Source organism: Myxocyprinus asiaticus, chromosome 3 (genome assembly GCF_019703515.2).
Source record: "Myxocyprinus asiaticus isolate MX2 ecotype Aquarium Trade chromosome 3, UBuf_Myxa_2, whole genome shotgun sequence".
In the NCBI taxonomy this organism is placed as follows: Eukaryota; Metazoa; Chordata; class Actinopteri; order Cypriniformes; family Catostomidae; genus Myxocyprinus; species Myxocyprinus asiaticus.
Window position 1 is genome coordinate 60634387 of NC_059346.1, and position 113095 is coordinate 60747481.

The 113095-nt window shown below is 38.1% G+C and overlaps 4 protein-coding genes across 10 annotated transcripts; 2 read left to right on the top strand and 2 right to left on the bottom strand.

Moving 5' to 3' along the window:
• Positions 1–11855: 11855 nt before the first annotated feature.
• LOC127426231 (polymerase delta-interacting protein 2-like) lies at positions 11856–29874 on the bottom strand. 4 transcript variants are annotated; one of them, XR_007894755.1, is made up of 12 exons: positions 28907–29874; positions 27948–28029; positions 26597–26694; positions 26288–26388; positions 25690–25797; positions 25443–25579; positions 19300–19326; positions 18852–18977; positions 17905–17984; positions 14151–14259; positions 13862–13946; positions 12405–12526 (listed from the first exon to the last, which is right to left on the bottom strand). XR_007894755.1 is itself a non-coding variant. In XM_051672904.1 (10 exons), exons 1-10 carry the CDS (start codon positions 29086–29088, stop codon positions 12397–12399), a joined length of 1071 nt encoding a protein of 356 aa, XP_051528864.1. In that variant the 5' UTR covers positions 29089–29874; the 3' UTR covers positions 11856–12396. The 4 variants fall into 4 exon arrangements, 1 of the variants encoding a protein (XP_051528864.1); XR_007894754.1 differs by having other exon boundaries at positions 12384–13946; XR_007894756.1 differs by lacking the exon at positions 13862–13946 and having other exon boundaries at positions 12413–12526.
• A 2674-nt stretch (positions 29875–32548) lies between these two features.
• Positions 32549–35494, bottom strand: LOC127426280 (homeobox protein SEBOX-like). Its single transcript, XM_051672982.1, has 3 exons — positions 35074–35494; positions 33689–33891; positions 32549–33603 (listed from the first exon to the last, which is right to left on the bottom strand). Exons 1-3 carry the CDS (start codon positions 35171–35173, stop codon positions 32935–32937), a joined length of 972 nt encoding a protein of 323 aa, XP_051528942.1. The 5' UTR covers positions 35174–35494; the 3' UTR covers positions 32549–32934.
• Positions 35495–43032: 7538 nt separating this feature from the next.
• Positions 43033–59227, top strand: LOC127426306 (uracil-DNA glycosylase-like). 2 transcript variants are annotated; one of them, XM_051673047.1, is made up of 7 exons: positions 43033–43231; positions 43826–44020; positions 44096–44191; positions 44346–44443; positions 44573–44661; positions 47179–47357; positions 58693–59227. In XM_051673047.1, exons 1-7 carry the CDS (start codon positions 43133–43135, stop codon positions 58831–58833), a joined length of 897 nt encoding a protein of 298 aa, XP_051529007.1. In that variant the 5' UTR covers positions 43033–43132; the 3' UTR covers positions 58834–59227. The 2 variants fall into 2 exon arrangements, with proteins under 2 accessions (XP_051529007.1, XP_051528997.1); XM_051673037.1 differs by lacking the exon at positions 43033–43231 and having other exon boundaries at positions 43443–44020.
• Positions 59228–59495: 268 nt separating this feature from the next.
• On the top strand, positions 59496–112555 carry LOC127425993 (MLX-interacting protein-like). 3 transcript variants are annotated; one of them, XM_051672406.1, is made up of 19 exons: positions 59496–59997; positions 71655–71761; positions 71849–71934; positions 72021–72110; positions 72246–72287; positions 73586–73820; positions 73901–73990; positions 81298–81392; positions 88342–88894; positions 95978–96072; positions 96413–96502; positions 96664–96840; positions 97825–97942; positions 98349–98467; positions 100185–100292; positions 102116–102243; positions 104699–104822; positions 105022–105151; positions 109648–112555. In XM_051672406.1, the coding sequence occupies exons 1-19, from the start codon at positions 59693–59695 to the stop codon at positions 109773–109775; spliced, it is 2820 nt and encodes a 939-aa protein (XP_051528366.1). In that variant the 5' UTR covers positions 59496–59692; the 3' UTR covers positions 109776–112555. The 3 variants fall into 3 exon arrangements, with proteins under 3 accessions (XP_051528366.1, XP_051528371.1, XP_051528380.1); XM_051672420.1 differs by lacking the exon at positions 59496–59997 and having other exon boundaries at positions 71673–71761; positions 71855–71934; XM_051672411.1 differs by lacking the exons at positions 96413–96502; positions 96664–96840.
• The last annotated feature ends 540 nt before the right edge of the window (positions 112556–113095 follow it).

Consider the following 113095-nt stretch of genomic DNA (forward strand, 5'->3'; position numbering starts at 1 on the left):
AAGGGATAGTTCACCCAAAAATGAATCATTTACTTATTCCCAGATGTGTGTGACTTCTTTGAAGCTCCAAAAATCACATAACGGCCGCGTAAAAGTAATTCATTTGACACCAGTGGTTAAATCCATATCTTCAGAAGCGATGTGATAGGTGTGGGTAAGAAACAGATCAATATTTAAGTCCTATTAAATCTCCACTTTCACTTTCTGATGTGAAAGTGAAACTAAACAGGTGCCACATGTGACTTTCAGATGTGAAAGTGAAAGTGGATATTTTTAGTAAACAAGGACAAAAATATTGATCTGTTTCTCACCCACATCATATCATTTTTGAAGATTCATAATTTAACCACTGGAGTCGTATGGATTACTTTTATGCTATTTTTTGGAACTTCAGATTTCTGGCCACCATTCACTTGCATTGAAAAGACCAACAGAGCTGAGATATTCTTCTAAAAATCTTAATTTGTGTTTAGCAGAAGAAGGTCATACACATCTGGGATGGCACAAGAGTGAGTGAATGATGAGAACATTTTATTTTTGGGTGAACTATCCCTTTAATGATACATTTGAGGGAAAGGGGTAAATTTCCATATGTTACACTTTATGGATTAAGAAGTGGTCAGGGACCCAGGTTAATTTACATGCAACGTTGTGTGTTTTTTTTTTTTTTTTTACTGTAGTTTGAAAAGACAACTGAATTTAATTTGTTTCAGCCTAGCTTTTCGTGGTCCCTGATGGACACAAGGTTAAGAAACACAACAAGTCCTCTGAAGTATAAAGACCGCTTTTTACACATTAAGTTTTCAGCTGTTGTACAAAATGTGAATAATTCCACGATTCCTTGGTGAGTTAGACCCAAGTGCAGGTTATGAGAACAGATCAAATGAGTAATGAGAACAGATCAAAACATGTAAAGTATGTGATACTAATACTGCAGTGTTAAAAAAAGTGCTATAAATGTACAGTCAGTGTATCACTGGCACACTGCAAACCCTAATAAGTTAGCAGAACTAAAAAATTTGAGTCAATCGAAAGTTAACAGAACTTTCCAATTTTAATCTTGTACTACACATGCATGTTAATTGCTCTTGAAATATTGAGCAAGCTAACTCAGACATTCCATTTAACCTTAAATTCTACTCTTTGACTGAACTTAAAATTAACAAGTAAACTCAACATAAATACTTCAAGTAGAGGAAACCTAGCAAGTATAAGATGATTGAATGCATGCTGACTAGTTAGCAAAGCAATTGCTCAACAAGTAAAGCAATACAAACCCTTCAGAATTGGCACCTGTCCTCAACCTAAGCTCAAGTTCCACTATTCAATTCCACTGTTCATAATGGTAACCCCCAAAACTCCAACATAACAGAAACTCTTCCAAATAACACAACAAAACATTAAAAAACCAACACTTTACATTCATCTTGAACAAAGACACATTATATAACACTTAATTTTAACATTAACTCTCCCTGTTGAGTGCCATGCAAAGCATGCTGGGAAATAGAAACCCCCTGCCCAGTTTCAGTTAAATTTAAGTTCCTGTAAATGTAAAAACAATTTCATTAAACTAAAAAAATTAAAAATAAAAATCAGGTTACTTAAAAGGTGTCATTATTGTGAACTCAAAATAAAAAGAAAGTTCTAAATACTCATCAAGGTTAATTTATTTGAACTAATTTGTATGATTACATTTTTCCCTACTCAAAACAATCAATTATTTTGAGCATTAGGGTTTACAGTGAGCAATTGTTTATCCAGCAAGGCACCGTTTGTTTACAGCTGTCACTGTATTGTAAAATGAGTGTTGTACCAACACAGCTGCATATTGTATTAGTACACTACTGTTTACTGTTGTACACTTCCATTTGTGCATTAATGTAAATGCATTTTTCACTGTGTTTACAAACTGAGAGAAGAGTCATAATCATTTTCTGTGGTGATCCCCAGCATCTGTAAATGTAATATGCGCTCCAAAAAATGATTTAAATTAGATGTGTTACATTAAAATGTGCCTATTACAGGGTCAGCCTTCACTGTAGCAACCTGTGACCCTTTCAGTTACTAGCCTAAGATACCAGTCATTTTCATTTCGATGGGCATAGTCTGATGCTCTGGACAATGTTCTGCTGAGAAACCCTGGGTACGCCCATTCATGTGGACATCTACTGGACATGTGCCATCTACCTAAACATCATTGCAGACCAGGTACACGCATTCATGGCAATGGTATTCCCTGATGGCAATGGCCTCTTTCAGAAAGGTAATGTGCCTTGCCCTGGCCTCCAAATTCCCCAGATCTCAATCCGATTGAGCATCTGTGGGATGTGCTGGAGCAACAAGTGGACTTGTTGGTCTAGCACATCCCACACTCCACCTCACAACTTACAGGACTTGAAGGATCTTCTGCTAATGTCTTGGTGCCAGATACCACAGAACACCTTGAGGGGTCTTGTAGAGTCGATGCCTCGGTGGGTCGGCGCTGTTTTGGTGGTACACGGAGGACCAACAGCATATTAGGCAGGTGGTCATAATGTTTTGGCTCATCAGTGTATTACTGTCTCAGGGAAAAAATCTTTTCAACCCAATCATTAAACAGTAGTCTGATGACATCATGCAACAATGTAAGCACCATTTTGGTAGGTCTGCAGTAGCTGGTGCAGTGAGTGGCAGGAGGATACAGTATGCCTCAATAGCAAGATAACATTGACTCCAGTGAAGATTGGCTACTGAAAATTAGGCCTGTGCTAAACCACATTAGGAGCAAGTGCTTGAAAATAGAAAGAATCAGGGCTTAACTGACCCTTCGCTAAGCTCCGCCTCCCTTGGTTATTGTTGCTTACTCAGACAAGCTTTGCAACATGTCCCATATGAATGAAAGAGACATTGTCGTGGACGCTAATAAACTGAATAAATATTATTTTTGCATGGGCTGGAAAGAAGGGTAAAATTGCAGAGCATATTTATCAGCCTTGTTACTTGAATTAAATAGTTAACTTAATTAAAATAATAAATAAAAAAACAGCAGAGACTGCAAATCAGAGATGCTAGCACAGAGTAAACATCTTCAACAGGACATATTTACAGCGATGGCAGCAATAGTTATTGACAATATTTTAATAGGTTTACCCTAATTGTACTATTGCGAAAGAAAGATGGAGGAATTAGCATTATCTTTTATAGGAGTTTGCATTATCAACACTTAAATACTAGAACAAGAGAGGTGCTTGTCCACTGCTACAAACTGAGTCCTTGGTCTGACAGTGGTTTTCAACTCTTGACTTCTTAGCCAGTGGTTAGAGTCAAGTTGAGGCAGCTAAAAAAAGAATAGGGCCAATACAGCACTCCATTTGGATTATTTGTATGTAATAGGCTCCCATTTGGATTTTTTAAAGCTCAGCAAGCACATATGGGTGTGCTATCCAGGTGTCCCCATACATTTGGTAATGTAGTGTGTATGCTTGGAGACTGTATCTTCTGTATCTTGGAGTACCAATCTGTGCTTTTGTACCTTGAAGATTCCATTATGTTTTCCTCCTCAGTTAAACAGCACCTACAGATATTCAAGGCAGATCTCTCTGTACTGCAAAAGCAGGGGATCAGTGTCAATACCTTGGCCCAGGGTTTCTGTTAGCCAGTAAATACCAGTTTTTGACCATTCAAATGTGACCATTCAAATTTGACAAATTCAAACACTGTCAGACACAATATCCTAACAATGACAGCGCTTTGCAGCACTTCATAGATGTAATTCAAAATTATCACCATTAAAGCATGTAATTTAGTCCTAATTTAGGATAATTTTATCATTTGAGTCCTTCAGTCAAGACAAGTTATTTGAATTTGAATAGCGATTTGCACATTTCAAAGCAACTTTACAAAAAATTATGTTGTGTCTGTAATGTCTTAAATATCGTAGTCCTCATTGAGCAGTTACATTGAAAAAACGTCATTGAAAATCATGCCTTAAACTTATTTGTCTTTAAAAATAATAATAAAGTATATAGTCTGTGTTTAGGAGGACTACAATGACCTGAAGAAAAAAAAGAAAAAAAAAACAGACTACAAGTTAAAGATGAAAAAATAAATAAATCATGGACAATTGACAGGTGTGAATTTGGTGTGAACATTACCTTAAAATTATTTTTGTGTTATTGAAAACGTCACATCATTACTTTGTATGTCACTTGACTAAGAGCTCTCTCTCTCTCACACACACACACACACACACACAAATACAGCAGCCACTCAGAGAAGCCACATAAAGATGGTCAAAATTAAAATGTCTTTTATTCTTGTTTTTTATCTGTCAAAACAATGGACACCATTTGAAATTAATCTTTTACAGAAAAATCAGTAAACTATGGGATAACTCAACCACGCAAAGTCCTCCTTAAGCCGCAAAATAAACACAATGAGATGGCCAATTTTTTTCTATTTATTTGGCAATATGTATCATTCCCGTATTCATTGACCGCCAGTTTCGCATCAAATTTTCATAGTATATACCCTGCCTTGGCCATGGCTAGTTTCATTTGAAGGGGTTTAAACCATCAGAAAAGAATATTTAATATTTCACTTGTTTTATCTATTAATGCAAATAAATTTGAGAATTAAACATTTGTATTGCTGTAGTATTCTGTTGAGCTCAAAATGCAGCATGCTCTCCACATCAGGGCAACACAAAGTGACTTTAATTCCATAATATTTTAATTGATTTCTATATGTCTTTATTTGGGCCCTGATCAGCAAGATAGACACTTCTTATGGACCAAATTGGCTTTCATTGAGCTTAAATGGAACTGGACTCAGGTTAGAACTGGACCTCTTGCCAACTTATTCACTTAAAGTTGTCTGAGTCTACCCATCAGTTCAATTCCTCTTACAGTGCCTCTTATAAGTAATATGGACTACTTTTATGGTGCTTTTATGTCCTTTTTTGAAACTTGAAAAACCTGGTCACTACAAACTGTCTTTGCTTGGAAAAGAGCTGCTTGAAAATTCACAAAAAATATCCTTTTATGTTTCTCAGAAAAAATAACAGCTTACGGGTTTGGAAAGGATTTCATTTTGGAGGGAATTACACCACAGTTACCTCCTGTACCTGTGCACAATATTTAATAGGCCTGGTGTTAGTACACTGTAGCTCTTTACAGTCTCTGTGGATAACCATTTAATGTTAATGAATACAAAGCAGACAGCGATTTGAGAGCATACAAGTTCTGTTTCAGGTTCTGTTATCTGATGGTTCTGAATGGCTATTTTTAACCATTTTAAGATTTATTATAATTAAAAATAACTTTGTGAATGCTATAGGTCCATTTTAGGGGTGTAAAAAAAAGATGGAAGAGAGGTAAATCATGAAAATTTTTCATGAGTTTTTCTCATTACAATCAAATAAAATAAATGCAGTGCTGTTTAAGCTCCTTTATTATAGAGCTCTACTTTTTGTTTCCAAAGTCAGACACTGTTGTATCATTTATGATTTAAAAAACATTTATGTTGAATCCTTGAATATGTTTTAGCGAAACATTTGTGGGCGCTGTTTTTTTGTTGTTGTTTTTTTTACTGAACCGTATCGTATCATACAGTGGGGCTTTGCATCGTATGGTATCGTATAGTGGAATTTGTGTATGGTTACATGCCTAGTCCATTTGTATCTGAGCAAGGCATGTTGCACTACCATGCAAGAGGAGATTTATCATCCATGTTGCTCTCCAGGAAGAAAGGTGGAATACACACATCAAAGTGAGAGCCATCAGTCCTCTCGATTCGGAATGTTCCCCTGCAAAAACAGTTGCAGATCCTCAGGTGTACTTCATATATTATAACTATTTGTTACACATGTCTTGCCACACTCTTTGTCTGGTAAAGCCATAAAACTCAATATTCTCATGATATCAACAGGCATCTATCTATCTTGGTCAAACCTCTGTCGGTATCATAAAAAGAATAATGCAAAAGGACTTCTGCAAAAAAAAAAAAAAAAAAAAAAAAAAGACATTACAAAAGTCATTTATTTGTAAATATGTAGCATTTGTTTAAACCACTTGTGTTAAAATTTGCAATGATGCCACAATATGCTTACAGTCAAACCTGACCATGATGTGCAGCCACCACATCTGCAGTAAACTTAAGCGTAAACCTTGAAGTGTGTGTGAGTGTGTTCTGCATTGTGGCTGATTGATTATAAAAATAAAAAATTGCTCTGTTAGTCTCATCCATTCCTTACTTTGTGTGTGTGTGTTCTGCATTGTGTCTGATTTATTTATTTTTATTTAACATAAAAGAAAAAATTGCTCTGTTATAGTCTCACCAATTAATTTCCTATGGCAGGATAAATTTTACTTGAACAGTACGAAAGGGGGATTGTTTGATAAAAGACATACCTACCATGAGCTCTGAGGTTGTTAATCGATGGTAAACTCAGCAAAAAAAGAAACGTCCTCTCACTTTCAACTGCTTTTATTTTCAGCAAACTTAACATGTGTAAATATTTGTATGAACATAAAAAGATTCAACAACTAAGACATAAACTGAACAAGTTTCACAGACATGTGACTAACAGAAATGGAATAATGTGTCCCTGAAAAAATCAAAAGTAACAGTCAGTATCTGGTGTGGCCACCAGCATCTCCTCCTCATGGACTGCACCAGATTTGCCAGTTCTTGCTGTGAGATGTTACCCCACTCTTCCACCAAGGCACTTGCAAATTCCCAGACATTTCTGGGGGGAATGGCCCTAGCCCTCACCCTCCGATCCAACAGGTCCCAGACGTGCTCAATGGGATTGAGATCCGGGCTCTTCGCTGGCCATGGCAGAACCCTGACATACCTGTTTTGCAGGAAATCACACACAGAACGAGCAGTATGGCTGGTGGCACTGTCATGCTGGAGGGTCATGTCAGGATAAGCCTGCAGGAAGGGTACCACATGAGGGAGGAGGATGTCTTCTCTGTATCACACAGCGCTGAGATTGCCTGCAATGACAACAAGCTCAGTCTGATGATGCTGTGACACACTGCCCCAGACCATGACGGACCCTCCACCTCCAAATCGATCCCGCTCCAGAGTACAGGCCTCGGTGTAACGCTCATTCCTTCGACGATAAACACGAGTCTGACCATCAACCCTGGTGAGACAAAACCGCGACTTGTCAGTGAAGAGCACTTTTTGCCAGTCCTGTTTGGTCCAGCAAAGGTGGGTTTGTGCCCATAGGCGACATTGTTGTAGATGATGTCTGGTAAGGACCTGCCTTACAACAGGCCTACAAGCCCTCAGTCCAGCCACTCTCAGCCTATTGCGGACAGTCTGAGCACTGATGGAGGGATTTTGCATTCCTGGTGTAACTCGGGCAGTTGTTGTTGCCATCCTGTACCTGTACCACAGGTGTGATATTCGGATGTACCAATCCTGTGCAGGTGTTGTTACACGTGGTCTGCCACTGCGAGGATGATCAGCTGTCCTTCCTGTCTTCCTGTAGCACTGTCTTAGGCATCTCACATTACAGACATCGCAATTTATTGCCCTGGCCACATCTGCAGTCCTCATGCCTCCATGCAGCATGCCTAAGACACGTTCACGCAGATGAGCAGGGACCCTGGGCATCTTTCTTTTGGTGTTTTTCAGAGTCAGTAGAAAGGTCTCTTTAGTGTCCTAAGTTTTTATAACTGTGACCTTAATTGCCTACCGTCTGTAAGTTGTTAGTGTCTTAACGACCGTTCCACAGGTGCATGTTCATTAATTGTTTATGGTTCATTGAACAAGCATGGAAAACATTGTTTAAACCCTTTACAATAAAGATCTGTAAAGTTATTTGGATTTTTACAAAATTATCTTTAAAATGCAGTGTCCTGAAAAAGGGATGTTGCTTTTTTTACTGAGTTTATATGGTTCTGTTGAAGCCATCAGTTCATGTTACTTTAGCTTCCTTGTTTAAAAATCATGTTTAATAGTGAAATTCCTAGTGAAGAACTACACCACACCAATTAGAGAAACACAGCCAGACGCACTGTAAAAGACGCAATCGAGTCAGTCTCACTTCACTCTAAAACTACTTATACACTGCCTGGCCAAAAAAAAGTTGCCATTTGGATTTAAATAAGCAGATACTTAAGAGCCTATGATTGGATCATTTTTACAGTGATTAATATGTTTAAGCTGGCAACAATCCTTTTAACCCTAACTGATGCAGTGTGTAGTTTCTCCTTTCTTAACAAGCATGTCGGAAGGCGTATCCCGTGGTTGTGGAAAAGATGTTATGTGTTTCAGAAGGGGCAAATTAATGGAATTAATATAAGAACTGTCCAATGTATTATAAAACCTGTATAGTGAAAGTATAAAAGTATATATAAAAGTATAGTGGTGAACCGTCAGCTTTGCGGAATAAATGTGGTCAGAAAAAAATCTTGAATGATCGTGATCGGAGATCACTAAAACGCTGGAAGTCGCATCGTAAAAAATCGACAGTAGAAAATGTAAGAGTTGTTTAGTAGTGAATGTAAGAGAATTTCTACACGCACAATGCAACAAGAACTTACAGGATTGGGACTAAACAGCTGAGCGCCCACAAGAAGGTCACTTGTTAGTGAGGCTAATCGGAAAAAAATAGAATTTGATAGGGAGCATAAAGATTGGACTGTGATGCAATGGAAAAAGGTCATGTGGTCTGATGAGTCCAGATTTACCCTATTCCAAAGCGATGGGCATGTCAGGGTAAGAAGGGAAGAGCATGAAGCGATGCACCCGTCATGCATTGTGCCCACTGTACAAGCCTCTGGAGGCAGTGTTATGATCTGGGGTTGTTTCAGTTGTTCAGGTCTAGGCTCAGCAATGTTGTGCAGCAATAAAATAAAGTCAGCTGACTACCTGAATGTACTGAATGACCAGGTTATCCCATCCATGGATTTTTTTCTTCCCTGATGGCAAGGGCATATTCCAGGATAACACTGCCATGATTCATCAGGCTCAAATTGTGAAAGAGTGGTTCAGGGAGCATGAGGAATCATTTTCATACATGGATTGGCCACCATAGAGTCCTGACCTTAACCCCATTGAAAGTCTTTGGGATGTGCTGGAGAAGACTTAATGGAGTGGTTCAACTCTCCCATCATCAGTACAAGATCTCGGCCAAAATTAATGCAACTCTGGATGGAAATAAATGTTGTGACGTTGCATAAGGCCAAAACAATGCTACGGTGAATGCACACCGTAATCAAAGCTAAAGGCAGTCCAACAAAATATTATAGTATGCAACTTTTTTTTGGCCAGGCAGTGTATATTTACATATATCTGAATATTTTACAATAAAAAATCATACTGTTTCAATATATTTTTAATAAACAACTTTATATCAAGTTTTGCTTCATGGGATTGTAGTTCATTACCTCAAAAAAGACTAAGTCAATAGTCTTGGACCTTTGTCTTTTTGTCCGATTTTCAAATATTTATGCATCAAATTAAAGTTTGTAATGTTGTGATTCACCTAGTAGGTTTGACTCATGGCATAGAACTATTTTATTAAGGCTTTTATGAAATCCCTATGGGAAAAAATAAATGCTTCTGGAACCAAGTAGGCGGGCACTGTTGCGCCCTATAACTTTGCACATATGACATCACATAGCACTGCATTTAAAGGTCACTCAGCGATTCCTGAGAAACACACATCTCTCCTGCTACTAAATCTAACATCACAGCAACAGCATATATGGGTTCTGTGAAACATAGCAAAACCGAGAAGAAAAAGAGCAACTTCTGCATCCGTCTTCAAGCCTTTTAGTTCTCGGAGATCTCTCCACTGCTGAAAATCCTCGCCAATGTTGATGCAGCTCCTAGCCCTCGAAAAAGTGTCCGACCTTTTTCTCTTGGTCTGTTTCTCAGCCATTTGTCCTCATTGGAGTTTAGAAAGTTGGCATCAGCCAGATTTGTCGTTGCTATTCTACTCTTGCTCTGCCCCCACTCCCATCCTGTGCACGTGAAAGAACCACCCCCTGTTGCTGATTGGCTGGAGTAGTGTTGTGTGGACCAGTCTGTTCCACTTTGTTTTTGTCCCATTTACAGAGCCTGGGCTGTGTACAAATACTAGATTTTTTTCAGCCCACCCACAGAATGGACAGCTAGCAGACTGTGAGGAGATATTTGCAGAATTTGACAAAAAGTGTATTGGATTAGAATTACTTACTAAAATAAAATTTTCAGGACTTCTTTTCATACGTTGGTCATTTAATTTGAAAAGCTTACAGCTGAACTTTTAATAAATTTTCCACCTAAGGCCCAAATAAAAGTCACAGCATAACAGGGTTGAACAGTAAGTGAGGGCCAAAGAAAATTAGTAATTTCCTCAGAAAATGCAATATAACAAACAAAAATATTACTATACATAATAAAAACTTGATATTGTAATTTCTATAAAAGCAAAGTTTAGGTGGAATTTGATGTTTTAATTCTCTACAACATGATAGACAGGGACATGCAAATTGGCTGATATTGCAGGGATTGTTTTCTGCAATTTATATCAGTAAGAAGCAGGGTCAGAAATTGAAGGGGGCTTAGGGCAAAAATTTTACAAAAAGTCTAAGACTCTAGAGAGTCAAAACATTTTCTCTGTTGAATTCCTGTTTTATGATTATTATTATTATTATTATTAACATCTTATATAGTCCAGTGCAATTTAAGGTCTACATTCATATTATCACATAAAATGACTTGATGTTGATCGGATATAAGTGTGAAACAGACCAACATGAAATTCCTTTTTCACTATAAATCTTGACATTTGCAGTTTCTTTGGTGCATTCGTGAGTGAAGCTCATAAATGCGATCTGCACATGCATCAAGCATGAGGAAGTGTAAGCTAGCTTCTCTCATGAACGCATCAAGTACATTGCAGATCAAAATATTTATTTGTTATGTACACTGATGAGCCAAAACATTATGACCATGTGCCTAATATGCTGTTGGTCCTCCGTGTGCCAACCCGGCGAGGCATGGACTCTACAAAACCCCTGAAGGTGTCCTGTGGTATCTGGCACCAAGACATTAGCAGCAGATCCTTCAAGTCCTGTAAGTTGCAAGGTGGAGCCACCATGGATCGGACTCGTTGGTCCAGCACATCCCACAGATGCTCAATCAGACTGAGATCTGGAGAATTTGAAGGCCAGGGCAACACCTTAAACTCTTCATCATGTTCCTCAAACCATACCTGAACAATGTGTGCAGTGTGCATTATCCTGCTGAAAGAGCCCACTGCCATCAGGGAATACCATTGCCATGAAGGGGTGTACCTGGTCTGCAATGAGGTATAGGTAGGTGGCACGTGTATTCGTTGCCCTCTCACATCGATGAGCCTTGGGCACCCTGTCGCCAGTTTGTGGTTTGTCCCTCCTCAGACCACTGTCAGTAGGTAGACACCACTGCTGACCGGGAGCACACCACAAGCCTTGCCGTTTCAGAGATGCTCTGATCTAGTCGTCTGGACATTACAATTTGGCCCTTGTCAAAGTCGCTCAGGTCTTTACTCCTGCCTATTTCTCCTGCATTTAATATGTTGGCTACGAAAACTGATTGTTCGCTTACCATCTAATCTACCCAATCCTTGACATGTGGCCTTGTAAAGAGATGATCAATGTTGTTCGCTTCACATGTGAGTGGTCATAATGATTTGGCTCATCAGTGTCTGTATATATATATATATATATATATATATATTTTAGCTTGAAAGTTTTTGACCCCATTGACATGAATTGTGTGGAAAAATGCAGATCATATTTCCTTCAAAATATTTTGGTTAATGTTCTGCAGAAGATAAAGACATACAAGACGGCATAAGAGAGAGTAAATTATGAGAATTATAATTTTGGGGTGAACTATTCCTTTAATGAATGGATTTAATTGAAGTATTCCAACATAAGGATTACATTTGTGCATAAATATATTATGGTATATATTTTAATGGTTAGAAAAAAATATGCCCTTTGATACAAATGGCACCTTTTCCAGAGAATAATTAGTATGTATTTCAGGGGATGACAAATTGGATGGTTAGAAGAGGTGTTGACGCTAATGCCAAGTGTTTTTTTTTTGTTTGTTTTTTTTTTTTTAATAATACATATGTTTATAATTTGTGGGTGCAGAGTTCTTCAACATGCATTTGGAGTAGAGATAAAAGTATAGACCAACAAAGACCCTGATCATACAAAATGTACTAAGGTTGAATTATATAGTCATCATCCAACACTATTCATATTCCTCGCAGTTATTAAAACAGATTAGCAACCTTTCTCTTAAAACTTCATAAACATAAGTATGAGGAGGAATTGAAGGTGGGGTGATCAGAGATAATGTGATGCCGATGTGCAAGGCGAGCAGAGAAGGGGGTTAGACAGCACCGAGCTCTTAAGCCAGGGAAGTGAAGGGGCCAGGCAGGATGTTGTTGGGAGTATCATCCTTCTTGCTCTCAAGAGAGAAGGGAGGGATGCGCACATCGAAGAAGGTACCGTTGGTCCGCTCAAGCCGGTAGGAGCCCCTGCAAGGGGTCAGAGACACAAGGATATGCACTGTAAGAGAGCCAGCGCCTCCTTCCCAGCGGGCCCATGCTATAGACAAGTGGTTCCCAACCTTCTTTCCTTAAATATATATAGTGTGTGGGTGTGTGTGTGCGTGTGTACACACACACACACACACACACACACACACACACACACACTACCGGTCAAAAGTTTTGAAAGACATATTCTTTATTATAATTTTCAAAGTCATCAAAACTATGGAATAACATAAATGGAACTATGGGAATTATGTTGTAACTAAACAAAATCCAAAATAAATCAAAACTGTGTTATATTTTAGCATCTTCAAAGTAGTCACCCTTTGCCTAGAATTTGCAGACATGTACTCTTGACATTTTCTCAACCAACTTCTTGAGGTATCAACCTGGGATGCTTTTTAAACAGTATTGAAGGAGTTCCCATCTATGTTGGGCACTTGTTGGCTGCTTTTCTTTATTATTTGATCCAAGTCATCAATTTCAAAAAAATGTTTTTATTTTTATTACATTTTAGTTTTATAATGAAATAAATTAATATGCTGGCACAATTATATTTTTGTCTACAAAACTCATTTCAAACATTTAAGCATATGCCTTCAGATCAAAAGATTTTTAAGATCATAAGAAACATCAAGTGTTTCAAAACATTTGACCGGTAGTGTATATATATTGGAATAATGTACAGATTTTGTTGTTTCGGAAGGAAATGTGTATTTTAATTCACCAAAGTTCATTCAACTGATCACAAAGTATAGTCAGGACATTACTGATGTATAAAACAGCACCATCACTATTTGAAAAAAGTAATTTTTGCTCAAATCTAGACAGGCCCCATTTCCAGCAGCCATTACTCAAACACCTTATCCTTGAGTAATCATGCTAAATTGCTAATGTGGTACTATAAAATCACTTGCCATTATATCAAACACTGCTGAAAGCTATTTGGATCGTTAAATGAAGCTTAACGTCTTTGTGTTTGTTTTTGAGTTGCCACAATATGCAATAGACTGGCATGTCATAAGGTAAATATTAGGTCAAAAATGGCAAAAAAAGAAACTCTAGAAACTCATCAGTCAATCACTGTTTTGAGGAATGAAGGTTATACAATGCTTGAAATTGCAGAAAAACTGAAGATTTCATACAAACGTGTACACTACAGTCTTCAAAGACAAACGACAATTGGCTCTAACAAGGACAGAAAGAGATATGGAAGGCCAGATGTACAACTAAACAAGACGATAAGTACATCAGAGTCTCTAGTTTGAGAAATAGACGCCTCGCATGTCCTCAGCTGACAGCTTCATTGAATTCTACCTGCTCAACACCAGTTTCATGTAAACAGTAAAGAGAAGACTCGGGTGCAGGCCTTATGGGAAGAACTGCAAAGAAAAAGCCACTTCTGAAACAGAAAAACAAAAAGAAAAAGTTTAGAGTGTGCAAAGAACACAGATATTGGACAACAGATCATTGGAAAAGAGTGTTATGGATCTTAACCATATTGAGCTTTTGTGGGATCAGCTAGACTGTAAGGTGCGTGAGAAGTGCCAGACAAGACAGCCACATCTATGGCAAGTGCTACAGGAAGTGTGGGGTGAAATGTCACCTGAATATCTGGACAAACTGACAGCTAGAATGTCAAGGATCTGCAAAGCTGTCATTGCTGCACATGGAGGATTTTTTGATGAGAACTCTTTGAAGTAGTTTAAGAAGTTCTGAAAAAAAAAAAAAATCAAACTGTAAGTCATTTTTCACGTTATTAATGTCCTGACTGTACATTGTGATCAGTTGAATGCTACTTTGGTGAATAAAAGTACCAATTTCTTTTCATAAATGCAAAATCTGTACATTATTCCAAATTTTAGGCCACCAGTGTGTGTGTGTGTGTGTATATATATATATATATATATATATATATATATATATATATGTGTGTGTGTGTGTGTGTGTGTGTGTGTGTGTGTGTGTGTGTGTGTATATATATATAAATATATTGGGAATGACAAATGTGTTATTTAATAATTGAATAATTGCTGAGGTGACATGCTGTCTTACTGCTATGGCGCATATTATGGATCTTTGACCGACTCAAAGCGCATGAGTTTCCGCACCCCCACCCTGTGAACTCTGGCGCCCCCTAGACCCCAGGTTGGGAGCCACAGCTAGACAAACTCTTAACATGCTGACAAATGCACAAACGCGGACATGCTGTCACAGACGAACATGTATGTACACCAGGGTCAGAAATTAACCTGGGCTCAGGGGGTCAATGCCAAACAAAAGACGCCTGTCTTGACATAAGTGACATAAATGCCTCACATATGAAAAAAAATCCCTGTAGTGAATTCCTCTGTTTGCGTCTGTATCATTTACATAACATTTGATATATTTCATCACATTCTAATTATAGGTTTAGTGCCTCTGCAAACACTGTAGTAACCTGTAGCCATCAGATATCTGCATTCACTGTCTCAGATGAGAGTATTAGAAGAGAGTGAAAACTAAAATCAGCTCTTAAAACACTGAATGTAAAGAAAACACTCCCAAGTAGGGCTGAGAAAATAAATTTGAATTTTTCATTTAAATAATACATCATTTTACCAAAATTCGAATTATATTCAAATATTATAATTTTAAAGACATTATTTTAGTTAAAGCCACACTAGCAGACTCCAAACAACTCGATTTTGGCCAAGGGTGTCACACTTGCCGACTGTTTTGCTGAGATCTCGCTCTCTTCAGTTGGAGGTATGTCACACATGCAGATACAAAATGGTGGAGGGGTGACAGACATAACGACTCTCCCCGACTCCACTTTCTGATTTCAGTAGTCAGTTTAGTGTAGGAAAACCCCAGGAAAAATGCTTGGTTACAGAATCACAATAGATTACAATCTGCATTTGTGATGATATGCAGCTGAGTGCATCAGCATGGCGTCTTGTCAGTTCTTCAGTAAAAGATTAAGCTCATTGGTCACTTGCTGAGCACACAAGAGTCCGTCCCAGGGACAGAACAGTTTTTTCCAAAAATCGGATGTGCTTTTCCTGGTGCTGAAACCATTAACTCAGCAGGGAGTCCCGACAGTCAAGGAATTAACAATCTCCCATTGGCAGACACTTTTGCATGCTCCATTTCTTACCTACTAGCTGGCGATTATGTAAATGAAGCTTACATCTGAAAATCGCTGGAAAAATCAGTTAGTGTGACACCGGATTAAGGGAAAAAGAAACAAGACATCAGTGATCAACAAATTTTTAATATATATGATGGTTGACAAATGTTATTTAATAATTGCTGAGGTAATTTAACCATTACAATCACTCCTCCATGCTTTGTGGCAGAAGAGATGCCTGAAGGAAAGCTTGTCGGCATCAGGAACAGTAACTAAAGCCCTAGGTATAATTCCATTTTGACGAGAACGCTCAGCATCTGCATACAGTCGAACACAAGCCTTTCAAAGTATACTCCATATAGCTGTGCGTGCATACACAGGCGATTGGTCCATGTGCGATACGAAGATGTCATTTTATCCACCTTTTTCATGAATGCAGAAGTGTTCCACGGATCGCCTGTTTTCAATTTCCGGTCTCCACTGTTTTCACCCGCATCAACGTTTATTCTTAGCGGGTAAAGTATTACATTTGTAGAAGTTGTCAAAAAACATGTGGCTCTATAGCGGCGATACTTCACAGAGTCGAGATGACCGTTTTTTTTTTTGTTTTTTTTTACAGTGCCTCACCTGAGTAGATGACATGAAGTAATTGTCCGAGGTCAGTTACGTTGTCATCAATAACTTCTGTGAGTTATGACAGCCAGCAATTGCACAAGTGTAAATTTTTACTCCAAATAACACTTAAATGGTTTTTGTTCTCCGTCTGGATCGCTGGTTTAGGTTAGTTTTACATTGCGTCTCGAGACCAGAAACAGAAAACAGGCAATTAGAATCATCATGGCGCCACCCAGTGGTTGCTCAGGAAAACTGTGGATTCCATCAGACTCGAGTTCTACAAATGCAGGTATCGTCTGTGTTCCGCGACTGCTATCGGGTCATTGAATAACGTGCGAGGAAGGGAAGCCTTTGGAGTTTCGAGTGGTTGTTGATATATTATGATGATTTTAATAGAATTATTTTTTGGAACACATATTCTTTGCCATGCGGCAGGACTTTACATAACTGTGACAGACACAATTCTTGAACATTTCTAGGGGTTGGTCACATTATGAAGTGTGAACATGTCAAAAAGGTATGCAATTTTAATTGGATTTTGCTGTCTTGCAGTGCGTAGTTATGGTGTTGCAGACATTCCATGAATTTTTAAGTTCCAAGAAATATAAACACATCTAAACTGGATCTATGACCACCTCAAAGTGAATGACCACCCTCCGGTGAACTCTGACGCCGCCCTAAGGGGGGTGCGGACCCCAGGTTGGGAACCACTGGTTTAGACTGAATGCGTTTTAGTGCCAAAAACTAGACGAAGTGACAAGCAGAACGCAGGTGTCTCAAGACATGCTTTTAAAGTTGACGTTCTTTTTACCTTACACACAGAGTCTAAAAATGTGGCACTCCTGCACGAGATGCTGAAAAATCAACTGGACATGACGCAACGGTCAAAATACGGACATTTTGCACGTTTATATATTTAAAAAAATAAATAAATGGGGAAAGGCCACAGACGGACACAAAAACGGTTCTGTGTGAATGCACCTTATGCTGGGAGACGCTGATAATAGAGCAAGATGCAACGACCAAAGATGTCCACCTAAGTCACTGTCAATGCGAATGCACAGTTTTTTTTTCATCAAATCTATATTTTTATCTTAAATTCAACGAATATTCAACTTTTAATTTGACAGCCTTACTCCCAAGAGCGTTCAATAAGTGTGTATCCAGGGAGCAAATGTTGCCCTAAATACTATTCAATAAAAAAGGTAATTTCTGACACCTATCACAGCAGACAGGCGCCTATGACCCCGTATACATCTGGTATTAAGATCCATTTAGGGTGATCCGATTTCAAGTTGTCAGCGCTAAATACAGATGTAAAGGGGTTCAATGCGTGTTCAAACTGTATGACTTTGTTTTGAGACAAACTTTAATGTACTTAGTATGTATTTTCTACAACCTAACTATTTCTTGCTGATCTACATGAAATAATACAATAAATGTAATAGATTCACTATTCTGTTATCTGAGATTTTTTAACACCAAGAGCTACTGGGTTTCATCCTTGAAGTAAAGCACAAAAATAACAGCGCCATGTAATTCTCAGTGCTTTGCTACCAAATCAGCCAAGTGATATGTATGAATTAGTATATGAGAATAACTGGATGGACTGTGTGTGCACGTTTGAACTCACCACATATGTCCGCTGGGGGCCTGCAAGGAGACATGACTACTATACTGGAATGCAGACTGTTCTTCGGACAACACTGGCTCCTGTCACACATACAAACAAATGACACAATTTATTCTAACCAATGAATATTGTTGTCTGTGACTAATTTAATTCAGAACTACTTTTAAAATCAATGTAAAAATAGGCCTGGATATACAAAACCCGCTCAAATTAACAGTATTAATATTTCTGTTAATATTGCAGACTTTCACTTTTTTCACAATAGAGCATAACAGTAAGGTTCCAGAAGTCAAAATCCCATTCATTTTCTCCATAAATAAATTGATTTGAACAGTAATGTATAAGCAGTAATGTACAGAAAAAACAACTGTGTGCTCAGAGATAAACTGATAATATATGCTTCTATTGAAACCACAAGTAATTACACAAGATTTCAACTTGTTTAATAGCCAAATGCCCAGTGTGGAACTACACTACCCATAATCCTAAAGATAAATCAACCAATCAGTGAAGTCATCGTTTCTGGAGATGTAAATCATGTAAAAAGACCTCAGCAGTTATCACCCACTCCAATAAAGCATTGCAGATGACATAACACTTATATACACAGTCTCAAAACACTTATATATTTGTATATATCGTAATATTTTGATATAAACAATCAATTACTAAAAGTCATTAGTTTTACATTGTACTATAATTTTGATTTAATTCCGTAATTTGCAATGCTTTATGGGATACATGGTTCATTCCCTCCTAAAACAATTTAAGCACATGCGGTCATGTACCCTTGTCTGTTTTTCCTTTGTCTCATCTTCAAATACATTTTTGTTTCAAATCAAAGTTTGTAATGTTTCTTTTAGAACTGGTCATCTTGGTTAACGTCTTAGAACTATTTACTGAAGAATGTTGCCATGTGATTTATTATGTGTGTTTGTGTCACTGACCCGTCCTATGACTCCTCTGCCCCTGACGCGCTCTAAAGTGCCAGACAAACTGAAAATCCTCCAGTGTCTCTCTCTCAGCTGCACCACCTCATTCCCCAGATTCTCCAGACGAATACAATACCGCCACTAACATATCAAAACAAATTAATGATGTCATACACTCACTCTCACACCAATATTTATGGGTGAAAAAACAGCTTTATATACATAAATAGTTATTTTTTTAAAATGTGGCTATAGGTAGACAAGCATCCAAAAGAAAAATATACAGTATTTCATGGGGAAATGAAAGCCAGTGATGCAATCATAAATATTTTGCATGTTTGATAAACATGAATCCACTTCACAGCTGTGCCTAAACCATCAGATATGTATTCACATCTCAAATAGACTCTGACAGTGTAACTGTATGCAGATTTAACAGTAACATCAGAGTGTAGTCACTTACCCAGTAAACATTGGAATTCTGTGCTTCCTGATAAAGAACAAAAAAGAGAAGGAATGTAAACTAAAAAGTTTAAAACAACTATTCCATCAGTAACAATTTAAAGTGCCTAAATCTTAAAAATATTTGTTTGAGATCTTGAGAAGTTGAAAAGACATTTCAACAGTGTAGAACAGAACTTTATACTGCATAATACATGCCAAAATGATACAAAATGTTTAAATAAAATTCACAATAAAATTTACAATCATTTTACATTTATTAAAAATGTTAGTACTACTATTATTAATCTCAGCTTTACGGCCTGAAAGAATGTAAATACTAGGCTGCACTGTACAAAAAATCTTGCTTGGGTGAATAATCCAATGTTATATCTCAGATGTCCAAATCAAAATATGCAGTCCAGAAGGACAAGCATGCTAAACAAATTAGGGATGTGCAAATCTATCAGTTTTCATAATCGATTAGCTGGTCGTTAAGGATCATGTAAAATTAGGCTCCGTTATGGTCACGTGACCAAGGGTGGATTAAGAACTGAGAGGCCCCCCATGATGTGTCACGTGACTACGTTCACCTTTATGCACTACAGGACGCTTGCCAGATTTGGCTGGATTTTTCAAATTGACGGAAGAGTCAGTGGTAAAGACACTGGCTACCATGCCACCCCTGGAGTTCGCTAGTTCGAATCCCAGGGCGTGCTGAGTGACTCCAGCCAGGTCTCCTAAGCAACCAAATTGGCCCGGTTGCTAGGGATGGTAGAGTCAAATGGGGTAACCTCCTCGTGGTCGCTATAATGTGGTTCGTTCTCGGGGGGCGCGTGGTGAGTTGAGCGTGGATGCCGCGGTGGATGGTGTGAAGCCTCCACACGCACTATTTCTCTGTGACAACGTGCTCAACAAGCCACGTGATAAGATGCGCGGGTTGACGGTCTCAGACGCAGAGGCAGCTGGGATTCATCCTCCGCCACCCGGATTGAGGCGAATCACTACGTGACCACGTGGACTTCAAACATGCCACATCGGAGAAAAAAATAAAAATAAAATTGATGGAAGAAATGTTTGGAGCAATGTCTTACAGGGACAATTAAAGGCCTTTGTACTTTTTTAATTATGAACCGATCCAAAATCATGCATTATTAATAGGGATGTGCATGGTTTTCAAATACCAAAATCACTATTCAGTTATTCTGCACGTTTCGAGGTCTTCAACCCGATCTGAGTCCGACAGTACCCAACAAATCTACAGGTTTTGGGCCAGTTTTTCAAGTTGGCTATAGGGCGAGTTACAGGCTGTTCACACGTGCGTCGAGGCCATGTAAACACACACTGGACGGACGACTTTAATCGTTGTGCCACACCTCACTAAGTTTAAAATAATTTTAATATTTATAAACGCAACTCAAGACACCTGCGTTCTGTTTTATAATTCGTTGTGCAGGGCCTTTGCATTTTTTAGACACTGTTAACTTAAAAACAATTTCAATATTTATTAACGCTTCTTGAGACACCTGTGTTCTGTTTCACCATTTGTTGAGCTGCATCAAGCTTTTTCAGCGCTGGTGTCACAAATCGGCATTCTGATGAAGTTTGCAAAGAGGACTTAATGTGACTGTTACACATGATTCCAGATTGTTTTTCACCTGGCAAAGTTTCAGCGCTTGATAAACGGTGAGTGTTTTTCCCCCTTTTGCTCTGGTGTGCAGACAATAATTACACAAGTTAAATGCTGAATCATTTAAAAATCAAAGCATCCCGAAGAAGTCCTTTAAACCGTAGTGTTCGCTGCCTCATGGAAAGTGAACCTGCCCGGGCAGAATTACACATTTTCTATTGATTAAGAATAGGCCTACTATGTTGCAAGCAGTGACAGAGATTATTTTTGTTTGACTTTAATGTGATTTTATCATTTGAAGATCTATGTATTGTGCTATTTAGGCTCATAGCTCACTGTGCACTTTATTTCTTGCTAATCTGAGATTGTGTTTGACGCATCCATGGCAATAAACGTTCTTTATTCCCGAGTCCCGACTCCTGACAAATAACACAAGAAATGCATCTTTCCCTACAGGAAGCTGAAAAATTTGGGAAGAAATGGGGTGGACATGTTTTCTTTAGTGCTGGCTCAAGTAAGAGAAGGGGAGTCATTACACTGATAAGTACGCATCTACAATTCAAATGTCTCAAACAGATTAAAGATAAATTAGGAAGAGTCATTATTGTTTAAGCAGACATTCAGAGGCAAAGTTGGCTCATATTTACGCACCTAACACTGATGATCAGGTCTTTTTTATAGATCTTGAAGGGATGTTGCAAGCCGTTGGCACCCCTCATGATATAATATTCGGAGGAGATATAATACTCAGTCCTTGATCATAGTGAAGCAAAAGTGTGTAAGCCCCCTAGAGCAACACTGGCGCTTCACAGGATGTGTAAAAATCTTGGTCTTACAGATATTTGGAGACTTCTGAACCCATCTGGTAGGGACTATACATTTTTTTCATCAGTCCATAAGATTTATTCTAGAATATTATTTTTTTATTTTTTTATATCTAAGTCCCTCATTTCATCTGTTGTTGATTGCTCAATTGGAAACATTTTAGTCTCAGATAACACCCTGGTGAGTTTAGAGGTGTTGCCACATATGGAGAAAAGGAAATCATATAGTTGCCGCTTTAATGTATCCCTTTTGCAAAATCCTGAATTCCAACAAATGTTAAAGGCTGAAATCAATGTTTATATGGAGACCAACTGGTCCTCAGTATCCTCTGTGGGTGTGGCTTGGGTGGCACTTAAGGCAGTTCTTAGGGGCCGGATCATACAGTATGCCCCATTCACCAAAAAATCCAAAGCACAAGAAATCGTGGATTTGGAAGGGAATATTAAAAGTGCCGAGGCAGAGCTGAAGCGCCGAATGTCATCCGATAGCCTCAGAGAATTCACCAGATTGAAATACAGATATAATACTTTTTTGTCGTGGAAGGTGGAGTTTTGGCTATTCAGGGCAACACAGTCATACTTTGACAGAGAGAGTCTTTTTCAACCATTCCCTCAGTGAAATCTGCTGGTGGTGAAATATTTACCTCGGCCATTGATATTAATAATGCTTTTAAAGAATTCTATCTTGATCTCTATAGTTCAACATCTTCGTCTACTGATGAGGATATTAGAAACTTTGTGGAACCATTAGAACTTACTAAACTGATGGCTGAGCAAAGAAATTCTCTTGATTCTGAGATAACCTTGGAGGAGCTTGGCGAGTTAATTAAGGCCTTGCCTACAGGCAATGCTCCGGGGCCAGATGGCTTTGCCGCTGAGTTTTTTTTAGATCTCATGCTACAGAACTGGCTTCACTTTTGCTAGAAGTTTATAAAGAATCATTAAAGAATGGAAAGCTTCCACCAACCATGACGCAAGCCCGGATCAGACTGATTCTTAAAGAGGACAAAGATCCAAGCGAGTGTAAGAGTTAACGTCCAATTTCCCTTATCCAGCTAGATGTTAAAATATTGTCCAAAATTTTGGCTAACCAATTAAGTAAAGTTATGACATCTCTTATACATATAGATCAGGTGGGGTTTATTCTGGGCCGTAGCTCTTCTGATAACATTAGGCGTTTCATCAATAGCGTGTGGTCAGTGGCGAATGATCAGACTCCGGTTGCTGTCATCTCACTTGATGGCAAAAAAGCGTTTGATATGGTAGAATGGGATTATCTTTTTAAGATTTTGGAAATGTACAGGTTTAGGAATACTTTTATTGGTTGGATTAAGTTACTTTATAGACACCTGGTAGCGAATGGATTCATTTCAGATCATTTTACTCTGGGTAGGGGCACCCGGCAGGGTTGCCCTCTTTCCCCATTATTGTTCTGTCTTGCCCTGGAACCATTAGCAGTCGCAATAAGAAAGGAGGATTCCAGCAAATTTGTGTGATTTAGACTTAATTTTGACCCTTTAATAAAAAGGTTTTCGAGCAATGTGGGCAGGTGGGCTTCATTACATTTATCTATGATTGGGAAGGCTAATGTTATTAAAATGAATTGTATTCCAAAATTCAACTACCTGCTACAGTCTCTCCCTATAGATGTCCCCCTCTCTTATTTCAAGTAATTTGATAGCATAGCGAAGTCCTTCATTTGGAATAGTAAATGTCCCAAATTACATTTCAGTAAGTTACATAGGCCGATTGACAAGGGTGGTCTAGGCCTACCCAAGATTTTGTTTTATTATTATGCATTCGGTCTCAGACATTAGGCTCATTGGTCACTTCCACCTGAGAGAGCCCCTCCCTGGTTTTGTATTGAACAGGAAGTTCTTGCCCTTATTTCGCCATTGCAAAGCCTTTCTATCAAACTAATTGGAGAAGTTAAGTTACACCCCGTTATCTCACATTTGCACTCAGTATGGACAAAAGTATCCAGAGTGTTTAATTCAGACATTTATTTAAATGTTGCCTCGAGCATATGGCTGAACCCAAAATTATGTATTAATAAGTCCCCTTTCTGCTGGTCAGAGTGGATTGTGAGGGAGGTTAATACACTCTGTGTCCTATATGAGAGTGGAGTGTTGATATCCTTTGAATATTTGGTTCAACATTTTGGGATTCCCATATCTCAGTTCTTTAGGTATTTACAGCTGTGCCACCTGCTCTGTACTATTTTTGGGAGTAGCATATACCCACCTAAAGTGGCAGATACTCTTGGAGTGGTGATTACTGCTTTTGGAAAAGGTCATGAGGCATCAGTGTATTACTCCCTGCTAATTTAGAGTCTGGGGGATGGAGCTTCAACTTCTGTCAAGAGATTATGGGAGAAAGATTTAAGCTTCTTATTGGAGGAGGGAGTGTGGGCTAGGATTCTAAAAAACATCAAGTCTGCATCTAGAGATGTAAGGGTTCGCCTTATGCAATTCAAGATTTCACATCGATTCTGTTGGACCCCCTCTAGATTGTATAGGCTGGGTCTTAAAGACACACCCACTTGCTGGCGATGCCAATCAGATAGTGACACAACCCATGTTTTTTGGTGGTGTGTTAAGATCCAAGAATTTTGGTTAAAGGTTCAGAGTTTTATGTGTGATGCATTGGGCACTCAAATTTCATTTTGCCCCAAACTCTGTATTTTAGGCGATGGGGCGGTCATCAATAAAGGGGATAAACATATTAAAAATTGGGTCCTAACCAGTGTTATGATCAGCAGACAAATTGTTTAAGGCGATGGAAGTCGGCTGGAGTGCCCTCATTTCAAGAATGGTGCACAGAGATGGGGAGGGTGGCGGCTTTCGAGGAAGTGTCATGTAGAAGGCTGGGGAATTGGGATTCGTTGATGGGAAATGGGGCAGCTATTTGCCGTTTTTGGAGGGCTCTCAGGGAGGGGCAGTGGACAGAGAAGTTTAGTTTTAAATGTGTGTGATTATTATTATTTTGTGTGTGTCTATAATCATGTGTGAACACAGGGATGTTGCTGAGGGTCAGGGTGGGGTTGGAGATTGGGAAGGGGGGAGGTAATAGTGGGAGTTAAATGTTGATTCTGTGTATATATGTTTTGCTTTTCTTTGTTATCTATATGAATCAATAAAAAATGTTGATCAGAAAATTGGCCTTTCCATGAACAATAGCTATTAAACAGCTTGAAAGTGCACAGTGTCAACCACACAAAGACAGGGTACTATGATAAAAGAAACATGAACTAAACAGCATAAATCTAGCACAAAACACACTAATGTATAGAATTAAGAAGAAAAATAAGAATAAACAAAATATAATCAAATCTGATGCATTAAACATCTGGGAATGTTACTGTTTTTCAAGGTGACTGGTATTTTTTACTTACAAAAAACTATTTGAATAATAATTTACTGTAAAAGTAAATGATTTGACTTGTTCAAAATAATATCAATGTTCACTATTTTATATGAATTATATATAGGCTATAATTGTATGCTAATGCAAATGTTTTTTTTTTGTATGTTTGTTTTTTACAGCATTTCACACTAAAATTGCATGGAATGTCCTGTTAAATCGAATAAAAAAATTTCACTGCACATGTAAGGTAACATACTGTACAATTAAAAGGTTTTTACTGTAGCACTTATTCCTTTAAAATAGTATAAATATTTTACAGTGTAATTGATTCTGTCAGTTACATACCCGCATGTCCATGTAAAACGGGATAACTGTGACTCGAATGTTTTCCGTGGTCTCGCGGTAAACATCAGACAGCTCCAGCCATGGGTGTTTTTTTTCCTGCCATGCAAGAACTGTGTCTCTGGGTATAAATGGTGGCACTGAGCACAGGTTATTATGCAAGATTACGCAAACTCACACAATGTATTACTCGTACTACAGAAGAACAGAATGTTGATTTCAGGGGGAAAACTTAAAAAAAGACTCCAACCTGTGGATGGGTTGAACTTGAGGAATCTCTCAAACAGTTCATGCTGAATTGGCATTTGGTCCGTTGAGTTATAAGGAAAAATGTCTTCATGGCTTACATAGTCCAGACCTGCAAAAACAGAGTCAGCTGAGAACAAATATCCATTTTTGACTGATCCAAACACTTTGTAAAATTTTACATTCTGGCCCATAATGCAAAACTGGAAGTACATTCAAATTAAAATGATTTATAAAAATGACCTGGAATAGCATAGAGGGCCCTGCTATCATCATGGCTGGCCAGAAACGTGACAGCCTCTGTTTGTGATCTCTGAGACTGCCAAAAAATAAGAGAACACTTTCATGTTCTCTTTCAAAAAGCAACTTCATTGTTGGTTTCATGTTGACCTTCTTTTTACAGTAGAACACAAAATGACATTTTTAAAGAATCTCTGAGCTGCTCTTTTAGGCTAAACACAATGCAATGCAATGCAATGGCATACAATGATAGGGACAAAAACATAATGAAGTAGCATAAAAATAGTCAAAACAACTTGTGCGCCATATTCCAAGTCTTCTGAAGTCACCGCCAAGCAGAAACTGTTCGTGCATGTACTCACTATAGACTGGACAGTCTCTGGTGTCTATGAGGACCTGATAGTATGTGTGGGTTTTGCCTTTCACCTCCTTTGACTCTTGAGCTCCTGAAGGGTCACATTTACTGCAAGGTAGAGGAAAAATATCTGTCAAAAGTATTTTTTTCATGCATATAATTTTGCACATTTATACCTTGACCTCCCAAAACAATTAAACCTGACTGATCTATTAAAAAAAGAGCTGAAAGGTTTATCTAAGAGCATATGAGGTTCTACACCCCCCAGTTTCAAAATCAGCAGTAGCACAGATGTGTGGACAGGAGGAGAACTCACATTTCTGCAGGTGGTGGTGTGACATCTCTGTCATAGAGTCGAGCATGCCAGAGGAAAAGAACTATACCTCTGTAGCCAAAGACACTGTGCAAGAATAACTGAGACAAACATAAATGCATAGTTGAATAATAAAAAAAAGAATACAAATAAAATAATTGAATCAATACAAAAATGCCTATTCCTACATGTAACCATATTAGATATATGAACATATGTCTGGTTACTCCCAAGAATTTTCTACTTAAATTCTTCTGGAGTTTTTAACACCTTAAAGAGTTTTTTTCCTTGCCTCAGACGTCTGTATTGTTAAAATCGCTACACAAATAAAGCTGAATTGGCTCAAATCAGGCCGATACTGGGGGGTAAATACTCGTACTTGGTATCGGTGTCATCATTTCATATTTCCGAATACAAGTACATTAACATAATTACATGGTTGGTTGCACATGCTGTGCATTGTGCTTCTAAGATCAGTATAAAAATATGAGAAACATTTTGGTGTTTGAACCATTTCAATGTGAATATCAGTTTTCATTTTATTGATCTTTACCTGATATATATACACAGGGGCAGAGTTAGGATATTTGGGGCCCCTGACAACATTGCACACTGGGCCCCCTGTCTTATTGCAACCCATAATACTTCCTTTTTTCTTCATTAAAAGTTATCATTATTAATAAACGTGAACATGGGCATGAATGCAAAAATTTTAGCCACTAAAAAAAACTAATTTCATTTTGAAAAGTTTATTTAAATAACTTAATGCATTAAATAGAAATACCTATACAATAAATCAATATATATATATTTTTTAAAAACTGTTGAAATAGTTGAAAACTATTATACTGAGCACTTGGCAATTGATAGAAGGGAAAATATTTTTTTCTTGCATATGTCATTTATGTAACTGAATCGCTTTGTGTGCTTGAGTGTGTGTGTGTGTTTTAATTTGACAACATAGGTTGTGTGAAGGGGGGCATCATAGAATGAGGGTCAGCAACAAGGACCTGTTCTCTTAAGTTAACGGAGTGTGAGTTTTTATAAAATACATACATCAAATACATTGATACTATTCAATACAGCTTTCTTTATTCTAAAGAGGTTAATAAAGACTAGCTGTATTTTATTAATTCTGTAAAATAAAATTGTCATGCCTCTCTCGCTCATCAAAACAAACCTAGGGCACCATATTGGCACTATACTTAGGGTTGTTTCTTTAAAACCTTTTTATTATTTTTTCTTGGTTTAACATCTTCAAATTGGTGTAGTCTGGTCAGTTTATCACCCAAGCACTATTTACATCTTTTCACTCTGAGTGAAAACGTTGTGGTTTTGGAAGATTACTCCTCACCTGCCCAGTCTCATATTTGCCATGCTGTTTTGGTGCTTCAAATACTCCAACTGTTTCCAGTACCTTGCTCTCGGGCCTGTTACTGATCAAAATGTACACAAATAGGACAGAGAGAGGGCATGAGTAAAAACACTGGTTAAAAATCAAATTGCTATTGTTTTGATATATGATATCGTACTTGGCATAAACACTAGCATCTTCGGTCAAATGTCAAGGCTAAAAGCACAAAAATGTACAAAATCACATTAATTTGTGTTTAAAATGTGATTTTATATTGAAATCACACTAAACATGGAGATCATTATTCCACAACGGTCCAAAGATAAATGTTTTGCTCTTTGCAATCTTAATATATTTTTTTTTATTATTTTTATTTTAAATGCTGCCTTGTTCTGCCTCTGAAACTATCCATTCCGATGACGTCACCATGCCGTCTTATTTTGCAGTCCTTCCCCTCCAACCACCTGTCAGGTAGAGACCATTTTTCACAATCTATTTAATTCCCGATGAACAAAATCAAGTCCCATCCTACTAAATTTAGATTAGCAAAATATGTTACATGTTTTCAGTGAACAGCGTCGCATTATGAAACACCTCTGAAGTTCTTGTATTCTTGTTTAACAGGGGGCACTCAAAGCTCACTGATCAGAAAGCTGTGTCGGCCGTCAGAAACACTATTTCATTTGGTACAAGGAAAATAATTATAGTGCTGGATTATCTGGTGTAAGACATCCCATGCAAGCAAAGACTACTAAACACTGGCTAGTTACAATGACATAATCTTCCAGCCCAGATTCAGATCTAAAAGCAAACATAATTGCCTTGTATATAGCCTACAGTAAACAAATCCCGTTAATATGCTGCATGGCTCTTCTTTTAGCTCTTTATGCTGTTCTGACACTCTTGGAGGACACCTTCGGTCGCTTGCTAGGCTAAAATGGACAAGAGCAAATTCTTACCGAGAGGACATGGACCGTATCTGTTGTACTGCACTGAGAAGACCACATCTTAAACATTGCACGCGACGTCTGTTAGCATTATGTCTACTGTTGAAATCCAAAGATATTGTCCGTAAAGTGTGCTTTTTACTGTATTTATTAAAGGTGAAAAATAATCCTTGTCTCAGGACGCAGGCTGCCATTTCTATTTAGAATAGCGGTGAAACGTTGCAGGTAATGGTTGGCTATACTGCCATCTTGTGCTGTAATGACACTTGTTTATGTATTAGTTTGATCACATCCGCACTTTTGCATGTATTATATCATTACATTGGTGCCCTGGAAAAATGATGTGGCCAGAAAAAATGGATATTAAATGTCACTCAGGATCATCTAACATTGTGTAAGGGTCAGCCTGTCTACGATTGTTATTATATTTCCTGTTTTGTTCATAACTAAAGCACATATCCCTCCAATATCTTCCTCTGGATTAAAGGATGTAGTTGCATCTGGAACACACACGTACAAGCTCACACACAAAATATGTCTAAGTAAAACTGTAGATTTGACACCAGGATTATGTGAATGTATTATATTTTATTTGAAGATTATTTTTGCTGTGGAGATGAATATGCTACATAGAGATCAGTGTCCAGTAGGTCAGAGGAAACCTGGGAGGTCTGCAGTCTCCTCTGTGTTATTTTCTCTGTAATTACTTCGATAGTAATATACTGTTCAGATCTTCAAATCCAAATGTAATTTAAGCCCCATAAGCTGATAAAACATGAGCCCTGGGGATTTTTATATTGTTTTTTTATTATTATTATTTTATCATTCATTTATTGTTTATTGTTTTTTATTCATTGTTTATGAGGATGAAAATATTTTGGATATGATAACATGTTTTCCCCCCACATTTTATCTTCTTAGCATTTTGTCCTCTTGTTAATACTCCACTATTGTTTTACCATTGAAAAAAAAACATTAAAACAAAGAGATAACATTACATTTGCATTTAGTCATTTAGCAGACGCTTTTATCCAAAGCGACTTACAAATGAGGAACATAGCATGCAATTTGTCATACAAAGTTTAACAACATCTACAATGTTGTACTGCCAAGCTCTCAAGGTGGCTGGAGTAGTATAGGTGGTAGTGCAGAAGAAAGAGACAATATATATATATATATATATATATATATATATATATATATATATATATATACACTGGCGGCCAAAAATTTGGAATAATGTACAGATTTAGCAGTTTCAGAAGGAAATTGGTACTTTAATTTACCAAAGTGGCATTCAACTGATCACAAAGTATAGTCAGGACATTACTGATGTCACCATCACCATCATTATTTGAAAAAAAGTCATTGTTGATCAAATCTAGACAGGCCCCATTTCCAGCAGATCACTCCAACACCTTATCCTTGAGTAATCATGCTAATTGCTAATTTGGTACTGGAAAATCACTTGCCGTTATATCAACACTTGAAAGCTATTTGGTTTGTTAAATGAAGCTTAACATTGTCTTTGTGTTTGTTTTTGAGTTGCCACAGTATGCAATAGACTGGCATGTCTTAAGGTCAATATTAGGTCAAAAATGGCAAAAAAAGAAACAGCTTTCTCTAGAAAGTCAATCATTGTTTTGAGGAATGAAGGCTATACAATGCTTGAAATTGCCAAAAAACTGAAGATTTCATACAAACGTGTACACTACAGTCTTCAAAGACAAAGAACAACTGGCTCTAACAAGGACAGAAAGAGATATGGAAGGCCAGATGTACAACTAAACAAGAGGATAAGTACATCAGAGTCTCTAGTTTGAGAAATAGACGCTTCACATGTCCTCAGCTGACAGCTTCATTGAATTCTACCCACTCAACATCAGTTTCATGTACAACAGTAAAGAGAAGACCCAGCGGTGCAGGCCTTATGGGTAGAATTGCAAAGAAAAAGCCACTTTTGAAACAGAAACAAAAAGAAAGAAAAGGTTAGAGTGGGCAAAGAAACACAGACATTGGACAACAGATCATTGGAAAAGAGTGTTATGGATCTTAACCCCATTGAGCTTTTGTGGGATCAGCTAGACTGTAAGATGTGTGAGAAGTGCCCGACAAGACATCTATGGCAAGTGCTACAGGAAGCGTGGGGTAAAATGTCACCTGAGTATCTAGACAAACTGACAGCTAGAATGCCAATGATCTGCAAAGCTGTCATTGCTGCATGTGGAGGATTCTTTGATGAGAACTCTTTGAAGTATTTAAGAAGTTCTGAACATTTTTTTCAAATTGTAATAGTAATTTTTCACATTATTATTGTCCTGACTATACATTGTGATCAGTTGAATGCCACTTTGGTGAATAAAAGTACCAATTTCTTTCCATAAGAGCAAAATCTGTATATTATTCCAAACTTTTGGCCGCCAGTGTATATATATATATATATATATATATATATATATATATATATATATATATATATATATATATACATACACCGATCAGCCACAACATGCCATGGTCCAAATCACTGAGATCACATTTTTTCCACATTCTGATTGTTAAAGTGAACATTAACTGAAGCTCCTGACCTGTATCTGCATGATTGTATGCGCTGCACTGCTGCCACACAATTGGCTGATTAGATAATCGCATGGATGATTGTTGGTGCCAGGCGGGCTGGTTTGAGTATTTCTGTAACTGCTGATCTCCTGGGATTTTCACACACAACAGTCTCTAGAATTTACTCTGAATGGTGCCAAAAACAAAAAACATCCATTCTGTGGATGGAAATGCCTTGTTGATGAGAGAGGTCAACAGAGAATGGCCAGACAGGTTCGAACTGACAAAGTCTACAGTAACTCAGATAACTGCTCTGTACAATTGTGGTGAGAAGAATAGCATGTCTGAATGCTATTCTGAGATGTGGGTTGATGCTGTTTTTGCAACATGAGGGGGACCTACACAATATTAGGCAGGTGGTTTTAATGTTGTGGCTGATCGGTGTGTATATTGTATAGTAAGTGCAAGTTAAGTTCAATTGTAAGTGCAATAACAGACACCATACCTATTATGGCATATTTTCATTATGCACTGACATTTTTTTTACAAGTTATTACCACTTGACTCCATCTTTCTTATTTATTCTGCTTATTTAAATTTCACACTGCCTATTTAAAATGTACTCTTCAACTAGCATCATCACACACTCTGTGAGTGTACATGTACTGCTACATATTGTATTGCTAATGTGTATACTGTATTAAATATTATGTATTGTATATTTTATATGTATGTATTGTCTATTGTGCTTTGTTCTGGAACAATTTACCCTCAAATTCTGATTATATATATAACATATGAAACCCTCATTTCATTTTATGTTTTAATGAATACATTTTCATACCTTTATGAAAACTTGACAATAATGTTTTGTCCTAATATTTTTTTAATAAAATCAGTTATTTGTTTTGAAAGCAAAAGAGAGGCTTTCTTATGTGAAAGAATTATTGTCATATAACCTAAGTACAGATGTAAGAGTAACTCCATGTACAAATAGGAATTCTTGAAAAGGATACCTTTAATTTGTAAAGTAAAAATGTAAATAAATAGATAAACAACAAATGTTTTCATATAAATATCAAATCATATCATGTTAACATTTTAATCTTGATACAAAAGAATGGATGTTATCCCATTGCACCCACAGAAAAGCATACAAAACACATTGTTAAAATTTGTACCAAAGCCAGTGTGTAAAGAAAATAAACATATAATTACTCAACAGAAAACAACATGTTCTTCTCACTTTCTTACACTAAACAGAAGTTTTAAATTATTTGCATTATTTCAGTAACACAGAGATAAGCAACTGTTTTCAAGCTTCACATTGGCCAGGTCAAAGCACTGCATTGCAATAATTTGGTGGGGGTTGATGCATGTTAGGAGAGTCATTTCACCAAGAGAGTACAGTAAATCTTACAATAGTGTTTATGGAGCAATACATGAAGTTATCTCAATAAATTAATTAATTTTACTGCTTGTCAGCAGTCTTCTAGATTGGTAACTACAGCTGCACTATATATGAGGTCAGAGATATCTCCCAGCGAGGTCTGATGGTAGTGTGACAGGGCCTGATTCTGTCTATGTAGGGCTCCCTCCAAACTGGCTTGATGTGTAGGAATCACCTGGTCCACAGACATGGAGGAATATACGGCCTGATTGGCACTACAATAGGACTTCACTTGATGTCCAGATAAACCTTCAGGGTGGGCTGTGAAGCAGTTCATCTGCCAGAGACCACTTGACTGATTTTGGAAAGAATACTGGGCTGGCCTGTCTGATGGGCAATTGGAGAAAGATGAAGCTCCAGATGTATCAGGATGTCTGGTCCCCCAGTGCAGAACTCCAGGCAGGTCTGGAGAAATAGGTGGAGGGGGTGGCGTTGGACGCAGAAGATTTTGAGACCAAGGACTCAGAACTTGTCTAAGGATGTGTTGCTGGTGGTTGGAGTCTCTGCTGGCCGTTTGATATCTCTCAGGCCTGTCTCTCTGTTCTGGAGCTACAGAAATCTGTTCTGAGGTGAAAGTCGATGGAAGTCTAGCTGTAGGTAAAGAGCTTGAGCTCACTGCCCTGTTTGGACTCACTCTCCTAAGTGGTCTGGTCAGCTTCTTGCTTTTCATACTGCGAGCTCGTCTGTTTTGGAACCACACCTGCCAAGAGAAGATTAAAAAATAAAAAACCAGTCAAAATATTAAAAAATAAAATTCCCCATACTTTCAACTACAGTTTAATTACCTGAATTTTGCTTTCTGGAAGCAGTGTGAGTGCAGCCAGTCTTTCGCGAAGTGTGATATCCGGGTACGGGGTAACCACGAAAGTGCGCTCCAGTTCTGACAATTGAGAGCGGCTGAAAATAGTTCTCTTCCTTTTCCTCTGTCCCTCTGGATGGTTAGTTCTTTCCAGTTCAAGAGAAGACAACGTTTGCTCGGTTGTTACATCTAAAAATATGAAAAGTGACTTAAGTAAAGTGTTGTTTAGCTACTTTTAACGCTCAACAATTAAACACTGACTGCCGTATATCGAAAGGTTGTGTAAAAGATGTAGGCTAAATATTATTTCCATTAGGCTATATTTAGGCTACAGTTTTTCTTTCATTAATTCTTTATCACTTTCATACATGACGTTAATTTTAACAATGAAACATTTTGAACACAAAAACAGGGTCATTCTGCCTTTTGTGTGCCTCATTAACACGTGTACACAATTAATTTAACAAGGAATATAGCGGATGCCACGACGTGTTATTATAGGCAAAAAAATAAATAAATAAATATATATATATATATATATATATATATATATATATATATATATATATATATATTAAGTGCTTTTTATTTATTAATTATATATTAATTTTATTTTTATCGTCTTTCTTTATCAGGGTGCCTTTTGGCCTTGTTTCCAACTTGTCAATTGGGTATAGGATTAGCAAATGCACATTACGAAATACAAAAGCTAGTATTTAGTATCTATTCTCTCTATATATTTTTTATGTTTTAGTGGACTTAAAAAAAGACTTAAAGACTTAAAATAAATACCCAAGTTATGTGTCAACCCTGTTGCCATTATAACTCCCCCTTATTAAAATAATGTACAATAATAAAAAATAAAAATAAAATATTTTTTTTTAAAAAACAGTATCATCCTTTCGAGATGCACAAGTACAAGTAGCCTAATTGTCTCCTATTTTTTATCACTTTATCTTTGATAGGTTTGTAAGTAGGGGACAATCTTGTCATCCCTGTTACAATTATTTTTTTATTGTTTACCATGATTGGAGAGAAGATTAAAAAAAACTGATAGATAAAAAGTGGATATTTGCAGGAATATTAGCATTAAATTGTCTTTCTAATAAAAATCTTGTAGTGTCATGACCTTGGCACCAATCTAGCAATGGCTAAATTAACTGTAAAACTGTGAACCCTGTTACATAGCTATCCAACTTATATTAAATATAAATGTATCTTAGATGACACACTCCAATTTCTTAACACTGAAAGACATTTTTGTCTGATATTGAAAAAAATCACCTTTTTAAATTGGAAAAGGTGCCGATTTCGAGGAAAGACCTAATTAACGTTCAATAACCTTTTTAGATCAACATAATATATACTCACCTGTAAACTGGACCATGTTAGTGTTGAAAATAAAATCTTTCTCTCTTCCCGCAGCTATTGTTTTAACTAAATCGAACGATTGGTCCAAAAATAATGCCATAGCCCTGAATTCACGCAATAAACGTTGATTTAGTTGTGGTACTCCCTCTCCTGAGTTAGAGGTTTCTGTCCTGTCCACATCCAACGATGAAATGTTTCAGAATCCATCTAAACCCACCCTCTTTATACTCGCTTCTTTTCACACCCCCAGCGCCTATTGTCTTTCAAGGTGTCATCGTTGGCATAGTGACAGATCTGTGAGCGTCTCAACACACAACTGGAGAGAAGAGTAAAACGTTTCCACTTTGATCCCCCACCCTCATTAGTGACTCCTCCAAAAGCATGTCTGACAGCTTCTCGGACAGGAAAACAGAGATTCAGATACTGTCTGATGTCCTGCAATTGTTCACCAGGTCTTTTTATCAGGCAAATAAGCAAACACTTCACCTGCCTGTCTCTGTCTCTCTAACTTTCACCAAAGCTGGACAAAGTTATCGAAGCAGATTTTCACAAAACACGTGTACATTTCACACCGTAACAATGAAATATTATAAAAAGGATCCAATAAAATAGATTTTAAATGTATAAAAAAATATAATTATTAAGTATAAAATATCTAAAAAATAAAAAATAATAATAACATAATACAATAATTGATTATTGATCATTTAAACCATTTCACAATACTGAGAAGAAAAAAAAGAAAAAGGAAATAAATAAAAATGAGTAAATAACAAGTGATATGTCGAATAAACGTAATCATATTCCCAGGTTGCGTTTTTCTAATATCCAGGGACATATTATATCTAAGGATGATATTACTTGTGCGGATTAAGAACGGTGTACAACCGAATGAACAGTAATCTACACCCGAGATTACTTCAATAATCTGTGCATTATTTGAATTTTGTAGGTATGAGGCTCCATCACTGAGTTATATATATATAGATCAGTGGGCTCCATTCATTTCAGGCCAGCGTTCAAAACACTCGAAATACAACTGTTTTGCCCCCCTACTTGATTACAAGTTGTGCAATCTATTTGGGCTGCTTTTTATAGGTGATCCCTTTCCGCCAAAACTGGGCAATTCATTGATTTGTGAAGAGTTCTAAAAAGTCACACAAATCTCGTTCATTTGCATAATTAAACCTGGTACTTTGGTCTTGGAATACACATATTTCACGCTTAGCGGATTCCGGACGCTTTGAAACAGGCCCATTCGTAGTGTCATAAACGCCAGGTACAGGGAAGTCACCCCACATACATCAGCCACACGTCTATTTGATGTGTGTGGTTTCATCTGGAAGGTGTAGCTATTTTTACACTGTTTTCTCTTTTGCAATACGTCTATTTCCCCTCGGATGTCAAAGGGATTTTTTAAGATGTTTATCAGATGTTTAGAAGTCAGTTTACTGTTGAGATCGTTGTAAATTTGCGTCCATTTCTTTGGATTTTAAAAGATTAGTTGAGGATTTTCCTGTGTTCTGATCTACACACCATTATGTTGGCACCCAAATTTACCAGAGCCTGGGCACACTGTTTTTTTATTATTATTATTTTAAGATTTACGCATTTCAATTTCATAACAAAATTCCATCAAATTGAATTGAGTAGGGTAACCTTTAATCAAATAAAATAAAACTTACATAAGTTTTTTTAATTTAATTTGGTTAAACGTTACACAATTCAATTTGATGGAATTTTGTTATGAAATTGAAACGCGTAAATATTAAAAATAAGCTAAAAATGTTTTTGAGTGCAGTTCAGTTTCACAACCTAATATATTTCAGGTAAACTTTTATATATATTTTTAATATTTACATTATTTTTTCTTAATGAAATGAAATAAAAACACACATTGTGTTGGCATATTCCATGTATTCAAATACTATACTTAATTTGAATCAATTTAAATAAATCCAGCCACTCTCTATCGATAATGTAATTTTATCCAAATATGTAGATAAATAAATAAGTAAATAAATGACTAAATAGACAAATTCATATTAAATAAAATATAATTACTAAATTTTAGCAAAATATATATATAAATAGCAACTGAAAATAGCAAGTGATTATTTAAGGTAGAAGGCTGTTACAGACTATCTATGTGTGCTTTTCAGGTAGGCTATTCCAAAGAGCCGTTGGGGTGGGATAGGTAGACCCATTAAAAATCTCAATAAACACGCTTGAGGGATTTGAGGAAGTTCATGTTTGTTTCACCAGTGACCACATGGGGTCGCCGTCTCTTGTTTTGTCATGCCTTTTCTTGTTATTTATTCTGCATCCTTCGAAAGGTTATTTCTTATCGCTTAACACAGTTCTTATCAGTGTTTCCTGTCTTTATCGAAATAGAGATGAAACGTGTACATTTTTTTAATGTTAAAATAGCTACCCAACCCAACGTAAAATGCAGCGACAATTAAGTAAGCCATTCGTAGATTGAATTCCTTAAACTGTAAAGACGTGTAAATTAAATATTTAAACTCTTACAGGCCTATCTAAATCAACAGCCTATCTACGAGCAGTAAGCGTGAGAAACTGGAAAGAAATGTCTCTTTAAATACAGCTTGGCATAAGGAAAATTAGTCAGTCAGTTTGAGGCTTTTTGAACGTTTTATTAAAAGAATCACTTAATAAGAGTCATTTGCGACACTGGATGCGCTGTTTGTTTTGATTCACTAAAAAGAATCGGTTCATAAGAGTCATTTGTTTGTCGGAGTACACTGATAGCTCTGTCTTTCAGTGACGGATCCCGCCACGCAATAAAAAATAAAAGAGCTCATTCTGACTTTTTATCTCACAACTGTGACTTTTATTCTCGCAACTGCGTGATATGAACTAGGAAATGCGAGATATAAAGTCGCAATAGACCTTTTTCACAGACTGTGATGACGCGTTTACGCCTAATTTATCAGCGAAATTTGTTTTATAATTTTTTTTAAATATCGAGTGTACATTTATAACATTATGCTTTGTGTTATATTACCCTGGAATTAGTTTTAAAACACGAATTACCACAGCTGTGAGGGGGTTTCGATTATAGCTGCTAAAAGAGTGACATTAGCCTATATTTGGCATCTTCTCCCAATTTACTGTCTTAATCCACCACTCTCATTACAATGTTATTATATATATATAATAAAAATATCGTGAACATATTTATTGCATATTGCCCCATAGGGGGTAACAAAACAAATTTATTCACACACATTCAAAGTCATTACCCTTCCAAAGCAGCTAAAATGGGTCCTGGGATGAAAGGTAACAAAACACCTACAACCCACAATAAGTGATGTATTTGCCCAGACAACGAAATACCCAACCGGTAGCCCGTGATGGAGAAAATGCACGGATGAACGAATTGCCAAAGAGATGTTGCCCTTCACAACTGTTGAAAAGCCATCTTTCAAAAAACTGAACAACACAGTTTTAATTGCACTTAATTTTTTTCAGTTTCATTAGAATTTTTAGTTAAAATAAATAAAAAATAAAGTTCAAAGTTTGAAATCAAGCTGCCTTGCGTTACTGTGTAGGCTATTGCTTAACGGAAATTACCCCATAGTACCAACTAGCGTCCAACCAGCGGTAATACCGGTGTTAGCCGGTTTGAACATGAATACCGCACCAGTGTGAAAATTATGATACCTTGGCAAGTCTACAATTTACCTCCTATCGTTCCCTTTAATCCCTTAGGTAAGGATAAAAGTTAAAGATATTACTACACTTTGTGCTTGAGTTGAGTTTGATCGAGTCCACCTGTTAGCACAGAAATGGCTAAGCATGCTAGCAAGGCATCCTCTAGCATATTGTATAACATGGTATACAGCTTAAAAACAAACCAAACCAGAAAATGCAGTCTACATACACTAGTAATGCATCTTTAGTAAGCTGCAATCTTTCTGTTGGTTTAAATGTAAAACATATTGCTATGTAACCTACCTCAAAGGTTACAGCTCAAACTGCACTAAACCCACTGACACCTGAACATTCTAAAGGGGGTGTTGCTGAGTGTGTGTGTGTGTGTGTGTGTGTGTGTGTGTGTGTGTGAGGACTGTACCAAAAATAAAGGGGTACTCCACCCAAGAGATGATTCTACCTCATTTGCACTCTCTTTTGGAACCAGTAAACTCATCCAGACAGTTTAAAAAAAATGTTTTTATTCTTTATAAAGATACACATAACATCTCCATGCTAACTTTTTAACTTCTACATGCTAACGATTCTTAAAAACTGTCTGGATGAGCTTATTGGCTCCAAACAGAAATAAAATTGAGTGATGCTGCCACTAAACTGTTTATTAAAAGGATATATAAAAATAGGAGCACCAGGAGGGCATTTTCCACCATAGAGGCATCCCATAAGGGCACATTGCCTCGCATGTAGGAGCACATAGAGGCCAACTAAATTTCTAGCATGTAGGGCAGCCTACATGGCACTGCATCACATTATCCCCATTGGAAGGGCAACCAGAGGGCACTTCATCATGTTTTCTCTGCTGGAAGGGCACCCAGAGGGCACTTCATCATTTTTTTGCACATAGGGGCACTTTACCACATTTCCTCACACATAGGGGCACCCAAGAGGCCACTGCATCACAATTGTTCCATTGGAAGTGCACCCATTAGGGCCCTGCATCACATATTCTCACATGTTGGTCACAATTGTGAGTTTATTTCTTATGAGAAATAAAGTCGCAATGGGGAGAATAAAAGTCACAATTGTGAGATAAAAAGTCAGAATTAGCTCTTTTATTTTTTATTACGTGGCGGGATCCGTCTTCCATAGTCTTCCATAGTAAATGGGGGAGCACCACTGCTGGAAAATGGTGCATGGAACTGCCGTTTTACATGTTTTCGAACCTGTGCTTGAGTGGAACATGATCTGTCTGCAGCACTGGTGGAGGCGCACTTTGGTCAGAGTAGAAGAAATTAGATTCAAGCGTTTACATGCCAGTAAAAAGCGATTAAAATAGGAGTACTCCACTTATCTTACTGCGATTATCATTAATCTGATTATTAGCATAATCACAATATCATAATCACAATATTCTGTTTACATGAGCTACAGTTTAATCGCAGTATTGCCTTAACCGCATTATAATCGCATTATGAGGGTGCATGTAAACGAGTTTGGTAAAGTTGGACATATATTCACAGATTCGAACTTGCCAGATCAATAACTCGTGAGCAAAATGTTGTTAAAACACAAAGGACGCCTCTTTCCAACTGTAGTAAGGTAGACAACGAGCTACAACCTAATTTTCATCAAAAAGAGCAATCCTCCTAGCTGAACAAATAACACTGGTCTCTATGTGCAGCTGGCTGTGAGATGAGTGTGCAGGGACCGTCTACCAAAGTGCAACACCAAAAAGCGATACTAAAACAAAATTCACTAACTTCACTCTTACAAAGTGTAGTGTCACCAAAATCACTTCACACATCAGTGAAAGATGCGAGAACAATATGTGTAGCTGCACTTAATGGGTTTAAGAGCGGTTCATATAACTCTAGTTAATTTACAAGCATTTTTACGTGCTACAGGTGCATCTCAATAAATTAGAATGTCGTGGAAAAGTTCATTTATTTCAGTAATTCAACTCAAATTGTGAAACTCGTGTATTAAATAAATTCAATGCACACAGACTGAAGTAGTTTAAGTCTTTGGTTCTTTTAATTGTGATGATTCTGGCTCACATTTAACAAAAACCCACCAATTCACTATCTCAAAAAATTAGAATACATCATAAGACCAATCAAAAAAAAATTTTAGTTAATTGTTGGCCTTCTGGAAAGTATGCTTATTTACTGTATATGTACTCAATACTTGGTAGGGGCTCCTTTTGCTTTAATTACTGCCTCAATTCGGTGTGGCATGGAGGTGATCAGTTTGTGGCACTGCTGAGGTGGTATGGAAGCCCAGGTTTCTTTGACAGTGGCCTTCAGCTCATCTGCATTTTTTTGGTCTCTTGTTTCTCATTTTCCTCTTGACAATACCCCATAGATTCTCTATGGGGTTCAGGTCTGGTGAGTTTGCTGGCCAGTCAAGCACACCAACACCATGGTCATTTAACCAACTTTTGGTGCTTTTGGCAGTGTGGGCAGGTACCAAATCCTGCTGGAAAATGAAATCAGCATCTTTAAAAAGCTGGTCAGCAGAAGGAAGCATGAAGTGCTCCAAAATTTCTTGGTAAAGGGTGCAGTGACTTTGGTTTTCAAAAAACACAATGGACCAACACCAGCAGATGACATTGCATCCCAAATCATCACAGACTGTGGAAACTTAACACTGGACTTCAAGCAACTTGGGCTATGAGCTTCTCCACCCTTCCTCCAGACTCTAGGACCTTGGTTTCCAAATGAAATACAAAACTTGCTCTCATCTGAAAAGAGGACTTTGGAACACTGGGCAACAGTCCAGTTCTTCTTCTCCTTAGCCCAGGTAAGACGCCTCTGACGTTGTCTGTGGTTCAGGAGTGGCTTAACAAGAGGAATACGACAACTGTAGCCAAATTCCTTGACACGTCTGTGTGTGGTGGCTCTTGATGCCTTGACCCCAGCCTCAGTCCATTCCTTGTGAAGTTCACCCAAATTCTTGAATCGATTTTGTTTGACAATCCTCATAAGGCTGCGGTTCTCTCGGTTGGTTGTGCATCTTTTTCTTCCACACTTTTTCCTTCCACTCAACTTTCTGTTAACATGCTTGGATACAGCACTCTGTGAACAGCCAGCTTCTTTGGCAATGAATGTTTGTGGCTTACCCTCCTTGTGAAGGGTGTCAATGATTGTTTTCTGGACAACTGTCAGATCAGCAGTCTTCCCCATGATTGTGTAGCCTAGTGAACCAAACTGAGAGACCATTTTGAAGGCTCAGGAAACCTTTGTTTTGAGTTGATTAGCTGATTGGCATGTCACCATATTCTAATTTGTTGAGATAGTGAATTGGTGGGTTTTTGTTAAATGTGAGCCAAAATCATCACAATTAAAAGAACCAAAGACTTAAACTACTTCAGTCTGTGTGCATTGAATTTATTTAATACACGAGTTTCACAATTTGAGTTGAATTACTGAAATAAATGAACTTTTCCACGACATTCTAATTTATTGAGATGCACCTGTACTTAGATAACGATGCTTTTAGGAAACGTACTGTAGTAACCTAAGTACAATTTAAGTGTTCAAGAGCTTCGGGAAACCCAACCCAAGTATCACCTGTGGAAACATCTGTCTGGTTCTTTCTACAGAATAAATTAAATTCATAACTGCTGCAGTGTCTGGATCCCAATAATAACTTCGTGCTGATGTGCCAAAAGATGAAAATGGATTTCTTTGTTACTAAATCCTAAACTAAAGTATGATTTAACTAAATCATCTACATCCATTTCTTGCATTGATGAAGCTGCTGGCTCAGCGTTCAATTGTTGCGATAATGACGTGCTGTTTCTGGTCATTTTGACTTAATTCTCAATTCTCAATTCTTAATTCTCAAAATATTCCGACTTTAATCTCATAATGCTACGACTTGATTCTCGAAATATTACTAATCTCGTAATGCTGCGACTTTATTCTCGAAATATTACTAATCTCGTAATTCTGTGACTTTATTCTAGAAATTTTGACTTCATTCTCAAAATATTTCGACTTTAATCTCGTAAAGCTACGACTTTATTCTCGAAATTTTGACTTTATTCTAAAAAAATACGACTTTATTCTCGAAATTTTGACTTTATTCTCAAAATATTGTGACTTTATTCTCGAAATCTTTTTTCTTTTTTTACGTGGCACCAAAACGCCGTCGTAGAAAACACACAGTTACACGTTATAAAACGTTGTAGACACAAAAGAAACATAGCCTACTATGCCGGCACCCCACAACCTCTGTGCTGAATATGCAATACTTTACGTCTTTCTACGTCGTAGACGTCTGGCGGGAATTATATCTTATCCAACGCTTTACACACACACCTCTCTCCCTAGCTGTGGAAGTTTATTTAGTTTAAATAGTAATTTTACTTGTAGAAATGATTGGACAGAAAAGCATTACATCGTTTTTCTCGCCAACGAACAAAAAAAGATATTTGGACGAGATATCGACATGTCATGGGGATGCAAGGGATGATGTGAGTAGAAAAAACAAGACATGCCTACACATATTTCTTTTAAATGAAAGCGACTGTGATTTAAAATTCATGTTTGTGTGACGGGTTTTTATTGCCAGATATATTTTCAACCGGGATCATTAATGAGAAAGTGGGATTTTGGTTTTTCCATTATTCCCGCTAAAATGCTGTTTCACAATTCCGGAAATAGTTTTACGTCACTACCAAAACAAAAGCTAGTTGCAGATTATTCAAAATAACATGCTGCGAAAATGTTTGTAGGGCCAGTAAAAGCGAAATCAATCTAAACTCATTTATCCTGTTAGTTGCATCAAACTCGCAAATTCTGTTCTTTATAGCATTTGGTGGACAACGGAGTAGTTTCTGTATTATTTCAGTTGTATTTGACGGGATACATGGACTTAAAATATTTGATGTCGTTTGAGTTGACAGTCTAATAGTAATGTGCAAATGAAGCTTTGCTGAGTTATTACAAACGCAACCGACACAATGTTTCCAAACACCGCATTTCTTAGAAATGTAAACGTACCCATGCCAGGATTTTTTGTCAAACGAACATGGAATTCGACTAAATACACAAAAATATCGCCACAGGTGAAAAAGCAAAAGTTGGAGAGCAGCAACGTTACATCCTCGCCTTCACTGAGTCCCAAACAACTGGAACGGATCGCCAAAAACAAGGCGGCGGCTCTGGAAGCACTGACGGCACACCACACTTGCCCGGACGGGTTCGGAAAGAGCTGGCGGAACGGGCTCAACGCAGAATTCGGGAAGGCCTACTTTAAATCAGTAAGGGTTTGCAAATGGGAAATATTTATTTATTCGGTACAAGGAGAGTAATAAAGCATCGTTTTTCTTTTGCAGTTAATGTCTTTTGTTGCTGAGGAGAGGCAAAAGCATACCGTCTATCCACCTCCACATCAAGTTTTTACCTGGACACAAATGTGTGACATAAAAGATGTGAGTCATGTCCACACATAAAGCTAGGGAAAATAATAGGTAGGTCAGTCCTTTGCATGTGAGGAGTACAATTTCTTTCATCGTTTACCCTGTGGAGTGGACCCCTTATAATATCCCACTGTCCCAGCCATGATCATTTTCCTTGTGATGGCAGGTAAAAGTCGTGATACTTGGCCAGGATCCTTATCATGGACCTAACCAGGCTCATGGATTGTGTTTCAGCGTCCAGAGACCTGTGCCACCTCCACCAAGGTATTACCTTGCAAGCATCTTTTGAACACAGTTGAACAGGCACTATAATATATGTTATAAATTATGATAAAGGCTATATGATGGATATTGTTGGTTTAAATGAAATGTTTTGATACTTGCTATTCACAGCTTGGTGAACATGTTCAAAGAACTGGCATCAGACATAGAAGGCTTTGAGCAGCCTGATCATGGAGATCTTACTGGATGGGCAAAGCAAGGTGTACTTCCCCCTCTGCTCCGCTTTTGATTTCTTGAAAATTCCACTACTATTGCAAATTTTGGTTTAGAAATAGCAGTTTTGTTTCATCAGCAGCAACTGCAATGTTTACAAACCCCTACAGTGGTGTAATCAATGTTGTTGTGATGTCATGAGTATTAATTTGGTCTGAACTGAAGTGGCAACAAAATAATCATCAAACTTTTTATTAGAAATAAAATGTAATCAATCTTTTAAATAATTAACATAGTTAATTAGCATTTTTCTGTATATGTTCAATCTGCTTGAACAGTGCAGTGAGCAGTTCTTCTTTTTGCAATTTATGTGTCTATATGTCCATGTGATCATATATTAAATTAATCTCTTTTACTTTTATTTCTGACCATACTGCAGTTTATTCATTTTTCTTATCCACTGACCTACAAAATAACTGATTGTTTTGTAGGTCAGTGGATAAGAAAAAAGAATAAACTGCAGTATGGTCAGAAATAAAAAGTAAATTAGATTAATTTAATATATGATCACATGGACATATAGACACACATTTTTTACCTGTTTCAAATAATATCAGGAAACCATGAAAATCATAGGAAAATGTAGGTCCCTTACATTTCAGAATACATTTCCCCCATCTGTCTATTAGTTTGTTCATTGCAAAGTCAGGTTTATAGTCTTTTTTTCCCCCCATGCAGGCATATACCACTGTCTTGTTTGGATTTCTAGTAATCGTATATTGTTAATTGGGTTATTAAACCAATATTAATTGGGTCATGAAAATCAGGTTAAGGCATTTAAATATCACATACACTATATGGTCATAAGTTTGTGGATACCCCCTTTTAATTAACATGTTTGGCTATTCCATTAATTCGAGTCAGGACAAATCTTAATGCTACAGCAGCATGCAGTGGCATTCTAAAGAATTGTGTGCTTCCAACTTTGTGGTAACAGTTTGGGGAGGGCCCTTTTTTTGTTCCAGCATGACAATGCCCCTGTGCACAAAAGCAAGGTCTTTAAAGAAACAATGTACTGAGTCTGGTGTGAAAGATCTTGACCCCACTGAACACCTTTGGGATGAATTGGATGCTGACTGCGAGCCAGGGTCCATCAATCAACATAAGTGTCTGACCTCACTCACTGATGCTCGTGTCTGAATGTGAGCAAATACATGCTACAGACCATTTCAAGGACTGTTCGTTGGTAACGTCAAGTGACGTCACTGTTCCGTGAACATTTCCTGCTTGTCTAAACGGAGACCTTTTGGCAGAGATGGGCCACTTCTATTAAAATGATTGGAAGAAATTGGAATGCCCAACGGCAGCCAACGGTCAACGAAAAAATACAGCCTCATCACCGCTGCCTTTAAACACTGAACGTGCCTCTCCTCGGGAGACCTGTCTCTACCTGCTGGCATCTTCGCGGGTCCAGGAACGGAGCAGTGAGGGTCCAGTGCGAGTTAGATGCGTTGCCGGACCCGCTCCCCCAGCGCAAGTTGGATGCGATACCGGGGATTGGAGCATGCATCGCGACTGGACTGTTCGAGTGAAGCTGGCGCCACGCGACTCGGACCAATAACATTTTACTGCTTATTTTTATTTATTAATTTATTCCATTTTCTCCCAATTTGGAATGCCCAATCCCCTCTACTTAGTAGGTCCTTATGGTGGCGCGGTTACCTCAATCCGGGTGGCGGAGGACAAGTCTCAATTGCCTCCGCTTCTGAGACCATTAAACCGCGCATCTTATCACGTGGCTTGTTGTTCATGACACCGCGGAGACTCCCAGCATGTGGAGGCTCATGCTACTCTCCGCGATTAATGCACACCACATGCCCCATTGAGAGCGAGAACCACTAATCGTGACCACGAGGAGGTTACCCCATGTGACTCTACTCTCCCTAGCAACCGGGCCAATTTGGTTGCTTAGAAGACCTGGCTGGAGTCACTCAGCACACCCTGGATTTGAACTCTTGACTCCAGGGATGGTAGTCGGCGTCAATACTCGCTGAGCTACCCAGGCCCCCATTTTACTGCTTATTTGAAATATGTTCTTTTATCATAATCTTGAGGAACCGTTTTGGAGATTTCAGTCTTTCCCCATTGACGTACATAGGAGCTGCACTGTCATGATGCTTGTTTACATAGAAAAATAGCTGCCTAAGAGCATTCCAAAAATGGCCGATGAGTGGACTAACCTTGAAAAAGAGACTTTGTTGAAATAAATACGTTTGCACTGTTCTAATTAATTTCTTTTTGTTTACATTCTTGAAATGGTTTATATTCCAACAAGTGGAAAGACTTTCCAGAAGATTGGAAGATGTTATAGCAGCAAAGAGTTTATTCACCCATATGATTTTGAAATGAAATGAATGTTGATATGAATGTTGTTTTCAGATGTCTACAAGCTTTTGGCCATATAGTGTAAATGTAACACGACCAAATTACAGTAATATTGGAATATTCTTGTGCATATAAAAATGGTCAATGAAACATAACCCCCTTATGAATGGCTTTTGTAGGAGTTCTGTTGCTGAATGCTGTGTTGACTGTGCGTGCACACCAGGCCAACTCTCACAAAGACAAGGGATGGGAGATATTCACAGATGCTGTGGTAAACTGGCTCAGCACAAATTTGCAGGGTCTTGTTTTTCTTCTCTGGGGCTCATATGCTCAAAAGAAGGGGGCTGCCATCAATAAGGTATGTGTGGCAGATAAAACTTGATCTTCAGTTAGAACCTGAAAGGACTCTACAATATTATTTTTTGATATTCAATAAAATAGAATTTTACTTGTCAAGCTTTAATATGTGATGAATTACTACACTGTTATGCAAAGATAAAGCACAATAACTACAGTTTTCATCAAAATTGAGTTATAAAAGGGGCCTCTTATAAAGTGCACAAGTTCAGACTTGATCTTAAATTTCATAGATTTGATCGTACAACAAAAGTGATATATAATATGTAATAAATAACTTATGCATGCTCTATGTATAAAGCTTCTCATATTTGATACTTGATTTTCTAAAGTCACTACATAATCAACATGAACACTTAGCTGATAAACCTGTTGAATGCAAAGTATTAGATGTCTACTGGTGAAAGTTTCTGTGCTCTTCTGGAAGTAGAAGAATTTATAACATAATTTCCATAATGGCTGCATTTGTATTGTGATGCACAAAAATGTTGCTGTGAAATCTTAACTGATTTTGATAAAGTAACAACTAGATAAAAGTTTGTGGACAAACATTTGGTTGGCTTGAAAAAGCCTGGTCTGAAAGTTTAAAATAGAAAGATGATAGATAGACTACTCTGTTGCTAGGGTGATCCCATTTGGTTGCTTGGCAGTAACCAGGGTGATGCTAACAAAGCTCCTTGCTAGCCTGAGTCAAACGAGCCAACCCGGAAATCTCTACGATGTTTTGGTGCAGAGATATGGGTTTTGTTACTCAGTTGCTAGGCAGTTACCAGGGTGATACTCAAAAAGCTCCTTGCTAGCCTGAGTCAAATGGGTCAACCCGGAAATCTCTATGATGTTTTGGTGCAGAGATATGGGTTTTGTAACTCAGTTGCTAGGGTGACACCATCTGGTTGCTAGGCAGTTACCAGGGTGATACTCAAAAAGCTCCTTGCTAGCCTGAGTCAAATGGGTCCACCCGGAAGTCTCTATGATGTTCTGGTGCAGAGATATGGATTTTGTTGCTAGGGTGAGCTCATTTGGTTGCTAGGCAGTTGCAAGAGTCATACTCAAAAAGCTCCTTGCTATCCTGAGTCAGATTAGCCACCCGGAAGTCTCTACGATGTTCTGGTGTAGAGATATGTATATTGCTACTTGGTTGCTAGGGTGAGCTCATTTGGTTGCTATGCAGTTGCCATGGTGATACTAACAAGGCTGCTTGCTAGCCTGAATCAAACGAGTCAACATGAAGTCTGTATGACATTCTGATACAAAGATATCCCACTGAGCCAATTTGAATGGAAGTCAATGGTGTTTGGTTGCTAGGGTGCTCTAAATGGTTGCTAGGGCATGGCTAAGTAGTTTTCAGGGGGATATTTAAAGGCTGCTTGCTAGTCTGAAAAAATCAAAATTTGAAGTCTGTACAATGTTGTGGTGCAGAGATATGGGTTTTGAAGTACGGTTGCTAGGGTAAGTCCATCTGGTTGCTAGGAAGTTGCCAGGGTGATACAAAAAAGGCTGCGTGCTGGCCTGAGTCATACAAGCCAACCTGGAAGTCTCTACGATGTTGTGGTGCACAGATATGTGTTTTGATATTCAGTTGCTAGGGTAACCCCATATGGTTGCTAGGCAGTTACCAGGGTGATACACACGAGGCTCCTTGCTAATCTTAGTCAAATGAGCCAATCCGAAAGTCTCTACGATGATCTGATGCAAAGATGTGTTTTGCTACTCGTTTTCACACCTGGCTCGTTTGGAGCATTTGTTTTGGAACCTGGCACGTTTTCTCCCTTTGGTTTGTTCTTTTAGGCGTACATGAACACTGCAATCGCACTCTGATCCGTACCAAAATAAGCGGTCTCGGACCGATTGCAAACTAACTCTGGAGCGGTTCGCTTGTGGTAAGAATGCAAACCGACCCAACAGACCAATGAACCAAACAATATCCCTATAAAAACTATGTACATAACGGGGATCTTTGGAGAAGACATCTGTAGATCAGCACTTCTCTGTAATTCATCATCAAAATGTGGATAGCTTTTTGGCAACTAAATTAGATATAATTGCACGTTTAAAATAGGAGCTGTTTTATAATTCCTGAGGTAATTTTAGTACGATCGTTTCTCTCTTTTGGATAGTGGCAGAACATGGGTAGGATGGCGTTAGCAACTTTTTGACAAATAAAAAAACATTTGTACGTGGCTTTACTCTGCTGTTTGTGTGTGTGTGTGTGTGTGTGTGTGTGTACATGTGAGAGAGGGAGAGAGAGAGATCTGTGAGAACAGCACGTTTCAATGGAGAAATAATGCAAAAGCAACTAATGACGTATAAAAATAAAAAATAACCATGACGGAAACTTTACAACTCATATCCATCCGAGTGACGGATAATTTGTATTTGGAGCACAACCTCTAACTGACAACGCTCAAAAATTCTCAAAAATTTGTAATGGTTGACACATTTTTTACAGCCATATAATTTTAACCAGTATATCAATGGATGAGCTAAATCTTGGAACAGCGAACAAGTTTTGGTCTGTCTTGAAATGTTGCCTTGTGAAAGTGAACCGAACCAAGAAGAAAGTGCAACATTGTAACAAATTAGTCCCTGTTTTTCGGAACAAAGCAAACGGTCTACAGGTCTGAAAACGCCCTAAGACATTCTGGTGCAGATATATGTGTTTTGCAGTTTGGTTGCTAGGGTAACCCCATCTGGTTGCTAGGCAGTTAGCAGTGTGATACCAGCAAGGTTCCTTGCCAGCCTGAGTAGAATGAGCTTACCCAGAATTCTCTACGATGTTCTGGTGCAGAGATATGTGTTTTCTTACTTGGTTGCTAGGTATACCTCATCTGGTTGCTAGGCAGTTGCCAGGGTGATACTAACAAGGCTCCTTGCCAGCCTGAGTAAAATGAGCCAATCCAGAAGTCTCTATGATGTAGGGCTGCAACTAATGATTATTTTAATAATCGACTAATCTAACGATTATTAGAAATATTATTCGACTATTCGGGCGATTATTGCAACGATTAATCATTAGCTCAAAACCGACTATTCAGCTTGTGCCCCGACTTAAAAGGTTGTATTAAACGTGCTTGCTAACAATAAAGAGGACAAAATCATCTTTTAAAAATACCTCTAAATGACATTCACTGAATTAAAGGGAAAAAATACTTATGTTTAATTCAGTAAAAATTGCACTACAAACAAATCCTATTGTTATCAAGTGTATTTGTCTTTTTTTTTCCATTTTAAAATTGTCTAAAAATCCTTAAAACAAGATACATTTACTTGAGAAGTAATGTATAAGATATTTAGACTTGCTTTAAGAGAATGTATCTTAAATATAAGTGTATTTTGTATATAAGTGTATTTTTTAATTTGGTTATGCTTCTGCGAGTGCAGTAAAGACAAAATACACTTATATTCATGATTTATTCTCTAAAAGCTAGTCTAAACATCTTAAATGCTGCTTCTCAGGTGAATGCATCTTTTTTTTTTTTTTTTTTAAAGGATTTTTAGATATTTTAAAATATTAAAATTTTTAATATTATATTCAACATTCTCAGATAAAAAAAAAAAAAAATCTTCTGCAGTATAGCTGCTAAAGTAAATGTACGTTATTTTAAACGAGTTTTAGATATTTATATTGGAAAACAAGCCAAAACAAAAACAAATAATACATTTTTTTTTTTTTTTTTGCAGTGTATAATGGGGCGAAGACTACCCTCTCTCACCTTTTTATTCACTTCAATCCATCTTTAACTCACAAAAAAACAAACTCTCTCTTATTAATAAAGCTGTGTTTTGGCAATTTTCTTCACAATAAGAAATGCACAGTGACATATTACGATTCAATAAATTGCCATCGCGTTATAATCTAGCTGCATTAAGCGCGTGCACTCAAAGGATGAGCGCCCCGCAACAGTGTGTACCTCAGCCGGGTGCAGTTTCAATCTCTCCCCCTTAGATCGGGACGCTTCGCGCAACTCATAGAAGAGGTGCTGACCGCACAGAGAAATGCCAGTTTCCTTATTATTTTAACTTTAATAAAGCTATAACGCATTAAATAGAACTGCATTAAAGATGTAACGCCGGGATGTTTCCTTTAAAGACGCTCGACACGCAAGTTTTGCATAAGCTGAGCGTCAGCTCTGACTCTGCTTATTCCACAACAAGAGTGCTTCTGTATTTACCTATTTTGTATTTTTGCGTTATAATTCCCTAATACTTTGCGATCTACATCACCTGAAGCTGTTTGGGAAGTTTAGAGTGCATCTGGACTGTGAGATGTTTTCTTCCTCTCCTCAGTCAGGTGCGAGCTGCAGTACTGCTCTTGTGTGCAATCATTAGAGTTTCATATGATCTTATGTTACGTTAAGATCAAACGACTATTTGGCAATGAACATTTTTGTCGACAATTTTTTATTGTTGACGTTGTCGATAACGTCGACTAATCGTTTCAGCCCTACTATGGTGTTCTGGTGCAGAGATGTGTTTTGCTAGGGTGACCCCATCTGGTTGCAAGGCAGTTGCCAGGGTAATAAGTAAGGCTGCTTTCTATCCCGAGTCAAATGAGCCAACCCAGGAGTCTCTATGATGTTCTGATGCAGAGATATGTGTTTTACTACTCGGTTGCTAGGGTAACCCCATCTGGTTGCTAGGCAGTTTCCCAGGGTGATACTAACAATGCTTCTTGCTAGCATGAGTGAAATGTGCCAGTCCGGAAGTGTCTACGATGTTCTGGTGCAGAGATAATTTGTTTGCTACTTGGTTGCTAGGGTGAGCTCATTTGGCTGCTAGGCAGTTTCCAGGGTGATACTAACAATGCTTCTTGCTAGCATGAGTGAAATGTGCCAGTCCGGAAGTGTCTACGATGTTATTGTCAGAGATATGTGTTTTGCTACTTGGTTGCTAGGGTGAGCTCATTTGGTTGCTTGGCAGTTGCTAGGGTGATACTACCAAGACTGCTTGCTATCCTGAATCAATCAAGCCAACACTGAAATCTGTATGACATTCTGATCCGAAGATATTGTTCAGAGCCATTTTGAATGGAAGTCAATAGGGTTTGGTTGCTAGGATGCTCTAAATGGTTGATAGGGCAAGTAGTTTCCAGGGTAATACTTAAAAGCTGCTTACTAACCTGACTCAAAGAGCCAATCCGCAAGTCTCTACAACATTCTGTTCTGAAGATATCCTTCTGAGCCATTTTGAATGGAAGTCTATTTCCAAGGTGATATTTAAAGACTGATTGGTGGCCTGAGTGAAATGAGCCCACCCCCATGTCTCTACGACATTCTGTTTGGGAGATATGATCCCACAAAATTTTCATGGACGAGACCCTTGCCATAGTAATCCTATGGAGCATTTTTGGGCCGGTTTTACCCCCCCCAGGTGTACATCTTACCCCCAATCTCATGTAATGCTCCAAAACTGCTTGCTAGGCTGAATGAAATGAGTCCGGAGATATGAACTGACAAAATTCGGCGCAATGCAAAGTCTATGGGATTTTTTGGGACGTTTTTTTGCCCCCCAGGGGTACACCGTACCCCCATCTCTTAGAAAAGTCATAGCACAGGTGTTATCAATAGGCCGGTCGATTTGACACCTAATTCGTGGGTCTAAGACAAATGATGCGGGATGAGTTAGGTGCCGAAATTTTGTACGGAAGTAGAATAATAAGTATGTGAGATTATAATAGTGATGCTTTGCTTCGCAAGCACCACTAAAAATATTAAGTTTAAATAGTAGATCAGTAGGTTGGCTCTTTCAAGACAACCTAATGTTTATATTATTGCTGAAATTTTGAAATGAGTATTTGCTGTATTAAAGCAACTTGTGCTTGGTTAAAACTTTGTATGTTATTTTATAGAAAAATTGCATTGAAATGCATGTATTAAAGGTTAATTCAGCAATTTGGGGCTAATTACACTAACTAATTAATTGTGTTTCTGTGAAGAGTGATCTGAATGGTGATGCATGAGATGAAGACTGTACTCATAATAGTTTTCTATAAAAATTGTTTTTATTATACATGGTGTGGGTCACCCCCTTCAATGTGTTTTGCCATGTTGAAATGACATGACCCGCTGTGTTTCACTAAACGTCGAAGTTGGCTCATTGGCTGCCGCCTATGTAGATACGCTTGGCTATGCTTAGTGCAGTGTTTGGTGATGCGAAGAGCGAAAAGAACACAATGGAACATATTTATTATCATGCTTTAGAAGCAGAGACAACAGAAGATTCAGTAGCGTTACTGCCGAAGAAGCAAAAAAGGCCTGAAACAATAACGGTACGTTTCCACTGCCGCGTTTTGAGCGAAGGTGAGCGAGCATTTTCAGTTCATTCCAATGGAATTTGAGCGCCGCGCTCGCGAGGTGCATTGGGGAATGACAGTGCTGCGGAGAAAGAATTAACGGTACATTTCCACTGATGCGTTTTGAGCGAAGGTGAGCAAGTGTTTCTAATTTATTCCTATGGAAGTTGAGCTTCACGCTCGCAAGGTGGATTGTGGGAACAAATGAAGAACGAAAAATGGCAGGTGCCAGCCAATTACTGAGATGAAAGCAGTCATCAGGGCTTGACAATTAGGACTGCCCGATGGCCCGGGGCCAGTGTGAGAGAGATTCGGGCCAGTTGCTAGAACTGTCACTTGCCCGATCGGGCCAGTGCTGCATTTATAACATTAGTGCAAGAAAACAACAAGTGAGAGAGCACAACAATTACACTGAGCGAACCAAGTATTCTAACCGATGAGCGAGCGCGATTCTATTTAGCTCGCAAAGTTGCGCGAGCGCATAATATATACTGGATGCGCCAAGGCACAGTCGTGTGCAGACACTGAGCGCACTCTCCTAGCACTGTCCTCGCTCTTTTCCAAGTGTCTTAGCAGCAGCTTTTATCAATGTGTAGAAAATAGAAGGAAAGAAAACCCCACTTAATGAATTTTGTTGCGGGATTGCACGTCTTGTGCAACATTTGAAGTATCCCTGCACATTCCGTGTTCACAGTGTGCGAAATCCCTACATTTTTAGTTTTTACATGTTGGTGAAAAGCAGTAATCCACACATTGGAACACAAAAAAATCAACAGTTTCATTCTATAGGATTGAAAATCCATGTCTCTCCGTGCATATGTCTCATCATCATATCTCTCTGTACAGTGTAGACAGTTTAATGTGCATGCGCTCTCAATAAGGTACAGAGCGCTTGTTTTATCAAAAACAAGCGCTACAGTGAACAAATTCACTGTAAAAAAAAAAGCTAATTTTCTCTCATTAATTTGCCTTTAGAGATGAAGCGCCAAATGAAACGTAATACATTTTGTTAAACCCCTGTTATACACATGCCTGGAAATCACGAGCTGCTCAGTATCCAAAATGTAAGTATAGATTTAATTAGTTTCAAAATGTAATCATTAATACGACATTATAATGGTGTTTGATATGAAAAGAAACAAGATCACTATGGCTATTAGGCTATTATTATCAGAGCTGTTTAGCTGCAGGGTGAATATTAATATTTAAAACAGTCTACTTCATATCATCCTCATGAAACACCAGTTTCATTTCTGGACCGTACAGGTATTTTTGTTTTTGTGCTTTGTGCATCAGACTGTGTTGGTCTTTAGGTTGTCTGATTTCATGTTATATACAAATTCTTAATTCGCAGATTAGGCCTAATATCTCCCTTATGTATATTACACGTCGCAACCGATTTGGTGGCAAGTCTCTTCTCAGGGATTCATATGTTTATTACATTCAGCCAATAATCACATCTTTAACTCAGTGATTAAATCTTTGATCCTGTGTGTGAATACATTACACATGGCTAAAAGTTGCATGACTAAATGGGTGACCGAAAACCCATCATCTGCACAACAGAACTCTTCACTTAAAAACTCATGTGTAAATGGCAGGACGGGTGAGGTTAATATGATGTATTTATGAATTTATATCTGTAAAGCTCTTATATGGGATTACATAAGGCATAAATCATATCTTCAAATTATAAATGTGATTCAGTTTAGGGGGGACATTGTCTTAAAAACATAATATATGGAGAATTTTTTTTTTTATTTTTTATCTTTGGACACATTTTTAAAGCCATGATGGTAAAAATAGCTATTTATCATTTTTGTGTTGGGGCCAGTGAAAATTTTGCCAGGGCCAGTAAAAATTTGAAGCACTGGCCCAACCGGGCCAGTAGAAAAAATCCTTAGTGTTGAGCCCTGGTCATGATAGCTTCAACACCTGACGATAATGATAGACTTTCTGCTGGACTGAGTGCTTAAATCACATATTTTTGTTGAATTGAGTCTTTTAACAGACTTAAAATAAATCAACACAGTTTACATACTTTTGGCATGTGGAAATAAAGTTAGCATCTTTCTGTCTGTAATCGCCCACATATATGATGATGGAATCTACAGAAAACTCATATAAGTTTCCCTCTGACTTTTTAAAATTACGTGTGTAGTCAATGTATGTTAGTAATGGACAGTTTCAGCGGTGTTTACAAACGCAACCGGAAAGCAACGTGTAATTTTCTTTATCACAGCTATGGTAAGGGGAGCCCATCTACCTCCACCTCTATGAAACGGCATATGTCTTCATTCGTTTAGTGCAAAGTAGCTTGGCACAGCGATTGTTGTGGATTTTGTGTAAACCATGACTTTGGTTGCTTGGAAACAAAGTTCACCAAATACAGTATTCATGGACATGATAAATTCAAAAACAATTCTGTATCGCTAGATAATTAAGGTTTATTTTACGCTATTTTACTCTTCTCTAATTAAGGTAATTTCTGTCTTTTAGAAATAACGTGAAATCTGTCAACGTGAAATCTGAAAAGGGACAATCTGTCCTTAACTGTAGAAGTCAGTTAGTTTGAATTTTGACATTTGTTTTTAGGCAAAGCAATTATATACGTCGATAGATGGCAGTACAGCATCTAACACCACTGTCATATAGGTACTTAAAGTACACAGAGAGCAATGCTAACGCTAGCTAGAGAACTACTGAATGCCCCTTTAAATATAATACAAATAATGATTTTCTTTAGGTTCAGAAAACAGATCCATGTAAAAGTGCACTCTAACTTTTGTCTTTGTGTCATCTTGGACTTACACTGACACCTAGCGGCTTGGATGCAGCATTATTTAAAATCAATAGTTTTCAGTTTCAAATGCCATTTGTAGAAATTTAGTATTCACAGTCAGCCATGATTACTTTAATCAATGAGGGAAATTGAGCGGCCTTGGTAGCTCAGTGGTAAAAGACGCTGGCTACCACCCCTGGAGTTCGCTAGTTTGAATTCCAGGGTGTACTGAGTGACTCCAGCCAGGTCTCCTAAGCAACCAAATTGGCCCGGTTGCTAGGGAGGGGCAACCTGCTAGGGAGGGTAGAGTCACATGGGGTAACCTCCTCGTGGTTGCTATAATGTGGTTCATTCTCGGTTGGGCACGTGGTGAGTTGAGCGCGGATGCCGCGGTGGATGGACAAGCCATCGTGATAAGATGCGCGGGTTGATGGTCTCAGACGCGGAGGTAGCTGGGATTCATCCTCTGCCACCCGAATCACTACGCGACCATGAGGACTTAAACGCGCACTGGGAAATGGGCATTCCAGACTGGGTGAAAAAGGGGAAAAATCCAAAATAAATAAATCAATGAGGGAATGTGTCAAATTACAGGACGGTTACTGAGATTAAGCGAGTAGTATTCAGCTGGTCATGTGATTCTAACATGGCAGCCCCCATGTAGAATAAAACAGCTTTTATAAGGTTACTGATATGACTGAAGTCTTCATTTTAATGCGAGTGTTTTAATGTGAGTGGTCATGATTTCTTACATATATAGCAAAATTACAATTCTTGTACAAAACGTTTTTAATGAGGAAACAAATCACTGAGTGAATCTTTAAATAAAACTTTTCTGACTATTATTTAATATCCCAGGCCTTACAGGGTATTCTGTCTCACCATATTAGGATATTTGTGTGTCCTGTAGGTGGAGTCTATGCACTCGTTTACATGTTTACATGATTTGCAATTTACAGAGTGAGATGCATTTAGGAACCTTTTTCGTGCATATGGACTTTTTATAAATCGCTCGTACGAACATTAATGTGTACATTCACATTTAGTATCATTCTACATACGTCTTTATACATAAGGCTCCAGGTTTGAACTTTAAACACCTGAAAAGCGCTGCAGAGTTCTGCTTGTAGCGCTGGCGCTTCCCACATAGTGGATAATTCATCTGAATCATTAGCTGACACTTCTAAAGATCAGCGGTAATGGATTAAAAGTTTAAATTATTTTAATTTTGAGTGGCGTGTTGACAGACCCTCCACAGGAGAACTCATCAATCTAGATGGCTGCAGTGGTCCCTCATCAGTGCCATGTATTGTGTGTTTTGGTGATAGTTCAGACTTTACGTGTTTCTGCAGTAATTCAATTGCTCCCACATAGGCTGCAAAGTACTTAAATTTGGGTTTGTTTTGTACAACATATAGCGTTAAGATGTCCTTTCCCCATCACTTGCGCTGTGTCTGAATATCCATACTTCCCTACTATATGGTATGCCAAAAACAGTATGCCAATGGAGTAGTAAAACAGAATCCTCAGTTTTCATAAAACCATAAGTGAAAAATACCCGGATGACCTACTATTTCTAGTGAGATTCTGAAGTGCACAGGTGAACCGAAAGTCGGATGGCTGTAAGTGATATATGTACCAAGAAAGTTGTTCCTTAAATGGTGCTTGTTTAACAAAACCATAGTAGACTATTTTCATGGTTATGTCATATAATCTGGTCACGGGTCAATAACCATGTGTCCGGATGAAGTATGTCCGGAATCTATGTATACTACTAGCATGCATACTTAAAGAATGTACTGTTTCACTGGCTGAGAAGTGCATCCTACTGTGACAGTATGCGATTTCGGACACAGGGTTGATTGCTGACACGGAATCGCTGCTTGTTTGTGGTGCGTGCATCAGTGGAATGACTCCAGACACATCGCAAAGGTTCCACCCTACTCCAACCAGTGTTCAGAACTCAAATGGAGCTGAATAACCTAAAAGTCATAATCTAATGTCAAATTGGTAAATGTGTTAAAGAAAAATGAATGAGTTAAACATTTTAAATTAATCGCATGCATTAAGTTAATTTTGGCAGCTCTAATTATTATCCAAAACATAATATATTATTTTATTATATTTGTCTCTGGACAACTAAATTTTTGAAGCCACCATTTCAGTGTTGATGTAGTTACTGTGTTTTGGCTTTGTAGGGCAGTGTTGAAATGTTCCAAGCAGATGGTTATACATGTATGTTTTCTCATTGTTGACTTGTAGAAACGACATCATGTTCTGCAAGCAGTCCACCCCTCGCCGCTATCTGCTCACCGTGGCTTCTTCGGATGCAAGCATTTCTCAAAGACCAATGAACTGCTGCGGAATGCGGGGAAGCAGCCTATTGACTGGAAAGCACTCTGATGTTTCACTTTTTGATTGAATGAACCTTGCAGACAGATGGAATGTTGTTGGTCCTGTTTTTTGTTTTGTTTTTGTTTCCTATTTGAGTGATCAGTGTGTTCCTTCTCAGTACACTATATTTGTTTTATATACTGGAAGGGTAGGTAAATAGTTTATATTAATTGCTTTTCATTTAACACTGGTTATTTTTCATGCACTTTTGCATTTATCGCTCTGAATTTTGGTTTGTTCAAATGATCATCCATGTTATTTTAGCTAAAAGCAACATCTATTTTATAAAGAGGAAGGTTTCTGATCAGTGTGCATTTTAAACCATTGTAATTTTACAACACTAACAGCAGGGGTGAAAGTGTTTGTTATGCCTGTAAATACAATAAACTATTTTCCACTGACCTTTATTGGTTAGACAATCTAAATGTGTCTTTTAAGTAGGATGGACTCTGTTTAACGTTATCAGTAGCTATTAAAATATTTACAAACCAAATGATACTTTTAGTTGTAATAAAGAGAAACGGGTATTACAAAGAACGATGTTTTGACTGACTTGCACAGTTGTTCCCCGCATAGTGTTTCTGTATCTCCCAGCGTTTGTGGGTGTGCACTCAAGTCAACCAATCGTGATCGGGTCGGTCATCATGAGGCAATGTCTGTCTCGAGTTCACGAAACCTCTTCAACAAGTTTCAAGTGATAGCATTGAGGCTAATGTTGAGGGCGTGGAGTAGTATGAGGGCGCTGATATAGCGAGTAAAACTATCTAACTTAATCCAAAGGTTTATAGACCAAGGACAGGACATGACATAAATCACAGTATTATCGTTATATTTCAGCAGAAAGTTGAGGTGGTATTTACTGTTCACTATGGCTACGCGAGATACACGGCAGTACCGAATGATTATCAAGAAAGAGCAAGACGATGATTCTGATACAGAGGAGTCGAATATTTCATTTAAAAAACTTGATGGACGTGAGTCACAAATCATCCACAGCGGTCATTTTATGGTATCTTCTCCTCATACCGATCACCCCCCGAAGAAAGGTTACGACTTCGACACTGTTAATAAACAAACCTGCCAGACGTATCATTTCGGAAAGACTAGCACATCGCATCTCTCCATCGATGCTTCTCTGACAAAGCTCTTTGAGTGCATGACCCTTGCTTACAGGTGAGTTGGCTAGTTAACCAAAAATAAATCGAGTTTATTTTGATCTTGTTGATCTTGAGCAATGACTTAAGTTAGACCACAATACTCGTCATTCTACCAACTAAGGCGTGCATTACCATTAACACACTAGCGCGCTGTTAGCCGCCCAAAGGCAGTTGATCGTTTGTTTTTAGCAAGCTGTTTACTGCCCACCTTTGTTTCTTTGTTTGGTCTTTGTTGATCAAATATGCGATTCAAGTTCCCCGTTTAATGTTATATCATTTCGTTTTCAGGCGTTACTCTTAAAAATCCTTGTTATTTTAGCTAATTTTACAAAATTAACGCCATGCTTGTAAAATAAGACGCCCTTTTGTCAGGTCACGAGTTTTAATTTTGGAGAACTGTGCAAATAATATTTTAATTTGTAACCTTAACAACCAATCAAGCTCATCACGGAAAGAATGGCATCAAATATTTTAAACCACTAGCCATGTTATTCTTTTGTAAATAAATGTTATGTATGGATACAGACATATAACTGGTGTGCGACAACGTTGACTTGTAGGCAGAGTATCCGGGCATGTATATTTGAACATAACTTGCAGTGCTGCATTTGTCCAAGTGAAAATTGGCAGGTTATTTAATTTCTGCATTAGCTTTGTGTATCTAGTTCTCGTTTCTCTCATTTAAAACCAGATATTTACTGGCAATTATCATGAAACTGCGCTTGAACCACTAAAGTGAGGATTTGTACCTAAGAATCCATTATGAAAATTGAATACAATAGATACACGTGTTCCGTCTTGCACATAGATTACAAAGGATTTCATGTTTTATTTGAGATTTTAAAATAATTTTCCTGGTTAAATTCTCATTACCACAACATGCTCGGATCCAAAATTAGGACTATTAAATGTAGTACAAACAAAATAAATAAAAATAAAAATTGGACTCGGGGGGACCCCTAGTGTTTCATCAACTAGATTACTAGAAACTGAAATAGAATAGAATTCTATTCACATTACTGCCCTGACACAAAGCAACATTGTCCATTATCTGTCTAAGTTTTAATAAATAATCCAAATTTACTAATTATATGACCGTTTACTAATTTAATAATTAGATTTACCAGAGAAAACAATGTATTGGAACATATGTAAATCTTTTGGTTTAAGCTACATCTTATATATATCGGCCACAACATTAAAACCACCTGCCTAATATTGTGTTGGTCCCCCTCGTGCTGCCAAAATGGCACCAACCCGCGCATTCTGAGATGATATTCTTCACACCACAATTGAGAGCGATTACCTGAGTTACTGTAGACTTTGTCAGTTCGAACCAGTCTGGCCATTTTCTGTTGACCTCCCTCATCAACAAGGCATTTCTGTCCACAGAACTGCTGCTCACTGGATATTTTTTGTTTGGGCACCATTCTGTGTAAATTCTAGGGACTGTTGTGTGTGAAAATCCCAGGAGATCAGCAGTTACAGAAATACTCAAAACAACCCATCTGGCACCAACAATCCTGCCACGGTCCGAATCACTAAGATCACATTTTTGACCCATTCTGATGGTTGATGTGAACATTAGCTGAAGCTCCTGGCCTGTATATGCATGATTTTAAGCACTGCACTGCTGCCACACAATTGGCTGATTAGATAATCGCATGGATTATTGTTGGTGCCAGACGGGCTGGTTTGAGTATTTCTGTAAAGGCTATCTCCTGGGATTTTCACGCACAACAGTCTCTAGAATTTACTCAGAATGGTGCTAAAAACAAAAAACATCCAGTGAACAGCAGTTCTGTGGACGGAAATGCCTTGTTGATGAGAGAGGTCAACAGAGAATGGCCAGATAACTGCTCTGTACAATTGTGGTGAGAAGAACAGCATCTCAGAATGCCATTCTGAGATGTGGGTTGGCACTGTTTTGGTGGCACGATGGGGACCTACACAATATTAGGCAGGTGGTTTTAATGTTGTGGCTGATTGCTGTATATATGAGATAAACAAGCCATCAACAGCATAAATATAATATTACAACTTGCATCTGCAATGAAGCGAATGCTCAACGGAGCTTGAACAGCTGAACTTGTTTAGAGAGTATTGTGAGGATTGCCCCGTGCATGAGCCCCGGTAAACTGAAGCGCTTTTTAATCACCTATTTTTAAAAGTGTCTTCTATACACTGATGAGCCAAAACATTATGACCACCTGCCTAATATGCTGTTGATGCTCCGTGTACCACCAAAAAGCACAGACCCCCTGAGGCATGGACTCTTAAAGACCCCATAAGGTGATCTGTGGTATCTGGCACCAAGACTTTAGCAGCAGTTACTTCAAGTCCTGTAAGATGCCAGGTGGAACCGCTGTGGACTTGTTGGTCCAGCACTTCCCACAGATGCTCAATCGGATTAAGATCTTGGGAATTTGGAGGCCAGGACAACACCTTGAACTCTTCATCATGTTCCTCAAACCATTCCCGAACAATGTGTGCAGTGTGGCAGGGCACATTATCCTGCTGAAAGATGCCACTGCCATCAGGGAATACCATTGCCATGAAGGGGTGTTCCTGGTCTGCAACTATGTTTAGGTAGGTGGCATGTGTCGATTTGACATCCACATGAATGGCCGGACCCGGGGTTTCCCAGCAGAACATTGCCCAGAGCATCACACTCCCTCCACTGGCTTGTCATCTTTCCACAGTGCATCCTGGTGCCATCACTTCTCCAGGTAAATGGCGCACATGTACACGGCCGTCCACGTGATATAAAAGAAAACGGGACTTATCGGACTATGCGACTTTCTTCCACTGCTCCAAGGTCCTGTTACGATGCTCGTGTGCCCGTAGGCGCTTTCAACTGTGGACAGGGGTCATCATGGGCACTCTGACCGGTCTGCGGCTACGCAGCTCCATACGCAGCAGGGTGCGATGCACTGTGTTTTGTGACACATTCCTCCTGTAAACATAATTAAAATGTTCTGTGACTTGTGCCACAGTAGACCTTCTGTCAGTTCAGACCAGACAGGATAGCCTTCATTGCCCTCGTGCATCGATGAGCCGTGGGCGCCCAACACTCTGTCGCTGATTTGTTTTGTCCCTCCTCCGACAGCTGTTGGTAGGCACTTACCACTGCTGACCAGGAGCACCCCACAAGCCTTGCTGTTTCAGAGATGCTCTAACCCAGTCATCTGGCCATAACAATTTGACCCTTGTCAAAGTCACTCAGGTCTTTATTCCTGCCAATTTCTCCTGCATTCAACACATTGACTACGAGAACTGATTGTTCGCTTACCATCTAATCTTCCCAGACCTTGACATGTGGCCTTGTTAGAATATGATCAACATAATTCACTTCACCAGTGAGTGGTTATAATGTTTTGGCTCATCTGTGTATATAGCCTATATATGTGCCTTATTAGCTATATTAACAACATTAGTATAATGTTATAACTTAAATCTGTGAATCAATGAAGTCAGGAAATGCACAGTGGAGCTTGAGTTCTAGATAGAGCGCATAAACGGATGCAAGCCCTTTCATATTGTTTGACATGAATAAACTTGTGAATTTGTGAAGGCATTTCAAGATTGTAACTTAAGTTGGGGACGAATGGACGAATTGTTACACCTAGTTGTGGTGTGCGTTTGGCTTAAATTGTGCGCTAAATGGGTATCTTATGAATACGCCGTTACCATAATGCACTCTGTAGCACAAAATCAAGAAGTCTCTAAAAAATGGACAATTAATACGCCCCTGTGATAAAGAATCCACAACACAGATACTAAAGGTCTAATATTTCATTATATTCATTAAATGACATTATTTCAGGTTTTCGTAAGGTCTTTTATGAAAGTTGATATGTTTACTGCCACCGTGGTGGAGTGGTTGTCACGGTGATACTCTCAGCTCTCTCTCTCTCTCTCTCTCGCTCTCTCATTCATATATATATATATATATATATATATATATATATATATATATATATATGAGAGAGGGAGAGTGGAAGAGAGAGAATGCAAGTGTCTTATGTTTGTGGACTGATTAAGTGCTCATGAAAGAGTTGTCTTCAGCTGTTTTTCAAATGTTGAAAAGGTCTCAACAGATCAGGTGGGAAGTGCAATCCACCACTGAGAAACAGTGAATGTGATCTGGAGAGCGACACCAGGCGTCGCTCGTTCTTAGATTACAGGCAGCAAGAGGGGACATAGACCTGGAGGAGTGTGTTGAAGAGGGTGCTGTTCCATCGACTGTCCTTAAGGCCAAAGTCAAAGCCTTGAATTTAAAGTGGGCAGCTACAGGTAGCCAGTGGAGTGAGATCAAGAGGGGGTTGATGTAGGCCCTCTTTGGTTGGTTGAAGACCAGACATGCCGCTGCATTCTGGACCAACTGCAGTGGCTTAGTTGTGCTAGTGAGGAGGCCGGCAGTAGTCAAGTCTTGATATGAGAAAAGCTTGGACTAGGAGATGTTCAGCATATTAAGACAGGAAAGGTCTGATTTTCCTGATGTTGTGTAGTGCATTCCTGCAAGAATGGGTGGTAGACGAGATTGGCCAGTGAAGTTTAGCTGGTCATTAAACACCACTCCCAGGTTCCTGGCTGTTCTGGTTGGTGTTAATATTGTTGAACCAGTATGAATTGAGGTTGTGGTCAACAGAAGGTTGACAGATTACCAAAAGTCTGTCTTGGCAAGGCTGAGCTGAAGGTGGTGTTCCTTGATCCAGGCTGAGTTATCTGAAAAGCAGGCTGAAATACGAGCTGAGATGGTGGGGGGCTGGAACAACAGGTGGAGCTGCGCACGTAAATAAAAGTATCCAACGAAAATAAACACTTATAGGCTCTTAATGATTTATCTCTATAGAGAATATATGAATACCTGAAGGCAAGCATGGCTGGTTTGTTTCCTAATATCTAACATCATTCGAACAGAATTTTAGGAAAGGGTGATGTTCACTTTAAAAACCCATTATTTTGGCACATGACAGTGTTGTAGCTGTTTTCCTCATCAGTGGTGAATAGAATGTTGGGCTGTCTTTTCATATGAGATGTCTGACTTCCTCCATAGCACTTTGGTAAAAAAAAAAATAAAAAATCCATTGAGTCACCTAGTATGTGGTCTGTGCCGCAATTTTGAGTAGCGCAAGTGATTCCGCTCTGCGCTCTCCTGTCTCTGGAGCACAAATATTGGGAAGCCTGCTGGACTCGTGCACACTTGTGTGCTCTAGAGATACTGTGTGTGACACTCACGTGAGACACAGATGCGTGTGTCAGATGAGAAACATATTTAGCGCTTATGAAGTGCCGAACACAAGATGAATGCCAGTGAATTGCTGAATTTCATAAAAATGTTCAGTTCCGGAAAAACCTTGTCCATCACTCTTCAATTCTCTTAGTCTCACGTGAAGCCCTGCCCACTAATAGATACGCACACGCAGCGTACATGGATATTTACATATAGTGATATACAGTACACGATATAGCAAAATCTCTATCGATTGACACTTTATACGTCGCTAGGGCTGGGCGATATGACAATGTATTGCGGTGATGATATAAAGTGCAAATCAATAGAGATTTTGCCATGTTGTGTATATTGCTATATGTAAATATCCTTGTGCGCTGTGTGGGCCTATCTATGTGGGCAGGGTTTCACGTAAGACTGAGAGAATTTATGATAAATTGAGAGGGTTTTTATGGCATTAAAAAGTTTTCGGCAGCCGCCCAAGCAAATTTAATGGCATTCATCTCATGATCGTCGCTTCAAAAGCTGAAAAACATTTCAAGATTTCTCGTCTGACTTGCACATCTGTTTCACGTGAGTGTTGTGCGTGCTACCACTGGAGCTCGCAAATGCGTGAGAATCCAGCAGGCTTCCCGATATTTGTGCTCCATTTACAGTAGAGCACAAATCGGGATCGCTCGTGCTACTCAAATCATTTGTGACCCAGGAAAACCTCTAATGGAGAAAGACGTCTCCACAGAATGGGATGACTCCCAAACAAGTCAAGAAAATGAAGAGGAGCTTGTATTAAAACAGGTGGACATCTGTGGTGGTGGTTCACAAAAGCTGGCACAGAGCAGAAAAATTTAATCTGCAAATTGTGTTGCACGACTATAATAATTTGTAATACAAGCAATCTGTTTTACCACCTTAAAATGAAGCACGCAAAGGAATATTATTAAAACTAAAAGATGAACCCTGCATTAATTCTGCAAGAAGTGTTTATTTTCGTTGGATTTGTTTTTTACTTACTGTAGGTATTATTTACTTTGTTGCATTGCTTTGAGAAGATCTTGAGTTTCTTGAGGAAATTTGATAATAGGCTAATAATAATAATATTTGTTAACAACATATCAAACTGAAATGTTTCATCAATTAGCATTTTGGTAAGGTTGATTTAAAAAAAAAAAAAAGTTTGTCCATTTCCAAGTAAAGGAAAAAAAATATATAAGTAGTATAGAAGTAGTTTTCATTTATAATGTTGTCTATGTAATTCAGTGACTGGAGTTTCCAAAAATAGTCATTACAATGTGGTTATTTCATATAAATTTTTTTTTTTGATTTTCCAGAAAACTTTTACTATATTGTGATTTATCGTTATCGTGATATAAAATTACTCATCATGATATAAGATTTTGGTCATATCGCCCACCCCTAATCGTCACCACGATATATATCGTCATATCGCCCAGCCCTACGTCCAAGCGTTGATCCCTGAAGAACACCAGTAGTTAGATTAGACTTTTTTCAGTGTAGCGCCATATTTGATTTTTGACTTTGGGAATGAATGTGAGTGATAGACTTACAGTCTCTTCAATGGCATGCACTATATAAAGCTGTATAAAGCTATTAGATCAAATATAATTTACACAACTCAACAGATCGAACGATCAACACTAATGTAAACAGCGGTACAATCCCTTGAAGAGACTAAGGGGGATTTCACACTGTTTGCTGCTGTCCGATTCCGAGTGCGATTGTTCCCGGTGCCCCCGCAGCGTTGGTCTGGTTTCACACTCACTTGATTCTGTCGAACCCTGGTCCATTTGCGTTCATCTAACATCATCACAAACATGCATGGAGAACACAATGCGACTCATCATACTTTTTTATTTTTTTATTTTTTTTATTTTTTTTTATTTTGGTGCCATTATGCACAGCAGAGTGAACGACAACTGCGTATATGTGCGCTTCATGGCATAACTCATCAGATGTCCAGGGGAAGGCGGCTTGCTGCTGCTCGCAAACTGCGTTTTTTGAGGAGACAACTGATTGCAAGGAATTAATTTGCATCTTTGTTTACACTGCACGCTTACACTCATGTCCAAGGTGAAGTTATCGCCACTGTCATCTCCTGTTATACCCTATATTTATAACCTATAATAGTATTTACATATAGTATTTATAAGATAGATAGATAAATAGATAGACAGACAGTATTTATAGTGTTGACTGTACTTGTATGTCATTGTGGTGTCATTACATTTTTGGACTTTCAGGAATGAAAAACGCATGTGCAGGATACTTCCTGAACAAGTGTGCACCCGAGTCCGAGTTACTTTCACATTCACGCGAATCGCGCTACAGTTCCATTGCAACCAAACTCGGACCACCTCCTACAGGTAGTCTCGGGTTCGGTACCGCAGTGCGCTCCCCGGTCCGCATGACAGCTTTCACATTACCAATTTTTCATGCGAACCGTGCTGTGTTTCGAACTAAACTGCCAGTGTGAAAGCACCCTCCGTCTGTCCCTCAGAGCCTTGTTTTCATTTCCGCCAAAAATTTAATATAAATCAATCAACTGTTTTACTTTGTAAATTTAGCTAAAAAATTGGCTTTGTCCAAGATGATTACTTGTATTAAATATTTTTATTATATAATTATAATTATTTTTTGTATTTTTACTAATCAGCAACTTCGAAAGTTGGCCAAAGTTTGATGTGTTGCGGTTAGGGTTGGGCGATATGGCAAAATAAAATTAAATCTTTATTTTTATCAAACTTATGGACGATTCATGATTAGATTTTTTTCAACTTTTAAATGTACTCCAACATGATACAAATTGTATGTTCTTTATTAGAATGCAAGGCAATCTGGTTAGAGAAATCCAAGTTCTTTTCATTATAGGAAACAAAGGCGTGCAAGAAAAATGTAAAAATGCACCAGAGGGGGAAGTTGTCAACAGAGTGTAAATGTAAAATAATTTAAAATCTAATAAACCCAGATGTTCAGAAATAATAGAATAAAAAAGCTGCAAAATAATTCTTAGCCAGTGTAGGTATTCATTTTATCTAAACCAAGTAATCTATAAATCATCATGTTTATCAAGAAAGTACTCATTGTATATCAAACAATTTGTGTGTATATTCATAAACCCCAGCAGACAGAGACGCGCCTTCTACGCTGGTTCACGCTGAGCAGCGCAGCAATATTAATTAAATAATTTATCATTTATCATTATAATTCAGCTAGCAAAATTTGTCAAAAATGATCGCTTGCCAAATGTTGGCTATAGATGCAGTACACTTGAAACACGTCACAGAACAAAGCAATAATTAGCAATCTATCTGAATCATAATGGCAAAAGAAGCAGCAGATGTTTGATTCTTCCATATATAGCCTCTCCATGATTTGAAATGAAGCGCAATAATGGTCATGTAACTAATGCTTTTTTATGGGTAAAAAAAAAGAGACTGTTCATCAACATGCACACGCCAAGGCCAGTTATGTTCTTAAGCCGGTGTATACATGTATGATGGACGAAGTTGAGCTACAATCACACTGCACAGTCGTACTGGGAATATTACCGCTGTCTTTTATATCAGTCTCTGTGTTGTTAACCTGTCACGTTAATTTGGAGCGTGCCACACACGTGCAGCTGATCAGATCGGGAGCGGCATTAAAACAAGCGCTATGATTTTTTTTTTCTCTTCTTTATTCAGCCTTTGATGGATTTAAAACGTATCTAACTATATAGCGTTTGCAATATTTTTTGCAAAATCTCTTTCTCGATTTAATTGTTTTTTTTTTTTTTAAATAGTGTCAAAGCGCAAATTCGGAATTCGGAAAAACCGCCCAGCCCTAGTTGCAGTAAAGAGAATTTATCTGGATATGCTCCACAAAATGTCTTCAAAATGTGAAAAAATAGTAAATTATGTCTTGATTTTACAGTTTAGATTTGTTTTAGATTTCCCTTTTCATGTTCCAAAAGAAAAGAAACAAAATCTTGTGTGCCCTCAATGAAATCAGTTATTTGTGAAATTACCCTTACATGACTAGTCAGTTAACTGAGACCTCCTCACTTTTGACATGATTAGTGATATTCTGCTTTTTCAGAATCGTCAATTTCATATTTACAAGTGATATTAGTGTGTTACTCAGGTGTCATAGTAAATTAATCATCAGAATGTAAGTCGACAGTAATACAAGTGCCTATGTATTATCTGCTTTTTCTTAGTTTTTCAGATAACACAAACGTATTAACCGTTAGTAGGGCATCTCTGCTTTTGTACCGCATTCCTGGTTAATGCATATTTGCACAGTAAATGTCTCATTGCAGTCTTGTAATGTTTTATGACACATTCTACAGGAGGTGTCTAAAATGGTGTTCTTTGCAACATGCTTCATGCTTAGGTGTATAGATTATAAATGCTGAAAATGATGTAGTCTTATATGGCATTATGATGCGTGTATAGCATCAATTTTGAATATACACGGATCAGCCACAACATTAAAACCACCTGCCTAATATTGTGTAGGTCCCCCTTGTGCCGCAAAAACAGTGCCAACCCGCATCTCAGAATAGTATTCTTAGATGCTATTTATCTCACCACAATTGTACAGAGCGGTTATCTGAGTTACCATAGACTTTGTCCGTTTGAACCAGTTTGGCCATTCTCTGTTGACCTCTCTCATCAACAAGGCATTTCCGTCCACAGAACTGCTGCTCACTGGATGTTTTTTGTTTTTGGCACCATTCTGAGTAAACTAGACACTGTTGTGTGTGAAAATCCCAGGAGATCAGCAGTTGCAGAAATACTCAAACCAGCCCATCTGGCACCAACAACCATACCACGGTCGAAATCACTGAGGTCAAATTTGTTCCCCATTCTGATGGTTGTGAACATTAACTGAAGCTCCTGACCTGTATCTGCATGATTTTATGCACTGCACTGCTGCCACACGACTGGCTGATTAGATAATCGCATAGATGATTGTTGGTACCAGAGGAGCTGGTTTGAGTATTTCTGTAACTGCTGGTATAAAATATTATATAACATATAATAATAACTGTGCTATTGTCATTTGAAAGGCTATACATTGTTTTCTCTTTGCTTTTGGTGTAGTTTTTTGATGTTTTGGGGTCATTGCATTGGCAGTATCTTACCTTGTGCAGTTTAATGTATGTTTGCAAAGCATAATAATTTGCTTTGAATTTTAAAAATACATTTGAAGAAGTTCAGGAACGGGTTTGTCCTAAATGCATGCTTTTTTTATTTCGTTTTTTTTTTTTGCCTGTTCATCTTCATCCAACAACAAACTCTGTTTTTCATACAACTCACATGATATACAAGTCATGAAATATCACATACAATTTACTGACTAAAATGCCTTAAATTTTGCGGTCATCTGATCCCCCACCCCCAAGAATTTGTTTTTACAGAATTTTGCAACTCTGTGTGTGTTCTGCATCATGGAAATCACACAAATATACTATATTAGCAAGATCTTGCTTTTGTTGTTTTGGAACCTGACTCAAGTTGCACAGCTTGTTGCATGTGCTACCATGTGCCTTGTTTGGTTGGATAGCAACATAGTAGTAATCCCTTGGCAGCCTTGTCATTCCTGATCCAAGAATAGCCGATGTTTGCATACCCATGAAATGGCCTTCATTTTATTATAAATCTATTATCATTACAGCTTACAGACTAGGAACTAAAACGGCAGCGTTTATTTTTTTTTTTTGTCTTTGTGATGCAATTGTTATTACATTTTAAGGCCTTAAGTGCAGAGATAGAAGCGGGTTGCGGTCAATGAAATCAGATGTGGAGGTTATTTATAATTTGTAATTGTGGGGTGAAGAGATATATGGGTAATGAACAGAGGAATAGGGGCATATAACATCGTTATATATTTGAGTAGTAAAACTCTCCAAATGACTTCTGTACTTCCTGTTGGTGCACTGATTTGCATTATCAAGGAGTGACCCCATAGATTATTTCAAATAATTTGTTTTAATCATTTTTAGAGAAAAACATTATACATGGACCTTAATTATAAAAATTTAGATAATGATACATTATGTAATATAATAATGCCAATATATTTAAATTGTATTTCTATCCACATTTGTTTTATATTAACTTCTAAATTGCAAATATAGTTAAGGCAAAAGGGCCCAATGCACTTTTTTTATGCCCAACGCACTGCAGAGCCTTATTTGTGTGATTTGTAAGGGCCTATTCAACCCAGGTCTGAAATTTTGCCACAAATATTTGTTATACAGTCTGCTTTTAACTATGACTATTGTGCCCATGAGCGATTCTGTAGTCTGAGTACTTTTATGCATTTGACAAGCAAGTGTCTTCTAAATGATAACAACAACATATCTCAGACTCATAAACATTTGTCATCATGTAATTCAGATATTCATTTGTTTTGTGTTCCCTGTCTTTAAGTGGGAGGTTGGTGTCACCAAAATGGAAAAACTTCAAAGGTCTCAAGCTGCTGTGGAGGGACAAGATTCGCCTCAACAATGCTATTTGGAGAGCCTGGTATATGCAATGTAAGACCAATAATGAGAGATACATATTGCTCTGAAATGTTTAAATAGCTTGTTGATTTATGTCTGCAACTCCTCTCATTCCGGAAGATGTAGAGAAGAGACAGAATCCTGTTTGCCATTTTGTCACACCTTTGGATGGCAATATGGACTCAGGAGTACATCGACCAACAGAGGTGAGTCTCTGTAGTGTCACTTAACAATCCAAATAGTTTATAAATGTGTATCACTTTCTCATGGTAGCATCTATTCTGTTATTTAGGCAATAGCGACAGAAGGGAAGTACTGGAAAAGGAGAATTGAAATCGTCATCAGAGAGTATCATAAGTGGAGAACATACTTCAAGAAAAGGGTAAGTATTAAGACATAACCAAGATATTATTTATTGTTGTCACATTCTCTACATTACTGGTCCCCATGTTTCCAAAATTTGCAACATTAATAAATTTGATTTTATAAAAAGCACTTACAAGTTTTACATTTTTAGTTACAGAAGCACAAGGATGAAGACCTTTCCAGCCTTCTCAAGGTGAGTGTAAACTTATTGTAAATCTTAAGAGGAGGCGCAGTAAGAAACTAGTTTCATGTACATTTATGCATTTATGCAAAGCGAATTAAAGTGCATTCAAGATGTAAATTTTATCAGTTTGTGTGATCCCCTGGGAATCAAACCCATGTTCTTGGCATTGCTAGCCCCATGCTCTACCAGTTGATCTACAGGAACCCAATAGTATAAATAGTTGCATTGAAAAATCCTCTCACTATAATAGATTAAGCTTTATATTAAGTCATTTTGTTTCTCCAAGACCATAAACACTTTATTTGTTTGTGCATGCTCTTACAGCAAGATTTTTCTTTTGTTGGTTACACTAACTTTGCTGTTTATTTGTAATTAACTTGTTATCCTATAAATAACTCAGAACTGCCTAGATTGAATTTGATTCAACATTCAACAAGGCTTGGAGAATAGTTTTTTTCAGTAGCTTCCAATGTATAGGTATGAACTTCACACTTATAAAACACACACGGCAATTTCCATTTATTTATTTAGCAGCCATATTTACCTTTAGTGACTTATAAATGAGAAATGCTACAAACACAAGTGAATCATCCTAAAGCCTAAGTAAATGCTAGCTTACTCATACAGGTAGAGTGCTGTAAAATGTCATCATTCTAAACACCTGAAGAGAAATATTCCAGTATTGCATAGCAGTCGTAGTGCACTGTGTATGTGCACACAGTCAAATGGAGTATATTTTAATAGACAGTTTGTCTGTATGCATACTCTAGCCTATGCATAAAAACCAAAGTATACTTTGGGCTTGAGGAGACTAGCTTTAGGGGTGCTGCAATAAAAATACATGCTAGCACAGAGATTTAGTTATGTCAAAGCAGCATTTCAACAGTTGAGATTTTTTTTTTTTTTAAGAGTGTTAGTACAGTTAAAGTGCATTGTACTAAATTAGTGCGTTAATGGTTGTGGAAGAGTTTCTTGAAAGTTTTGGGGGACTCGGCTGCACAGATGTTTGGGAGATTATTCCACCTTTGAGGGACGTTTAGGGCCAAATTCACAAAACAGTGGAACAGTAAAATTAGGCATTCACCAGCCAGTGTGGCTGGAGAGCAAAAAAGTACCCTGTCCATAATCCTTTAGATAAAAGTTTTTTAAGATCATGAGAAACAAATTCAGTCAATTGTCAAAACTTTTGCCTGGAACTGTATATGCTAATATACAGTACATCATGCTTGATGCCTGCATTTTTTTCTGCATGAACCTTGAGTGTGTCTGTTGACTTGGCCTGCTTGTTCCATTTTGACCTCCCAAAGGGGGCAGAGGAACAGTTTTCACTCTTTGGGGAAGTGTGTCCAGACACCTGCCGTGTCCCCTTCTGCCAGGATGAGGATTTCATTGGGGGAGGTCGTCACAGTCGCGATTCCCCTGTTCCAATGGAGATGGACTCCCTCTTTGACATGGATGTGCTCATGTCTGAGTTCTCAGACACACTCTTCTCGACATTGGCCTCTCATCAACCCGTTCCCTGGCCCAATCCCAGGGAGATTGGTGAGAAATCACAGTCACCCTTGTTTACAGGTTTATTCTTGAGTTATATTAACTGATTCCAAGCCTGGCTGTCGCCTTAGCCCACGCAGGGAATGCAGATATGATCCAGCCTGGCCTCATCCCTCTGCAGCCCAATCTGGACTTCATGGACACCTTTGAGCCTCTACAAGGTAAGAGCACAATTTGTCTTGTTCAGTGGCTAAATAACTGGGAGGGTAATGATGGACTTTTAATGACAAGTTTTTCATGAACATTTTATGTGCAGTAGAAGCCTGCACCTTTTATTTTAGGTGTCTTTAACTGCTATGTACTTACATTAAAATACATACAATACAATGTATTTATTGTGGAACTACATGTTGTTCTGCAAAATTCTAACAAGATTCACATCTACTACTACTGAGGTTGATGTACAGGTAGGTTTAGGGATAGGGTTAGAGTTAGGGTTTAGAGCAGGGCTCTTCAAGTACTTTTCTTGCGTGGGCCGGATTATCCAGATGAAAACTTGCCGGGGGCCAATTATTTTTTTTTTCCATATTCATCTTAGCTAGCACTTTCATCGCAAGTAACATGTTACTTAAACACCCTTAATACTGTGCATTTATTTATATTAAAATAGTTACAGGGTATACTGTATTGATTTGTTTAATGTCTGTCCATAAATTCCTTCATAAGAACTGGCTCTTAACTAACAAATTATTTTTGATCAACTTTACTTTGAACAAGCAAGCAAAACATAATAATCATTTTAACATTTTAGGGCTATTTGTTTTGTATTACAAATTATGAAAACTGAGGAGGAACATTTAGATCTGCTGAAGCCCTCTCAAATGTACCCAAATGTAATTTTCTGTTTAGAAAAAAAAGAATGAAAAGCTAAATTGTTCTTCCTTTTTTTTTTTTTTTTTTTCAATAAAGTATCATCCTATTCAGTGAGGGGAAGATATTTCCTGCAGATACAGTGCATCTGGAAAGTATTCACAGCACTTTTTCCACATTTTGTTATGTTGCAGCCTTATTCCAAAATGGATTAAATTCATTATTTTCCTCAAAATTCTACAAAAAATACCCCATAATGACAACGTGAAAGAAGTTTGTTTGAAATCTTTGCAAATTTATTAAAAATAAAAAACGAATAAAATCACATGTACATAAGTATTCACAGCCTTTGCCATGACACTCAAAATTGAGCTCAGGTGCATCCTGTTTCCACTGATCATCCTTGAGATGTTTCTACAACTTGATTGGAGCCCACCTGTGGTAAATGATTTGTAAAGGCACACACCTGTCTATATAAGGTCCCACAGTTAACAGTGCATGTCAGAGCACAAACCAAGCCATGAAGTCCAAGGAATTGTCTGTAGACCTCCGAGACAGGATTGTATCGAGGCACAGATCTGGGGAAGGGTACAGAAAAATTTCTGCAGCATTGAAGGTCCCAATGAGCACAGTGGCCTCCATCATCTGTAAATGGAAGAAGTTTGGAACCACCAGGACTCTTCCTAGAGCTGGCCGCCTGGCCAAACTGAGCGACCGGGGGAGAAGGGCCTTAGTCAGGGAGGTGACCAAGAACCCGATGGTCACTCTGACAGAGCTCCAGCATTTCTCTGTGGAGAGAGGAGAAACTTCCAGAAGAACAACCATCTCTGCAGCACTCCACCAATCAGGCCTGAATGGTAGAGTGGCCAGACGGAAGCCACTCCTCAGTAAAAGGCACATGACAGCCCGCCTGGAGTTTGCCAAAAGGCACCTGAAAGACTCTCAGACCATGAGAAACAAAGATTGAACTCTTTGGCCTGAATGGCAAGCGTTATGTCTGGAGGAAACCAGGCACCGGTCATCACCTGGCCAGTACCATCCCTACAGTGAGGCATGGTGGTGGCAGCATCATGCTGTGGGGATGTTTTTCAGCGGCAGGAACTGGGAGACTAGTCAGGATCGAGGGAAAGATGAATGTAGCAATGTACAGAGACATCCTTGATGAAAACCTGCTCCAGAGCGCTCTGGACCTCAGACTGGGGCGAAGGTTCATCTTCCAACCGGACAACGACGCTAAGCACACAGCCAAGATAACAAAGGAGTGGCTCCGGGACAACTCTGTGAATGTCCTTGAGTGGCCCAGCCAGAGCCCTGACTTGAACCCGATTGAACATCTCTGGAGAGATCTGAAAATGGCTGTGCACCGACGCTCCCCATCCAACCTGATGGAGCTTGAGAGGTCCTGCAAAGAAGAATGGGAGAAACTGCCCAAAAATACTCAAAGACTTGAGGCTGTAATTGGTGTCAAAGGTGCTTCAACAAAGTATTGAGCAAAGGCTGTGAATACTTATGTGATTTTTTTTTTTTTTTTTTCATTTTTTATTTTGAATAAATTTGCAAAGATTTCAAACAAACTACTTTCACTTTGTCATTATGGGGTATTGTTTGTAGAATTTTGAGGAAAATAATGAATTTAATCCATTTTGGAATAAGGCTGTAACATAACAAAATGTGGAAAAAGTGAAACGCTGTGAATACTTTCCGGATGCACTGTATGTCATGTCTTTATTATATATTTAAATAACATCTCTCCATTACATCAAAGCAGCTCATGATATTTCTCGACTCTCATCTCTAAACGGCACTGCTACTTCCAATGGGTCTGCTGTTCTCATGAAATACAATATCAGGTGTCATTACTCCACTAAACATGCAAATCAGTCCGCTAGGTAGCTGTGAGGGAGAGAAGAATTACTCAGTTTCGAAAACCTCTGTCCACCATGCATCAATAACTGTTGTCTATAACTGCGGCAATAATTAAAACTATTAACTGAGCGCTATTCACTGGCGCTCGCCGCCTCTGCGTCAATTCACAGTGCCACAGCAAAATAATTAATATTTCATTGTGAAATTTAGGGTGACCAAACGTCCACTTTTTCACAGATGTGTCCTCTTTTTCGAACCCGAAAAAAGCATCCGGCTGTGATTTCAAAACTGGCTAGAAATGTGTAGGATTTTTCATATCGATGTGCTTTAGTTAGGACTATTATATATTGTGTGCACATCAGTTTTCACGTGTTTGTGTCCTTATGTGATTATTCTCTTACTCACTCGCTCTCCGCGCACTGAACGAAAAGAACACCTGCTTCATCAGACTCTTACTGTATTATTTTTAACTGAAAATGTATCAAGTATACTGCATATCAGGGAAATATGAGGGGAGAAACGAGCCCTGCATCTCTCTTCACATACTATCCAAACTAAATATGATCTGACAAGCACAAAACTGTTATATATATTTACTCTGTGTGTGTGTGTGTGTGTGTGTGTGTGTGTGTGTGTGTGTGTGTGTGTGTGTGTGTGTGTGTGTGTGTGTGTGTGTATGTGTGTATATAAAATATAGAGAGAGAGTTAAAGTCAGAAGTTTACATACACTTATGCCTCCTACACACTACATGACTTTCAAAGACGTCGGATTGTGGTACCGTTCATATTACACAACTGTCTGTCTTGTCATGGAAGTCGTAGGGTTTTCAAATTACATGAGGAATCGCGACGGGTGAACACATTACAAAACATTTCACTATTGACGAATTCGCGAAGACTCTGCCTGGACTCCAAATTACGTTTCACAACAGAGTACATGCAAGAAGTAATACGAGATACGAAAACAAATGCATGATCATATGATGTGTATGTTTTTAATCGCCTTTATATAATGTGTAAAGGCATCATATATTTTATTGGTTACAATATGAAGAAGTACTCCTACTGAAAAATCTACCTATTTGCTTACCTGACTGTCCAAGAGAATTGGCAATTTCTCTCCAACTCTTCTCTTACTCCATCCTGTTGTGGTACAGTTCAGAGGAAACATCAAATAGGCACTGGTGCTCCTGCCTATGTTCCACTAATTTTTCCTCCATTTCTTGGGTCCAAAGAGACTTTCTTGATACCGCAGCCATGCTAGTTGATCTTCTGTTGCAGATACATCAGGACTCCTCCCACTGAAACTTCCCGTGCCCCGTTTCTTTCTCTCTCATTGGCTGTAGGTCAACGCTGCAGTTGTATTCAGTTAAAACACATTTCACATTGCATGATTTGGAATTGCAGACAGATTCAGAAATTTAACATGCTAGATATCTCGCTGACATCGGTGATGCGTTGGCGCTTCTCTCAGATCGCGTCTTTGATAATTCATACATTGCGTTCGTCTCTGATTTGCCTATGATTTCGTGCTTTTGACGGCAGTCTCCACAAATCTGTCGGTGAGTGAAAATTGGGCCTAAAATCATGTAGTGTAAACTCTGCATTAGGTTGAAGTCATTAAAACTTATTTTTTTTTACCACTCCACAGATTTCATATTAGCAAACAATAGTTTTTGCAAGTCGTTTAGGACATCTACTTTGTGCATGGCACAAGTAATTTTTCCAACAATTGTTTACAGACAGACCGTTTCACTTTTAATTGACTATATCACAATTCCAGTGGGTCAGAAGTTTGCATACACTAAGTTAAGTGTGCCTTTAAGCAGCTTGGAAAATTCCAGACAATTATGTCAAGCCATTAGACAATTAGCTTCTGATAGGAGGTGTGCTGAATTGGAGGTGTACCTGTGGATGTATTTTAAGGCCTACCTTCAAACTCTGTGCCTCCTTTGCTTGACATCATGGGAAAAGCAAAGAAATCAGCCAAGACCTCAGAAAATAAATTGTGGACCTCTGGTTCATCCTTGTGATCAATTTCCAAAAGCCTGAAGGTACCACGTTCATCTGTACAAACAATAGTATGCAAGAATAAACACCATGGGACCACGCAGCCATCATACCGCTCAGGAAGGAGATTCTGTCTCCTAGAGATGAACATAGTTTGGTGCAGAAAGTGCAAATCAATCCCAGAACAACAGCAAAGGACCTTGTGAAGATGCTGGAGGAAACAGGTAGACGGGTATCTATATCCACATTAAAATCAGTCCTATATCGAAATAATCTGAGAGGCTACTCGGCAAGGAAGAAGTCACTGCTCCAAAACCACCATAAAAAGCCAGACTACAGTTTGCAATTGCACATGGGGACAAAGATCTTACTTTTTGGAGAAATGTCCTCTGGTCTGATGAAACAAAAATGGAACTTGGCCATAATGACCATCATTATGTTTGGAGGAAAAAGGGTGAAGCAGCATCATGTTGTGGGGTGCTTTGCTGCAGGAGGGACTGGTGCACTTCACAAAATAGATGGCATCATGAGGAAGAAAAATTATGTGTATATATTAAAGCAAGACATCAGCCATGAAGTTAAAGCTTGGACGCAAATGGGTCTTCCAAATGGACAGTGACCTCAAGCATAACTCCAAAATTGTGGCAAAATGGCTTAAGGACAACAAAGTTAAGGTATTAAAGTGGCCATCACAAAACCCTGACCTCAGTCCAGTAGAAAATTTGTGGGCAGAACTGAAAAAACATGTGCGAGCAAGGAGGCATACAAACTTGACTCAGTTACACCAGTGTCTTGCACTCGGTTACATTCCTCATTTCAGCAACTTATTGTGAGAAGCTTGTGAAAGGCTACCAAAATGTTTGACCCAAGTTAAACAATTTAAAGGCAATGCTACCAAATACTAACAAAGTGTATGTAAACTTCTGACCCACTGGGAATGTGATGAAAGCAATGAAAACTGAAATAAATAATTCTCTCTACTATTATTCTGACATTTCACATTCTTATAATAAAGTAGTGATCCTAAATGACCTAAGACAGGGAATGTTTTCTATGATTAAATGTCAGGAATTGTGAAAAACTGAGTTTAAATGTATTTGGCTAAGGTGTATGTAAACTTCTGACTTCAACTGTATATGTATGTGTGATATATATATATATATATAAAAAAACTTTTCAACTGGCCCTCGATCAAGAACACCACCTGGCTAGTGGCCCCTGGGTAATTTGAGTTTGAGACCCCTGTCCTACAGTCTCCCACAGTCCCTATCCGCCCCTAAAGTATCTACTCCAGAGTAGGCAAAAATCCCCTGAAAACGGTCCCGAGGAACTATAGTTCCTTAAAAAACATGTGCAAGCAAGGAGGCCTACAAACTTAACTCAGTTACACCAGTGTCTTACACTCAGTTGCATTCCTCATTTCAGGCGACGAAAAGTACTAGTCCCAGGTAAAAGTACCTAAAACGGGTTTAAGTACCTGCAGTGGGAAAGGGCCTATACTGCAAAAGCTACTAAGAATGCTACTAAGGTTAGGGACAGCACACGCATTGAATCGGTCAGAGTAGTTCTTGAGTTGACTTCTCACTCACTGACTTTTGATAATGTCCAAATGAGCTGAGAGTTGGTGGGCTAACTAATTTCAAGAAATTCACTACTAATAGTATGCCAAGAGGAGCAAATGTTACCCAAATTGTATTTTATTAAAGAAATATTACAAGTAGGGGGGCCTGGGTAGCTCAGTGCTAAAAGACGCTGGCCACCACCCCTGGAGTTCGATAGTTTGAATCCCAGGGTGTGCTGAGTGACTCCAGCCAGGTCTCCTAAGCAACCAAATTGGCCCGGTTGCTAGGGAGGGTAGAGTCACATGGGGTAACCTCCTCGTGGTCGCTATAATGTGGTTTGTTCTCGGTGGGGCGCGTGGTGAGTTGAGCGTGGATGCCGTGGTGGATGGCATGAAGCCTCCACACACGCTATGTCTCCGTGGCAACGCGCTCAACAAGCCACGTAATAAGATCCGTGGGTTAATGGTCTCGGACGCGGAGGCAGCTGGGATTCATCCTCCAGCACCCGGATTGAGGCGAATCACTACGCGACCACGAGGACGTAAAAGCGCATTGGGAATTGGGCATTACAAATTGGGTGAAATAAGACAAAAATAATAATAATAATAATATTAAAAGTAAAACCTTTTTTAGTAAAAACAGTTTTTGTTAGTGCAAATTATAATTGGGTTGTAAATGTCTTGCTATATGTTGTTAATGAGCTGAAGTTTGGCTACTGTAAGTAAAAATCTTTGGTCCTTGGGGGGAAAAAAAAAAAAAAAAAAAAAGGTCCTTGCAGCAAAATAATTGTTTCTACTTGCCTGGGCAAATCATTGGAGCTTACTGTGATTTATTTTACAAAATACATTTACATGTTTTATCTCTCCATTAATTACAATAAATTGATGTAAACGGCAATGTTTATATCCATGTATATTTTTTTTTAAGCGTATAAACATGCTATGTGGGGATTTCAGAGAAGACTTTTGAGAGATGACGTACAAACAGTTGGTACATTACATAAACAGTTTTGCATTAACTTTTTGTCGTAACTTACAACCCACCTCTTTGTTACTTTTTTATTCATGCAAGCAATTTTTTTAATGATTTATTAGAGACTTTTTAGTTTCATATGACTGTGAATGCAAGTGGACAAGCCAAATAAATGTTTGTGAACATAGAATCACAAGGGGCCACCTGAAACCCACACTGAGTTGTTCTCAATCTTTTTTCTTAACCAGATTTGTTTCACACCCTGCGTCAACCAGTTTTCCCCTCCACCTCCCCCAATGCCCCACCAGTCACTCCCTTAACCAGCAGCAGCTCCCAAACACAGGTAAAACACAAATTTTTAGGGCTTGTATGTTCTTCCTGTTTCTGATGCACTTCCTATCTTCTTTGCATTTCCTGTCCTCCACCACAACTGCACAGTCATTGCCTAATAATCACAAAATTCTACACAGTGTCACACTATCCCTTTGATCACTGTTTTGATATGAATTGAGTAACTGAGTTACAGTATAATCATAAAACTGTATATACTGTATAAACAATGTAATCAGACACAAGGGGCTCTAAACAGTTCTCAAATTAGCACAGTTGTCAATCAAGAGAAACAAAGGTTTGAAGGATGGACAATTCTGTATGCTTGCTAGAGAAACTTAGTAGGGGCAGAAAAAATTTAATCTCTACATTTTTCAGCCTTTTGAAGATATTTAGTATGCATCTCAATATTTGCAATTATTTTGAAATGGCTGGAAAAGTCATGAAAATTAATAAAGTGGAGAAATTTTGTATAGATAATATGATGAACATAACTGTGGGTAATCGAACTACAGAGATTTAAATGGTATTGAATACTAGGGCTGGGTGTTGATACAGATTTCCCGATTCGATTCCAGTTCACAAGCTTTTGATTCAGTATAGATTCATATGGGTTTATTTCAGTTATATCATGTTATATCATGCCCCTTTTGCTTTCATTTATGGAAAATAAAACATATTTAAAAAAAAAAAAAATATATATATATATATATATATATATATATATATATATACCTTCAAAAAATAACAAGAATGCATATACACATCTAAACTACAAATCCCTCTCTACTGGCCCCCCCCCTCTGAGAACCCTCCAAAAAAGCCAAATATCCACCCCACTTCCTGTCAAGCAAATCCCATTTTCCCAGCCTTCTATAAATCACCTCCTCGAATGCCACCGTTTATTTCTAAAATCTTAAAGAGATAATCCCATTCTACTATATCAAACGCCTTTTCGGCATCAAGTGAGATGGCAGCGACTGGAGTCTCATCATTCGCCACTGACCACATGATATTGATGAAACACCTAATTTTATCAGAAGAGCAGCAGCCCTGAATAAACCCTACCTGATCTGTATGTATGAGAGATGTCATAACTTAATCGGTTAGCCAAAACTTTTGAAGTAGATGAAGACGTGGAACTATAGCGATCAAGATAGAATTCTTTAAAAGCATTATTAATATTTATGGCCAAGGTAAATATTTCACCACCAGCAGATTTCACTGAGGGAATGGTAGAAAAAGACACTCTCTGCTTTATATATCTAGTCAAAAGCTTTGTCCCCTGACTCAAAGTATGACTGTCTTGCCCTGAATAGCCAAAACTCCACCTTCCGTGACAAAATATTATATCTGTATTTCAATCGGGTCAATTCTCTGAGGCCATCAGACGACATTCGGCGCTTCAGCTCTGCCTCGGCACTTTTAATATTCCCTTCCAACTCCACGAGTTCTCGTGCTTTGGATTTTTTGATGAATGAGGCATACTGTATGATCCGACCCCTAAGAAATGCCTTAAGTGCTTCCCAAGCCACACCCACAGAGGATACTGAGGACCAGTTGGTCTCCATATAAACATTGATTTCAGCCTTTAACATTTGTTGGAATTCAGGATTTTGACCAACTATATGATAACTATATGATTTATTTTTCTCCGTATGTGGCAACACCTCTAAACTCACCAGGGCGTGATCTGAGACAAAGATGTTTCCAATTGAGCAATCAACAACAGATGAAATGAGGGACTTAGATCTGAAAAAAAAAATAAACAATCTATTCTAGAACACATCTTACGGACTAATGAAAAAGTTATAAGCCTTTAATTCTGGGTATGCCCAGAATGCGTTAAATATACATTCAACCAAAACACTTCTGTGAGATGCTTGGTTAGCACTTGTTCTACCTAACAAAAAAAGATGCAGTGTCTTCAGACCTCGAATAATACGAAGAAAACAAGTTCATATTCATTTTTAAACAACACAATACTAATATTTTGACTTAGGAAGTGTTGTGAAATAAATTTTTCGTGAAATAACCCTGATTTTCAATCACTGCTTTCATGCTGGCCATGACAGGGTCTTGATCCAGTTGTCCTCCATCCACACCGTGATTGACCTGGCTGTGTGGCATGGAGCCAAGTATATTTAGAGTAAAATTTCAGCACTTTAAAAATCTGCGTTTAATCGTGATTAACGGTAATAAAAAAAAAAAACGGATTTAATCACAATTTAAAAATGTTCATAGTCTAACAGCACTAATATACATTAAGTGTGTGTGTGTGTGTGTATGTGTGTGTGTGTGGTGATTGAGATATATATACACACACACACACACACAGTTGAAATCAAAATTATTCAACCTCCCCAAAACAGTAAGGATTTACAAAGGTAAGCTTTTCTGATGACCCAGAATTTTTAAACTCTACATCTATATCAGTTGAGTGACACATTCAAAGTCATAGTGTGAATATATAACCTAATAGCAGGATTTTTTAAAAATACAGCCATGTCATAATTATTCAACCCCTATTGCATGTAGCTGTTTCTTAAATATGTAAGGCTACACAAGTAATTGTTTTAAAACAAAATTAAGTCATCAATCTGCAATGGCACTTAAGTTTTAAAATTTAAGTTTAGCATTGTAAGCAAAAATGTATTTCTATGCAAAAAATGCAATTAAAAATAAGCTGTCTCAAAAGCTAATAGAGGAGATTATTTCATTACACAAGAAAGATCATGGCTAAAAATACATTTCCAAGGCACTTCAATTTCCAATAGACAAAGTTGGCAGCACCATTCATAAATTTTTTTAAATATGGTACAACAGCAACCTTCTTGGGGTGTGGAAGAAAGCAAAACTTCACTAAGGGAAATGTTGGCTTGAATATTCAAGAAGTAATTAGGAAAGACCTGTGGAGTCCTGGAAGAAGGTTTTATAGACATATGACACTAAACTGAAAATGAGTTTTAGACCCATTTGTCAGCAGTACGTCTGGAGTAAGATGACAAGGTGATGACAAGAACAACACCATCGCCACTGTCAAGCATGGAGGTGGGTCAGTCCTGTTATGGGGGTGTTTTGCGGCTGCAGGAAACGGCTATCCTTACTATGTGACTGACACCATGGATTCTTTCAGGTATCAGGCCATTTTGGCATGAAAATTTGATGCCTTCAGTGTGTAAATTGAAGCTCGGTGATCACTGGACTTTCCAGCAAGACAATAACACCAAGGATACATCCAAGTTGTCCAAAATCTGGTTCAGGGATAGGTCGTGGGATGTCCTTAAATGGCCCTTTCAGTCCATCATTAAAATCCCATTACAAACCTTTGTTGGGATTTCAAGGAAGCAGTGGCAGCACAGAAACCAAAGAATGTCAGTGAGCTGGAAGCTTTTGCTCATGAGAAATGTGTAAAAATTCTAATAGAGAGGTGTCCGAAGCCTGAGAACACTTACCTGACACCTTTATTTGCTGTTATTAAGGATAAAGGATGCTCCACAAATGATTGATTTTGGGGGTTGAATATTTTTGCCATTTGTGGAATTAATTATTTTTTATTTTAAAATTTGGGTAAACTGAACTCTTTGTTCTCAAAATCACTCATGTGTATTAAAAACTTACTTCGACTGTTTACTGAGTTTTTAGATTGTGTTTTAATTCACATCACCAGAATGTATTGCTGGTCAGGGGGGTTGAATTATTTTGATTGCAACTGTGTGTGTGTGTGTGTGTGTGTGTGTGTGTGTGTGTGTGTATATAATACATACACACACACATATACAGTTGTGCTCAAGTTTGCATACCCTGGCAGAAATTGTGAAATTTTGGCATTGATTTTGAAAATCATCTTTTATTTAAGGATAGTGATCATATGAAGCCATTAATCATCACTAGTTGTTTGGCTCCTTTTTAAATCATAATTATAACAGAAATCACCCAAATAGCCCTGATCAAAAGTTTACATACCCTTGAATGTTTGGCCTTGTTACAGACACACAAGGTGACACCCACAGGTTTAAATGGCAAATAAAGGTTAATTTCCCACACCTGTGGCTTTTTAAATTGCAATTAGTGCCTGTGTATAAATAGTCAATGAGCTTGTTAGCTCTCATGTGGATGCACTGAGCAGGCTAGATACTGAGCCATGGGGAGCAGAAAAGAACTGTCAAAAGACCTGCGTAACAAGGTAATGCAACTTTGTAAAGATGGAAAGAGAAATAAAAAGATATCCAAAGCCTTGAAAATGCCAGTCAGTACTGTTCAATCACTTATTAAGAAGTGGAAAATTCGGGGATCTCTTGATACCAAGCCACGGTCAGGTAGACCAAGAAAAATTTCAGCCACAACTGCCAGAAGAATTGTTCGGGATACAAACAAAAACCCACAGGTAACCTCAGGAGAAATACAGGCTGCTCTGGAAAAAGACGTTTTGGTTGTTTCAAGGAGCACAATACGACGATACTTGAACAAAAATGAGCTGCATGGTCGAGTTACCAGAAAGAAGCCTTTACTGCGCCACTGCCACAAAAAAGTCCAGTTACAATATGCCCGACAACACCTTGACAAGCCTCACAGCTTCTGGCACACTGTAATTTGGAGTGACGAGACTAAAATAGAGCTTTATGGTCACAACCATAAGCGCTATGTTTGGAGAGGGGTCAACAAGGCCTATAGTGAAAAGAGTACCATCCCCACTGTGAAGCATGGTGGTGGCTCACTGATGTTTTGGGGGGGTGTGAGCTCTAAAGGCACAGGGAATCTTGTGAAATTTTATGGCAAGATGAATGCAGCATGTTATCAGAAAATACTGGCAGACAATTTGCATTCTTCTGCACGAAAGCTATGCATGGGACGCTCTTGGACTTTCCAGCACGACAATGACCCTAAGCACAAGGCCAAGTTGACCCTCCAGTGGTTACAGCAGAAAAAGGTGAAAGTTCTGGAGTGGCCATCAGAGTCTCCTGACCTTAATATCATCGAGCCACTCTGGGGAGATCTCAAATGTGCGGTTCATGCAAGACGACCAAAGACTTTGCCTGGAGGCATTTTGCCAAGACGAATGGGCAGCTATACCACCTGCAAGAATTTGGGGCCTCATAGACAACTATTACAAAAGACTGCACGCTGTCATTGATGCAAAAGAGGGCAATACACAGTATTAAGAATTCAGGGTATGCAGACTTTTGAACAGGGGTCATTTCATTTTTTTCTTTGTTGCCATGTTTTGTTTTATGATTTTGCCATTCTGGTATAACCTACAGTTCAATATGAATCCCATAAGAAATAAAAGAAATGTGTTTCGCCTGCTTACTCATGTTTTCTTTAAAAATGGTACATATTATTACCAATTCTCCAAGGGTATGCAAACTTTTGAGCACAACTGTGAGTGTGTGTGTGTGTATATATATATATATATATATATATATATATATATATATATATATATAAAATGATATATTAAAATGTTATTCAAATTTTACAAATTCCATGTATAAATCAACATTTATTGGTTGAGTACGTGGAATTTGTAAAATTTTAAAAAGCTCAAATGTGACCAAAATTATAACTTATGATAAAATTTGTACAAAGAATTTTTTCCGTAATGTACAAAATTCGAAGTTCTCATGTATAGTTAACATTAGCTGAGAGAAAAATTATGATTTCATATGTAAACAAAATGGACATTATAACTGAAATATGCCCAAATGAATAAACAATCTATTCTAGAACACATCTTATGGACTAATGAAAAAGTTATAAGCCTTTAATTCTGGGTATGCCCAGAATGCGTTAAATATACATTCAACCAAAACACTTCTGTGAGATGCTTGGTTAGCACTTGTTCTACCTAACAAAAAAAGATGCAGTGTCTTCAGACCTCGAATAATACGAAGAAAACAAGTTCATATTCATTTTTAAACAACACAATACTAATATTTTGACTTAGGAAGAGTTGTGAAATAAATTTTTCGTGAAATAACCCTGATTTTCAATCACTGCTTTCATGCTGGCCATGACAGGGTCTTGATCCAGTTGTCCTCCATCCACACCGTGATTGACCTGGCTGTGTGGCATGGAGCCAAGTATATTTAGAGTAAAATTTCAGCACTTTAAAAATCTGCGTTTAATCGTGATTAACGGTAATAAAAAAAAAAAAACGGATTTAATCACAATTTAAAAATGTTCATAGTCTAACAGCACTAATATACATTAAGTGTGTGTGTGTGTGTGTGTGTGTGTGTGTGTGGTGATTGAGATATATATATATACACACACACACACAGTTGAAATCAAAATTATTCAACCTCCCCAAAACAGTAAGGATTTACAAAGGTAAGCTTTTCTGATGACCCAGAATTTTTAAACTCTACATCTATATCAGTTGAGTGACACATTCAAAGTCATAGTGTACAGATTTCATATGTAAACAAAATGGACATTATAACTGAAATATGCCCAAATGACTTGGTATCAAATCGAAAACAGAATTAAACCGAATCAGAATCTTGTGATTTGGAATGAAATTTAATCGGGAAATCTGTATTATTACCCAGCCCTAGTCTACAAGTTAAAATATTTTGTCTGAATATTGTGGCACTGTTTAGATACAAAGGAGCCTCTTTTTCTTATAATAATGTGTGGTCAGTTGCTCACTTTTTCTAGGAAATCCCTAGAAATAATACAATTTTATAAATAGCTAAAATTATTTGACCTGCAACAGGGTTTATTAAAAAAAAAAATCCTGCAACATATAGAAGAGTGTTACCATACCAAAATAAATGTAAGACTTGGCTTGGGCTTATGACATATGATTTGAAAGACCTAAGACTTGACTTGGACTCGTAATGAAAGATTTGAGACTTGACTTGGACTCTGTGTCAGAGACTTATGGAACATGTCTGCAATGCAGTCTACACATTACAAAATGTTGTGCTAATCTCTAATTTCTGTTTGTTTGCTAGCCTCCCTTGCTTTCCTCCATGCCGCTCTCCACAGATGCCATGCCATTGGACTATCGCCTCATTCCCTCTGCTCCACTGGCCAGCCATCTCTCAGCAACCAATCAGGACATTGGTAACTCTGTTGGCTCCTCCTACCAACAGAGCTACATGCGTCTGTTCTCGGAGCAAGTGACACCTCCTGCCCCGGCTCTCATGCCACCACCAGCCCCGTCCCTCCCTCCAACCCCCCACCCTCCCCAGTGTGGAGGTGTTTCTACAGTCACCACAGCTACCCAGCCCACCCCAAGCATCCCACCTCCATCCGTAAAAACGCACACCGCTCCTTCCATAGTAACGCCCACTGATGCGGCCACTACCTTAAGTCACAGGTCAAGCTTTGAGCTGCCTGGTGCACCATCTCCACAGCCTGTGGCCTCAGCCCCTGCCTCACAGCCACTGAACTTTGCCTTGCCCAAACCCATCCAGACCCCTGTCTCTAGTAAAAAGACCCGACACCCACAGAGACCAATTGTCCCAGCCAATCCACTGCCCTCTCCTCAGCTCATACTCACAGGTTTGTGGCACTTCTCATAACAGACTTTGTAATGTGCTGATTAAAGATGATGTGTGTAATATCTACCTCTAGCCTCACCAAACAGAATTGTGAGAAAAAAAAAGACAGATTTCCCAAACACACCCCGTCCGCCATTAGGCAGTCAAAACAGATAGTTAATCAATCTACTAATGGCTTGGATAAAGTTGTCTGTGTGTATTTATTTAGGTTACGAGAAAATATTTTAACATCAAACAAATTACACACTTCAGCTTTAAAGTTGGTATAACCTGTAGAGAGTTGTTAATTATAGTGTTCCAATGTTTTTGTTATTATTCAGGTTGCTAGCTAGAAACATTCTGACAGTTTGGGGGTATTTACATTCTGTCACTTCATGCGTTTTTATTATCGGATAGCCATCCAGTCATGAAAAGAGGTGGTTTGAGATGCATTCCATTTGAAAGTCGATCAATTGTAAATGCATCTGGCTATTCAAGCTGTAAACTTCACTCAGCCCAAACAGCACTACGTCAGCATAGGGAAAATGTGAAACATAACAGATCTGTTACGGAATATTTGCATTGGGCTCATGTCACGCAATAAATGATACCAAATTAAGAAATGGATGCATGTTGTAGGAGAGACAGAAAAGTTCTTCATTTCTTCAATTTTTTGATGCAGATCGCTGATGAAACTGAAACTACAGGTGCATCTCAATAAATTAGAATGTCGTGGAAAAGTGCATTTATTTCAGTAATTCAACTCAAATTGTGAAACTCGTGTATTAAATAAATTCAATGCACACAGACTGAAGTAGTTTAAGTCTTTGGTTCTTTTAACTGTGATGATTTTGGCTCACATTTAACAAAAACCCACCAATTCACTATCTCAAAAAATTAGAATATTTTGACATGCCAATCAGCTAATCAACTCAAAACACCTGCAAAAGTTTCCTGAGCCTTCAAAATGGTCTCTCAGTTTGGTTCACTAGGCTACAAAATCATGGGGAAGACTGCTGATCTGACAGTTTTCCAGAAGACAATCATTGACACCCTTCACAAAGAGGGTAAGCCACAAACATTCATTGCCAAAGAAGCTGGCTGTTCACAGAGTGCTGTATCCAAGCATGTTAACAGAAAGTTGAGTGGAAGGAAAAAGTGTTGAAGAACAAGATGCACAACCAACTGAGAGAACCGTAGCCTTATGATTGTCCAGCAAAATCGATTCAAGAATTTGGGTGAACTTCACAAGGAATGGACTGAGGCTGGGGTCAAGGCATCAAGAGCCACCACACACAGACATGTCAAGGAATTTGGCTACAGTTGTTGTATTCCTCTTGTTAAGCCACTCCTGAACCACAGACAACGTCAGAGGCGTCTTACCTGGGCTAAGGAGAAGAAGAACTGGACTGTTGCCCAGTGGTCCAAAGTCCTCTTTTCAGATGAGAGCAAGTTTTGTATTTCATTTGGAAACCAAGGTCCTAGAGTCTGGAGGAAGGGTGGAGAAGCTCATAGCCCAAGTTGCTTGAAGTCCAGTGTTAAGTTTCCACAGTCTGTGATGATTTGGGGTGCAATGTCATCTGCTGGTGTTGGTCCATTGTGTTTTTTGAAAACCAAAGTCACTGCACCCGTTTACCAAGCACTTCATGCTTCCTTCTGCTGACCAGCTTTTTAAAGATGCTGATTTCATTATCCAGCAGGATTTGGCACCTGCCCACACTGCCAAAAGCACCAAAAGTTGGTTAAATGACCATGGTGTTGGTGTGCTTGACTGGCCAGCAAACTCACCAGACCTGAACCCCATAGAGAATCTATGGGGTATTGTCAAGAGGAAAATGAGAAACAAGAGACCAAAACATGCAGATGAGCTGAAGGCCGCTGTCAAAGAAACCTGGGCTTCCATACCACCTCAGCAGTGCCACAAACTGATCACCTCCATGCCACGCCGAATTGAGGCAGTAATTAAAGCAAAAGGAGCCCCTACCAAGTATTGAGTACATATACAGTAAATGAACATACTTTCCAGAAGGCCAACAATTCACTAAAAATGTTTGTTTTTTTGGTCTTATGATGTATTCTAATTTTTTGAGATAGTGAATTGGTGGGTTTTTGTTAAATGTGAGCCAAAATCATCACAATTAAAAGAACCAAAGACTTAAACTACTTCAGTCTGTGTGCATTGAATTTATTTAATACCCGAGTTTCACAATTTGAGTTGAATTACTGAAATAAATGAACTTTTCCACGAAATTCTAATTTATTGAGATGCACCTGTAAACACTGACAATGAGCGCAGCTGACGTGCATGGACACATCTTACCTACGACAACCGATACACCCAGTTACATACTTGCTCTTTGAGGTAAACATGGCAAAGAAGTCAAAATCCTCAGACTCTGGAGACATTAAAAGACACTTACGTGTTCAAAGCTGAGGCCTCTGACGGGACTGCGAGCCGGGGACTTGATTTGGATGGCGCGTTGGGAGAAGATATTCGGCGTCAGTTGTCCAACATGTCGGTGATCTCACTGTAATACGTCGATCGATTACGGCGATGGAAACAAAATTCTCAGAGTTGTTTACAAGAGTGACAGAAGTTGAAAAACAAATTGATTATCTTGAGTCATCAGAAAGGGAATTATCCGCTAATCCGCCTGCATCCAAAACAGATTTGGAATTAATTTCGGAAAAACTGGAATATTTCGAAAATATGAGCCGAAGGAATAACATACGAATTGTTGGAATTCCTGAGCATGAAGAGGGCAGAGATATGGTGAAATTCCTGGACGAGCTTTTCCCGAGTCTGCTCGACATAACGGGCCATAAACTGGAAATCGAGTGAGCTCACAGAGTCCCAGCTCGCAGAACTGCTGAGGGAGATAGGCCTCATCCGTTTTGGCCAAATTTCTGAAATCATCTGATAAAGATCTCGTGTTGCGCCAGGCGAGGAGTAAAGGGAAGCTTTCTTGGAAGAACCATAATATTTTCTTGTTCCCGGACTTTGCGAATTCGACGAGAGAAACGCGATCGGTTCAAGGAATGTAAGAAACTCTTACACCAACAGAAGATCGCCTTTGCATTGATGTTCCTGGCCAAACTGAGAATAGAAACAAAGAATGGTCGCAAAGTATTTACTTGTCCAAAACAGGCACTCTCCTTTATATATTCATTGGAGTAAGCCATTTGATGTTTCTTATATTAGTGGACTGACTCGTGGTTCAGGTACTCTATTATCTGAGGAAGCTGGGTGCCATTTTTTTTCTTTATGGCATGACTCCAAGAAACTTTTGCATTGACGGAAGATTTTTTTGAAGTTCCCGGCCAGATTGAGAATGGACACTTTGGATGATCGCAAAATATCTACATGCTCACATAAAGGACGTCCTTTATAAAGTTGACGGGCTGAGTAAGTTATGGTGTTTTTTTGGGTTTTTTTTTTTTTTTTTTTTTTTTTTTGCGCGGCCTCCAAGTTAGTTTGGCTCTTGATCATCCGAGGAACCGGGATGCTGGTTTTGTTTTTCGTGCTGGCTCTGCCTAGCGGCTGGAGCTTGTTTTGTAGAATTACACTACTTCGGGACAGTTGTGGTTAAATCTGTTTGTTCTTTGTGCTTATACCTCCTAGTAGAATGAGTACCTCATCTGCTGCACTCATAACAGCCGGCTCACTGAACAATTGTTTGTCTGTCCGAGGAAACTGAACGGCTTTATATCAGCTGGAGTTTATTTTGTGGAGGAACACACTTTCGAGACAGTTCTGTGAAATGAATCTACATGTTTTTTCTTTTATTCTGCCTGTTGGCTGGGGTCTGTTTTACAAAGTATTTTCTGTTATGTAGTTGTGCAGAAGCACCGGACTTGAATAATCCAATGGCAAAGTTGTCACAGGGGCTCTTTCAGGCGTGCATGGACCTTTTGAGTTTAGAGGGATTGTCACTGGTTGGCGCTGTCGTGCGCGGGGTTGATGCACGCGTTTTTCTTTTTTCTGTTTGTTTTGTTCGGGGGGAAGTTCGGGGTTTGATTGTTTCACTAATGGGGAATGTGGTCTGTGTAATCTTGTTTTTGACACTCTTTTTATTTTTTATTATATCAATATGTCAAATGTTAATATGAATAAGTTGTCTCTCTCCACATTGAATGTGAATGGGTTGGGGCACTCTATAAAAAGAAGGTAGGTTATTTCTCTTAAGGGTAAGAAATATGATATAGTCTTCAAGAAACGCATCTTTCCCTGCAGGAAGCTGAAAAATTTGGTAAGATATGGTGTGGACATATTTTCTTTAGTGGTGGCTCAAGTAAGAGCAGGGGAGTTATTATATTGATAAATAAACATCTACAATTCAAATGTCTCAAACAGACTAAAGATCAATTAGGAAGAGTCATTGTTGTTTTAGGAGAAATTCAGGGGTAAAGGTTGATTTTGGCTAATATTTACGCACCTAACGTTGATGATCAGGGCTTTTTTATAGATCTTGATGGGATATTGCAAGCCGCTGGCACCCCTCATGACATAATATTGAGATGAGACTTTAATCTTTTGATGGACTTAGTCCTTGATCACAGTTAAGCAAAAGTGTGTAAACCCCCTAGAGCAACACTGACGCATCACAAGATCTGTAGAAATCTTGGTCTTGTAGATATCTGGTGACTTTTGAACCAATTTGGTAGGGATTATATATATTTTTTCATCAGTTCATAAGATTTACTCTAGATTTTTTTTATATATATATATATATATATATATATATATATATATATATATAATAAGTCCCTCATTTCATCTGTTGTTGATTGCTCAATTGGAAATATCTTGGTCTCAGATCACGCCCTGGTGAACTTAGAGACGTTGCCACATACAGAGAAAAAGAAATCATATAGTTGGCGCTTTAATGTAAACCTTTTACAAAATCCTGATTTCCAACAAATGTTAAAGACTGAAATCAATGTTTATATGGAGACCAACTGGTCCTCAGTATCTTCTGTGGGCGTGGCTTGGGAGGCACTTAAGGCGGTTCTTAGGGGTTGGATCATACAGTATGCCTCATTCATCAAAAAATCCAAAGCAGGAGAACTTGTGGAGTTGGAAGGAAATATTAAAAGTGCAGAGGCAGAGCTGAAGTGCCGAATGTCGTCTGATGGTCTCAGAGAATTGACCCGATTAAAATACAGATATAATACTATTTTGTCGCGGAAAGTGGAGTTTTGGTTATTCAGGGCAAGACAGTTATACTTTGAGTCAGGGTACAAAGCAGGGAAGCTTTTGGCTAAATATATAAAGCAGAGAGAGTCTTTTTCTACCATCCCCTCAGTGAAATCTGCTGGTGGTGAAATATTTACCTCAGCCATTGATATTAATAATGCCTTTAAAGAATTCTATCTTGATCTCTGTAGTTCCACGTCTTCGTCTACTGATGAAGATATTAGAAACTTTTTGGAACCATTAGAACTCCCTAAACTGACGAATGAGCAAAAAAACTCTCTTGATTCTGAGATAACCCTGGAGGAACTTGACGAGGTAATTAAGTCCTTACCTACAGGCAAGTCTCCGGGGCCAGATGGTTTTGCAGCTGAATTTTTTAGATCTTATGCTACAGAACTGGCTCCACTTTTGTTAGAAGTTTATACTGAATCATTAAAGAATGGAAAGCTTCCGCCAACCATGACACAAGCCCGGATTAGTCTGATTCATAGAAATGACAAAGATCCAAGCGAGTGTAAATTTACTGTCCAATTTCCCTGATCCAGTTAGATGTAAAAATTTTGGCTAACCGATTAAGTAAAGTTATGACATCTCTTATACATATAGATCAGGTGGGGTTTATTCAGGGTCGTGGCTCTTCTGATAATATTAGGCGTTTCATCAATATCATGTGGTCAGTGGCGAATGATCAGACTCCGGTTGCTGCCATCTCACTTGACGGCGAAAAGGCGTTTGATATGGTAGAATGGGATTATCTTTTTAAGATTTTGGAAATGTCTGGGTTCGGGAGTACGTTTATTGGTTGGATACAGTTACTTTATAGACACCCTGTAGCAGCGGTACAAACAAATGGATTAATTTCAGATTATTTTACTCTGGATAGGGGCACCCATCAGGGTTGCCCTCTTTCCCCATTATTGTTCTGTCTTGCCCTGGAACCATTAGCAGCCGCAATAAGAAAGGAGGATGATTTTAAAAACTGCATCGAGAGATGCAAGGGTGCGCCTTATACAATTCAAGATTTTACATCGGTTCTATTGGACCCCCTCTAAATTGTACAGGCTTGGTCTTAAAGACACACCCACCTGCTGGCGATGCCAATCAGAGGATGGAGACATGGCCCATGTTTTTTGGTGGTGCGCTGAGATTCAGGAATTTTGGTTGAAGGTACAGAGTGTTCTGTGTGACGTGTTGGGCATTCGGATTTCGTTTTGCCCCAGACTCTGTGTTTTGGGTGATGGGGCGGTCATCGACGTAGGTGACGAATACATAAACAATTGGGTCCTCACCAGTGCGATGATAGGCAGGCAGATTGTTTTAAGGGGTTGGAAGTCGGTGGGAGCACCCTCAATTCGGGAGTGGTGCGAGGAGATGGGAAGGGTGGCAGCCTTCGAAGAGGTAACATGTAGAAGCTGGGGATATTGGATTCTTTTATTGGGAAATGGGGTAGATATTTGATGTTTTTGGGGGGCTCTCGCAGTTGGGCTGTGGAGAGAGATGTATAGTTGAGAGTATGTTTATTATATGTGTGTGTGTGTGTGTGTGTGTGTATATATATATATATATATATATATATTTTATTCTCTGTATATGTATGTACTTATGTAAGACCACTGGGATGTTCGTTTGGGGTCGGGTGGGGTTCTTGATTGGGGAGAGGAAGTAGTGGGAGTTAAAGTTGAATCATTGTATTTTTTCTTTATTTAGAAAAATTAATAAAAATGTTAATCTAAAAAAAAAAAGGGACAGAACATGAAATATAGAAAATTAATTGATTGCTATTTTACAAGACAACTAATATATTTTTTGTTTTTCTTTTTAAAATGCTGTTTGGTCTGGAGTGAATAGTCTTGAAATAGGCAGAATTTTTCAATGCTGATCTTGTTCAAATCATAACTCCATTACCAGGTCCTACCAGAGCTGTCATTGTTACTCCGTCCCCTCTCAACACTGATGTTGTCCCCACCACTGGTGTGGTCATTGCCTCCTCCAGTATTCCTGGTGTAAGCTTTCCTCCTTCTTGTCCTAAAATGTTTTCAGTAGAAAAAATGTAATTAATAATGCCTTTTGGCCCCAAGCCAACACAGTGTTTATTATTCAATGTACTGGAGTAATTTATATACTGCATAATGATTGATGTAACTCCATATTGCATAGATGCCTGTACCTTTGGCAGATTCTTATTAGTTCTCTCATACCAAATGTATTTGCTTAACGTTTTGACCCCATTATGAAATCATTTTTGTTGAAGTGATAGTTCACTCAGAAATGACAGTTGTCATCATTTACTCACCTTCATGTTATTCCAAACCTGTATTTTCTTTCTTCCATGATACACAAAAGGAGAATGCTGACCCTGCTCTTTTGCATACATTGAAGGTGAATGGTGACCAGGGGCTGTCAAGCTCCAAAAATGACGGAAAGCACCATAAAGTTAGTACATACTAGGGATGTCATAAAATATTTATTATTGATCGGCACGTTATTTTATCAATATATTTTTAAGGCATCGATATATAAAAATTAACCGACATTTAATTTAGAAGCCCAATTATCATGCTTTCCAATTCACTCAATTGGCCTCTGTTTAACAGTCTGGTATAATAGCTTTGGGAGACCACAAGAGGGCGATATACCATTTACTGAAGCCGGTCACGATCACACACAAGTACACACACACAGGACAAGCTGATGCGGCGCAGATGGCAGTCCAAAGTTACAAAGGTTTTTGTACTTCAAGAAAGAAGAAAGTGACATGGATGAGTTTGCAGGTTAGTGAAGCTTGTGTAACTGCGCAAACTGAACGATTAGAAATGGCGACATTTATTATGCAATTTCTCTGTATGTAGCCTTGAATAGGTCTTTCATTCAAGCTGTCATACCCCGAAAATACTTGTTTTTTTTTTTGTTTTTTGTTTTTTACTGAAAATACATTGTGTAGGCTTTATGAAAGATACCTTTGATAATGATTTGAGGTTGAATTTAATGGAAAATTATGCAAGTTACACTCCGTGGCACTTCAGAATATTGACGCTGAGCATTGGCGGTGTGTGCATACCTTTCTAGAAAATAAATAATTGTTTATAATTTTAGAGCGCGTCATGCCGTCATCAGACATGTCTGGTGTGCAACTCCCTTTAATTTACCCTGTTGCTCACGCTTTACCAAAGTTGTGTTGAGAAATATGTTTGAAAAGACAAAGACTACTGTGTAATGAGCAGCCCTATTTATATCTGAAAAAATCCTGATATATATCAGTAATCATCTGGAAAATTTTACAATTATCGATGTGTCAAAAGGGCATCGATCCCAAGCCTATACATACAACCTGTGCACTGTTTTCCAATTCTGCTGTATCCATACGACAGCTTTGTGTGAGTAACAGATTTTTAAGAAATGTAAGTCAACTGCATGAATATGATTTGAGAGCTACAACAGAGGGCAGGATTTTCAGTGAATAATGGCTGTCTGTCCATACACTAAGCTATAGGATACTGTTATGGTTATACAGTTTAATGGTTCATTTTTGGAGCTTCAAAGACTCTTATCACCATTCACTTGAATTATATAGAATGGAACACCCTGCTTCACTTTTCCTTTTGAGATCTATGAGAGAAAGTCATAAAGATATGGAGTGACATAGTGAGCAAATGTTGACAAATTATTTGGGCAAACTGTCCCTTTTCATAATGCTACAAATAAACCAGTTCTTATTTAAAAAAATCTTAATTTGTGAAATTTTCAAACTGTTGCAGGGATCTGCTGGTTTTCACATTCTTCCTCAAACACAGAAGTCTCCTCAGCTAACCGTGCCCAAGGAAGAAACCTCTACAACTTTATCCAACAAGACATCGGCACAGTCATCAAGTACAGGTCAGATTCAAAACAGTTGGTTTGTGCTGATTGATTCTGATTGGTCAATTGTGGCATTCTGCGATCAAATATTTTTGTATAGGCAACCGTTTTCCGTTAACCATTTTCATCTATTTCTCTATGGTATTTTCTTATTACATAATATAATTTCAGCTCAAATCAATAGTTGATGTTAATTTATTTTTTGTACGAAGTCGCGTAATAAGTGGAAATAATGTACAATCAGCTAGTCATTATCGAAAAAATTACCCTTGTATCACACTTCAGGATGACACGACTTGTCCTGATCAGGGTTTATTCTTTGATAAAGACCAGCTGACTGTACACTATCCCTTACATTTAGGATTTAATTTGTTTCATTGAATGTATGATTCAAAGCAAGCCTTGTTTTTTCCTTTTTTTTTAGCACATGATGAACGACGAGTCTCTGGTCAAGGGTCACCATTAGGATCAGAACAGGTGCCAAGCCCACAGTCACCTCTGAGTAGCAGCAGCACAGGCTTGGCCAAGAACGAAGCCAGTCAGGTACAGCTGATGATATCTCACACTATTATGGGTGTACCAGTTGTAAACTAGTTGCCGCCATCTAATCAGTTTGTACAGAGATATCATACTTTTCAAATGCTGTATATGCTATTGATTTATGTGGATACTGCCACAAGTAAAGACTATAACACAACTACACTGCCTGGCCCAAAAAAATTTGCATACTCTAATATTTATTTGGACCGCCTTTAGCTTTGATTACGGTGCGCATTCCTCGTGGCATTGTTTCGACAACCTTATACAACGTCACAACATTTATTTCTGTCTAGAGTTGCATACATTTTTGGCCGAGATCTTGTACTTATGACAGAAGAGTTGAACCACTCCATAAAGTCTTCTCCAGCGCATTCCAAAGATTTTCAATGGGGTTAAGATCAGGACGCTGTGGTGGCCAGTTCCTGTGTTGAAATGATTCCTCATGGTCCCTGAACCACTCTTTCACAATTTGAGCCCAATAAATCTTGGCATTGTCGTCCTTGAATATGCCCATGCCGTCGGGGAAGAAAAAATCCACTGATGGGATAACCTGGTCATTCAGTACATTCAGGTTGTCAGCTGACTTCATTTTATTGCCGCATAAAGTTGCTGAGCCTAGACCTGACCAATTGAAACAACCCCAGATCATAACACTGCCTCCAGAGGCTTGTACAGTGGGCACAATGCATGACGGGTGCATCGCCTCATGCACTTCACTTCTTGCCCTGACGCACCATCACTTTGGAATAGGGTAAATTTGGACTCCTTAGACCACATTACCTTTTTCCATTGCTCCACAGTCCAATATTTATGCTCCATAGCAAATTGTTGTTGTCTTTTATGATTAGCCTCACTAACAAGTGACCTTCTTGTGGGCACACAGCTGTTCAGTCCCAATCCTGTAAGTTCTCGTCACATTATGCATGTGGAAATGCTCTTACTTTCACTATTAAACATAGCTGTGAGTTCTACTGTCTTTTTTTGTGACTTCGTGTTTTAGTGATCTCCGATCACAATCATTCAAGATTTGTTTTCTGAACACATTTCTTCCGTGAAGCTGACAGTTAACCACTATCCTTCCAGGTTTTAATAATGTGTTGGACAGTTCTTAACCCAATTCCAGTTATTTCAGTAATCTCCTTAGTTGTTTTCTTAGCTTGATGCAGGCCAATAATTTGCTCCTTCTGAAACACAGTAACATGTTTTCCATGACCACGGGATACGTCTTCCAACATGGTTTAAGAAATGAGAAGCTACACACTGCATCAGTTAGGGTTAAAAGAATTGTTGCCAGCTGAAACATATTAATCACTGCAATAATGATCCAATCATAGGCTCTTAAGTATCTGCTTATTTAAATCCAAACAGCAACTTTTTTTGGCCAGGCAGTGTATATGTAAACACATATTAGAGTTTCAAATGTATTTCGAAAAATTATTCAAAAGTATTTTTGAGGCAGACTACAAATGCAAACTTTTTTTTATTTATTTTTTTTTATTCATGGGTACAAAAAGACATGATGATGGCTGATATAATGCAGATATATTCTGCATATTATCTGATATATGAATCATTCATTTTACACTTTTGGTAATCGTACAACAAGGCATGGTTATTAGCCATTTCCAATAATGTTAAAAAGTCTAAATATCGTCCGATTTATCAGCCTGGTCGATATATCATTAATTGTAAATTTGTGTCATATATTTGTGTTTCACAGAGTCGCAGAGTGAATCACATATCTGCTGAGCAGAAGAGGCGATTCACCATCAATGTTTGCTTTAAGACGCTGTGCAGTCTTGTGCCGACTCTCAAGTCTCAATCAAATGTAAAGCTGTATTCATCTTTTACTACCACTTGCTACTCTTCATAATACAAAATATGTAGTTTACATTTTAACGTATGATATGTTTATTTGTGAAATATGCATATAAAAATATGCATATACATTTGTGGTAGTTGAAAAAAGCATCAAACAATTACACACTTCAGCTTTAAAGGGGTCATGAAATGGTCTTTTTTTTAATAGTTTTATTTTCTTCCCTGAGGTCCACTGATAATGTTAGTAACAGTTTTTCTTTTCACCAAAACAGTCATAATTTAGTAATATATGATCATTTTCCACAATGTCTATGGCCCTCTGTCTGAAACGCTCGGTTTTGGCCTAAGCGCCTCCTTAAAACTTCCTTAAAAATTATCACTGTTCTGATTGGCTAACATCATGCAGCCTTCAAATTCAGCCATTTCTTAAACTCAATCTGAAGAGAATGAACAAGCTCCACAACATTATAAAACTAAATTTCAGGGGTTACACATAATGCATATCCAGTGCATTGCATCCGAATATATTAAACTGTTCATCTCAAGCACAATTGTTAACATTCACACCCTGTCTACACCGGACGCGAGAGGCGCGCCACGTTAAAATAGAGCCCATCATAATCAATGATGCTGTCTACCATGGAAGATTCGTTGCGATGCGCCGACAGTAAACGGGTGTCCCATTCTATTTTGCACTGCACACGCTGGCACTACTACTCCCAACAACACAAATAAATGGTTTAGAAAGTTCTTGTGGACACGCCCAGTATAGACACCATCTAGCGATCACGTTGCGTCATGGCAGTGGACACGCACTGTGTAGGCAAGGTGTCAGCACCATAAAATATCAAAAAGTCATGACATTTGAAATATTCATGAATAGAACCGTTTACTTACTGTTATGCGATTGGGTCCAAGTTTTTTTAACTGCCCCATCCTTCAATAACAGTTTCTTTGCAAAGCTTGAATTATTTTATGACTGCAATCCACGCTGATGTGAGCCCAAAAAACATACAACCCATGCTGATATGAGCCGAAAAAACATGCAGTCCACGCTGAAATACGCTGAAGACACATCCACATGATGCACATACATAGTCCAAAGCACGGTGTGAACTAGACGCACACACATCTAGATTCCAGTATCATCCTGCACTGAAATGCATATTGGAGGAAACACATCAAGACGGTCAAAGACATCCATCTAGTGTATGTTTACATACACCAACAATTAAAAATAGTGCAGATAGGCACGAGAATGCATCCATGAGGCGTTTGTTCTCAAAACAACAAAAGGCACAGCAGCTGAATGAAACCAAATGGCTTCTCATTTTCAGAGTTGTAACTTGACACTGTGTCTTTTAAAATCTGCCTGAGATACATGACAATGGACAAAGATGTCTGTCTAGTGCCTGTTTATATACAAACATAATTCAAAATAGTCCAGATGGGCCCCTTTGGTGTTCAGGAATAGTGAGGCCACACTAGGCCTGTCTGTCCTGCTCTCTCTCTCAGTTTTAAAACTGAAGCACCAGTGGGCGTGGCCAAGGGTGTGATGATGTAAAGTAGGTTGATGTAGAGGCGGTCATGAATTAATGGGCCCCCTAGTGACATTTTTGCAGCTTGTTTTAAAAAAAAAAAAAAAGCTTGTATTGCATTTGGGATTAAGTTTTATGTTCTGAAATGTACAGTATGTTTTTATAGTAGAATGACCTCTTGTGTCAAAATATCAAGGAAAAATTTATTCCTCATGACCTGACCCCTTTAAATGTGGCGCTTATATAGCATTGTACATTAGTGATTTACCTTAAGATTTTATTGGGTTTCCAGATTAGTAATGCTTCAACACTCCAGAAGACCGTTGATTACATTGGCAAACTGCAGCTAGAGAGACAACAGATGCAGGAAGAGACCAAGAGACTGAGAGAGGAGATTGAGGAGCTTAACACATCTATAAAGTGGGTGCATTGTAATTAAGTAATTTTATACAAATAAATATTTAACTTATAGAGCTGTTTTTAGTTTGGGGATTGGGTTGTGTGGAAGAATGTTTTTTACAAATGTGCTCGCTAATACGATTGTAGTTTTGTTTACATTCATTTTTGTTATGAAAAGTTTTTTATTCCTAAGTAATTGCGAGACCATTTAATGCTCAAGATCAGATCACTGCTTCATAGTCGGGCTGTTTCTGTAGAGATACATAGTCATGTAAGTGAACTGCTGAAGATGTCAACTGGTCTGTGTAATATAATTTCTGTTTTCAGACCATACCAATCCAAATGCGAAAATAAAAAAAATGGTTTGAAACTTTCATTACCCATGAATGGATAATTACCCTTTTATCTCCATTTCTTCCTTTTTAAATGTTTCTAAATTGTGACTACAGAAATTATATTTAATTATATATTTAATAATAATGTGTTTAGCTTCCCCATCAACTCATAACTAAAAACACAACCGAAAGATTACTGCAAAGAGCTAGATTGGCATGCAAGTATGAGGTACTTCTACATTTATAAAATACAATTGCTTTTGCTCGTATGCTTAAGTCTGGTGCACATTGTACGATTTTGGCCACGATTCTGCCGTCTGAGACAAATTTCGGGAATCCTAAAGGATTTCTGTCGTCGTAGGCAAAATCTGCAATCTTACAACGTTCAGTGTGACATGTTCACCAACGGCCGATTAATAGCCTTTGCGATGATCTTTAGCCTCCGAAGTTCTGGCAGTGTCAGAAATTTAGCATCGCAGCTGTCTAGTGTGACTGCTATTAAGACGGCCAGATGAGATATTCCGCTCCTCTCTCATACCCCAATTCACTTGGAAAGAAACCTGCTCCGCATTTGCACCACCATAGCAACATTTGTGCCTAGTTATCACTCTGCTTTTTAAATGTTTTATATAAAAAATTTTTTTATAAATAAGCAGAAAATACTTGGAGAAAAGTGTATTATTCCCTGAATTAAATAAATACAGAGCTTACAAAACGAAAATAAATAAATGATTACATTTTCTCACATTTATTTCTTTACAACTTTATTTTAATTACTATTTTACTTTTAATCAATTTACTTTAAACATCTGTAAACTTCTTTTAAGATTCACACCACTCCAATTTTATAAAAAAAACAAAGTTTGAACAATTTATATTGGTAAGTATTTATGGGATGTTTTAATCCAAATCAGCAGATACAGTTGGGAACAATTATAGAAATCTATGTTGTTTTTGTGCATTATCCATAGGGAATTTGCAAGCGCGATGTATTAACAGCCTATATGAATTTTCTAAATTTTGCGTGGCCGATAGTTTACTAACCTAAAAGAGGAGAAAGACGTACTATAACCCACCTTTTTTATTTTCCCCAATGTGAACGGAGAAGTTTGTCATTTTTCGGGCCACAAGTCTTTTTATTTCCACAATTAATATTTGCTTGTGGTAGCTCATTATTACTGTAGGCTACCTCCTACACTCACGTTCATTCTCAACATCTGTCGTTTTTTGCATTTGTGATCAGGATGTCTTATAGCCCTATTTGACAAAATCCATCTTTTTATGTGTTAGCCTATGCTCGTGATGGAGTGGTATTGGAGCAATTGAAATGCTGATGTCCTGACTTTCAGAAAAAAAAATGCTTCTCCGGGTCAGACAAATCTTGCTGTTTCACTTCTATAACGCAACGCTCCCATAACGTGAGTCACGTTCATTGATCGGGACAACTGGGACCACAGTCAGATACGATGTGTATTGTACAGTCTGTCATAATGTCGCACAGTGTGCCATGATGATATCAATGCGTTCATATCATACAGTCTGACAAGCAACAATTCTAAAGGACTGTAAAAATCATACAGTGTATAGCAGACTTTAGGGCATTGGTTTTCAAACTGGGGTCCGGGGACTCCAGGTGCTAGGGGGTCTGTGAAAAAATGAAGAGCAAAAAAAAAAAAAAAATATATATATATATATATATATATATATATATATATATATATATATTCTTTCTAAAGACTGTAAATAAATTTCAGTTGAATTGAATTTTTCTTCAGGATAATACATCTAGCATTACAGTGGGCAGAATAAATATGTTCTTCAATTTATATACCAAGTAGTTATATTTTCCAGACTCTCTTTTTATTATATTATAACATTTTAATATTTTACGGGCGCCTGGGTAGCTCAGTGGTAAAAGACGCTGGTATTTTATATATGTTATTTGTAGTGGATTTGCAAAGAAGTGGCAAATTGCAAGACAAAAATGAAAAGTTGGTTGTTATTTATTTCGAAAAGATACAATTTAGAAAAAGAAAGATCCATTCATGAAGTAACTGGGGGGAAACATTTTTGCATTTGGATTGGTATGGACTGAAAACAGAACTGAAAAGCTTTACATGGACCTCTACTATTTATTGCAGCTTATGTCAGGAGCAGCTTCCTGCCACGGGGGTGCCCATCACAAGCCATCGCTTTGACCACATGAGAGAGAAATTTGAGGACTATGTGAAAAACAGAACTCTACAGAACTGGAAATTCTGGATTGTATCCTTAAAACATGTCTGAAATTGATATAGTCAACATTATTATCAGCTTCATCACTGGTTAAGTAACTAAGTAAATAACTGCAAGTATAATGTGACTACTGTGAATATAAAATATTTTTTCTTCATATGATCCTTAAAGACATAAATACAGCCTTTTCCACTAAACAATATAATTTTCTTTAATACTACTGTCTCAGTTCAGTGTTATTATTCAACCCTTGTTTGAGTCATTCAACGGAACTGTATCTACCACCAACCTCACAGAGCTGTGTGAGACCACAATGCAGTGGCTAGATCGTTACTGTGCCCTTCCAGTGCTTAGACCTAGTAAGTTGTCAGTGTTCACAATATTCATATACTAGATTCTAGTTCTGATATGGTTTTGTAATACAATTGGATCGTTCTACAGTTAGCAGTGGCAGATGTTGTCACTCAGAAACATCACCTTTGGAAATAAATAAAGGCATCATCATGCCATTATGGTTATGCAGGTACATATGAATGGAGGTTTACATGAGCCCCTTTCACACACAAATTTTGCAGTCCCAGAACAGGATTAATACCGGGGGTAATTACCTGTTACCTGTTCTGGAACTGCAAAATTTGTTCATTCACACTTCAAGTGGTTTCCCGTAATCTGTGCTGGTATTCACACACATCCTGGGATAATCCTGAAAATTCAAGCGACATCACGGTGTGACATCTAATGTTCAGCGTCTTGAGTTTACTGATAACTGCATATTTTCTCTCGAGAAGCCCGCTCTTTCATCCTCTTGTAAACAAATAATTTGCGTACGGTAAAACTAAACTGACAGTTAATTTAATCGTCTGCACAGATGGTGAGTTTTTTTTTGTCTATTTGCATGACAACCAATTTTATTAATTTTATTCCGGCAGATAGTTCTACTTTTATAAATCGCTTATAAGATCATTTTTGTTTTGTTTGATGTTAATTGTTTTTGTGTTATTGGCTGCTGTCTACCAACTGAAATGCCTCCAAAGAACAATAAAGATTGAAAGTGAAAGTGATAACTGTCTAAAAAAAAAAAAAAAAAAAAAGTCACTGTGCATTGCAATATTATTAATATTAAATATTATTTAAAAAAATTAGGAATATTATTTAAAAAATATACACTATATTGCCAAAAGTATTCGCTCATCTGCCTTTAGACGCATATGAACTTAAGTGACATCCCATTCTTAATCCATAGGGTTTAATATGACATCGGCCTACCCTTTGCAGCTATAACAGCTTCAACTCTTCTGGGAAGGCTTTCCACAAGGTATAGGAGTGTGTTTATGGGAATTTTTGACCATTCTTCCAGAAGCGCATTTGTGAGGTCAGACACTGATGTTGGACGAGAAGGCCTGGCTCGCAGTCTTCGCTCTAATTCATCCCACAGGTGCTCTGTCGGGTTGAGGTCAGGACTCTGTGCAGGCCAGTCAAGTTCTTCCACACCAAACTCGCTCATCCATGTCTTTATGGACCTTGCTTTGTGCACTGGTGCGCAGTCGTGTTGGAACAGGAAGGGGCCATCCCCAAACTGTTCCCACAAAGTTGGGAGCATGGAATTGTCCAAAATCTCTTGGTATGCTGAAGCATTCAAAGTACCTTTCACTGGAACTAAGGGGCCAAGCCCAGCTCCTGAAAAACAACCCCACACCATAATAAACTTCACAGTTGGCGCAATGCAGTCAGACAAGTACCGTTCTCCTGGCAACCGCTAAACCCAGACTCATCCATCAGATTGCCAGATGGAGAAGCGTGATTCGTCACTCCAGAGAACGCGTCTCCACTGTTCTAGAGTCCAGTGGCGGCGTGCTTTACACCACTGCATCCGACATTTTGCATTGCACTTGGTGATGTATGGCTTGGTTGCAGCTGCTCGGCCATGGAAACCCATTCCATGAAGCTCTCTACGCACTGTTCTTGAGCTAATCTGAAGGCCACATGAACTTTGGAGGTCTGTAGCGATTGACTCTGCAGAAAGTTGGCGACCTCTGCGCACTATGCGCCTCAGCATCCGCTGACCCCGCTCTGTCATTTTATGTGGCCTACCGCTTCGTTGCTGAGTTGCTGTCATTCCCAATCACTTCCACTTTGTTATAATACCACTGACAGTTGACTGTGGAATATTTAGTAGCGAGGAAATTTCACAACTGGACTTGTTGCACGGGTGGCATCCTATCACAGTACCACGCTGGAATTCACCGAGCTCCTGAGAGCGGCCCATTCTTTCACAAATGTTTGTAGAAGCAGTCTGCATGCCTAGGTGCTTCATTTTATACACCTGTGGCCATGGAAGTGATTGGAACACCTGAATTCAATTATTTGGATGGGTGAGCGAATACTTTTGGCAATATATTGTGTATATATATAAAAAAAAAAAAAAAAAAGAATAATTTTCAGTGATACTGCCCTGCAACAGTTAAGTTCTGCATTCAATTCAGTAATCGTGTTTGTAATTTAGTTTGATTCTAAACAGGCCTACCTTCCTAAAAATAAAGAAAACTAACTACACCGACAAGGTAAATATAATTTTTTTTTTTTTTCTTCAGGCATTAGCATTTATTACAATCAAAATGTATTATTCATTTGCTGTTTATTTGTTGGTGTTTTTATTTATTTATTTATTTATTTTTTGACTAGTACTGCCAATTTTTTCTGTATGCTTTAAGCACTTTTTAAACTTTACAAATAAAACATATTAGTAATATACACATTGTATGCTAACTGTTGTGCTGCGATTAAGCATTGAGGCAAATGTAATCTTTTCGATCATGATTTCTACAAGCTGTAAAATGAAAATAAAAGCAGTTTTTAGAGAAAAACAGAAATGCATAATTTGGAACCTAATATGTTGGAAAATAGCAATAAATAGATTTTCTGTATCGTTATGTTGCCCTTTATAGGGTTAAGAAAATAAATGTATGAACAAACAGTTGGCCTGTCATAAGGTTGCAAGCGCTGTGGTGACATAAAAAGCTATATTGAGTCATTACAAAATGGTTAAAGTGTACTGTATCTGTGTTTCTTATGTTAGGGGGTCTTTAGCCTACCTACCATATTTTCACTTAACCTACATTCATCTTCACAAATTCTGTGGAATGATGTTCCCGGAGGTTGTAGGGGAGAGCGGAGCACAAACTATCACTTTTTGGCTTTCTTAAGTTTGTGTAAATTTCGCTTGGGGTTCAAAGTATTTTTCTTTTTTCACATTAATTTTACACATGTCTGGTACAAATACAGTTTTATGAATACAGCATGTACTTTTTTCGCAATCTACCTGGAAAAAGGAAAGTGAAATTTTACAACGTGCAGGGCAAATTGTAACATGACCATATTACAGCGTAAAATCCCCCTCTAACAGCTGTATCTGATCTAATTAAAATAAATAGAAAATAAACTAAAATGTTATGTCAGTAAAATTAATTTATTAATTTTGTCATGTAGCTATAATATAGCAGTAATTTTGACACTTGTCAATGAATACACAACAAAGCCACAGCTCTCCCCTACTTTAGGTTTGGTGTGCCCTGCATGAGATGGCATTTTTTTCCATCACAATTTACAAACTGGGTAACCATCATTATTTTTAAATACCCAAAGTATTCCTACATCGCGGACTTCAACCGCACCATATATGAGGGGGAAATAAAGTTCTGACACTCCGTGTGCTTCGCTCTGAATGAAAAATTAATTTATTTTATCACGGCAGGTTGGTGAAGCTGTAAATGTAGTCGATTTGCTTTTTTTAATTTAACTAATGTTTACAATGGAAATGGTAATTTCTTGTGTATTAAAAAAAGTCACACGATGCTGTGAACAACAAAAAAAAATGTCAAAGGTTTATGACAGCCGTATGTTTTTTTTTTTTTTTAAATGATGGTACAGTGAAAATTTGTTGAATCTTTATTCTGCACACAAACGTTCTCCTTCGCATGATAAATACGTCATCACTACGACACACCCTTCACGTTATCAGTTCTGCTTTTGTTTACACAGACACGTCCCGGGATTGATCCCGGCAATGTTACTAGGGTCTGATCCTTGATCAAATTTTCGGGCATTCCGGCACCGACTTTCGTTCACACAAAAGGCTCCCCGGCATTGATCCCACCAATATCCCGGGATCAGAGCCCAGTGTGAATAAGGTTATGGAGACAAGAAAGACTGCATCATGATCTCAGTAAAGAAAGAAGCAAATTTTATTACCGTCTCTTCAATACAACAACACACAGCAACAATTGAATGATTTATTTATTTTACTATAAATACTGATGTTAGAAAATTATCCAACATAGGCACATAATTCTGCTTTACATCCTGTGGTTGTGTGATAGTTTATAAGCTCATATCACTAAATTCTGGTATTATTATTATCCTTCTATTTATTTACACTGCGGTTAGTGCCAGCTGAGCTTTGTCACATTCACCGGAAATGTAGCTGCTGTTTACTTCCGCGTTGCAAAATAAGGTGGATAGCGGTTCAGCAGTTAATCAATATTGAGAATTACCGTAAAGGCTCTAGAAAATGGACACCTCAAAATTCACACACATTCAGTCTTTTTGTGATAACATCTCACGGGCCATAAAAAGATGGTTTGCGTGCCGGATGCAGCCTGGGGGCCGCCTGTTGAGTACCATGGGTCTGTATGATCATAGGAATATGGAATGTAAATAGAAGCATGCTTGTTGGGTTAAACACGCATAAACCATGCTATAATTTTGTTCTAACTTTTCTGTGACACATTCTCAAGGTTTACTATTTGTATCTGTGTATTATGTTGTTCACTGTTTTTTTTCTCTTTCATCTTAACAGTGGTACTCAGGACATTACGGCAGCTCTGTACCAGCACCTCCATCTTGACCGATCCTTCGCTTTTACCTGAGGAGGCCAGAAAGTCTGTTCTTAACCCAAAGAAACATTTCTCAGGATCTCAGCCTTAACATGATTTGAACCAGTCTTACCTAGGCATATCAGTCTTGTACAACATCTGCAGGAACCTTAACAACACCTTATGCCTTAACACATCTTGTGCTGTGGTCAGATCTTTGCTGTGTTGTTATTCAGCTGTCTTTTGGATGGAAGAGGTGGAAATGCCTCTACTTTTAATTAAATCTGTTAATGGAAGTGTCGCTGAAATGAAATCCTTTCAGCTACATGCTCGTATCACTTTTTTTATATGATTCTGTCACATACAGGAAGGATACTTCATAGATATAGAAAGGCCATTTAGGACCTGCCTTAAAAAGACAGTACTTAAGAGAACAATCTTTTTAAACGAATAGTAATAAAAACAACCTGCCATTCTTTGCTGTACGTACCCTCATGTCGTTACAAATCTGTATGATTGTTTTTTCTGTGGAACACAAAAAATATGTTGAATCTTCACAGACTTTTTTTTTTTTTTTTTTTTTTTTTTTTTTTAACAATTCATAGTGACCATGTCTGTCAAGCTCCAAAAAAGACAATGTCATTCTGTGTCTGCATTCAGATTCAAAAATTGCGTCATGCCAGGTTTGGCTTCATAGACGGCAAACATCATTAGTCTCACATGTCGTAACTGAACAAGACACACCAGTTTGAATATGTAGAATTCAGAATTAAATTTGAGAGCTGCAGTGAAGGGAAAGATTTTCAGTGAATAGTGACATAAAATTCAGTCTGTTCCTCACATGAAGCTACCATATCGCTTCAGAAGGCTCTAATTACAGTCGTATGGACTACTTTTATGGTGCTTATTTTGTGCTTTTTATTTATTTTTACGTAGACTAAGTAATGTCATTTTATAGAAAAGAGTGGCGTAAATATTCTCTAGTACCTTCTCTTTTGTGTTCCATGGAAGAAGAAAAAAACAACTAATAGGTTTGGAAGAACAAGAGGGTAAATAATGGCAATTGTTGTTTGTTTGTTTTTTTGGAGTGGTGAACTATTTCTTAGTTTTTGCATGAAAATTGTATTTTAAAATGAAGCACACCAAAGGCAATCTCTTATGTTTACATTCATCCTACAACACAGCTGTCACACCTATCTCTAAGCCCTTTGTGTTTTTATATGTGACTTAAATGTGATTCATTAGTGCTGCTGCCTTTCAACTTGTTTAAGGACCTTTTGACTTTGCTTCTCAGGGTGTGTTTCCATATATGTGAGTGTCTTCCATATTTGATATTATCTGATTAATCAAAACTGTTTTGAAACCTTTGTTCCTCAGTTCACTGAAAAACTGAGACACCACTTACAAATATATGGATCAAGGCTACATCAGAACTTTTCGAAGCATGGACAGATGCATGGACTTGTAAAAAGCATCAGCTTACAGTATATGAATATAGAATTACAGCCATTATTCATATTCATAATGCATGCTTGTTCAAGCATGGAAACAGATGTGGACTACTTATAATGCACTTGTATGCATTTGAAGGCTGCTTCAAATTCAGAGATGGGATGATGCTTTTTTTTCACTTCATGTCTTGAGGTTTGCTAGTTTTTGTTAAGTAAAATGTTGTCTCAATTTACCTGTTGTTTCAAACATGTATGTCCTGGCCAAATTCCCCCCATTGTCCCTTCTCAATCATGGCCTCCTAATAATCCCCATCCATTAATTGGCTCTATCACTCTATTCTCTCCTCTCCACCAATAGCTGGTGTGTGGTGAGCATACTGGCGCACTATAGCTGCCATCGCATCATCCAGCCAGATGCTGCACACTGGTGGTGGTTGAGGAGAGTCCCCTGTTGACTGTGTAAAGCGCTTTGAGTGTAGTGTCGAAAAAGCGCTATATAAATGTAACGTTCATTCATACCTTTCTTTTTTCAGTGGAACACAAAAGATACATTTGTGTAGAATATCTTGTCTGCTCTTTCCCATATAATGAAATTGAATGGGGTCCATTAAGTTCCACAGTGACAAAAAAGCAAAATTATAAAAATGTCTATAAGTAGTACAGATTACTTCCAAATTCCAAATTTTTTGAAGCCATGTACTAGCTTTGTGTGAAAAACCAGCTGAATTTTTATGCGTTGCAGCTTTCTAATAAAATATGGCGCCATTGATGTTAATGACATTCACGAGACATGCGAGAACCAGTGCTGTTTGCCACAAGTTTTTGTTGTCTATTTCAGAGCTTTGGCAAAGGTTTTCAGGGAAAGCGGAAGATCTCTTCCTTGCAAAAAACAACAAAAATGTTTTATGACTTTAGAAGTTTGGAATATACAGCTTGTATCGAGAATATAGAGTAACATAGATTACCAGGCTATTGACCTTTTGTATTCCACTGAAGAAAATAAGTAACACTGTTTTGAGGGTGAGCAAATGATGACAGAATTTTCATTTGGGGATGAAGTATTTCCCTCAAGTCATCTGATCATTCATTCATCAGTCATTTTCATACTTAAAAAAAAGTAACAATAGGCTGATTATTGATGTGTTTCTTTTCATATACCATTCTTATCTTGATTAAACTGCTTAGGGGTTTGCTTGTGGTCTCCTAGAGGATAATGTTGTCATGAGCTCAAACTAATGGCCCACACGTCTAAAATGTACTGCTGTGGCATTAAATTCTGTCATTGGATGTGAAAAAGTTTATTTCCCTGAAAAACTCCTGACACCTTTCGGGAGATGAATACATCCGTACCAATATTTTTCACAACACTGCATTTTCTGGTGAAAAATCTGTCATCCTGCAGGCTATGTTCCCAATAAATAAAAATACATTTGTTTTTAAATATGTTTATATGCAAGTCTTTTGATTGAGTATGGCTAAATGATTACATTTATAATTAGAAGGGTGTATTCAACAAATCTTACTAAACAGGCCAAAATGTAATCTTCTGTAACTTATTTACCAACATTTGTTTTGTAAGTTGTTGGGTTAAAGCTTAAGTTTTACAAAATGAAACCAAACAAATGTTGCAATCAAAGAGACTTTTAGATAAAGATTGATTTCAGGTTTTCACACAGCATCAGCTTAAAAGTGAGGGTTTTTTTTTTTTCAACTAGGTGTTGCAAAGATTTCCTCTATAATTAGTACATTTCCACTATAAGTAAATTTACTATTTATCATTTAGATGTATGGGCTACCACAAATGCTCTGGAATCAAGTGGTCACTTTTCATCCTAGGAAATGTCTTTGTTGTTGCAAATCAAATTTAAATTGTGAATTGCTGATCATAATGAAATTCAAGTTGAAAGGTGTAAAATGTTGTGATTATTGGCCATAAGGTTGCACTATTATACAGTGCTGTGAAAAATTATTTGCCCACATC

Bases quoted from the DNA above. Each gene is read 5' to 3' on its own strand.
- LOC127426280 (XM_051672982.1), bottom strand. From the start codon at position 35,173: ATGGCATTATTTTTGGACCAATCGTTCGATTTAGTTAAAACAATAGCT. The intron at 33,892-35,073 runs GTGAGTATATAT...TCATATTTTTAG, and splicing joins TAACATGGTCCAGTTTACAG to ATGTAACAACCGAGCAAACG. The intron at 33,604-33,688 runs GTAATTAAACTG...TTCTCTTGGCAG, and splicing joins TTCCAGAAAGCAAAATTCAG to GTGTGGTTCCAAAACAGACG.
- LOC127425993 (XM_051672406.1), top strand. From the start codon at position 59,693: ATGGCTACGCGAGATACACGGCAGTACCGAATGATTATCAAGAAAGAG. The intron at 96,503-96,663 runs GTTAGTACATAC...TCTGTTTAACAG, and splicing joins ATGACGGAAAGCACCATAAA to TCTGGTATAATAGCTTTGGG. The intron at 105,152-109,647 runs GTAAGTTGTCAG...TCATCTTAACAG, and splicing joins CCTTCCAGTGCTTAGACCTA to TGGTACTCAGGACATTACGG.
- LOC127426306 (XM_051673037.1), top strand. From the start codon at position 43,721: ATGTTTCCAAACACCGCATTTCTTAGAAATGTAAACGTACCCATGCCA. The intron at 44,444-44,572 runs GTATTACCTTGC...TGCTATTCACAG, and splicing joins CCTGTGCCACCTCCACCAAG to CTTGGTGAACATGTTCAAAG. The intron at 44,662-47,178 runs GTGTACTTCCCC...TGGCTTTTGTAG, and splicing joins TACTGGATGGGCAAAGCAAG to GAGTTCTGTTGCTGAATGCT.
- LOC127426231 (XM_051672904.1), bottom strand. From the start codon at position 29,088: ATGGCAGCCTGCGTCCTGAGACAAGGATTATTTTTCACCTTTAATAAA. The intron at 19,327-25,442 runs GTATGTAACTGA...GTTCTTTATCAG, and splicing joins CGTTTTACATGGACATGCGG to GAAGCACAGAATTCCAATGT. The intron at 17,985-18,851 runs GTCAGTGACACA...TATGTGTGACAG, and splicing joins GCAGAGGAGTCATAGGACGG to GAGCCAGTGTTGTCCGAAGA.